This window comes from Chanos chanos, chromosome 12 (assembly GCF_902362185.1).
Source record: "Chanos chanos chromosome 12, fChaCha1.1, whole genome shotgun sequence".
NCBI lineage: Eukaryota > Metazoa > Chordata > Actinopteri > Gonorynchiformes > Chanidae > Chanos > Chanos chanos.
The window spans coordinates 14,435,351-14,572,902 of NC_044506.1; the positions used below are offsets into that span (position 1 = coordinate 14,435,351).

The following is a 137,552-nucleotide window of genomic DNA, read 5'->3' on the forward strand; positions in this document are numbered from 1 at the left end:
CTTAGTCAGAGACGTTGTTTACAGTAAATCCACATTGCAGTAATTTCTGTATTTTTAACTTGGGGGGATTCACAACTTTGAATTTGACAAACAACTCGAAAATATATTCATATTAGCTAGTTAAACACACACACAGCATGAATTCACTGCAGTTCCGTCCGGTTTTATATGTGAAATTCATTTTATTACAAGTCCCTCATTATAAGTTATTATGAGTAAAAGTCCAACATGAATAGTTCAACACTCACATCATGAGCCAATTTCTTTATAATTCACACTGAAATATTTAATCGACTGAAATATGAAACACCATGAGGTAAAACTTTATTATGAATTATTTATTAAATGATCAGACAGCATACCATAGTTATGTACAAAATATTTATATCTAAGCCTTTCTGTTCAAGTGAGAGAATGAACAGCCCAATAATTCAACAACTGTCCCATTCAAGCCACACTCAAGGGAACAAACGGTCAGATCCACTTCATGCTGTTTTCTCTCTTCAATGTCAATTTTGATCTATTCAATGTCAAGCTCTTTGTTTTCTTTCACATGTCTTGTTTTTTCATATTCCTCAAAACCAAAAGTTGGTCCTCAATGTTCTTCAGGTCTTGTTCTAAGGCTGAAATCTGTAGAAAGATCAATGGAATAGGAGAAAGAAGAAAGAGGAGAGAACTTAGCAGTAGGATAACTACGCAATTAAAAAAATTACTGCATTACATTCGGTGGTTGAACAGTGATAAGCCACAACTGACTTGTCTCAGTTGAGTCTTTGTCACACAAGAGCGGCAAACTTATCTGATATTTTCAAAAATGTGTCTTTGTTTACTGAATAGATCTCAATTTTAGTCTCCTCTGTGACATCAAACACAGACCAGATAATAAGTTCGTTTAATACAAATGAAAAGCTGGCATTAAATGGAGTATACAGATGTCACCATATCCCTCTAAAGCCCATTCCACAAGTATTAGTGATATAACATTACTGAGTATTGGGCTGGGTGTGTGTAAAAGTCTATTTTTGGTTTTCACATAGGTCTGTGGTACTTGCTATAGCACTAGCAGAGTGACTAGTGCAAAGTCTCACCCTATTTTGTGTTTCCTGCCTCACATGTTCAGGAACCCTGTCTGTGTAGTTTGGCGCTCTCACTCGAGAAAGCAACTGTTCAAGCTGGGAGCGCAGCTTCTCTCTGCGCTGGGAGAGCATGGCACTTTGTCTGTCGACATTAACCCCACTCTGAGAGAGCAAGAGAGAGAGAGGAAGAAAGAAATTGGTAAAAACAAGCAAAAAAAGCCCAACTTTACGATACCATTAAATGAAATGAAATCAAATCAAATTTAAAAAGTTAAGTCAATTACAGTTTTGTCATATATATAGTAATGACAGTCACAGGGCTATGTTACCTCAACATCTAGGTGTAACTGACAAGAATGGTTGACTACTCCCATCGCACTGCCTTTGGTTGGAAGTGGGGCAGAAGGGAGGGGGAGAGAGTCAGCCATCTCTTGAGGGCAGTGGAGGTGAAATTCAGAGATTCGTCCCAGAGTGCAAATAGCAGAGCTGAAATTGAGCAGGATTGGAGCTTGGTCTGGGGCACATACTGCCCACACTAGTAGATGAGAGGGAAGAACTATTAGAGGCAGAAAAGAACTACACCATCCAAGAAGATGGTTATGTCTGTGTACAACGTAGTACAATGTTGACTGAGATGAAAATAGCAAACATGAAATGATGTCTACAATTCCAAAGCAAACAAAACACCACTGTCAGCCTTAAGTATAGCCACCTTTTACATTACGGAGTAATTTGTCCACAGCTTGAATGACATTTTTAATGTTTTATTAGTTGCTGTTTTCTTTTGCATCACCTTTATATGACATTTTGCACTAATATTTGTACTGCACATAAAAAAACAGATCTAAAGGATACAGTGTACACAAACATTACCCCAACGCTTAATATTGGATATCAGCTATGGAATTTATGTACCTCAACTGACCACGTAATAGACATGAACGTAGCAAGCATGAGCAATTTTGTAGCTTTAATGTGTGTACGGTTTCATGAAGAGTTGCTGAAACAACTGCGTTCAAATGATGTTTAAACGAGTAATTACAATGCTTACCCTGAAATGAACTCTGAAATGTTCCAGATAATAAAATTCCATTCACAATGACGGAATGTTTAGAACATTAGGTCATGCTATGTCACAGCCTGTACTATCCTGATAAGCAGTAAGATTAACTCACTCTTAGGTCTCTCCTTAGTCATGTGATACTGCGCCCGCAGTGACCTTGCCACCCTGACTAGTTCCTGTACCAAAGGAAAATTAGCTTCTTCCTCAGGAAAGTGCCAGTGGGTCTGCAAAGATGTATTTGGGGGAAGGTGAAAAAAAAAGCAATGAGAAAGGATGACTATCAACAGGAAAAGAGGGCGAGACAGTCAAATACTGCCTTTTTCATCTCACAACCCAAAGAACTGTGGGGAAAAAAAATCAAGTTTGCACATTTTTTTTCAATCAGGTTAAGGGGGCAGGCAAACTAGTAAACTTATCCAGACCGGTTCATACATAGGAGAGTGAATTTTTTTCATATAAGTTCTCACACACACACACACACACACACACACACACACACACACACACACACACACTGTGTATCAAGATTCCTCACCAGTTGAGAGGACTTCGGATAAGGCTGAAGACACAGGCTGGCAGCTGCACTGCTGGAATCTGGGCTGTGGGGTTGAAGTCTTTGCCAGAGCTCTTCTGTGAGGAAAGGCATGAAAGGAGAGAGGAGGGTGAGAGAGGTGGACACACAATGATAAAGAACAGCTCTGGCCACCTGCCTCCCTCTGTCTCCCTCTGTCTCCGATGCTGCATCTGCAGCGCTCTGTCCATCGGAGCCCCAGTCCTGTTGGCTCAACATCGGCTTGATGCACTCCTAGAAAAGAAAGAGGAAAAAAACAAATCCTATGAAAAGCTACAAACTTTGAGAGCAAGAGAGGTACAGGAAAAAAAGTGAGTGACAAAGAGAAACGGGTGGGGGTAAGGAAGTGTGTGTGTGTGTGCGCGCGCGTGCGTGTGTGTGTGTGTGGGAGGGGGCACAACAGATTGTGACATTTCTATGATGGAGCCTTCTGAGAGGATTAGAAATTGATCGATGGATTTGATTATGACTCCTGTCAACAGTCAGGCATGATAAATGGAAGCCCACTAACCAGGTAGACGTCACAGAGGCTGTGGAGCCAGAAGGAGTGCAGGGCTGAAGTGACATTGTGCAGCTCATAGTTCTCAAAACCCTCCTCACACTGCCTTACAGTACTGTACAGTCTGGAGCAGATCCACCTATCTATACTGGACAAAGGAGAAGTCTGAGAGAGAGCGAGAGAGAGCGAGAGAGAGAGAGAGAGAGAGAGAGAGAGAGAAAGAGAGAGAGGTGAAGGAGTGGCATGGGCACTATATCAATATAACAGTAAATCAGTGCCTATCAAATTGTGATAAGCAGTAAGCAAAACAAGGCAAAGGTGACAGTAGGCTTTTTGTATTATAATTATTACTGGTGGCTGTTTCCAGTTGAGCTACTCATTCTGTAGACGTCTTGTTCTCATTCAATTTTGCAAACTCATTTTAATCAGGTAAATGGAGCTGTTTGACATACACTGTACTGAAATGGAAAATCTAAAAAAACAAAAACAAAAAACCCCCTAAAAGTCTGACTAAGAAGCATATAGTCAGCCTCTGACAGGACAGATTTGGAGGACGGGAAACAAAACAAAACCTAGTACAAATTCTAAAATTAGATCAAAAGAAGGACACTAGGAAAAAGGGAAGAATGTTAATGTGTTCAGGCAAAAAACATGGCCTTCAGAACAATGGTTCAGTTGCATTTAACATTCACATTTCCCAAAATCATTATAATTATCCTACGGTACCATGTGTCAATAAAAACTTCAAACCCATGTTGATAAACAGACATTTGAGTGCGTCTGTACCTGAGACAGAGTTGTCAGTGGTGTGTCCCTGTCTTGTAGAACTCCCAGAGTGAAGCGAACCGTCTGCCACATCTTATTACAGAAATGTCTGCAGCTCAACACCTGGGACACAGACAGACTGATGTCTTCTCCTGAGACACACACACACACACAGAGACAAACATGTGAACACGCTCTCGAGGGACAGAACACTAAGGGCAGGGTGAGACACAGTGGAATGCTGAAGCTGACATAAACAGCCCACAGACTGTGACTGCTGAGGGAAGAAGAGTGTAAATCTCGTGTCCAGGTGTATGTAACTTGTACAGTGCTGGAAATGAAGCTGGACTTTACATCAATTTGCTAGCCTACCTTGAGAAAAGAAAAGGTGTTGAAGATCCCTGATCTAAAACTGTGTATTCTGACGCAGAGAGAATGAGCAGACCTACCCTGGGCCTTATACAAGCAAAGGGCGAATCGCAGGGCATCTGTGCCGCATTCCGGAATCCCTTGGGGGAAATCTTTCCGCTGTTGAGCAGACACATGGGAAATGTAGTGAGAATGATTTGTCAAGGGAAGCCTTAGAACAGTACTGAGAGACAATTGAATTTACTGACCTGTGCTTCCATAGCGACAGCCGTCTCTCTTGGATCCAAGTTCCCTTCCTTCACTTTCTCTTGAAGCCTCTAAACAGGGCAGGAATTGTGTTAAAAGCCAAACTTGAAACTTCACATTTTGATACATCTCAACAGCTCATTTCACTGTAAATGCAACTTCTGAAGTTTGTCAAAAGCTCAATGACAAAAAAGTTTCCGGTGAAATGTTCTCAAAAACTAGCTGTATTCCACAGCGGTAGTGCCCTTCAAGAGGGAAAGAGATTTAGTGTTCTGAGTCACCCTGCACAGAAGTGCTGAGACTCTTAAACTTATGGCTATGCATGATTGTGCTGTAAAATAAGCCCTCTCTGCTGCACTCATACCTCCAGAGAGACACCTGAGATGACATCCAAAGGGTCAATGACATTTCCCAGAGACTTACTCATCTTCCTCCCATGTTTATCCCTCACCAAAGAATGCAGCAGCACCTGAGAGAGCCAGGAAGACTCAAACCATGATTATTGCCAGTATTGTGTTATTATATTTTTTTTTTTTTACAAGACGGAGACAGATATATTACTCTCACTTTTTTTTTAATTCGAAGTCTCCTGACAGCTCTGTGGTTTATTTTTACTCTCCGACTCTCACTTTAATTTCGAATGCGCTTGGCGTATTGATTAGATATTTAGTTACAGGCCCTGTGAAAGTCTTCCATTTACGAGCGTATATCACAGCTGTTGCCCACGATCCTTACCTGTTTGAAAGGCAGCTGTCCGGTCAGTTCCGTGCCAAGCATCACCATTCTGGCCACCCAGAAAAAGATGAGGTCACTCCCTGTCTCCAAAATAGTGTTTGGGTAAAACTGCTTCAGGTCCTCTGTCTGTGGACAGGAAATTCCATTGAAGTGCAGACGTTTCAGGGGTCTAATTTCCCGCAATGTATTGTCCGGATGTTTTTGAGAAGTAAGTTCGGAGTGAATAAAGAACAGATGTGTTAATTACCTGCTGAGGCCAGCCCAGCATGGCAAAGGGGAAGAGACCAGAGGAAAACCAGGTATCCAACACATCTGGGTCTAAAAGAGACAGACATGAACTGCATATATTGGGAGTTTCTACACGTGATTATCATTACATGTTATTGCATATTATTTCATATTTATAATATTATTTTAGAAGGATGGGGAGTGATTAGATGATGTGTTAAATCATTTAATTGTTAATTCATTGTTAATTCACTCCCAAACATTAAATATGACATTAAATATGAATGTTTTTTAAATTTAGTGTTATAATTGCAAGCTAATTACCCTGTGTAAGTGTAATGGTATCAGGAGTCAGTCCAAACTTTGAGACGGCGCGTTCCCTGGCCTCTGCCTCAGTCCTGCCCCACACCCACATCTCCTACGGAGAGACACAGCAGAGAACTGACATTCATCTGACTGGTGAAATGAAACATAGTTACGTTGTCAGAGCTAAAGAGATACAAGCCGCCCGAGAAAAATATCTACGGATTCCATACGTTTAACAAACCAAAAGTTAGACTTGTGAATTATTAACTTTGACGTGGTTTATCTTTTGTGCTGAAAGCATACTGATGATATGAGTGATATCGAAACAATCTATAATGACTGAACTATGTCTCTCACCTCCTGTGCGCTGTCTTGGTTTGACAGGGACACGCGATAGGCTGGAATCTGGTGACCCCACCAGAGCTGTCGGGATATGCACCAATCACTGTGCAAGGGAAAAACAACATAACACATGTATGTAATGAACTATGTAACACATGTAATCAGATTATAGGACAATAAGCAGAGAGGCCTGAGTGGCAGGTTGGGCAGGTTTACCTGATGTTGGAAAGCCAATTCCTCCAGGTTTTTGTGTAAAAATGAGGGATTATTTCCAGCTTTCCCTCATCCACAGCCTACAAAAACAGAATCTCATATGATACCACACACTATAACTGAATATCATTTTCCTCAGATAAACAGAGAGAGACAAGATTAGGTGAATAAATGCAACCCTCATAAACCTAAATGATATTAAAGTGCCTGACGTCAGTCGGACTGTTTATCCACAGGAGGCGCTGCCATTACACGGAAATGTAAATTTACCTTAATGGCTTTGTTTGCCATTTCTTCGCAGCGAACAAACCACTGTTTCTTTAGCAGGGGTTCAATCACATCTCCAGAGCGACTAAAAGGCAGAAAAAGGAGAATATCAGAAAAGGAAATCTGACACGCTAGAGACACTTCATTCCAGTGAAAAGCCCAGAAGAAATCTGGATTGAAGTGGCTTTTCATGTGCATACAAGCCTGCTGAGGTACACAATTTAATGTACACAACAAATATTTCAAACCAAATGTTGGTTGGTTTAGATGTAAATGTATAACATAGCATTTCAGCTCTCCAGGTAAGCTGTAACACTGCAAGTTCAATATAAATGTGTAGATTTTAAGAGATATTCAAAATAAATTAGAACTGAGAGTAAGGCTCAATAAAGTGATACTACACACATTTAGTCATGATTAAATGTTTTTTAAAAAGTGTCTCTGTGTGGCAGTAATGGAGTAAACTGAGTAAAACCAATCAATGCCTCAGAAATATCAGTCTATACAAGCATCTTTTAGTCTGTCACTGCATCCCTACCTGCAAACAGGCAAAGACATGGGATGATCCCTCTTTCCCTTAAACATCTTATTCTCCATTAATGCATCCATCACTCGTTCCCTAGCTTCAAATCGTTTCACGCCCTGAGAGTAAGTAGAGAAAGAGTGACACAGAAAGATTTGAAGAGGGCCATCAGACTCTGGAATGAGACTTGTGGTCTACTTGTGGTAAATGCCAGGTGTCATACTCTTCAGAAAGACAGGAGACAGCACTTGAATAGAGCTCCAACAAACTAACAGTGACCGGTCATTTACCTCCAACCACTTTCCACACAGGGACGTCATATTGCCATCTCCTCCGATCACGGTGAGACGTGGGAGAGAGTGTCTCTGAGAGAGCAGAAAGTCTGTGTGATCATGGGCTGGAGTCACCTTGACAGCCCCTGATGAGCAGAGAAAGAGGACCAAAACACAGACAGAGAGTGAAAACTGTGAAAAGAGATAGTGGTGTAATCTTTTTCTACTGCCAGAACCACAACTGACTAAATTATTATGGAATAACTCCCTCTAGTGGACACAAAAGCATGTGTACTACATTTTCCAGGCTGAGTTATATAACACCAAATAACAGAATAATATATACCTGTGCCAAGCTGCATGTCCACCATGGTGTCAGTGATGATGGGTAATAGTCTGCCTGTAAATGGGTGTCTGCACTGCTTACCATGGAGAGCCTAAGGGTATGAAATTACAAACTAGCACTGCAATAATGCTGTAAATATTTAAAATGAGCTGTGTTGTTATGAATATGCATTTTGCATCCCTTCTCCATCATAAGATCATCACTACAACTCTTCAAAGCCGCAAGCATTAAAATCCCAAACAGGTTTGTTTACCTGGTACCGGGAGTCATTGGGATGCACAACAATAGCTACATCTCCCAGCATGGTCTCAGGACGTGTGGTTGACACAGCAACCTCCCCATCTGGCACAGAAAACAAAGCAAATCTTTACAAATAAAGCCTGATTAGCATGAGAACTGAGTAAACATGATCTGAAGAAAGAGAGGGAAAATGTAAAAAAAATATGAATAAATAAGTAAAAAAAAAAAAAAAAAGACAGGCTGTGATACAGGGACGACAGGACTAGAAAAGCAGTTAGAAAAAAGTAAATGCCAATCCAAGTACATACCCTCTCCATCTAGGGGATATGCAAATGTGACCATGGTGCCAAATTCCACTTTTCTCTGATAACCAGGAACAGACAATAGAGTTCTTCCAGAAAGTTCCTTTGAGTCAACCTACACACGGAAAGATTCCATGAGTTCTTCCTTAGCACCAGCGCTGTTGCAATTCATTAACAGAGACGCTTCTGTTCTACACCGAGCAGAGAGATACTTTTCACCGAGGATACTGCAGTGAAGCCATTTTTAGCAGACTGGAGACAGTACCTCAATGTCTGAAATGGCTGACTCCAGCGCACAACTCCAGTTGACTAAACTCTCAGAGCGATAGATCAGGCCAGAGTCACACATCCTTACAAAGGCCTCTGTTACGGCTCTACTGAAATCCTAGGAGAGAGAAAGAGAGAGCAGAAGAGGACTAAAAAAATAATGACAAAAAATATTTGGGGCACAAAAAAAAACTTCAAAATTCCGTGATGCTAATGCCTCCTGATGTTTTACCTGGTCGAGGGTGAAACAAGCCCTACTCCAGTCCAACGAAGCCCCAAGTTTCCTCAACTGATGATAAATTTCATCTCCTTTACTGTCACAGATGATACAAAAAAATACATCAGTCATTTCTGGGTTATTCTCAGGCTCTTCTTTCACACACATAGAGACATGAGCAGATATTTAGCGAAAGGAAAAAAAAAAAACGTACTCATTTTTCCACTTCCAAACCTCCTGTAGAAACTCTTCCCTGGTATAGTCCTGTCTGCGTTTCCCATGTTCCTTCAGCAACCTCCTCTCAACAACTGTCTGACAGAGACAGAGATGAGCGACATAGACACTTCAACAATACCATGGGTATTGTGCTCTACTGTGGATGAGAAGAAAACAGATACCTGTGTGGCAATACCAGCATGGTCACACCCTGGAACCCACAGCACTTTGTAGCCCTGCATCCGTCTCCTAATCAGTTATCAGTATTTAAAATACAAATTCAGTCAGAGAATGAACACAAAGGACATCAGGAGGTACTACAACCTGCTATGACATTCTGTTAGGGCATTATGATCAAACATTTCAATGTCTAAAGAGAAAAAAATTACCAACGAGCCAAGGCATCCTCTATAGCCACTGTGAGGGCATGTCCAATGTGCAAAGTACCAGTCACATTTGGTGGAGGGATACACAGGGAGAAGTACTGATTGACAGCCTGTGGCAGTTTCTCCTAGATAGAAAAAATATTCATGTACAATATGTGCGCTATTAAAACATGTATATTACTGATGTATACACTGAGTGTCGATTTCATTTGGTCCACTGACCTAATACCAAATCATGTGGCTATTGCAAGTACTACTCACAACGTGACAGTAAGAGATAAACTCTTAATAGTGTGACAATGTGAAAAAACAGCTACGTGTATTCGGCATTGCGTTATATAGAATTTACATTCTTACATGCTGTTCAGGACGAAAGAACCCCTTTTCCTCCCACCACTGGTACCATGTAGACTCTACATACTGAGGGCTGTAGGACTGAGGGAAGGGCAGAGTCGTGTCTGAGAGTGGAGACAGACAAAGAGAAAATGGAGGAAGGGAAAGAAAGAGTGTAACACAATTAAAATGTACTGACAAAAGATTTGAGTAATAATACGATAATTCACTATAAATCATATGACACTTCATTAACAGAAAATACAGCTTATCAGCAGTCAGGTATGAATAAATACTTATTTTTCCGTACCTTTCTTGTCTCCAGGAAGAGTGTCCAGGGGGTATGTTATTTTCTCCTTTTCTGTCCATTTCATCCCTTTGTTATCAACATCCTACGGAGATGACACATTATCATCACACATTGCTCATGAATTTCTGTAAAGGTTTCTGCATGAAGAGACTCAGAGTACTTTGTGAGTATACTTTGATCAACTGATTTCAACCTACGCTGCTATGTATGGCTTTTTCCCGCACTTTTCTCCGTTTCTCCTTCTCTGCCTGGGTTCGAAGGGGTGTCTGAGAGGTATATGAGGACGAGGACAAGGACTTTGCTGAATTTGGGAAAGAAAGCCTACACCCCCATGTCTCCAAAACTTTACATATGCTTCCACCTCCTGTCCGAAGTGACAGGTCACATGTGGGTTTCCACATTCCCTAAAACATGACCAAAATACATTAGTTTTCTGAACTAAAGGTTTTATTGGTCATTTTTAGAAGACACAAGCCAATTCAAAACAAAATAAACAAACAACTTGTGTAGAACATCTACCATGTAATTGAGCCATTAATGTAGCATCAAGCTCAAACAAGCTTAGCTGATAAATTGACCTTCAGTTTTGACACCGCTTACTGTGAGTTTATTGTAAAGCAGCAGATTGAAGCAACAGTACTAGTTCACGAGCGAGCTCCTTCAATAGCGTCACTGTCAACAGGAGAACCAGAACTACGGACAAGATGGAATACATCCAGGCTGGTCGAACTGCTGTTACTAAAGCGACTGTATTAGCAAACTACACTCAAGGACTTAGTTTCAAGTACCCCGTGTGTATGCTATAGCGATGGTGGCTAAAATAACTTTTACTAAAGAGAGATGTATCATTTACGTTAACGCTTCTGCTCGCTGCTTATTTCTTAAACTACAGCAAGAGATGCATGTCATAATTTAAAAGAAAATGAGCGCATAGAAAATTTACTGCTGTACCTTCCACTTGTGTGCAATGCTCTTGCTAGAACGCGGACATAATGGACACTAAGTCGCACCCGAAAGCACTGCCACTGTAGCGTATACTGGTATTAGTAACAACCTAGTTACTTGAAAAACTTGAACAACAACATTTGTATCAAATTCTATTCACAAAATAACAAATCCAAGGGCAGCACTTGTATCTAAGACTTTCCCTTGTCGCATAGTCACGTTATGTTAGGTCTTATGTTTCTCATCGACTGCAATTCAGAGGAACACAGTCTCTACCGGAAGTGGTTCGTCTATTAATATTTCCCTCAAACCAAACATATCAAGGCTGATGAAGGTGCATAAACAATCTCAGACAGCGGTTTACCTTCACGTAGTGACACATTTACATAGAAGTTCAGGTACTCTTTGTATGTTTCCTTTCTGTTACCACTGACGGATCATTTCCAAACAAATTTTAATCACCACATTGGTAGTGGTTGGTATCTTTCAGAATAAGCCAGACTAGCTTGCCAGCTAACGTCGGCTATGGCGGAGGCTCCAGGTACGTCGAGTGAGACGATAACCGAGACCGTTCAGACGGGAACACCGCCACCGCCCCAGCAGGTATGACGCCTGTCTTTTTCCAGTTTGCTTTTGCTTTACTGATTTAGTCTCGCATCCTTATATGTGAACATCTGCACCGTTGACACAGGCAGCATTAACATAGAAATTCTTCTTATTTTTATTGCCCAGCTAGCAAGCTAATTTATTAATAGTTGGTCGGCATTGGAAGACAACGGTTAGCATTTGGTTTGAGGGAATAACTTGCTTTGTTCTCAGCATGACATTATAGATGTTATATTGGCGAATTTTGTGTGCTGTTTAGCTTCGCAATAAAGGGTACATTGTGTTCATGTTGGTGCCACGAACTAAAGCATAGGTAAACGGTCGAAACTTCACCTCAAAGATTACTTATGGTTAACGATATGACTCGAATAACTGGACAGAACGAGTGGTTAGCGGTCATATTCATGATGATTAACAAAACATTTTTATCAATGTATTGTAAAGCAACTGCAAGCATCTCTTAACGGGGAAATTTGCTAATCATTCTCATATGGCTGTCATGACAGGAGGGGCGAAGCTTGACCATTAAGCTGAGGAAGAGAAAGACCGAGAAGAAGGTTGAGTGGTCCAGTGATACTGTTGATAATGAGCATCTTGGGAGGAGGTCCTCTAAGTGTGAGTCTCACTGACCCTATTTCATTTTTTTCTCCATTCAGCGACAGTGGAATAACGTCTTACAGGGGCTTTGGAGTTTCTTTGGACTTTGTCTTTTCAGCCATTTAGGGTTTCTCTTTGGACTTAATCTGTCTGATTACCACAGTCATTTGTTTCACACAAGATTTCTCAGTTTGCTATGTAACTTAAGGGTGGAAGTCAAATTAGCCAGTAAGTTTAGAGTGAAGGAACAGTCCTGCTGGACAACGCTGACTTATGCATCAGGTTTTCAAGCTCTCAGATTTTCAGTCTCTCTCCTGTAGTTACAATCCTTTTCTGTTTGCTTTCAGAAATGGGCGAAAATCCAGAATGGCCCGGCCTCTAAAAACAGATTTTAAATTATAGACTCTCAGAGGGCCTAAAATATAAAAGCTGTTATGTGCATACTTACAAAACTAAAAATAACTCTTTTAGCCATTCTAAAGAAGCCGAAGTAGGACACAGCTATTTGGTTACAAGCATTCTGTCTGCATGTACAATGGTGGCTTCAGCAGTGCACAAGGATTCATTTAAATTTAGATTTTGAAGTGACTGATTCCAAAATCCCAATTGCTGCCGTTCTGCCTGATGTGACATACGGTTATCCGTCCCCATATTTTAACCTGCCATTTCTGCAAATCGTTTTAATATTTACGGGTTTCCATGTTTAGGCTGCTGTATTTACGAGAAGCCACGACAGTTTGGAGAATCCTCCTCAGAGAGTGAGGGAGACGACGAGGAAGGCTGCGGAAGCGCTCACTGCATTCTGGGTCACGGAAGAGGAAGGCATGGACAGAGAGGGGGCGGGGGGACTACAGTGCCCCCCAGCTCTGGGGGAACAAACCCTCATTAATAACGAGAGGGGATTTTTTCCCCTCGGCGTAAAAGGGGAAAGGGCAGGATGGGCGTTTTCATGCATAATTATACATCCACCTACTCACATTCAGTTCAGCCATCACATTACTGGGTGAGAGTAATAGCTGATTGATAAATTGAAAAGATTTGAACAAAATGCAGAGAGACACGTTTTTTTTATGCTGTGAGCATACATTGTGACTGGTGGGAGGGCTTCACGTTGCTTGCCATCAGAATGCTGAGGTTGTTTTGAATTCACTGTACATAAATCATCAATTTTATTATTTTTTTATAAAGTTTAATTTTCTTTATTTATTCATTTCTGTTAATACTACATATTAAGATCGTACTAACTTTTCTGATATTTTCCCAAAAAATTGTCCCTCTGATTGCAAAATGCTTTGGGAATACCCGTAGTGATACCTCTATTACAGTTAAAAGCAGCAGTAGTTCAATTGGAAAAAGTGCTACTGTATTCGTAAAGGGGGTGGAAAAAGAAATGGTCTAAATCTGGAGAAACGTGCAGGGCAGGCACTATGCATGTCTGTGTCCTAGTACAAACATTGGTTCTAGGTTGCTGAGGTCTGTTTCATACTTAAGCCCATGAAAATCGTATGTAACCCTAACATGATCTAAACCAAAACAACTAAACAGCACATAATATTAGAACAATAATACTGTTGTTCATTTTGCGTGACCAAACTGGAGGAACTTGGTGGTAGTACAGCATAAATGTGAATACTTCGAACGTTCTTGACTTCATCTGTACATTTGATTGACACTTGACCTTGAGACAATCAGACAGTTATCATACACAACACAGATCACAATGCAGCTGTAGGAACTGCTTGTTTAAACCCACAAATATCTTTAACATCTACTTTTTTAATTAGATGATGGAAACATTGTTAGTCTGAAAACAGAAAATAGAAGGATTCACCACTTAATTTCTCTTCAAAGAATACATGAAGGATTAAAAAGAAAGATCTATTTTAGATCTCTTGACATTAGTATGTGATTAAAATGCTAGTTTCCCAACTGTCCAAAAACTTAGAAAATGTACTGCCTCTTCTTCCATGTGTTAAGTGTGTCCATATGGACACTGAATGGTGACCAGATTGTTTTGTGGACAAAATGTTAACAAGGGAATAGAAAGAAACAACAAACAGATGATTACCAATGATTGCCTCCATTACCAGTGTGATAGAACTGAGATTAAGGCGTGAGAATGGAAAGATTTGAATATTTTTGGGCTGCATAGATTGAACAGGTGCATCCCATTCATGACAGTCACAAATCCACAGTACCATCACAGATTGAATGACACAAGGCATCAAATTGCTCTTATCACTGGTGCATGTAAATCCAATTCAGTTGGAAAAAGAGGTTCATACAGTGCCCTCTGTAGTCACTACTAAAATCCTGTTGCTACTGTTCAGTATTTTCCCATATTTACTTAAATGGATTTTTATTTGGAGTTAACACGTGAGAGATGCATGCTGTTGGCTGGAGTGTGTTATAGTCAGAGCAATTCCACTCTAAACGCTGTTGTTTGGACTAAGCTTAAAACGTTCTGTCTGCTGATTAGGTGATAAGGAGGAACTGTTTGTTTTGATGAGATTCAGAGGGTGCATGGCAAAGTGCTGTTGAAGATTGCGTAATGTGTCTAGTCTGACCAAATCTCACTGTCCTTTACAGAACACTCATCATTTGAGGTTCCACACTCCACTTTGCAACTCTGTTTAATTAGCTCATTATTTCAGAGAAATGACTTTCATAACATCCAGGTAAATGCCTCCATTTTCTATGATATGCATATGTGTGATGCTCCTGTACTGTGAATGCACCCCTGTCTGTACATAGCCAAAATCATAACAGAGCAGATTTAACATGAATAAACAGATCTGAACCTATGTGTCTTTGAATAGATTTGTGATGTTCTTGAACAGAAATCTGTTGGTATCACTATAGCAGGGATGGTAAGATTCACGGATTCGCGGCGGTGCACGGGCATAAAAGTTAACGATTCGATTGCCCCGATTAAAAAAGTGTGCACCGGCTACAATTTGGGATGAACTCGGGGTGCATCGTTTCTAACGTCTTTGCATCGGTAAAATCCGATTTATTTACATATAATTATTAGTAGAGGCCCTATGCCTTCATTATTTAGAGCTTTGACCAATAATTTGTGACCAGTAGTTTTATATTTAGATTGATTCCTCTCTAAACTGTTTCTCAAGTGCGCTCTTGCATCTCCACTGCTGTCACTGGCCAAGTCTCGCGCGAAAGGGCCAAGTATTTTTTTAGAAGTCAAAAAGAAACAGCATAAATGAGATGCTTACTGAGTTGCAGTACTAGGCAAGCAAAGATGTGAAGTAAAAAAATGGCACTTTTTTAGTTAATTTATGATTTGCTGTCTGCTTAAGGGGAACCAAAGAAATAAACTCAAACTATCTGCACCATACTGAATTGCATAGCATCATATTCTTTTGCATCGTATCGTATTGTGTTGAATCGCACTGTTTTGAATCAAATTGTGTCAAATTGCACTGCATCGCAAAAGGGGTGAATCATATTGTATTGCGTTAGTAGTTGCTTCACATGTATCTTTAATGTGTTGGATCGTTGGCAATGCATCGAGATGTGTATCGCATCGGCTTTAGGGATGGAGATGCATAGCCCTACACTATAGCGCTTGCTGCACATTGATTAATGGTAAGGCACCAGTGTGTCATTGTTTTACTGAACACTTTCTTTTTTGTTGTTTAAACATAGTCTCCTTTGGAAAGGAGGCATTCTTTTTGTCTCATTTAATCTCCCTCATAATCTCTCACACAGAGCTTAAAAGCAGTGTTGACACTGCAAAGCACGACGGATATGCAAGAGGTGCCCCAGAGACAGTAATAAAAATAAGTTCAATTAACTGGAGCCAAATCCAGCTAAGCAGCTTTGCCCACATCAGCAAGTTTATTCTTGACCATCACTGAAGAAACATAGGGATCCTGGGTCAACTGTACTGTTATGAAATCTGGAAATACTACACCAATGTACACATGTGTTCCAAACACATCAAATGAGTATTTAAAAACAATTTATTTTTGTCATATGAACTATTCCAGGCTCAGTGTGCGAACAGTGTTGAGTGAATAACAGCCACAGATTTCAACAGGACAGCCTGAAGTCTCAACTCTCTTTCCCACCGTACTCAATCTGACCTCTCTTCCCCATCAGGAGGGAATTTCACTATTTAAAAGCAATCCAATTCATACTTAATACAGCAGAGAATGAAATTCACACTTTGGACTCATTTTAACAGTGAACCTGCACTTGTCTGAGCACTATGGATTTTGAGGAAACCAAAAAAACAAAAAACAAAAAAAAAACAAACAAAGAAAATATGACAAAACATTTAAAAACAATGTAAAACAAACACAAAATACCGTAAAACACAAATAACTGCCTAAATTTCAACAAGGGGCAGTACCACTAGAATAAAAAAATCTTTGTAGTGAAGGTCCTCTTTCTAGTAGTTTTAAAGCCACAGATGTTCTCTCATTTAAAGTTTCCTTTGATAAACTGTAGCATTAAATAAACTTAAATAAATCTGAATATCTGTGTAGAATCTAAAAAACATTTCAAAGTGATAATGCAACAGATGATATAATACTTACTGTTAAACATGCTTAGATATAAGGGTGAAATATATTTAAGAGGTGCAAAGAGCTACAAATTCTTGCAAATTAAAGCATTCGGTGTACTGAAGCAAAGTCTTTACATTTAACCATATGGAACATTAAGCGATGTGGCAAATATCACAGTACCTTCAATCAACCACTCTTGCTTATAAAGAAAATGCATACAAAAAGATCTTAGATCCATTAATCACTACTGAGAGTGTAAACAGTTAAAATGACCGAGGTTAAAAGGGCCTCTATATTTGTAGATACCCAAAAACAGATAAGGTCATGCAGGAAATGGTTATCATGGGACATAAATATGATTTAAACATATACTAGTTAAGGAATCTGAGAAACCTTCCATATAAAACCACTGGGATACTCTAAAACAAGGCAGATTCTTTAAGGGAAGGTTGCATAGACAGGGAGAAGACAACATCTGGGGAGTAACAATGCACTGATTTAACAACAACGGAACAAATACCACGCATGCTTAGATAAAGCATCTGTGTCTGAACACAGCAGACAGCTGACCAAAAAAAAAAAAAAAGAAAAGAAAAAGAAAAAAAGAATCCCTTTTCCATGAACACTGCTTGCAGCTTCCCTCAAATGGTGACAATTCTCAATCTTTTGAGAGACAGTTTGTGCGCTGTTCTTCGTATCCCATTCAACATGGCACAAAATGACGGGCACATTTGACACATTCAAATAGAAACGCTGGAGTGTATGAACAGAGTATTGGGACAGACCCACTCTGTGGCAATATCAGTAGGTAATTGTGCTGTAAGATCAATATGCTCTATTAGCTGGTGCAATACTTACAAAGAAAGAGTGTTCTACATGTTTTAGTGATTTTGGACATGGAGTTAATGTAATAATGCTGGGTTTAGAAGATAAACTCAGTTCTGTAGTGCTGGTGACTTGAGGGAAGCTACCCGGTACTCTTACAATGACCTATCAATACACAGACATATATATATATTAAAACCCATTCAAAATCCATTCTGAAGCATCATCAAAAAAAGTGATTCAAACTCCACTCAATACACTTCCTATACATCTGCTCAGTTCATGAAGATCTTACAGTCCTTTTGGTAAAGCAGCCAACGAGGCCTGTAATTATAAAATGTCTATTCCATGGCAACAATCATTTCTGAGAGGGAGCAAAGACAATGAAAATTAACTGCACTCAAGATATTATCATCAGTCAGGATCCCAATTAACATATTATCAATTAGGATCCCAATCAATGTCTCTATGGTCTACTAACCTCGTTCCCTTGTGTATATTAGAGGGCTTTTTCACTGTATACTGTAGTGGATGCCCTCTGTACTGGCATGCCTCTATTCTAAGTCACAGTACTGAGGGGAAATATTGCGGAAAGTTTCAAATCTACCCTCCACTATTACACTGTACATTTACGATGGTGCAGGACAATACAAACGCTAGGAGGAATAGTGTAAATTCATTAAATTTGTCCACAATCAGTCAGTCAATTATAGGGGACAAAGGAAACTATTCGTGATGAACTGCAGAAGACGTTCGCTGGTTAAGGAAAAATTCTCTTCAATATTTTGTAGTGTTTCAATGTTGGTTGAGTCTTGATACACAAGCACTGTGTATTTTGCAGGAAGGAGGTCAGTAATCAGGCGTATATTTTGAATTTCTGGATACAAAATGTCTCTCCGTCTTCAGTTTATCAAAGTCTGTGAAAAGATACAGAAATCCAAAATTAGCAGGTAGTGATTCTGTGTGGAGCAGCTCCATACAACTATGTGACCTAGGGACAAATGAAATCTACCAGTCAGAGTTAAAGGTCACATCAATACATCCGTCTGAAATACTTTACAGAACAAGAAATTCTACCTGTTACTGTATATGAAGCAAAGCACATACATAAACTGTGCACAGCTGCCAAATCAGAAATTTACACAATACTGCTTATTTCAGTCCATTTTATGGTGCAATACTGGCACCTTTAATCAAACATGCAACAATCTCAGTACTTATTAATCTCTATTCAACACATCTGTGAACAAGTGGCCACAAGGTTATCTGTAATAAGACACTCTCTGAGGGAAGCCTTGTGTGTGTGTGCCGTGTCATCAGTTCATGCTGGTTTCACACTACTGTGAAAATGTCATGCCTGCTTTCCTGTGGTTACAGGATTTAAATAGCTCCTTTAGTGTAGCTAAGAATAGAGGGTTGATATAAATTTTAGGCCAACCTGCATGAAAGCGGGCGCGCTCAGATTGACAAATCTGTAGTAATCGAAAAGGAGTTTGATGGCGGAAAATGAAAGGGTTGCTACTATTCTTGTAACTAATATCATTCTAATGCCATTTCAAGACAAAAATGTATCTATAAACTGCAGAGACTTTTACTACATTAAATGTACTAAGACACAAATGCAATTATGGAAACAAAGATTAAGCTTGATACATAGAACAGATCCAAACTACCTGAAATACTCCTTTTTCAAGGCACATTTATTCCCTTGTTGTGTTAATCCTTGGTCTGCTGCACCTGGTCCCGTTCCCTTTCAGAGCATTTCTCTTCACTGCTTTCCTTTTCATCCCTCTCGTCTTTTTCCTCTTCCCCATCTCCTGTAATCACACTTTGGCGTACGCTGACGGAGATGACCAGAGCTTGAAAAATGCCATATACAAGGGCAAACTGGAGGAGGTATTCCTGTACCAGCCACAACAGTCCAGCCATACCAACGGCGGTGACAAAAAACATGGCCATGCCATGAAGCCAGAGTTTAAGGGCACCCTGGATCCCTAACACATCTAGAATGAACTTGGCTGGTGGGGACACAGTCCAAAGGAAACCCACCACAAAAAGATCAAACAGGTGGCGGAGGAAATTGAAGCAGATCTCGTAGTGTTCTGGAAGGACTTCTCCTGTCCACGATCGTGCAAAGTACTGGAACGTGGACGACTGCTTGGATGCCGGGGTGGGAGATGGTGGAGGGGTGTCGTAGTCTGAATATTCTCCATCGTTGGTATCGGTGTCCCACGTCCCTTCGCTCCAACCTGCACACTTACGTTGCCCGAGTCCACTGGAATTAGTTGATCTGGTCCAAGGCCAGTAAGTGGATGGGAGCATCCTATTCCACCAACGCGATGCACCCTGTGCTGCTGGAGCGTAAACCTCTGTCTCTTCACTGCTTGCACTTAGCTCCTCTATTTTCAGTGGCTTAAGAATCTCCTCCTCTGCCTCCCAGTACTCTTCAGTCAGTGCTGTTTGGTCAATCTGCTTCTTTTGCTCCCCCCAAACCCAGGAGGTCAGCCCCCAAAAGCCCCATCTGCCTTTCATTTGGCCCTCATCAGTCACAGTTTTCACAGGTTTAGCTTTACTGGCCCACGGGCGGTATGAAATGGCCGGGCTCACCCATGCCCAGACTCGTCCTACGACAGCTGTCATGTCTTTTCACTTACACACAAAAATCCTTGCAGTTTTTAAAAATTGAGGAAAATATTTGTCTTCTCAAAACAATTCGATGTACAAATGCTGGTAGATATCTTTATCATTAAAAAAGTTAATGTGATCAAACGTCTTTCGCAATGTTCTTGTAGAGCAAAATAAAGTTACCACTGACGCCTTCCCTAAATTAATCTGGAAAGTTATCTGAAAAGTCTGACAAATTTACTGTATTTTGGAATGTGTGTGTACTGTGTATTGGGTGCACTGTATCATTGAGCTCACTACTGGAAGTGTCCAGTAACCACACCTATGCTGAGGTGTGTTAAGTGACAGAACAAGTTGAACCAAAGTAAACTGCTTTGACACACCCAGTCGTGCAATACAACAACTATAAAAAACTGTTTTGTTTCATTCTCCCATATAAAAGTACGACCTGTTTATTTTGGTCGGTTGTTCAAAACCTTCCACATCAAAGAAGTGTATTTTTATCAGTTCCATAAAACCACGATGGCTATACTTGATGATAACACACTAAGCTAACGCTAAGGTTAGTTAATTGCGAAATTGTCAGCAGATTCGTGTTTAACGCAGGTTAGCTGTTTACATTGAACTAGATCGTTAGCTAACATGACTATTAACTGGCACTGCCCATGCTTACTCGAGGACAAAAACTGAAAGTTCTGAAACTTTTCACAAATAACTGTTATTTACAGTTTCCGGTAACGGCATTAAGCATTTCGTATGGATAAAATGCACTGTTAGCACTGGCTAATTAGCTAGTCGGCTGGTAGAAAATGATCCTAGTTTATCTAACCTAGGTTAGTTAGGATAGTGTTAACGTTACCTTAGCGACAAGTTCTCCATTTGTCGAGGTTAAGAAAACTTGACCCAAATGACACACTGTCCGTCAGCACGCAGCTGTGAACGTTGTTACACCAGGTTTTAAGGAATGCTGATTAGCAGCAAATAAACCAGGAGGGCAATTGAAGAATACAAAAATTTAGATAAAATCGGAATAAAATTTACATTTTCGATAAATCACAAATGATCTACGCCGCAGGAGTAAGTTAAAGTAGTTAGCGTATGACACAGTGGCAAGTCAGTAGGAGAGAAAAATTTAACGTTAGGTCCCTCCAAATATAAATGAATAAATACAGGATGGTTCCAAAACCGCCGTTTCGAGATGTTGACATATGTCTGGATTCAAAACTTCTAATCTCCAATACAGTCCATTACTCCATTGCTTTTATCTGGTAAAACGATTTCAACGTGCTTTCTTCTGGGAGGCCCGCAAGTACATTGCACAGCTAACGTTAGCTATCATAGGTAGTCAGCTGTTCTTTTTATGTTCACATTCACGCAGACGTAGCGGGCTGAACCAACGTTACACTCAAGTTTATTTTACTCCGTGTCCCACGACTTTTCTGCATGAATTCTTATATACACTTCAACAGATGGACTCCTCCAAACTATTCGGAGACTAGTTAAATACTGTATGTGTGTTATATTCATTGATATAATATTGCGTCTTCTATAGCGAGCAAGCTAAAAAAAAAAGTAGCTGCCCAAAAACACAACCGGAAACAGCTGGTGATCAACTACGGAGAGCGGAAAGGACGAGTAAACTTGGGTAAGAAAAGATGAGTCCGTTTTTTTCAGTCATATGCAGTTGGCGGGCAAACCACTGAATGAAATAAATGGGGATCTGATCATTGCAGCCAGTATATTTGCGAGTTGGCCAGCACGGCAACACCTAATGTTAGTGATTTGCAGGCTGCATGCACTCAATAACCAGACGCTACGATGTCACTGAGTACTTGTATGATTTATGGAGATGTTTTACTAATTTCTCTCGGTAGATTAATCATTACATCATATAATCAGGCTAACCATTGATTCTTTTAGAGAATACTTTAACCCGTGTTCCTTTTTTGACCACGAGAGGTGATTTCTCCATTATCTTCACCCACTTGTTTGTACTGAACTGTTCTCAGTCAGATCAATAAATATCAAACGAAAATGTAATCCATAACATCAAATGTACAATAAATTTCACAGTGTGTTTAATTCGAGGCAACTTAATTTTAAATATAAGCAACACAGTATTTGTATATACTTTATTTGTAAAAACTGGAGTGGACATCAGCAATTGCAGCAGTTTAAGACCCCAAAGAATTAGGCTGAATTCCACAAATAGCTGCTTATAGTTCTGGATTCTTTAACAGCAGGCCTATCCAACTGGTGGCCTGCAGGACAAATCTAGCCTGAGAGGCGACTACAATCAAATTCAAATAGTAGCTAGTTCTGGTCAAATAATTTGATTGGTCAAGAGGCATTCCATGAATGCTGATATACACCATCACTAAAACATACAACAGTACATGTCAATACAATACAATACACTCCACTTTACAGCAAAAGAGCCACACACCAAGCCGATACCTGTCTGTCTCAAAGCTACAAGTTGTAGTTAAGCTCACAAAATGTCAAGACAGAAAAAAAGAATTGATGACAAAAAAAAGGAATTTCTGGCCCATTAACAAGGACTGGTTTTAAAATCTGGCCCCTCTTAATCTGTAATTGAATAGCTCTGGTTTACAGATTCTCCACATCATTACAGCTGATCCGCTGATGTTCAGCAGCAGCATTTCCACCTGCTGCAAAGGACTGTTAGGATACCTGCCGTCTTCTTGTCCAGCACGAATTCTGACCTTAAAAACAAACATGTGAATTAGCTATCAAAAGCATTTTGTTCATCATCTGAGGTTTTCTTTTATTTCTGTACGTGCCTCAGTGCGCTGCGAGTGGACATCACTGAAACTCAGTCGAACCGAAAAATGCAATCATCATAGACACCATAAACCATAATGTCAACCATGAAAACAAGACAAAGTACACTTACATATTACTGTTCAGAACATCAAGGGCCACTGATCCGATATGCTCGCGTTCATGACGACCTAAAAAGACAGTTTATTATGCCATGTAAAACTCACAACCATACAAACTGAAGTCTGAATGTGCATGTGCACAAATGTGTTTTAATGATGGTACAAATGGTTGTGTCTCAACCAATCCAATTGTAGGCTAAAATATGTCTAGCAAATACTCACTCTTAACACAGATGTTCCGCATAGGACACTACCTGCTGTAAAATCTTCAGTCTATCATCGTGTCTACAAAAAAAAGGACTCAAATTAAAAAAAAGAATTACACTTTCATACCATGAAGAGATTTCTGTATGTGTTCAGTGCACTGTGAAGAGCATCATGAAGTAGTCAGAGACTCTAGTCTATTGAATCATCATTACACATTCAAGTTAATGGACAAATATCTTCAATGAAGTGACTTACCAAATAGACATGATCAACAGCAGCTCTCCTTGTCCATCTTTAAGTCTACAAAGATATAAATATTCAAGTTAAGGGATCTTACTGCAATAACAGAAAAACATAACAGTGTGAGTATGTGCGTGTTCAGTCCACTGTGAAGAACTTCATGCTATAGTCAGAGACTCTAGTCTATGATATCATCATTACACTTCATTAGGACAAACATTAACAACATGAACTTACCAAATGTAGGGAATTAACAGTGAGGCCCATCATTCTGACACGACTAAAAAACAAAAAAAGAAAGAAAAAGAAACCTAAATAATGCTGAAGTGGAGACAAAGCCTTTAAGTATAAAAACAATGCTATGTGGCATTCAGTGCACTGTGAAGAGCTTCATGATGTAATCAGAGACTCTAGTCTATTGAATCATCATATGACACATGAAATACATTTCTTTTAACAATAAAAAAAGAACTTCAAGCCATCAGCTGTTACCTCAAGGTGTGGGTACGCAGTACCGACAGTAATTTCAACCCATGTTTTAACTCAGCTGTTCCCCAAATCATCCACCATTGTCCTGCTGAATGAGAACAGAATGAAATGAGTCAGCTGACAAAACATCCACAATGACTGCCACCTAAAAAAAAACTACACTTAACACTACACCTTGCACAAACACTATCTAGTCTGACCTGACCAGTTTACACTGCTTAGAACAACCTGTGTGAGGAAAATAAGCTTGGGTGCATATTTAATATGAAATTTCCCAGTACCAACCGTTGGATGCAATGGATGGCTAATTTTCTGGGATTAAATAAATTATAGTTTATTGTGAGATGCGCACAAAAAGTTGTGTCTTTTAGTACGCTAGGACGTATGCATTCATTTTGGACTTGTTGGCAACAGCCACAATGCTACATGTTCAGACCTTGGCTTCCCACGCCTGGGACCGCCAGCCTATATCGGCCACGGGGTTGCTCATCTTTTATAAGGACTGCGACACGAAAACTCTATTAGTTTATATTCGAGCTCTTCCCTATCTGAAAGTTCATTCAGACATTTCATTTTCCCAACAAATTAAACTCTTGACCTGACACTGAGTAAAAACTCACTGCTTTCCTGATGTTCTGGGTAACCGAAGATGCATAACAGCAAGCACGCCGCCATAGTGAGTGCATTAAACAGAACAGGGGGGGAAGCTAAAAAGTCAGTGCTAAATAATAAAGTTAAGTTTTGTATCGAAATACAGTATCAACCAATGGACACGTTACTTAAATTTAGATGTGATATTTTGGTTTAGATTACTGCTTATGTTTCATGCTAAGCTCTGGGGGGGAAGAATCGCGACGACTGCGTGCGGCTCAGCCGATCAACCCAAGCTTTCGCGGGTTTTTCGTCTATACGTTGTTTCTGCATCCAGTAAATACACTGGTTCACGAGAACACATAATCATGAAATATTGCATTACGTGGAATTTGAAGTAACTGCATACATTTACGAGAACGACTCATCTTATAGACTATATTCGGCCGACAAAGCGCTATTCGCCACGAGGCAGAGGCCATATTGCAAGGCAGTGTTTAAACGTGCACAGCCGAGAATGTAACAACCAAGACATGTGACAGGGAGCGGCATGTTTAAGCTATTCAATCTCTGTGGTAATGTGTTCTTCTAGAACAGACATCTCAGCTAAATTTTTACAGGAAAAACCACATAATGCAGTTCAACATATTTCCGTACAACTTACCTCTGCCACCACTCCTCTGTGCAGCATTGCCGAGATCTGGCATGCACGCTGAACTTCAAATATATATGGGTCCTGCTCACAAGTGCTGACGTAATACAGATAGGCAGCATTTAGAGTGCCTGCAGACCACATAAGTACATACATACATACATACATACATGCATGCATGCATGCATACAATATATGTGTGTGTGTGTGTGTGTGTGTGTGTATCTCCAAGTGCTGCAGAGGAGCAATAAATGTTTTCAGTTCAAATGTTAAAAAATAGAATTCCCATTATTACTTCATTACATATTCATGAAATAATTACTCTGTAAACACATTCAGTTAAATTATTTGCAAGTTTACCTCCACGGAGAAATTTCAAATTTATAAAAGTAGACTAATATAATTTCAGCTTGTTGTACTGACCTCCTTTAAACTCGTCTCCTGTCCACAAAATCTACCCTTCAGCAGTGTCGGATGTAAGGATCCTCGGGACACCCTGACACAACAACTTAAATTTGTGAGCGCGCAATAATCATGTACATTTATACATCTCTTTGGAGCAGGACAGGGTATTTTTTTCGTATCGTAATTGGCAAACCTAATCGTTACGTATTTTGCATTTTCTGTACTTTTTTCATCCCTTGGTTTAGTTTGTTTTTATTCGCTTTTCAAGAGATAATAACCATTGATAATCATAACGCATATTTGAATATAGATGTTTTGTACTAGTTAAATACGGTTCTGTTGAAACGTGAATACTGTGATTTAAGATCCATTAAAGATTTACAAAATGAAGTGAAAAGTGTCGCGAAACGCACGTTATAGCCATTCACTGTACGCCCAAGCACCCAACTCCAGCAAGAAATCCGCGGCTGAACATTTAATGCCAGTTTGGGGTTACTATGTAAACACTGCAGGGCTGTGTAATTGGTTGTCAAGAGGAAGCGGAAGGAGATGTTGTATAGAAACGCACATTTATTCAGTTTCGTCCGAATGTGCACTGCATTATCCGAAGTAAATATTAATGTGAGTTATGCTTTAGTCTACACATTTAAGACTGTCCAGCGAAACATACTGCTTTATTATGAGGAAACAATGAGATTAGCGCAGCAGTTGATAAAATCCTATTATCTGACAAATAATCCTAAATCTTGCGGTCGTCTCTTTTATTTGTACTACGGCACTGGACGCCAAGCGCTCGCGTATAACAAGGGAGTGACACTCAAAAACACAATGGGAGGACAGAAGAAGCATTGATACAAAATTGCGAATGCTCGGCTGACTTGTTAGAGAGGCAAGTCGCTGTGACTGTTAAATTTACCAGCAAGAAAACAATATAATATTGCTATATGTCATTAATGAGTATTGATCAGTCATCAACGTGGTGTAATCTGTGCAACCTCTAAGGAGCCACTAAGAGCCACTATTTTCCTTGCAGATCTCTCATCCCCTGATGAAATGGATTTCCCATTCGACATAAATGCTCTTTTTCCGGAGAGAATATCAGTGCTGGATCAAAATTTAGCGACCGGCCGAAAATCGTCTGGAAGGTAAAAAAAATTATTGTGATAGAGCGATGTTTTTTGTGTGTGTGCCGTTGTTCTATCGAGTTATACATCCCCTTGCAGCAGGATACTGTCATAAATTAAAATAGGTGGGGTCTTTAAATGTTCGCAGGACGCGTTTGCTCGCTTTGCCACAGGGGTTTTAGTAGGCTAGCTTAAATGAGCTTGCAGTAACCTATCGGTTGCATCTGGGAAACGTTGACACCGGTCTGATTTTCGTGTCTGGTCTAGCCCTTAAGGTTCCCTTTATGTCTCGATTTGACTGCACGAGTAATTTCCTGTGTATGCATGACGTCAGATGTTATTAACTTCAACTCCATGACAAGATAACCCCTCTTGTGATAAAAAAAGCTTTTAATTGGCACCAGTTTCACCCTGACTTTATCTAGTACATTTTTCTACTGCACTTTTTTCAGTTTGTATCCTAGAGTTGGTTTGTACTCAATCACAACATTCAAGACAGTTGAAGCCTGTAGAATATTAAATGGACTTGTATTTAGTACCAAAATCATTATTGTTGTTGTAGGTTTTAACTTCATTGTTTGTGTGTTTCAGACCAGATCCTCAGGCTCAAATAGCTACAGTGATTGATGAGTTAGGGAAAGCCTCAGCCAAGGTAACGCTTTCGTTTGTTTGTTTGTTTTTTGACAGTGCTTGTTTGACACAGTATACTAAAATGAACAGCCATATTCTATGTAAGGGTTTATATGTGCACTTACTGTGATTCTTCCAATACCAGGCTCAGAAGCTGCCCGCACCCATAACCAGTGCGGCAAAGCTCCAGTCCAACAGACATCATTTCTACTTACTGAAGGAAGGGGAGAGCAATGGGTATGTATATACATTACATCTTATACCTGCTATATCATTAACTCTCTTTCCTCTGCCCCTTGTCTTCAACATCCATAAATAGCAATAACTTTAATGACAAATGTATTCCTATCATTAGTCAGATTCTCTGTTGGTTTATGAGAAAACTCTGTAAAAGTTCACATTCTGATGTTTCTGTCATGTTCTTATCTTTGTCCCTCACAAAGAGGAAGAGGGGTTGCAGTTGGCTTTTTAAAGGTTGGATATAAGAAGCTCTTTTTACTGGTAAGTCCTGTCTCTGCTGACAGCTGTCAGCGGAAATATTTCCCAGTCAGCCGTCCAATCTCACAGATATGTAAATGGTTATGTAAGCACAGCTATATGCATGCGTCAGAGGTACGCTCATACAAATCTGTTAAGCCTTGAAGACAACACAGTTCATAATTGTAATGACACCCCAGGACCAGCGGGGGGCGCACGTGGAGACAGAACCGCTGTGTGTGTTGGACTTCTACATCACAGAGAACCTGCAAAGACATGGCTATGGACTGGAGCTCTTCAGCTACATGTTGCAAGTGGGACTAATTCTAGAAGTTCCTCACATTTTTCTTAGTTGTTCCATGAGAGAAACAATAAAGTAGATTGAAATAGACATTACACAACAAGGCTGAATTTGATGATATGGTGTTGATTATAGGGAATATTCCCTATTGAATATGTCTGCTCTTTGTGCCCTATTGCTCAGCATAAAAGAGTGGAGCCTGAACAGATGGCTTATGACAGACCCTCCCCAAAATTCCTGTCATTTCTCGGGAAACATTTTGAACTTAAAAACAGCGTGCCGCAGGTATGAATGACAGGTTTTTGCTTTACTTACTTGCGTGTAATCATTATAGCTCAGTGTGAAACTTTATTACCCCCTCATAAATACTTACTTCTCAGTAGAGTCAAGATAAATACTCCAGGTCTTGTTCTGTATATTCCCGTCCAGTGCCTGAAACTGCAGCTAACGCACGGTTATTTTTTTAAAGGTCAGTTTGATAGTGAGGTTTACCAGGGCCGTTCCATTAGTTTCTTACTTTATTATTTTTCTCGTTTATAAATCCTAATCTGACACTAATTTAGCTGGATTGCATGTAATAACTTGTTCAACAAACAAATCATATTTGCCTTTCGCTAGAATGTTAACAGAGAAACAGTCCAAAAATAATCATCTGAGTGAATTCACAATGTCAGTTTAATGATAAGGACGTAGGAGAGTGATAAGGCGTAAAAGTATTGTCTTTGTTTAGCATTGCCTGAATACGCAAATCTCTTGGGAATAGTCAGTAGTCATTTTCTCAGTGCTCAAAATGTGTTGCTATAAAGAGTATTTTTCAGTGCTTACCCTTTTCTAACATTAATTCATTTCTTTTCTTAGTTTTTTTTGTTTGTTTTAGCTTGAATGTCTTTTGGGGTTTTTTTGGGGGGGGGTTTTGTAGTCGTAATTATGGATTGACTACAGTCATATTTTAAAATGCGAAACTTCAGTGACTGTGGGCAATGCAGATTCTACACTTCTTCGCAGAGATGAATGTCTGAGACTTTCCATGCGCTGAGTTGATATTTAGAGTAACTGAGGTGGCTTCTGATGGAGGTTATGACCTCATGAGTTATGTTGAGATTACACCAATAACAGTGCCTGCTAAATGTAGCCTCTTTAGTCATCCAGTGAAGCTTCTGAGCCATAAATTTATCCAACAGCTTTGGACTTACTTCAAAATACATTAACATTCACTCATAATGCACAAGTCTTTTAAACCTCTCTCATTCTCTCCCCCTCTCTCTCGCTCTGCTTTCTCTCTTCTTGTCCTTCCAGGTGAACAACTTTGTGGTGTTTGATGGTTTTTTCAGAAACAAATCAGGTAATTCTAGGCTGTATCAGCTTCTCTTTCACCCTTGCACACAGTTTCACTTTAGAATATGAAACTGGTACAGTGCCAGTAAAAAGAGGCTTTGAGTGGGTGTCAACACCCTCACAGGTACACTGTCAGTGCATTGTCTGTTCTGCTCTTAGCTCTCGATGAGAGGAATCAGATGTTTCTCAATCTCTTCTTTGGATTATGTTATACTTAATGCCTACGGTAATATGGGCAACATTTCTCTCATTTTGAAAACCATTCCTAAGCATTCACAGCTCATTCCTAGACGGTTCCATGTATCACTACAGCCAAAAGCTACCACTCATATTGCTTACATTCCATGCAAACTGTGAAAACAGAACAACTTGACAAGCATGTTCTGGAAAGGTGCACGTAGTGACTCATTTCTCAGAAAACAAGCCACGCTACAATATAAGACGTGACTTTTTACGGTCGATGTTCGTGGAGATAATGGAAGTGGGAGGGTGGATTGGGGGAAATACAGCTGAGAAGGCGTCAGAGTTGGGTCAATCTGTTGTCTTACCAAACTCTCCCAGGCTCACCTCCCTCCCCTCTGACGGATCAGGGGATGTACGGCTTTTTGTAAGAATGTTTTTCTCTCTTTACTTTTTCACCTCTCTCTCTCTCTCCCCCCTAGTGTCCCTTTTTGTGTCACGCTGCACTGTACTGTTTTAGATGTATCCCTCCTTTAAGCCCCAAAGACAGAACCTTTTAATGTTCTCCCTTGGCCCTCCCTTTTCTGTCGCTCACTTGGACCTCCCTCACTTTTGCCTGAGCTAATTCAGTCTGTTTCCCAGGCTTGGATTCCTGTTCACTCACCAGAATGATTACTACCCCTAACAAGTTCCCCACACTTCTCTGCCACACACACACACACAAAAACACACACACACACACACACACACACACACAAGCTGTTTCGTATGTTTCCCCTCTAGAGTTATTAAAATGATGGCTAATATGTGCTTGAGAATGACTTGAGATGAATCAAAATGTCAATTCGGTTAATTCAAGGAATGAACTTCATTCACTGAATCAAATGAACTGACTGTAAATCCACCATCATTTTACATTTAAATGCTCTCATTTTGGGAATTGTTCATTGAATTGACTGATTTGAAAAATGAATTGTTCCTAATATGTTGATGTGCACATTTTGTTACTGTAATGTTTGTGTTACTAAGGATTTGTACTGGGTGTTGTTTACATACTTACATTAGCTGCGCATTTTTTGTCCTTTATTTATAACCATGGTTACTGTGTCATGATTACAGCGGGCCAGTTGAGAAAAGTTCCTCCCAAAAAGCCGGAAGGAGAGATCAAACCGTATTCACTATCGGAGAGAGAGGGTGAGTTTACCACCCGACATTTCTGTGACTCAGTCTCTACGTTAACCATCTGTCTATCTATGGGTGCGAGGTCCCAGCATAAGATAGCTGGGGATACAGTGCTTATCTATTGCACTTAAGACATGTCATGTTAACTGTTGTGAACAGACAGCAGAAGAACATCTTTTACTGACAGGCAGCTCATATGTAAACGCTGAGAAGGGCAGACTATTATAAGCCCTAACATAATGTGTTGAAAAGCTTTTACGTTTCGTGATGAAACCCATCATCATTCAGAGTGTTTTTGCCAGGGTACTATTTGGTAAAATGAAAAATAATAAAGGATATTTGTATTCCAGATAGCTTAATAAGGAAGTTTGCATTGATGATATGCTGTAGGGACTGTATTGGAAATGCTTTTATGTCTGCTGATTGTTTTGTTATTCTGTTTAGAGTTCATTTAACTGGAAGCCAGTGTGTTTGTCTTTTGTCGAGCAGTGTTTACACTGTAGATTAATTATTTAACTACACAGCAGGCTACGTTATAAGGAATACCTGCTTTCATATCGGTGCCGTATTGGTGTAGTTGTAATATTTGTCAGTGTGATGATGCCTCCTCCTCTCTGCCCTGTTGCACAGCCATACGAGAGGAGCAGAGGGCTCTCCCCTGGCCGTTCGTTCGCCCCGCTGCTCCCCCCCTCAGTCCCCCTCTGGCTCCGTCCTCCCAGTTCTCCCGTTCCCTCAGTGTGGGATCCTCCCCCAGCCACGCCCCTCTTCGCCCAGCTCCGGCATCCGGGGCCCATCCGGGACACCCACAAAACTCCCATGTCATCGAGAACTGCAGAGCAAAACGCACAAGGTAGGAGCTCAGTATTCAACAGTATTCAACATTTGACCCCCCCCAAACCACACATGGTGCTCAGGTGGCTGTAGACAGCACTCAAGCATTTATTTGTCTTAGCACCGCTTTTTACATGAATGGAGAAAAATTGAACTTGAGCAAAAACCAAGTACCTGTGTCATGATTAGAATGTGTTTAGGATTTAACTCTGTCTGATACATGCCTCACCCTCGTCAGCTGAATTTCTCTGATTAATGTGGTGGATGAGGCGCCTGGTTAAGGACACTGCGTCTGGGGCTTAGTAAGCATGGTGTTCAAGCTGCACTGAGGTCCTTCACGTGCTGGGCTGGTCGCTCTCTGTGTCAGAACGCTTGTGTGGTTGGCTTGGCAGCAGGAATCTAAATTCCTCTCATTAATGAACCATTGTGTTCAGCACAAAGTTCAGCTTCACTGAATGTTCCTCTTTATCAAAAGCTTCCCTCGCTATTTCCTACTGCAACGACCTTTTTGTCCTCTACAGTGCTCTAAACAACTCATTGTCTTTCTCTCTCTCTTTCTCTTTCTTTTTCTTTGCTTGTTCTGTCCCTGCCATGGCATCACCATTGACTTTTTACTGGACTTTTGATTTCTTATTGCACTTATTTGAATGAATGTTCACCCTTTTGTACCTCACACTATCACACCATGCCCCCCCCCCTCCTTTCTCCCTCAGCTCTCTTAATCGATCAAGGCTTAGCTTTCATTGACCCATAACCTTTTAACTCTTAGCTACTTATAATGGGGTTTTTTTTTGATGGTGTGTGTAAGACTGATACCATCAAATGTATGATCACTGTTGGAACAAAGAAACAAACATGAATTTGAAACTACAGTCTCAATGTTTTAAACCGAAAGTTTTCAAATTTTAAATCTGTCCAATGCTTATCAATTTCCACGAGCAGTACGTAAGACCTGATCATTACCTTTGGTAATCTAGACACCTGTCCTCAGTGCATTTGGTAATCCAGTAACCTGTCCTCAGTGCATTTGGTAATCCAGTAACCTGTCCTCAGTGCATTTGGTAATCCAGTCACCTGTCCTCAGTGCATTTGAGAGTGGAGTCCTACCTGGTGCCTGCCCTACTGTTCTTGTTCTTGGCACTCAGTTGCCTCCCTCTCTCAGTTTTATTCTATTCCTGTAATAAAACGAGTTCAATAAAAACAATGTGTTTTAATCTGTCAAATTACTTATTTCTATTTACTAAGATAGTACTGTCCAGTTATAAACTTCTTATGTATTCTCAATATTGTTGTATAAAAAAGTTGTCAAATTCAACAGTTATCCAGCAACGACCCTGCTTTTAGTGTAAAAAAAAAAAAGAAAAAAAATCAGCATTAGAAAGTCCTGTGTTTCCTTAGAGCTTTATATTGTTTTCTTATTTGTGTTTGAATCTTTTTGTAAGTTTTGTTATCATTACTTTACATTACATTATCATTTATCTTATCCCTTATTTGGTTTACTGTACATAGTATGTTTTTGCTGTTTTAATTTTATTTGTGAATTCCGTTTTGTTTTTCTCCTTTTTTCAATTCTCCCTTTTTGTTTTCTTCTCGATTCTGTTTTTCATTCTTCATTTCTTCCTTTTCTTTTTTTTTGTTATTTTATCCCTCCCTTCTCGTTCTTTTTCTTTCTTTATCACTCTCCCGTCTCTATTCGTCTTTCATCTCTCTGCTGTCCTCTGTGTCCTTTGCCCTATCCTTCTCCCTCTCTCTGCACTATCCCCATCCCTATGGTAGCCATCAGGGCATGGTTGCCAGGAGCAACCTCTACAGTCGCCACTTCAACAGCAGAGGCTTTGGATTGTTGCTGACAGAACAGCGGAGCAGCCTGAAGTCAGGTACAGCGTCAAAACTACAGTTCATTTACCGCGTGCCGTTACATTAGGTTGTGTGGTCTGCAGGGAAGCAACTGAAAAAAACATTTCTCAGGTGACATTGTATTAGATGCTGTCATGTGTACTCCCTCAGGTTTGAAGCCAGAGCTCAGTGAGAGAGAGAGTGAACAGGCAGACGCAATGGGACACACAAACACAACACAAAGGTTGGGCATTTCTCGAGTGGGAGAGACGCGGTCATAAAACAAATCTATTTATAGAGCCAGAGTGTAGTGGCTATATCTCCTCCAGCAGAAGTTTTCACATGTTCAAGTGAAAACACTGAGCTTATCAGAGAGTCAGTGAGACACAGGATATGGTCAGGAAAGTGTTTCATATCAAAGGCAGTTTGACCTCTAAGCCACTGCAAATCTTTTTGGTCATAAAATTTCTCTTTCATCATATCCTGTTAAAATTGCATTGAAGATTTCACAAGGTCTCTTTCTCCAACTCACTCATTTTGAATTCTTTTTTTTCTCTCTTTCCTCTTATTTCAAATTCCACTGTCTCTCTTATCCCAATCCATTTCTCATGGGATTTTCTTTTTCTTTTCTCACTGTATGCTTCTTTCTCTCTGTCCTTCTCTCTTTTTCTACAGGCCTCCACTCCAGGGCCAGGCCCTGTCTCTTTCGCCTCTACCCCACTCTAGTCATGACTCACACAGGGACCAGACCACCCTAGCAACCCCACAACCAGAAGGGGCACCAGATTTGAGTCCACTGAAGAACAGCCCTCAGGAGGGGAAAGAACCCTGGCCTGATAAAGGATCTGGAAGAGGAAGAGGGTGTATGGAGGACAGAGAAAGAGGAGGTGTAACAGAGGCAGAGAGGGGAGCGTGGAGAAACGGATGGTCCTGGACCGTGGGGGAGAACCGTTGTACGGCCCAGTGGGTCAGACAGAAACAGGAGTACCGTAGCACACGGCCCTGGTGACAGAGCAGTGGAACGGGAAGAAAAGAGAAAGGAGACACGTAGAGAGAGGGGAGGAGGGGAGGAAACAGGAAGCAGATGATAATAACAGTTGTTTATGCTTCTCGTTTCTCATAAGACCATAGCTTTGTAAGACTAACAGAAAGGGGGAAAAAAAAGTAATGGAATAAAGAGGAATGTTGTTGAAATTTTTGAGGAGTTAAGCCACCATATCTTGCCACAAGGAAGCTATGCACTTGAGTAAAATGCCTGCATGATATAATTACACTAGATTTGACTGAACTAATTGTACTTAACCCGTTTTTTTACGCTTTTATTTATAATAAATGTAAACATTTTGATACGTTTTTTTTTTAAAACTGAAAAAATAGTATTATGCAATCTGTTCAGGGACTTTTCTACCTAAAAATAAATTGCACAACCTAATGACAGAATTTACAGTTGACTTTTCATGTTAGTGTTTTTTATATTACGTTATTTATGTTACATTATTTACTTGCCACCACAGCACCTTCAAACATTCTTCTCAGATTCAGTTCAGTTCTAAAGAGATTTCAAAATCCCTGTGGTTATCCCCAGTATTACAGCCAGTTCCAACAAGCAGTAGGGAACAGGTCACATCTCTGGAAGTGCTAGTGTAAGGCATTAAATATGACAGCTAATGTGTTTCAGTGACTCATTGAAAATAAATAGTCAAAAGCTATTTAGCTGAGTAAACACAAGGGAGATATAAATACCACCAAGTGTTCCTGTGTCGTCAGTCAGAAAGGTTAATGGTGAGATGTGTTCTTTGTCAATACCACTCAGTTTGTCCATGATTCACTACAAACTAGTGGTTCAGTCTATTATAACATTCAGGACCCTTCCCTGGGAATATGTCCCGTATCCAGGCAACGCCTTTTGAATACACGAAATGCATGTGGAGACCTTCCAGGAAACAGAGGAGGGCCTATGTCTAGTGTGATGACTACTTCTGTGGTATTACAGAGAGGTGTCCTCTCAGACCTAAGGTTTATATATTACATAAAGATTATAATTATATGAACTGGAACAAAGAATCATGCTTGGTTAAAAAAAAAGATTTATTTCTACTTACATATTGAACAAATAACAAAAAAACAATTTTACATTCAGCGGAGTAATTCTGTGGCTGATTGGTCATGTTTTTCCTCTTCTTTGGAGAGAAAACGCTTTTATCCCCCACACACAAGAAGGAGTGAACGCTGAAGAGAGTAGATTTATTCAGTGTATGTGTACATGATACCTCATCACAGGAAGGATTTCAAGGAAAAACATACTTGGACATTAAGTGTGGCTCCAGGAAACACCTGAAAAGTTACTTCCTTATTCCATTGTATAGCCACACACGATCCAATCAGAGGTTAAGTTCTCTCTGTCGTCACTGCATAAATAATCTATAAAGTGGTCTGAACCTTATGACAAGAGTGCCCATTCTTGCCTGACGAGTTTTTCCCCTTTGTCAGCAAAGTGCCCCCCCCCCCCCCACCTGTTTATCGAACCATGAAGGATTTATGCCGTTACGAGAGGGAGAGCCAAAAACAAGCTCGTTTAATGATTACAACGCTGTGTGTCTTGTCACTCTCGGGGACTCCAGTTCTCTCCCTCCACCCACCACCTCCCCTCAGAATGCTGAGGCGTGATCGGGGAATACGCCACTCTTCTCCCTGTCTATACTCCCTTCTCATCAGCTTGAATCCTTCGCTCCCTTTACTTTAGCTGCCAAACCACTGATTGTTTTTAAAATGTTCCAGACACTCGCATCTAGCGTCTCTTGACCCTGCTTTCCAAAATAAGACCCCCCCCCCACACCCCAAACATTTATCCACTCTATCCATCTTTTCTGTCATTCCAGTCACTCCAGACACTCTGATTCCTCTAAACAGCCTCACGGAGCAGTTTGAGGTAAACTTCGGACTGTAGAAAACGAGGGTAACAGTCTGTGTCCAGCAAAGCATAGATGCGTTTCTGGGCGTGGGAGAGAGAGGCGTGTGAGGGAGCCTGTAGGAGACTCATGGTTAGCTCTCTAGTCTTACCGTCCAGGTTGACCTGCCAGAGACAGAGAGAAGGATATGCTCAGCAAGTAATGAGTGATGAGTTAAAGCAAAAAAAAAAAACCAAAAACCAAAACACCTACGCTATAGAGATTAACCTTTCACAGCTACATAGGCAAATAAATGAGGCAATTCGAAAAAGGAGATGTGCATGTAAAAGCAAAGGCCCATGCAAATCCGTAGGGAGAGCCCACCTCTCGGGGTGCCCCAGGCACGATGTAGGTGGCACAGATATCCTTAGCTCGTCTCTGCAGGCTGAAGTTGTTAGATGATTGTCTGTACTGTTCACATGCTAGATAGAACTGCAGGTTCTCCTCACTGAACTCAGAACGCAGGAATGCTCCAAAAACTGCCACACCCGCTGAGGGAAGGAGAGGGGGGGGGGGGGGGGGGGGGGGGGGGGAGGCTTTAAAGTCTCTTACCATGGCAACGCTGAGTAAACTGTTGGGGGGGGGGGGCATAGGGACACAAATGGGACGTTCACACGCAATCTCCACACAGAGATAAAAAAAAAACAACAAAAAAACAGAAATGCAGTTGTTTAAAATATGTACTGAAGAACTAACACAGATAGCCTTAGGATTTTTTTTTTTATCTACCTGTCTGATCTGGAATGATGTACTTTCTCTCTCTCTCTCTCTCTCTGTCTCTCTCTCTCTCTCTCTCTTTCTTTCTTTTTTAGTCTTTCTTTTTTAGTCTCTGGAGACCACCCCCCTCTCTTCTTTCCCCACTCAACACCCACACACATGGCTACTTTTTTGGTGTTTGACTGCTGATTGCGACATTTTCTTGAGAGAGAAGAAGCGTGGGTGGAGACAGAAAGGGTGGGGGGGGGGTGGGGGTGACTGCTGACACAGAAGTTACAACATGTTGGTGTTCACACACTCAAACTGACTGGGACACTACTATCTATGAACATAGCCCGGAGCAATTTGTCTAACTGAACTCCTCTCATCTGACAGGAAAACAACAAAACCCTGATCGCTGATCAATGCTACGTTTTTTCTGTTTCCCCCCTCCGCCCCACAGTAGTTACATATCAAAGTGTTGGCACTCATTTCCAATCATGTTTCAGTGTCAGTGATGTGAACTACATTCTGCCAAGATAAACAAACAAAAAAGATATGGTGATGCAAATATCTGAAAATTCAAATTTCATTTGACTTCAGGGGACCAGTAACCTAGATTTTTATTAACTTATATCTGTCTACGTCGTATAATCTCTCTTTAGGTTATGTGCAGTGTATACAAAGAAACTAACATGACTAATTCATTTTATAGTTAGCACTTAGTGAACATGCTTTGGAAGGAAGACACCTAACTTTAAAACATCCCTAAATCTTTTACAAGACTATTCAGCTCCAATAAGCCATGTGGGTTTTAGTGCTTGACCTCTAATTGCAGATTGCTTTCTACTTGAGACCAAGGTGTGGTCTTTGGTCAATCAGTCACAAATTTATGGTTGTTAGAAAGAGAAACCAGGTCCTACAATATAAAGTTACAATTCAATGCCAGAGATCTGACATTTTGTCCTTTAGCAACTTGTTCAGATTACAATAAAAAGAAAAAAAAAAAGATTTAAGTACTTTCCAACATTTATAGGCTTATGACTAGCCTTTCATTCTTTAAAAAGAAGGGGGGGGGGGAGAGATAACAATCTCTGAGGGCTGTTGCGTATGCATTCTTCTGCTCTAATCCTACGAAACTGATTGGCCCAAAACCTGCTCCTCAAGAGCATCTGAGTAATGGGACCTAATGCACTATGTTAGGGCTGGAACAAAGTTTCCCAGGAAACTCGGTGCCTACCTCTGCCTGAGAGCTCTGACGCCAAAACTCACTTCCAAGATCCAGTTCAGAGCATATTTACATTTATGGCACAGTGCTACAAAATCTGCCGCAATTCATCAACAACATAACCTGTTGAGTCAAGTGTGTTGAGGCAGAGTTATGAAAAAAAAAAAAAAAACCAAACAAACAAAAAAACCGCAACATATGGCTGACTTCCCACGACTGGAGTTGGGAAACACCACTTACGATGCTCAATTTACAACTTTCCGCAATCTTTCTATGACCCTCTGAAAAAAGCTTTTACGTGATGCATAAACCATTTTAGCTTGCTTTTGAACGGAACTTCGCAAGTATTTCCCCCTTCGATTATCTTGACATTATCCCTGGCGAAGAAATGGTTACGTTTCAATAGTATCCTTTGAGTGGAACACTGTCTTTACAAACACCTTGCAATGCTATGAGGAAGTGAAGATTGCAATCTGACTTCAATGACGTACATATATGGATGTCATCGCCATGTCACACAGCGCGTGGAGGGCGAAGGGTGAACTTAAAATTTGTCGTCTATCAGAGGCGTGACCGTTTGTGACCAGATTTGACTTCTGTTCCTGTAAAGAATGTAACCTTTACAAAACAAAACCTCTGAAGTAAGATCGCCTACGTCTTCCGCCTACTCAACACCTCAGGATTATTTAGATTTAATGGCAATTTGAATCGTCTGTTGTGATGATTGGAAATATTTCACGCGCCTCAGAAGGGTAGTCTTATTCACGTCACCTCACTTGTCCGATGCTATGCCCAAGTCAGAGAAAGAACCAGTAAAACAGGAAGGTTATATTCTGGCCATATGCATATGTTCTCTGTAGTATTCATTTTTATCTTTGCTTTAATGGATGAATTTTAACGAGGACACTTCCTAATACCTACCAAGTAGGACCTTGGTACAATCATGTAAGATATGTGAAGCCTGACCTGAATGTGTGTTTTGTCATCCTGGTTATAAATCGGAGTGTTCTTGTCTGTCTGTTGTTAGGACTGCAGATGAGAGCTGACTTGGTCCCTTGCTCATTAATTTGAGTCCTTGTGTACACTTGTAATAAACTCTGCTAAACTGACTCTCTTATCTGGCTAATTTCTTCAGTTCAAATCACCGGGTTCAGGTGGTTCTACAAAGTTCCTCATTATTTTAAGTAGTTCCATAAACCTAGGAGCAGATGGGGCTGCAGAGGAGTGCAGGAGGCAATTTTAACTTGGCCAAATAAAGTCTTTTTTTTTTTTTTTCCATGACCCTTGAGAAACCCATAGTACAGACTGTATCTTTTAATTGCCCTGCACATCTGCATGGTTATACAATAAAATTAACAAAAATAAAATTGTAACTGCTACCCTTTACCCAGTGAGTAGGAACTGGATGCCATGCAGAGCCAGTTGGCAGACAGGAAGCCCTGGGAGGGCTTTTCTATGCAGGAGGGCAGTGTGGATTTGCTTAAGGCAAACCAAACAGAAATAGCAGTGCACTTGTTCTGTTAGCGACGGCCTTCTTGGAGTCGGGCCCAAAACTCTCTGTGTAGTTTCACATGTTTGAGGTGAACTCTGGGGGAGAAACCTGTTGGTCCATAGGAACAGAGAGCATGGTTGCTCTTTCAGCCAAAGTCCTGTGGTTGTCATGTGAGACGGCAGGCTTAACTGACTCAGTAATGTAGACAATACGTTAGTGGTTTTAAAACAGTGGGTTTAAATGTAGTGGAATTGGAAATGTTTCCAGAACCTGACAGTAAAACTAATCTGGTAGAAGATGGTGCACTTGCCACAGCTTCCATGGGAGAAGCTTTCGAACTTTCTAATAACGTGTTGCGCTCATTGTGGGACTGTAATGTTGTGCATCTTTGACCACTGAAAAAGCCGGTTCCTGTGATGTGCGTGTTGAAACAGTCACAGAACCTTGAATACACTGTTGGAAGAGAGGTTTTGAGTTTCCCCTTCCCATAATCTTTCATGCTTCTGTGCATTTAAAACGCTGCTGTCAGCGGTGGGATTTTGTTGTCATTTTAGTTAGAGTAAGAATGTGTGTTTCTATTATTGCCTTATTTTAAGCTGCAGTTATATTGTGATTTGTTGCGTAATTAAGGGTAAATTAGGTTGCTGTGTTATTGCCAAAAATTTTAGATTGCAGGATAATGGCAGAAATGAATAAATTTCTCTTTGCATGAAAAGGCAAACGGTTATGAGCCAGGGGCAAAAGAGGATATTACATTCTGTAATTTCTTCTGTAATGCAAAAGCACATAACGCAGTCAACCCTAATCAAAACAGTTTGGCTCAGAGCTGGCTGTTGAGAAGAACACAGACACTTTGTTTTGTTACAGATGTGCATGTGATTGGAGGATTTTAAAAGCTGACAGACATTGGAGCGTCATTAACACTTGGCCATGGAGTGATAAAATGGTGTCTAAATTTACTAAGGTAAAAAGTTTTAATACCACTTACGTTTCAAATATATATGAAAATTTTTTAAATTGATCTTTTCTCACACAGCAACTGTAGTGATTAGTCAACTTAAAACTCAGTGTACTGGTCCCCAGAGAGAACCATACAAATTCGAGGATTTGTATATTGCGAAAAAGTTTCATAAAAATTCTCACATTAGGCATGCAAATGTACATTTTAGACGATGAATACTGTATTTGTGAGCAGGCCTGAACCGGTAAATAATGTATTCTGTACCGAAGCGGTTGTCGCACATTGACAGGGTTTTTTCATGGTTTCAGGCACTAAAAGCTAAAAAATGTGTGACATCTCCTCGACATCCTTCCAAGTCTTGTTTTTCCAGCGTTCCCTACTGATTTATACAAGCTCCCAGACTCCCAGCTGTTAACCACAGATGTAAAACAATGGAAAATAAAATGATTAGGAACTCACAGCGGCTGAGGAGCAGGGCGTTGAGGGATTCCGCCCATTTCTCCACCTCCTCACGACTGAGCTTGGTCCTGCTGTGGCCAACCTGACTCCACTGTCTGAAGAAAGGCAGTCGTGACCGCCTCTCTTTAGCACTGGGGGAGAGCAAATAGTTCAGACAACAGGGGGGGGGTGGGGGGCAACAGAGCGTGAAACATCGAGGTGGACGATTGAGAGGGGTGACCAAAAAAATAAAAAATAAAAAGGACAAATAACTGATGAAATTCTTTTCACCAGATGTAAGCTGCCCTTCACACCCATACTGGCTGTCACCATCAAAGAATGCCTGACATTGCAAAACTCTCAGCACAAGAGCGCAAAGAACACAGAGTTACTTGGCACACATGATGTGTGTTTTCATCGTAAAATGTTTAAATTTCCATTACCTGCTTTCTCTTTCTTTATTTTCAGGAGCAAAAAGGTTTGTGTGGGATGACTGAGGACTCTGAAGTAAGAGGAGAGAGAAGTATTAGTAATCTGTACGTTCAAACTGAAACAGGCAAAAAAAAAAAAAAAAAGAGAAGTACACTAGGGTCAAAAAGAAATCAGATTTCCCCCTTTCACTCACACTGACCAAGGACTAATTTGCTAGTTTGAGGAAGTGCAGTTTACACAATATTTTCCTCCAATTTGAGTAGCGGTCATTAACATCATTTTGATTGTAGGATATAGCAAAATGGATTACAATGGAAACAAGTGCTTGCCTCAGTCAGTGCCAACAGTGTCAAGAGAATGGGAATCTACTTTATGTCATAAAGTGACATTTTAAATATTTGCTTTGGCCTTCACATTACCTTACGTCATATGTACCATGATGTAATAGATTACAGCAAGCATTGCCTTGCCTGACAGAGTTTGTCTGATGGAACATTTGACCGCTCCATCTTAACAAAATGTTTAAGATTTGAGCTTAACGGGAGTGAAAGACCTCTAAAAAAATACATGGACAGGAGGAATGCAGGAAGACAAGCAATGACAGACAAAAAGTGACAATAGTACAAATGACAAAACATATAAAACATATAACAATGATACAGCAGCAGCCGTCTGGATCATGACCATAAAAGTGATCATCATCTACCTGTCCAAAGAGACTTTTCAGGTGTAGTTTGGCTGACGTAAGCTTAGCCCTGGCTTGCTGTCGACGGTGATGGTGGTGCTTGAGGTTGAAGGAGTTGGTAGCAGATGGAAAGGGTGGCGGAATATCATCCTTGCCCACGCTTTCAGTGCTGCCCGTTGTACCAGGGGCCAACTGACTGTCACTATATGCCCGGAAGCTCTCGTTGAGTCCGACGACCCTAAGGAAATCTGAGTTCCTCTTCAAGTCACAAACATTCTCCACACTGATACTTTGCTCCTTTTTCAGCTCACCCTTTCCAAACCTGCCTGAGGTTTCAGGATCATTGGCTGCTGGGGTAGAGGGGAGAGATGCAGGGCCAGCGTCCAGATCATCTTCTGAATGTGGGGTGAAGGTTCCTGAAGCCTCCTCCCTAAAGTAACCTTTGTCACTTAAATCTACCCTTCTCCAGGGCAAAATGTCCAAGTCCAAGAGAGACCCCTCTGAACTGAATCGACGCATGGTGCCTGTTAAATCAAGGGAAAAGAAATGTGAAAAATGTGAAGAAAAATGTGTAAAGGTTTCAACAAAAACGAAAGAAGTACTGCAAAGAATATCTACCAGTCTATAACAATGGGGAATAACAAGCCCACTTCATAACATATCGTTGATAACAAGCCTCCTTCTATCACTGGCCATTAACTCAATTCCGAGGTTGTATAATTTTTTGAATGATTTCCGACTTCTATCTGGCACGTTCACGCTCTAACCAACAACTGCATATTACCTGAACTACAGCCGAACCCCCGACGGTCACAACGCTCTTTTAAAGTTGACTTTCTGAAGTGTGACTGATACAACTACAAATTTTGTATTAAGTGAAACGTTATTTTACATAGCAGCAGTGCTAAGGAGTGTGAGAATAAATTATAACAGCAAAAAAATGTCAACTTTTCTATCATCTACGGAAACTATTTGACATAAAGTGTTCTATTTCTCTCTCAACGTGTCACGAAAACTTTCATATATTAATCATTTTCCAAAATAAACTTGTGAAACCTATACCTTCTCGTTCCTCAGTCCAGCCTAAACATGATACCGCCGTCTTCAAGTGTCCAGCGCTCCGAAAACACCAACAAGTAATATACTTTCACGAATTTCAAGTGGTGTCACCGTCAGCTTACTCGCATGATATTCGAATTGCTATTAATATGCACACTGTTATTTGAAACGACTCGTGACAACGGATGGACTCACAGATCTGTCCTGATTTTATGTTTTTCACTTGAATGAAAAAGTTACGCCTCTTGCCTTTCGACACACCCATAGCTTAGTCTCGACTTGCCCGTCTTGCCTTTTATGCATACACAGAGTATGATTCGCATAATTGTAGGTGTGTCCTGGGGAAAAAAATGAAATTTTGGCATGTGTGTGCATACTATCGCTCTTCCTTTAATATTTCTATGTGATATAAAACAACTGTATTAAATAACTGAGAATTTGTTGTTTTAAAAAGTTGCAAAATCTATGCAATATACTATTAGGCTTTTATTGCTTATCATTCATATTTTATTTAACAATGCACCTAACTGTCGGTAGGCCTATTTGTACTAAAGAATGACACGAAAGCAAATATTTAATAGAGAAGTACCGTATGCCACTTTGACCAGTTATTTAAATATAGAATAGTTCATAATAAAAAAGTTGTGCCTTGAGTGATGGTGGACCTGTATAAGCACTGGATAATTTAGATTTAGATTTTTAAATTTAATTTAATTTTTTTTAATATGACAAATGGTATCCGTTGACCCCGAAAACCCATCACGTCAAACTTACTTACCAACAAATTTAGTGTGGAAATCAGAGTATATTTTAATTCAGTTGCACTGTGGCAAATCTTCCAGTTTCTTCAAAGATCCAAACGGTATGTTGCATCCAGAGGGTCTAAGATAGAGTCTGTAAGTCTGTGCTAAAATCTAAAATAGAGTCTGAGAGTCTGTTCATGAGATTTCAGCCTGAATCAGCTATAATGAGTCTAAACATCTGACAATTCCATTTCCCAAAGGAAGTCATTAAGCAAAAGTAGTTTCCTGTTTCTGATCTCTCTCTCTTTATTTAGGAATGTCCTCTTTTATGATAGGTTCAGTATTGATAATGGGGATAGTGAAAGAATAGCCATTAAGATGAAGGAATCAACTCACATTCTTCATGTATTGGAGTTTAATAATTTGCGCTGCATTCTCTTTTTGTGAGAGCGAGGTGCTGACATTTGAAGTTAAATCTAAATGTATTCTAATTTTAGTATAGGACTATTTGATAAATATTTGTTTGTGATTTATATTTAATCTTGAAAATCAAATATGAAATCAGGCAACAAATTTAATATCTCAAAAAAATAAACATGCGCAAAAGAATATAGTTTCATCCCAAAAATGAAAAATTCTCCTGATGTATTATTCAGTTCAATTTAAAAAAAGTTACAGGCAGGCGCTCGCATGGATAGTCTCGTGTATGTGCGTCATTTGGGTCCTTTTTCGGTGATGTCGCACAATCCAAATTGCTAATCCAGTGAACGGAAAATGAATAGTACATACGGCAAAGAAGATACAGTTTACTGTTCACTCGAGAGGATCAAAAGTCAAACGACAGCATATGTATATCTCCAAATAATTTTTGATTGTCGCGGACCTCTTGGACGTTAAAGAAAAGGTGGCTCCCTTGAGGATTAGCTGGCGTGCTAGCAGCCGTATAACTGGACTTAACTCGAATTGTTTAGCTAACGTTACCGAGCTCGCGGCTCTTCAACCCTAGAGATTAAAACAGATTTGCCCAAGACATCTCAGGTATGTTTTCTTTTGTACTGTGTAGTTATCGTAGAGTTTTAGATTAGCATTGCCTTGAAATGTCGAATTTCAGGGATTGTGTTTTGGGATCTGAAAGATCAATAGCTAGCGTTACTTAGCTTGTTGTCTCCGTATCTGTGCTAGCTAAAAAGCAAGCCTTATTCTAATAACGAAAATTGTGTAGTTCGTAAATTGGCTATTAGAGCACTGTGACATTAACGTTAATTTTCAGCAGATATATTTTCGCTGGTAATTAAGGGTAATGCTTTAGCGTTTCGTTCCAGGCTAACTTTAAAGGTGATGTAAGTGACGGATACTATTGTGGAGAGCTTTAATAAGCGGGTGAAATACCTCCACTACGATGATAACAAAACGCACGTCTTAAATGGTACAGACCTTTAAACTAAAAGTGTCGCATCTACACTGTTGTGTTATAGCCTTCGATTATTGAAATATCATATCCTCGTGTTAACAGCGAATTTACGCTGCTATACTGCTGTTAAGTAATCGTATCGCACTATCGTGGTTGCACTGGATGGTTTAACTTATCAACATTCATAGCAAGATTCATCTTAACTTACGCATCTCGCCAAGGAAAGAAAAGCAGCTAATGCCGTGCTGACAATGTGAATAACAGCGGAGCAAACTTCTTAATCACTTATCCCTTTTCTAATTCAATTACTCTTCCCCTGCAGTAAGCAGTTGAAGGGCATGGAGGAGCCAGGAACTATAGAGGTGACTGTAAAGACTCTTGACTCTCAGAGCAGGAGTTACACTGTCCGGGGAGAGGTGAGCTACACATGTGTTTCTTTAGTTCGTTCAGCAGATGGTGCGGGGAACACTAATCTAGTAAGGCCGCAGTTGCTGCTGTAGCCTGCAGTGTTATATTATCGAAGCATTTGCTGAGGGAGAATGTAACACTAGTTAAAGTAAACGTGTAATAAAATGATGTAATTATACGATAAAATGGATTAAGGTTTACTGTTGATATTAAATATCTAATTTTCCTCTCTTCAAGTGGACGGTGAAGGAGTTTAAAGAACACATTGCTGCTTCAGTTGAGATTCCAGTGGACAAACAGAGGCTGATATACCAAGGCAGGGTCCTGCAGGATGAGAGGACTCTGACAGAATATAGTGAGTCATGCATTTTTCCATTTTAACTTTAATGAAGAAAACCAACTTACTGAGCCCATTAAGTTAACAGCTGCATGCTTGAAGAGGAAATTGTTACTTGAAAAAGTTCAAGAAATTTGCTGATTACATGTGCTGATTATGTAAAAGAAATGTGATTCTTGGTGGACCTTTAAGAAGATCATTCCATATCTTCTCTAAAATGAGGGAGGGGTCTCTTCTCAGTTCCTTTAGTGTGTTTGACTCTGTAAGATTGACTTTTGTTGCTTTATTTTTAGTCCCTCTCCTACTCTGTCTAATGTATCTGCATCTTTTCATCTCAGATGTGGCTGGTAAGGTGATCCATCTTGTAGAGCGAGCCCCACCTCAGACAACTCAGTCTGGGGGTGGAAGTGGAGGGGTCCCTGGATCCTCAGGCGGAGCCGACGGAGGATCCGGCTCCTCCCACTCATCCTCTACCTCCACCACCCAAGGCCCTCCACATGACCGCAACGGTAACAGCTACGTCATGCTCGGCACTTTCAACCTGCCGGTTAATATCATGGATCCCCAGCAAATACAGGTAACCATGTATGGTTTTATACAGATGTTTCTGATTGGTAGAAAGGATGGATTGGGTGTGTGCATCTCTTATTCATTAACATGTCTCTGGTCTCATTTCAGCTTGCTCACTAATAATATTATGCCTTTTCTTTTTTTCTGAGCACTGTCAAAATTAAGATGCTTGTAACTTTATGATGGTGTTTGAAGTCTGGTGGTATTATAAAAGAAAATATCCATTATGAATTTTATGAATTTTTAAAACAAGTGGGGAAAAAAACATATTCTTATTAATCTCAGTCACATGTTCCTGCCCCCCTTTAGATGTCAGTGCAGCAGATGATGGCTGGTGTTGGGGAGGCTGGGCGGAATGCCAGAGTCAGTACCAGTGCTGGGGTGAGTAACTCTCTTCACCTCCAGAGAAAAGCAGCTTCACATATTACTTCTTATAATCAAGTACTATTGTGTATGTGCATATATGTTTATGTGTGAAAATCTCTCACTGGCTAATGCTGTGCAGGATGTGATAATGAGCTTTTAACTGTTGTTCTCATATGAAGTTCTGATCAAAATGATATTATGAATCACACATGGCAGCAATGTTTATGAATCTGTGATAAAAATAATATTGTGAATCACGCATGACAGCAGAGTTTATGAATCTGTGATAAAATTAATGACATGAATAATATTCAGTTTTTAGAGCAAGTGTATAAACTGTGACTTTGTTAGTTTAGTCATTCACCGTATGTCTGGGATGCTTTCTGATGACTTTTATTTTCCACTCTAACAGACCAATGGATCCTTGGACGTACATATCAACTTGGACCAATCAGTGCAGAGTGAACCAAGAATGAGACTCCAATTGGCTGAGAACTTGCTGAGAGAGACCCAATCTTTGATCCACAGACTTGAGGTGCAAAGAGTAAAAAAAAAAAAAAAGTTTAATCCTGCAAAAGAGTATTACATGGAGCAGTTTATCACTGAGTATTACTCAGTAGTATGAAAATGTTGAATGTAGGAACAAATAACACTGAAACCATCTTGTGTTTCAGGGTCAAACAAATGAAACATCCTCCCATCAGGAACCAACGCCTCCTCAGACAACGTCGTCTTCGTCACCTTCTTCTTCTGCACAACCGATGGACACCTCTCCACCCCCTCCTCCTCCCTCCTCCTCCTCTTCCACACAAACAGAGGGATCCTCTTATACTGGGCCCAAGTAAGAGATTAACACCTCTTTTTGTCTGGTGTGATGTACCTTCTCTTCTATTTATGAGGATGCTAAAACTGTGAGTCTCAAACGTGGTGACTGTACAGTGGGATTACTGTCGAGATTAGCATTGACATCTCCTTTTGGCTTGTTATGGTGAAATATGCATTTCTTATCACAGTGTCGTTACATGATGCTCTTTAGCTTTAAGTCACTTGCCTCAAAGCTTGAAAGCTATCACTCCATTATGGAAGATCTTTGATGGAATGCAAATTGATTTTAGTGTGGTGTGTTTTTAACATAGTAGTAAATGAAGTCAGTGAAATTCACAGCCATTGACGTGGACACGAAAGCTATATCCCCTTGTCTCTGACCCCCTCTAGTCATCCAAGCCCAGCAGAGCTGGTGGAAGTTCTCTCAGAAGTGAGGAGGGTTGAGGAGAGACTTCGTCCTTTTATGGAGAGAACGCACTCCATCCTTGGAGCAGCCAGTTCAGCAGATTACAACAATAATGTAGGCACCTGATTTCTTTCCTTCCTAAAGGACAAAGAACATTTATATTATGTGTTACATCGTATTTGACTCCATGGTAGCTTCACGGTAAAATATGCACTAAGCATATTCTTCCTTACTTTCTTTCTGACAGACTCAAGAACGAGATGAAGACCAGCGCGTCCTCAATATGGTGGGAGAGTCCCTCCGTCTCCTAGGCAACACGCTGGTTGCCCTTAGCGACCTGCGGTGTAATCTGGCCGCACAGCCTCCCCGACACCTTCACGTGGTCCGGCCCATGTCTCATTACACGCCCCCGGTTCTGCTGCAGAGCGGGTTACCCCACATTCCCATACCGGTGAGTTAGACATTGTCCTTCTAAAGAATGTTCTGGTAATATTGCTCTAGAGGAACAAGCAGCTGTGGCGTACAGTGGTACCTTTTGACAAAAACGGAACAGTGCTTTCTGAGGACTAGCTTATGTCTTGTAACCAGAGTGCTGTAATTTGTCCTTAAAGTTCTTTCTTCCAAATCTTGGAATTTAGAAAGACTGAGTCAATTTTTCATTGTGCAGATGAACTTGGGCACCACTGTTACCATGACATCCAATGGCAGGCAATCAACTGAAGGCCAATCACAGCCCTCCCAGCCTACAGGCCAATCAGAGCAGCAGCCTCAAGCAGCACCTCGTCCACCTAACGCATCCAGTCATCAGCCTGGCCAGGGTCAGGGAACTCCACGAGTCATAAGGATAACTCATCAGACGATGGAGCCGGTGGTTATGATGCAGATGAACCTGGATGGTATGTCTTTGCGTTCAGCACCGATTACACCCCCTGTGTTTTTAGCGCTGTGTCTAAGCGGAGCTGTTCATTCCTGGTCTGGGAACAACACTCTCCTTGGGAAATTTTCAGCTATGATATTATGGTGGAAAAAAAGGATGAGGGTTTTTTTTTTTCTTTTTTAAAGTTTTGCAGTGTATTCAATCAGTTTGGGTGCATTTAGTTCAAATCCACTGGTTCAGGGGAAATCCATATAGAGAGTGATCCTTATGGACCTGGACTGGGCAGCTGTAGTGTAAATACCAGCCACTGATCTGTGCATTTTTGTGCAGCAGATTCAGGCAGTGGAGCTCAGGCCCCAGGGCAGCAGAACCCCAACGCTGCTGGACAGACTGGTTAGTGTCCACTGCTCCCTATAGTGACCAAAAACCCCCTTGAACGTTCGCATGTTACCAGCCTGCTAGCATGTCTCTTAATGCAGCCCCTGTCTCTGGGGGAAAGTGTTTAAAAGCTTTCTGTAGCTCTTACCGATGACTTCCAAAAACCCCCTTGTGTTTGTGTGTTTGTGTGTTTGTGTTTGTGTGTTTGTGTTTGTGTGGCCCCCTTTTAAAAGATGTTGATGCTGTAGAAACTGGTGCATCAGCAGCCTTTCTCCCTGAATAACCTCATTGACCGTAATGTTTGTTTTCTGTTGTATGTGATTATGTGCACGTGAGCATAGATTTCTCCTCCGTTCTTCAAAGGCACCACTCCTCCAGTCCATATCCCTGGCCTGCCTCCTGAGTTCATGCAGGCCATCATGCATCAGATCTCTCAGCAGGCAGTTGCCATGGCAGCCGCCGCTTCGGCCGGTCACCAAGGGCAACAGCAAGCCACTCCCGGCACCACTGGCCCGAACGGAGAGACGCCCGCTCCTCCTCCACCACCCCAGGCCAGAGTCGTCATCACACGGCCGTCTTTCTCCCCACGTGTTCCCCAGTCAGCAGGCACCAGGGGAGCAACCATCAACCTACGTGCAACAGTGCCCCCTACAGCGGGACAACAGGCAGGACAGGTATGTCCAGAATATTTCACCCTACGTTTTTTATCGTGTCCTCCTTTTTTCTTCTGTACCAGCGCCCTTAACTGTTTAAGTCTTTAGCATCATCTCCTTCACCCTTTATCTCCTTGTCTAACTGTACATTTGTCTCACACTTTGTTTCTCTCTCTCTCTCTCTCACTCTCTCTCTCTCTCTCTTTCTGTGCAGGGTAACCCCATGGCAGCCTCTCCTCTCACTCAGATGGTCAGTGGTTTGGTTGGGCAGCTCTTAATGCCAATGCACACAAGTGAGTCCTGCCTTGTCTCTTTAATTAAGAACATACTTTCTTTTCAATGAATGTTCTAATGTACTAACTTCATATCTGTGTCTCCACAGGCGAGCAAACTTCTACGACCACTTCATCCCATTCTTTTTCCTTCTCTACCTCTACCTCTTCCTCTTCCTCTTCCTCTTCATCTTCGTCATCCACCTCATCTTCCTCTTTCTCTTCCTCTACTCCTCCTGCATCCTCAGCCAACACTTCTGGTCAGACCTCCACTCGCACCACTAGCACGGCCTCTGTTGGCCAGTCCCAGGAGGGGGGACCCGAGGGGAATTTGGCCCAGCTCCTTGGCTCTTTGCTGGGTGGCGCTGCAGGGGTTGGTGGGGGGGTCTCTGGGGGTGCCCCGTCCATCACTGTTACAGTGCCTGGAGTCCCTGCTTTCATCCAGGGCTTGTCTGAATTTATCCAGGTCAGTGCTTTCAAACCTGTGTCCGTAACACGTGGCTTCCTCTGCCTCATTATTTTCATCTCAGTATTTGTTTATTCTGTGCTTATTGCTTACCGTTGTCACATGTATTATATATCAAGACATTCTCGATAAAATCTATAAATAAAAAGGTAGGGTAGCAATGTTTCAGAAACGGTTTGCAAACATGAAATTAGCAAGATTGTCAAAAGAGCCAGACATGGGACGTTATCTGTCTGACTCGAGTTCAGTGACCAGTTATTCCAAACCATCTTTGTTTTGTTTTTCTTTCTTTTTCTTTTCCATTCAGACCAATCAGCCTGTCTTTCCTCCTCCTGGAACAGGAGCAACTCAGCAGCAGCAGCAGCAGCAGGCTCCTCCTCCTGCTTCTGCAACTCCCGCTCCTCCTTCTGGGGCAACCCCAACACCTCCTCAGCCTCCCAGTGGAGGAGGAGAGACTCTTAGCCCAGAACTTTTCACAGGTATTGTGCAAGGAGTACTGTCCACCATGATGGGCTCCCTGGGAGCTGGCCAGGGCAACAGCGAGAGCATTGCCCAGTTTATCCAGAGACTCTCTCAAACCAGTAACCTGTTCACTCCAGGATCTGGAGATGCAGTGGGTGAGTGGACCATCCTCAGTGGGGTGTACTGTATCCCTATCTCCAATGTCTCCAAAAAAACATTTCAGCACGAACCCCGTTTTTTTAAAAAAATGCCATAAATTCTGAAAATTCAAACTGTGAGCTTCTGGACTAGATGTTCTCTCTTTCGTACAGGGTTCTTTGGGGACCTGTTGTCTCTGGTATGTCAGAGTTTCTCTATGGTGGACATGGTTCTGCTGCTACACGGGAATCCTCAGCCTCTGAGCCGGATCCAGCCCCAGCTCACTGCCTTTTTTAATGAGCACTACCTCCAAGGCCGGGAGCCCACCGATGCTAACATTGCTGTAAGTCTAGCCCCCCCCCCCAACACACTATTACACAGGCTACATTCATTTTCAGTATGTTCTGCTATGGGACTAGTTGAAACTCTTAATATTTTTGTCTGAGAATTTTAACATAATGATAGCTTCTATAGATGGTTAAATCGTCACAGATTATAGCGAGAGAGGAGCTCTTACACATATTGAATGGGGCTGTGTTAACGCTCTAGTTTTGTCATGCCGTGTTTTGAGCACTTTTGAAAAGCCATGCAATCATCTTAAACTGCATAGAATATTATTGTCATTTGCTGCTCCAAAAAATGATTGATGTTTATTGACCTTTTGCTCTACAAGGCAAGTTTATTTATTTGGCACCCTTCATACACTGCAGTCATTTCAAAGTGCTTTACAAATGAGAAAATACAGAGATAATTCAGATTAAAAAGATATAAAACGACAGAAATCTAAAGCATGATTAAAACAATAGATTTAAAAGAGAACAAATTAAACATGAAAATAAAAAGCAAATTAAAAATTACATGAAGAAAAAGCATCCATTAACACGTTTCATCTTTAGCTGAGGCAATAATGAGTTGAAATCTGAGGCTGTTGTTCCCCGTGTCATGACAGACTGCTGCTGAGGATCTGATCAATGGTCTGGAGGAGTATATCGCCGAGAGCTTTGTGAGTTGACACGCACACTGTCCTCATTGTTCTCCATTTTCTCTCTAACAGAGATGAAAAGCAGCCCTAGCACACTTGGTTCTCGTGGTAATGAGCACATGGTAAAATGTTCCAAAATAAAAATATGTATATTTTGACAACATGTGCCACAAGCACTGTAGACACAAGAAACAGGGATGTGATCTTTTTCTCATGAAGAAATAAGGACATTCTTCATCAGGTTTTCTTGACTTTCCTTTCGACTTATCTCTCTCCGGTGCAGGCACAGATAAATACAGCCATTGTATTCCTTGACGGCAGTGGTACAAGCATATATAAAACTAAAAGATTTTTTTCGTGCCATTGTACAATTATGAATCGTGTCCTCTAACTAGAACTAAGATTAAGGTGTGATATTATATTGAAAAAGAACTGATCTGAGAATAATACCATTATTAAATCAATGAAAAATTTTTTATTTGATTAGAAGTTTGAACATCACAGCACTTTGTGAAAAGTGTTAGGGTTTATTGTGCGGGCTATGTATATGACTGTTTGTCTGTGTACCTGTGTTTCTTACAGTCCACTGTTACCGTGCGAGAGGGAGTTGATATCATTCAGACGAATATGTCTTTTCTCAGACAACAGTTCACACGCATGGCCACGCACATACTACGCTGCACGGGTACACACAGCTCCACCTGCAACTGCAAACACTCAAAGGCCTTTTAAACACATACTGTTGGCTTTAAGAGACACTGTTCACTGAGCTTGTGTTTCTCCCCCTCTCTCTCTCTCTCTCTCTCTCTCTCTCTCTCTCTCTCTCTCTCTCTCTCTCTCTCTCTCTCCAGATCACACGTTTGGCCCTCGCCTGCTGTTTTTGTGTACACAGGGCCTGTTTGAATGTCTAGCCCTGAATCTGTACTGTTTACGAGGAGAGCAAAGGGCTCTTACTGCAGTCATCAACCACCGCATCGTTAGTATTCTGCCCACTTCTGCTTTCTCAGGATCACACTCTCAGTCTTCTCCCAGTCTGACACTCAGTACTGAAATGCTGACAGAGCAGTTAAAGAGAACTTATCTTCTCTCTTAACCAAACTGGTGTCATAACTTTATCAGAGAGCACTAAACCACTAGTTTTATAGGGGTTTTTTTACTTTAGTGAAAGATACAGTCTGTTAGTGTCTGTCAGCCTGTCTGCAAAAGCTTTAGGATTGGTTTTTATGACCATGTTTGTTTTTATGCCCTCTGTAGATAGTACTTACACACAGCTTTCCGAACGTGTCGACTTTTGATGACAAAATGCACATAGAGATTGTGGTTCTGTTGTGGTTTGTACAGAGGAGGATGTCTGCAGAGGTGAACCCAAGTCTAGTTAACTGGCTGACCAGTATGATGTCTATGAGACTGCATGTGATCCTGGACCACAACCCAGTGACAGTGGACCAGATCCAGCACTACGTCATCCACACACAGGTTCACAAACACGATAAGAACTATGTTTGTTTGTATATATATATATATATATATATATATATATATATATATAAATCTATATATGTTATTGTCAGTGGGTTACAAATCTGGATAGGCACATACTGTATAGATCAGATTGTCATGTTCATATTTCATTTGGTTATATGTATCACACGTTTCCAAAACACACGCACACGCATTTGCACGCAAAGACAATCACATTTAGACACTAATACATTCACAGATATGATCCACAACTGAATAGACTCATCCAAACAGTGACTTGGATACCCGTGTGCAGAAGCAGAGTATCAAAATTAACGTGTGTAAATGATTTTCGTTGGCAGAGTGAATCCACACAGAGGGCAGAGTCAGACTCACAGGCAGGCCAGCAGTCAGAGTCACAGAATGTGGAGGTGAGTGGAACGCTGTTTTTGTTAACAGAAAACCTTTCTGATAAAACAGAAGGTATCCGACAAGGTGCAGTTTACATCCAGAACTGCTCAGTGTTCATGGCAAGCCAATTTGAGTAGCTTTTGTGTGGCATTTGGTTCCAGTCACCTAACTGTAAATATTTAGAGTAGTTGGTATTCAGAGCAGATTAAGAGGAAATGCTGATTTGACTGTAGTACATAAACGCTTTCATTGCATGTAGTCTTATCACTTTGTGTTTCGGAAAGATAAAGGAGCAGATAATGGAGTGGTAAAAAGCAGGGATATAAGGTTGGACTGCTGCTTCTAGGAACGCCCACAAAGGCTGTTTTTCTGGAATTATGGAGAACACATGGCAGTTTCTGTATCTGAGTGCTTTCTAATTGCAGACAACTCTTATCAGCACTTTATCAGTTTAGACAGTTGAGAAAAGATATCTCTGGAAGTCCTCTTGTGATCCTTCACACTATTCTCTTCTGATCCTCTTGGGCCTCCACACACACTTTAGTTTTGTTGTTAGTTTTGTTTGAGGAATGTGCATTAAAACTGATTTGCATTCTTTTTTGCATTTGAGCGCGTGCATGAGTAAGCACATTCACTGGCACTCTAGAATGTACTACATTGTTCTGTTCCATTAAGCCTCATGCTAACTCCTCTCTCACTGAACTGCTGAATTTGTGAGCTTTGGTTCCTCTATCTTTGCAGAATATAAAACGACTAACATGTGACAAGCTGTCATATGTCTTCATTTGAGCTTTAGCTCTGACATTAGACATTTCATGTGGTTGTTTATAATAGTGATTTTAGAAGACAAAATGCTATAGTACTGTACAGCCCAAATCATTCTTCGGTATTCAGTGTATGTGACAGAAATAGAACGTATTGTTCTTTAAAGATCAAGAGGATACCCGATTATTTGTTTGAACCATGCTATCTATTACAGCTCACTGGTATTGAATTTGTCATGTTGTTCTTACCCTAAAATAAGCTTCCCTTTTCCCTTTATTTCCAGTTACAAGAAAGCGAATCATTAATTCTAAAAAAAGTTATGAACATGCTCTTTAAACCACTTTCCGTGAAATCCTGAAGTACAGATGGCATGGTCTGATGGTGTGGGGTTTTTCAAATCTCTGTGATAGATGGAGGAGACTCTATCACCAGCTCCTGCCACCACCGCAGAGGAGGCCATGGCTTCTTCAGTAGAGAGCGGAGATGTCGGAGAACCGGCTGCAGATCTGGTCCCCCCGCGCAGGACGTCAGGGGAGGTGCGAGGAGCTGTGGGCATGGCAGGGGCTGGGAGGGAGGAGTCAGGAAGCGATGTGGAGCCTTGGGCGGCAGCGGTCCCTCCTGTGAGACCCATGTGTTTTTTTTTTTTTTGTTTAACTTACTCATCACTGTCAAAATTTAAGGACATGTAGACTGATGCTCACTATCTTTCTGTATACTTAGTCCAATTATCTGATTTGTGTGTGTGTGTGTGTGTGTCAGGAGTGGGTTCCCATCATCAGACATGACATCCTGTCCCAAAGAAAGATGAAGGCTCAGCCCCCGTTGTCGGACGCTTACCTACACGGCATGCCTGCCAAGAGGCGGAAGGTATGTGTCTCATGCATCCCAAATTTTCCCTTACATTAAGTCTCTAAGTCAATAGCAACTCTCTGTACCTCACACCAATGACCAAGTCTTTGCTTCTTGGCCTCAGAAATCTAAAACGAATCTCTCATGCCAGTCCAGCTGTAACTGTTGGTACAGTCGTGTTTTTAACTATTGCATCAGTTAAATTTGTTCCATCGCGTGTTCATTGTATTCTGTTCTCCAACAGACTGCACAAGGAGAAGGACCCCACCTGTCTCTGTCTGAGGCAGTGACCCGTGCGGCCAGGACGGCGGGAGCGCGACCCGTCACTAACTCAGACAGCCTCCAGACAGAGCTGGAAGCACCGGAGCTCCAGGAGGCCTACACACAGCAGGTGATGATGGAGACCCTCTGAGACAGTAACACTCAGGGTTTCCTGAAGGTTCTGTGTGTTTCTCAGTCCTTTTATTGGAGAGAGTAACAGTAAATTAGTACACCTGAGTAGAAGTAAAGGTTTAGTGCTCTGCCTTTGTCTTTGTCCAGATGCTGACAGTTCAGTTTTAAAGCATGTATGTTTTCATTAATTGTTGCATAGCTTGCTTTCATTGCACGGGAGACAGTCCTCCAACATTAAAAAAGTGGATCCTAACTTGAACAGTTATCCCAATAATTATCAGTTATCCCATTACAGTTAATTAAGCACAAACCATCCATACAGTCACATGTCCAGTTTAGTTCCATTTAGCTATTTAGAAGCACACATAATGGTGGTTGAATGGGAACATGAAGACCACTTCAGACAGCCAATAACTATATTATTTAGGAACTGTAACAGCTGTTTTAATGACTGATAGCTGACTGATAATGACACCCGAAAGACAGGGTAAAAATCTGGGTGGGTCACGTGTCTGGAGGAAATAACGGATGTTCAAATCCCTGTTCTTGAGATGGATTTTGATGACACTCCTTCAGATAAAGACTGCCAGGACCGTGATGAAGTAACAGTGACCACAGCTGACATTCAAGTTGCTTTTCTTCCTGATTATTTTTTCCGTTCGTTTTTGTCTCTTTTTTTTTTTTATCTCAGGTAAAAAGCGACATAAAGAAAAGAGTGAGTGAAGATCCCGACTACAACTCTCAGCGGTTCCCGAACACACACAAAGCTTTTTCTGAAGACTCGTAACCACAAATATACTGGCCTTTTTCCTCCCTCTCATTCCAGTCGATGTCTAGGACATTAATGTATCCCAGGCCTTGTTGCATTGTGAAAAATCCAAAACAAAAACAAAACTAAAAAAAACCCACTGGTGTCTCGTTACTCAAGAGTGAATGACATAATTTATAATTTGTATTGATCCGTAACGGCCTGAGACATCCTGAAAAGCAGCCAGTCTCAGCTCTCTGCTGGAGCTGTGTTTTCTCTGCCGGGGAAATCTTGGCTCTCTGTTCTGCATTCTCTCTTCCACTTCACATCCATCTCCTGTGACCCAGAGCCCCAGCTGCTACACACATCACACGCATCGCATAGAACTATCCAGAACCACTGTCTCATCTTGACCGGATCTATTTATGTCTTTACAAAGCTTCCATCCCCATTGTATATTAGCAAACCCAAGTTGTACATTGTTTTAAGAAGGTGTTTGAATATTTGCAATAATAGCCATTGCGATATTAGCTTGCAGTCATGTAAACTTGAAAACAAAAAAAAAAAAAGAAAAAAAGAAAAAGCAGTGGTCATACCAGTAAGGCAAAAGAGTTTTAATGAAAAGCAGACCGAGAAGTTTGTTTTAGAGATGTCCAAACCATTGTCTCACACGTAACCTGAGAACTAGTTTGAAGCGAGCAAATGAGTTTACCATCTAGATGGTGGTTTCTGAGTTCTTTCCCTGAACTCGTTGACCGTTTGTATTCAATCCCAGCGCTGTTTCATGTGACTTGGTCCTTCAGGTCTATAATAAGGCCTGTGAGTATTTCATTCAGGGGAGTCAGCGTGGGATCAGTACACAAAATGTGTAAGCGCTCTGTTATCCTGAGGAGAGACTTTAGAAGCCTTCGTCTAGATGTCGTATTTCAATCACGGTGAAGAACATTCACCGCGTCTAATGACTATTATAAAACGTGCGGTCTTTAAATACTGTTCTCTGTGTTTTGTGTGAGTGGGGTGACCAACGCTTTAAAGTTCACTTTTTTATTTAAAGAAAAAAAAAAACAAACTAGCTCTGTGTTTGTGACCATTGATCTAGAATAAAGGAAATCCAACTCCGCTGTTTCTCTTGTGCTCCTTTAGATTCACCCACGTTGCATTGCTAAACAAATTGTAAAATCCGTCATTGTTCACAAGACAAAGGACTGTTGGAAATTCCCAACTTATCTTTAAAACTGTAGACAAGATGGTCAAATCTCTGAGCATTCGTTTTCCTTTGAGCTTTATCAAACCACCTGATCTACCTAATCAACTCATTATCTTAGTCCCTGAATAAGGAGGTACAACCAAATGAGCTTAACTAGGATCACGATCAGTTAGATGTAAGTAGTATGACTGAATTGAAAGCATACTCAAATCTATTAGATGCTTTCTTCTCACTCAGTCTTGACAATCAGCTTACCAATCAATCCAGATGGTAAGCTCCCTGTCTTGGTAACTTTGATCTAGTGAAGTCAAGTAGTATCAATAAAAAAAAAAAAGAGAATCAGTATTTAGAGACTCAGATCACACCAAGCACCGGCACGACAAATAAAGACTGTCCGTTTGTGTTTTATTACTCACACGTCACATTTTTACACCTGTTTGAATTATTCCAGATAGAGAGAGAGGAAAAAAAAAACAAATATGAATTAGCATCACAGTACCAGGACAACAATTAAGTCATGTTTGAAGAACTAAGTAGATTTTTCCTCTTCCCAGTTAAGTAACGACTGAGTAGCAGACTACTGTGGGGATAACCTATGTCATGCTTTATTGCTCACTGGACAAGCACAGGCATTTAGAGTATGTGTTGTTATGAGACACACACACACGGAGCACACAGTGTTAGGGAGTTTGATTTTGCTATTACACAGCCACTCAAAACTATGCCTTTTCTCATTTAAGGTTAACATTTGTCAGTGTATCTTAGCGAGATATTTATAACATGTGGCTTTGTAGCCTTTGCCTTGGATACAAAAATGTGCCTCAGAACAGAGAAAAAAAAAAATAGCGATTCAAACAGTCACACAGTGGTCTACCAATTCAGATATTTCAAAACATAAAGGCAGGGCTCTTGTTTCATATTACTGAGCCCCTGTTTTGTTGGCTTATCAAACCCTTGGGATGCTAGGAATGGAGCAGTGAGTCTACAATGAGAATTTCTGACTTGTTACACGGCTAGTGCACTGAATCCCTATTGGCAGGACCACATTAAGCCTACGGCAATGTTAAGGGAGAACCATTCTTGGACTACTCACTTACAAACCAGCATATATTTAAAAAGAAAAAAAAAACCCTAAATCCTGAAAGTGCAAGCAGTGACATATTATGCCAAAGACTTAGGCCACCTTAGTATACCTTTCTCCTGAGCTTACTGTTAAAGGCAGCATGCAAGAACCAGTCCTGAAAACCTCTGATCATTTGACTCCCTTAAGACTAAAAAAAACCCCCCTTAGCTCTGTAGATGTTGTTACCTTTTTCTAGTTGGGAAATTACCTAGGTTAGGATACCCAAACGTTTTGTGGGTCACAAAATAATGTGAAGAACACAACAAGCATACAACAAGAACAACAACAAAAAAAAGCATAGAGATGATTTAATAAAATAAACACAAAAAACTGTGAGCCATGTTCAAGTATCCCATCAAACACTCATCTACTGCTTTACGACTTGTGACTCTCGTGCTGTCTCTGTGTTAATGCTGACATCATATAGTTCTCCACCTCCCCAACTGTGAATCTGTGGCATGGGTTGATTTGATTTGTGCTTTAATCAAAAAAAAAAAAAAAAAAAGAAAAGAAAAAGACAATGTGTGAGGAAGAACAGTGTCATACAGCAAAAACCTTTCTGAAGTGGAGTGGGAAAAGCTGCAAATATACAAGCTGTTTTGCCAAGGTCATGTTGAGTTAAGTCAAAACCAATAGAGTCTCATTCGAAACAACCCTGGTTGCATTTACATGTGTTCAGACTGTGCGTTAGGAAAAGCAGACTTCCATTTGGTTATACAGTAAGCTTATGAGGGTAATTTTGGAGTATTTCTCACGTCAAAAAATGAGCGTTCACTTCTGTACAAACGAACGCAAGTATTTTTTTTTTTTTCTCCTTTTTGCGGACGCAAAAAAAAAAAAAAAAAGAGACATAAATTCTAGACTGGCTTGACTACACAGCCGTATCAGTAAGAACACATTTTTTTTTTCAATATTTCAATGACAGCAAACAAAATTAAGAAACAGATGCATCGTTTTCAAGTGATAATGCTCGTCAAATGCAAAATATATTGTTCCTATTCTTGTTCACTGACATTTCAGTCACTCCATACAACGACAATTCTCATTCCTTCTTCATCACTCCGTCACAGTCAGTTCTGAGTCTCAGCTTACAACCTCTCTACTTTAGTCAGTCTCTCCATCTGCATTCACATGCACATTCCACATACACACACACGCACTCCCCTGTCCCCGTCAGTCTCTGCCCTGTCGGAGAGAAGACAGGAGGAAGGGCAGCAGGTTGAGGGCTGGCCGGTGCTCCTGGATCCCAAGAGCCACCAGAGCCCCCGACAGCAAAGAGGTCACTCTGGGCAGTACTGGAGGGCGGGCCTGCATAACCTGAGAGAGGGGAGACGGCAATTTCCATCTTAAAGTAGGTTCAGCTTTCCGTTTGTCTAGTTTACCACATCCAAGGGCAAGCAACCAATGTTGAATTAATGCCAACTAAAGTGCCTGACACTTAGCAAAATGCATAGGAACAGAAGGGAAAGAAAGAAAGAAAGAACGATCTTCTCACCTTTTCAACTTTATGACAGTGTATGAGCCCATCAGAACCCACGTAGAAGGTAGAGAATGCATCATATGTCCTGTCAAAGTGAGATGAGTTTATTGCACACAGGTACAAATGGAGAAGATTGTGTGTATATTCCTGCGTGTATAGCTGTGGGGTCTTATGCTGTACCTATACAAGTGGCTCTTGTCTTTCCTGTAGAAGCGAAGCAACAGCAGGTGGAAAGGCAGTCCCTTCACCCTCCAGCGTGCTTTAATTGACCCGTCCTCTGGATGTTTAGTCAACTTCAGCACCTCCATCTTTGCCTCCGCATAGTAACACAGACACAGAAATCGCCATAGTGACAGGGTCAGCTGGTACACCACGCGACCTCTGTGGAAAGGAGGCAATCGTGTCATGTCATTAGTAATTCATTAGTAATTCAGCTGTGATGATTATCAAAAATGACTTGTATTTATACTGAATTACATTTCATTGAGGCACCAAGCAAGAACAGGATAGACATTGTAATTATTAGTGAATTAAAGCTATAATAAAAGGTCATGTTAACTTCTGTACCTTGTCTTAGTGTTGAGAAGTCCATTAATAAACTCAACATCATTGGAGTATATGGTGTAGTCATGGTTTTTCACAAAGAAACTAGGAAGCTGCAATGAAACATTGATAATGAGAAGTTTTGATGACTTTGTCAGACTACTGAGTACACGTTCATGAAATGTTTCAACAGGTTCATGAAAATTTGCTTAATTTTACGTTTTAGCCCGCATCGTGTAAGCAAGAATCTAACAGACAAATCTAGTGTTGGCAAAGTAAGAGAAAAGACACACGGCAGTTTGTATCCATCCTTTCCCAGCGGTCTTACCTCAACCCTTAACTTCTCATGCATTAGGGCAAGTTTCTCCTCATTCTCCATGTCTCTCTCGCTGTTCCCATCCACTCTTTCAGACTCAGAGTAGCTGCAGTGAGCAACTGAGAATGGAGAAGAGGAGTACGAGGCCTGTAATTTCAGTTCCATTCTCAGCCTCTCTTTACCTCCGCTCTGAGGGAGAGGCTCCATTCCCGGACAATGAAAACAGTAGAAATGAGATCCCAGCGTGAAAGGGGCGGGGCATCTCTCCGTCTCGAAGAGACTCCTGAACGAACTTCTCTCTCCGGTCTCCGCCTCCGTCTTTTCCTCCATCGCCATCTTCCCCGTGACGCTTATGTCGTCCTCTCGTCTTCCGTCCACCGTGGTTAAAGGGAAAAGAAAGTCGACAGATCTGCTGGGACCCAAAGCCAGGAACTCTCTCAGTTTGGCCTGCCCTAACAGAGGCACCTCAACCAGGGTACGCTGGTCCTCGGACTCCCCCTGTTTCAGCAGCACGTACAGGCTGAGGCTCTCCTCCCACTCCTCATCCAGGTTGGGCACTTGGTGTGTCTGGCAGGCTTTGTACAAGGGGTGTGTAAGTGATGGCAGTTTGACGCTCTGGTAGCGCAGACTGTTTGGCGGAGCCAACGCCCATGAGGCACTGCAGAGAGCCCTACACATGCTGTTCAACCTCAAGTCAAGAACCTGCAAATCACACAGTTGCGTTTCAAATTTAGCTGAGCAAAATCTTCTGCATTAGTGAGAGCATTTTCTCATAAAAATGAACGCTATTCCAACATACGCACACAACACCTGATGTATAACAGAAATGTACTAATAAGCACAGCGGCTAACCCTCGTCTTTTAATTTGACTCGGAGCGAAAGCTGCTCGTTGGTATGTCTTGATGCAGTTGGGGTGATTCTGTGGGACTGATTTGAAAAATTTAATACTATTTTGGCATAAAACCCCAGGGACCAAGGGGGCAAGTTTGAAGACCATGCCTCGCCCTTATTACAGGGCTTCATTGGAAATTCCGAGTTATCGTAAAGGTGACTGACATAAACTCACCTGACTTAAACTCCAGCATTGTTTCTTGACTGGTTGCCTGCTGCCATGGCTCCTGACACACCCCACCCAAAAGGAGACACCCCCTCGGCACGCCGCCATTTGCGTCCGGTGGCAGGGGCAACCTCACCAAACTAACAAATCAGAAAACTGGCATCATTAGGATCACCAGCAATGAGAAAACACTGATGTTCCCATCCACTGATTTAGTCCAGTATGTTACCAGTTTCTTTACTTATTCTTCACAAAAAGACCTGAAAAAAAAAAAAACATTTATCAGAATGCTGTACCAGATAACATAAATACCTACTGATTCAACTTTATAACAAATGAACACTTACATGATGCAGTAACAAATATGCAGCACAAATATGAAACGTTAAAATTAGCAGCTGCCGAAATCCCCCTTTCATGAACTCAAATAGTTGCCACGTCATTTTTGATCAGGCTAGCATGATGTAAACATAAATCAACAAGCATTTGTGTGAAATTCCTTATAATTCGTTTCCAGTTTTTGTAAACATTGTTTAGCATTGAGCCACAAGGGGTTAAAATGTTGACCTAGTTATGAACACTGATTGGTTACAACTTTCAACCAGTTTCTTAAACCTCGTGTGAGATGTTTACTTTTCAAACGCAGTGGTCCACAGAATGTCTTTCTAACAATTAAGTAAGATGGCAATCACAACGCGTCCTTTGTAAAGGTCTGTGTTTCCCTCTACAGCTTAACTTTGACACCTTCAGAAATTCATAGAAAGCAAGATAGGGCAGCAGATCAAAACATAACGGGGAAATGCTAAATATGCCAAAATTCTGAATGAAAAATAAAGTCGCTAGGCTCCGAAAAAGGTCTTGGTGGTTTATGACTAGTTCGAACGTTTCAAGCGAGGTTAAGCGCCAAATGAATACCAAATGAAATCATCACGTGTTAACTTTATCAATTAACTTGCTCGTCTTGGTATGGCATATGCGACATGCAAATGCAGCTGATCGCAATATGAATACCTTAAGTACTGAAATTGTGACAAATTCGTAAAAAATGTCAACTGTCTATTCAATGCACTTCAATAAGAGCAAATTGGCCAACTCGTATTCTGGCTGCACAAGATTTAAATACAGTGGCCAGTTTGCTGGCTTAAACATGCTAAAAGATTCGTCTCAAGTAAACATTGCTTCACACGTATCTAAGCAATGTGCGTTTCAGGTGACAAATCGGAACAGTAATCATTAGGTTAAGGTGTGACACAATATGAAATTCCGATGTATGCATACAGATCTGATTAATGAGAGTCAACATGAGGATGTCAGCTGCACGACATGAATGATAGAACGCTACTATGCTGGCTGGCTGCTTGGCTAGTAAGCTAGCTAAGTTACCTCACTACCTTCTAAGTTAGCGTTAACTGTAAATACGTATCTGTTAGTAGTAGATTGGGTAAACAGACAAATTGATCACTTCACTGTAGTCACAGGATAACAGCATACATACTCACCAACTGAGTGCTACAATACATATAAAAATACTTCTGAAACCTGTCGCTATCGTTACACAAATGTCATTTCTTCTTCCAATGTCCTTGCCCGACTCCACCATACATCAGAGCGCATGCGCTTCTTCGCTTCGAGGAAGAGATATACGCCCTCTCATGTCGTCAGACACCGGCGTAAAAACTATTGGCCGAGCGGCCTGCGAAGTGACTTTTATACCCCAACTGATACATAATTTGTTACCGGTTTACCCTTTGCTGTTTTCTTTTATAGCCCTTACACATGCATATTGGTTGAAATTATCACTGTTCCAAGTGCTCCTCTTTAATGTCGTTGTAGTCTTTGCTTGCTGTATTTGAGTGCATTACCTTAACTATCCTGATGACGGTTGGGGCGCTGTGACAAAACGACACACCCGGCATTGGAAGCTCTATGGTACTAGTTGGAAAAAGACAGGCCGCATGTGGGTATGATAGTACATATACGCAGTTAGCCACTCACGTCTCTTGCTGCTTCATCAAATTGTGCTATCGAGCCCTTTCTAGGATTATATCGTTTAAATAACAAGGAATAAAAATGCCGAAAAAAGCAAAAGACGTGGAAGAGTGGGAAGGTGATGAAGAAACACAGACAGGTGAATTACACAGTCGCGTCATTATATATGACGTTCCTAGCGGGATCGCTATTTTATGCTAGTAGCTAGGTAGAAGTTTATCAAAGAAATATTTGTGGTATAGCTTGTATGTTTTATGGATGTAAACTTTTACAAACACCCACTTAACCAATGACCCGGTAAGGGCACCAATACCCGTGCCACAGGCTATCTTTGAGAAACTGACGCATAGGCAGAGTTACTTTGGTAGAGGGCCAGTCATCTTAGCCATTAGAGTAAGAATGATGTGCTGCCCATTGCATCAGCACTCTTATCATCTCTTATTCTGAACGTTACACTTAGGCAGAATCAGCATAATTCGGTAATTTCAGGCCATTATCAAAATTTACTCATGTCACGGAGTTGTATGGTTTTCAACGAACTCTGACATACCATGGCTGGCTAAACATATGTCTTCTAAGCCATACTTGTCTGTAAATTGGCAAGAACAGACATATAGAAGTTTATGTATTTGCATGGCAACTGAAAACAGTAATGTCTGCTTGACACAGTGATGTTTTACTGAATGTTTAATTTGTCTCCCATCCAGATAAACATGTGAAAAAAGGAAAGAAGGACAAAAAGGGGAAGAAGAGTGTAAGTTCATAAAGCAAGGCTATGGGAACTGAGGGAAAATGGGCATGTTTTTAAACGGAGAAATATCTGTGTAAATGCTGTCCATAGAAAATTCACTTAATGCATACAGTAATTGTAGATCATTATCTTTCTTACTCACAGTTCTTTGAGGAGCTGGCTTCAGACAACAAACAGGATAAGGATGAAGAGCCTGTCGTGAAAGAGACACAAGGAAAGCAGGTATATTCACATTTTCAATCAATTCATTTTGTTCACCCCCCCCCCCCCCCCCCCCCTTATAATTCGAAGTCGGCGACTTTGATGAGTGATGGATATGTTTGTGAAGTTTTATATGAAGTCATAATTTCAGATATATATGTAATAAAACAGAGATTTTGTTGTGTAAGACTGTTTATTTTTGTTAATTATATGCCATCAGCCTCATAAGAAAAAGAAAGACAGGAGGAAAGGGAGAGGTGGAGATGATGATAATGAAGATGAGGAGGTGATGCAGAGATTAAAGAAACTGTCTGTTCAACCAAGTGATGAAGAGGAGGAGGAGGAGGAAGATGATGGTAAAGTCTGATTATCTTGGGGATGGCTGCATTTTGCATTAAGCGCTTATGTTATGTCAAGTGTAAATTTTAGTTTTGCATGTGTAGTGAATGCCTTTTTATGATGTTTTATTTCAAATTTAATTCTTGTCCATTTTACTTTTAGTTAAACCGTCTCTGAAAGGTGGAAAAGGAAATAAAGTAAGTGTTTCATTTTTTCCCCCTTTTTTTTGCAGTACCCTAAATTTTGCCCTTGTTACCTCTTTTCTTTTTTTAATCTTTCCTTTATTCTGTCTTTCACAGGGAGGCAATATATTTGCTGCCCTGAGTCAAGGTCAGAGTGATGAAGATGATGATGATGCTGATGCTGGGGGAGATGATGAAGATGAGAAGCCCCTGAGCAAGAAAAGTTCCAAGGTCAGTAATAGATCCTTCCTCTTTAACACTTGCATTGTTTGTTCAAAATAACTATTATTAGTGCTGTGTAATGTTCATTTCAACAATAACTGTTAACAGAGCTAATTGTAACTCTTACTGTCAACGAGTAGCACTGGCAAAATTGCAGCTTGGAAAAAACCAGAGGGTTTCTGGAATGTCACATTAGACAGACATACTCTAGGGGGGGTGTAAGCAGTTAATAGCAAATGCCATTCTGCTGAATTATTTTAATAATATCTAGGTAGATTTTTTGTGTTTTTCAGTACGGTATCTAAGTGAATTGTAGTTTGTGTGTGGGAGTGAGAGAGTGGGTGCAAAAGAGACAGAGTGTGTGAAACAAACAAGAGTGATCATATTGTTTGTCACTAACAATACTGACCATTTCCAGTAGTTTGGCTGCGTTCAAAGCTCTGTTTATTTCACTAATCCTTTATCCTGACACCACAGTTCACTGTGTCCCCTCTCTTTCACCGCACTTACTAACTTCCAGTTTCTCTCTCCTTGAATCTTTACTTGTTTATCTTGTTACTTACATTCCCAGTGACATTCACACTAAGGTATTTAAATGTAACGCTAGAAGTTGAATGTGCAGTGTGCATATGCTTAATGTAATGTAGATGTTCTTGTGAAGTCTAATTTTTGCATTATGGTTCAGATTATAATTTTTTGGAGGCTTCACTGTAGTGTCTGTGTTTAAATGAGTAATTGGATATAATTACTTTTCAGTGAGTTCATACAATGAACAAATGCTATTTGGGGGGGAAGAAATGTTTGAATGAGATAGATGTCTAAATTTTTGTATGCGTATGTCTGTATGTGTATGTATGTGATATAGGAGGTTGAAAAAGTGCCAAAGGGCAAGAAAAAAGATAAACCTAAGCCCAAGAAAACGAAGGTATGTGATCGGGAATGTTTCTTAACCTCTTCTCTTTCATCTTTTCACTTTTTGGATTAAATCTCTTGTTTTCTTTTGCTACAGGGAGGCAATGGTTCATTTACGCCGAACGCTTTTTCATCTTTCTTTTTTTTCCCCATTTTATTACTTTCCCTTCATTTTTGTCCAACTTTTTATCGGTTTCAAAATCTATGCTCCAGTTATTCAACAATTCATACAAGAACGGTATAACAGCACTTATTTCTTTTTCCAAAACCAAGGAGGCGTCTGAGGATGAGCAAGAGGAGGTTACTGAAAAGAAAGATGTGGATGAGAAGAAAGGAGAGAAGAAGAACAAGAAAACAGGGGCCAAACTGACAAAGGTGTGTCACTGAGGATCTTTCAGTTTACACGTGAGTTCTGAATACCAGATGTAAAATGGAGATACTGAGTATGACTCTTTTCTGTCCTCAGGAGGAAGATAAAAATGAGAAAGAAGAGGAAAAGACTCAGAAGAAAGGCAAAAAAGAACAGCCAAAGGTCAGCAGAAATGGGCTTTTCCATTGAAATGCATGAACTCCCAGTACTGGGACGTCTGCATATGCAGTAGATCTAGACAGTGTAAAAGGGCAATCATCAGTCAGGTATTATATTTTGCCTGTCCTAGTTGGTATACCGTACCTTCTAGAAATAGGTCAGTGTTGGGGTTTTTTTTGGTGAAATTTTTCTTTTTTCGTTACAGAAAGGCAAGCCTGCACGTCCGTCTCCCAGTGAGGATGAGGAGGAGGAGGAGGAGGAGGAAGAAGAGAAGAGTGATGGCGAAGACACAATGATGGTACATCAGAGGTCCAGTTTCAGATGATGTGATTGTGTTTAGAGTGTGTACTGTGGATAAAGGTAAAGTCTCTCTTTGTCTCTTTGTTTACAGAGTGCCGAGGATGTGTTGGCTGCAGAGCAGGCGAAAGAAAAGGACGATCCATTTGCCAATCTGAGCAAAAAGGAGAAGAAGAAGAAAAAGAAAATGGTACTATAACCCTCCACACAAAAGCCTTTTATGCATTCTTTTTCTTCTTTCTTTCTTTTTTTTTTTTTTGTAAAGCAGAACCAGCTGACTCAGAAGCTAAACTGTGTGTGTGTGTGTGTGTGTTTGGTCTGCAGATGGAGTATGAGCGACAGATAGCCAGTGTCCGTGCACAGAATGCCATCGAGGGAGACTTCTCTGTCTCACAGGCCGAGATGTCCTCACGACAGGCCATGCTGGAGAATGCGTCAGATATCAAGGTGACATTTCTCATACCCTCCTCTTTAAGTATCTGTCCGATTTTTTTTTACTCTGTGTATCTTTCATACTATACTTTGGTCAGGACTTAACTGACTGAAAATCTCATTTGCGGTACTGTAGTATGCCAGCATGTCAGACTTCATTTGTTCATAGTTTATCCATGAGCACTCTTGTTAGTTGAAAATATATGGTTTAATGGTTCTCCCCAATTTGATTGGAGAAGCTTGTATCTGTTAGCAAGGACTAAGTTTGTGTGTGTGTGTGTGTATGGATGGATGGATGGAAGGATTTTATTAATGATTTGATTCATTAATTTGGCGCTTTTCAGTTAGAGAAGTTCAGTATATCAGCCCACGGAAAAGAGCTCTTTGTCAACGCTGATCTTCTGATTGTTGCCGGCAGACGATACGGTCTGGTTGGACCAAACGGGTTTGTGTTCTTCCTCCCCGTCTAAACTTGAAATGTTCCTGCCCCCAACAGTATTAATCTGAAGAAATTTCTAAGGAGGTATGTGAGAGGGGACTTAGCTGCTCTCTGTCTTTTACAGGAAAGGCAAAACCACTTTACTGAAGCATATTGCCAACAGGGCGCTGAGCATTCCTCCTAATATTGACGTGCTGCTTTGCGAACAAGGTATTTGCCACCTTACAAACCTCTTCCTTTTGCATCAAAGCCTCTCTCTTTCTTTTTTTTTTTTCTTAAGTCCTCTTACACTTGTTCCTCTGTTTGTAATGCCGTTGGGGAAACCAGCTGATGTGTGTGTGTGTCTTTCTCTTTCCACAGAGGTGGTTGCCGATGACACTCCTGCCGTTCAGGCCGTGCTGAAGGCGGACACTCGCAGGCTGAAGCTCCTAGAGGAAGAGAAACAGCTGCAGAATCTTCTAGAGAAAGGAGAGGACGGTGTCTCCGAGAGACTCGAGAAGGTAAGAACCGGGACAGCCTCGCTCAAGGACTTTTGGAAGTAAGAACGGGACTATGAGACAGGAAGTTATCTTGAACCTTTCTTTTCTCCGTCTCTGATATGCTTTTCAGATGTTATACTGACTGCCTGTGTGGGATTGTTCTTCTCTCTCAGGTCTATGAGGAGTTGAGGGTGATTGGGGCAGCGGCAGCTGAGGCCAAAGCTCGCAGGATTTTGGCCGGTCTTTCTTTCACTCCAGAGATGCAGAACAGACCCACCAAAAAGTTCTCTGGTGGATGGAGAATGAGAGTGTCCTTAGCTAGGTCAGTGGCAATTTTTGATTAGTTTTAATCTTTTTTTTAAATTATTATTCTAAAAAGACGCTCACACCGACAGGCAAACATTAACCTGAAACCCGGTCTTCAAACCAGATTTCTGGATAGTTCCTTGGTCCATAAGAGAGTACCATCAGACTAGGATAATCCCTGGACAAACAATGCATTTTCGTAAAGGAATAGCATGGTCAATCTTAAAATATGACTTGATCAGTATCAGAGTTTATTATCCGTTAAAGAAAACATTTACTCAGAAGGAGCTGGCATTAGACTAAACCAGTGAATTTTGTGCTAATAGTCTCTTATTGCTTTCTCCTACAGAGCTTTGTTCATGGAGCCCACACTGCTGATGCTGGACGAACCTACAAACCACCTGGACCTTAACGCTGTTATCTGGCTTAACAAGTACTGAACACAGCTATGTTTATGGACTGTGCCTGTGCAGATTGCTTCTTTATCTGCGTGTGACGTTTTGGACACACATGCACTGCCAGTTTCTCTCTCCCTTTCTACCCCATCTCTTTCCCCCTCTCTCTTTCCCCTTTCTCTCTCTCCCCCTCTCTCTTTCCCCCTCTCTCTTTCCCCCTTTCTCTCTCTCCCCCTCTCTCTTTCCCCCTCTCTCTTTCCCCCTCTCTCTTTCCCCCTCTCTCTCTACCCTCTCTCTCTCTACCCTCTCTCTCTCTACCCTCTCTCTCTCCCCCCTCTCTCTTTCTACCCTCTCTCTCTCCCCCTCTCTCTCTCCCCCTCTCTCTCTCCCCCTCTCTCTTTCTACCCTCTCTCTCTCCCCCCTCTCTCTTTCCCCCTCTCTCTCTCCCCTCTCTCTCTTTCCCCCCTCTCTCTCTTTCCCCCCTCTCTCTCTCCCCCTCTCTCTCTCCCCCTCTCTCTCTCCCCCTCTCTCTCTCTCCCTCTCTCTTTCTCCCTCTCTCTTTCTCCCTCTCTCTTTCTCCCTCTCTCTTTCTCCCTCTCTCTTTCCCCCTCTCTCTTTCCCCCTCTCTCTCTCCCCCCTCTCTCTTTCTTTGTGCCACATGTCCTTGCATGTGTTTCTGTTTTATCTGGTTTTCATCTGTGGCATTTGTGTGTGTCTCTCTCTCTCTCTCTCTGTCACAGCTACCTTCAGAGTTGGAAAAAGACTCTTCTTATTGTGTCCCACGACCAGGGTTTCTTAGATGACGTCTGTACAGACATTATTCACCTTGACAACCAGAAACTCTACTACTACAGGGGCAACTACTGTGAGTGGGAAGTATTACTATCAGTGTGCCCAGCAGTAAATGTGGCACACATGACCTTTAAGCGGTTTGTGAAAGGAGAGCGGGCGTAACTGTGGATCCAGATCCCTCCTAAATGAATATATTAAGAATTATAAGATGTGTTTTGTGACCTTTCCATTCTGTCTGAATGCGTCCTAGTGGCATTTAAGAAGATGTACATACAGAAACAGAAGGAGCTGCTCAAACAGTATGAAAAACAGGAGAAGAAACTCAGAGACCTGAAGGCTGGAGGGAAGTCCACCAAACAAGCAGTGCGTTTCATGTCTCTCTTGAGACATTTTTTTTTTTCAGTGTGATCAAATTGCATATCAATTACACGTCTGCCTTCGTTCAGTTTATGACGCATATTTTTACTATTTTTAGCGTTAAATTGTGTTAATTTTTTTTTTCTCCCCTCAGTCATTCACGTTTTAAACCAATGTTAGACTCATCCTTTCTTCCTCTAACACACTCTCTTTTTACATTTCTCTCAGATGTTCCACGTGGTAATGGTCTCTTTCTGTCTTTCAGGAGAAACAGACGAAAGAGGCTTTGACGAGGAAGCAGCAGAAGGGAAAGAAGAAGGGACAAGAGGAGGAGAGTCACGAGGCCATGGAGCTCCTGAAGAGGCCTAAAGAGTACACCGTTAAATTCACCTTCCCCAACCCACCTCCTCTCTCTCCCCCCATCCTCGGCCTGCACAGTGAGTCCTGCCTCCTCAGCTTAACTCCCATCTCTCTCCCTCTCTCTCTTAATGGCCTCTCAGACATGGTGCTGTTTGGGGGGGGGTGAGTCAAGAGCTTGAAAGTGTAGTCCTCTGGATATAACATGATGAATGTATAGAATCATTTTACGGAATAATGCCACTTCTCTTGCTCATTCTGACTCTTTCTTGGACAGGTGTGGATTTTTGCTACGAGGGCCAGAAACCGTTGTTTAAGAACGTGGACTTTGGAATTGACATGGAGTCTAGAAGTGAGTGGGATTGCCTTCGGAAGGATGCTGATGCTAGAACATGCTTTGCTCTTGTTTTCAGTACCTTAGAACAATTTTTATATCCTTTTTATCTGATGGAGGGAATATGTTCTAAGCAGAACTCAAAAAACATAATAAATGTCAGTGTAATAATTTATTTATTTTTTTCAGTTTGTATCGTTGGGCCAAATGGTGTTGGGAAAAGTACTCTGTTGCTCATGCTGACAGGGAAACTAACCCCTGTAAGTGTCTAAATTTCATCATTTTGTTTTATTCTCGGCCTTTAAGTGCATAATTGTTGATCATTTTTTGGATTCTGTACTGTATTTCAGACGAAAGGAGAAATGAGAAAGAATCATCGGTTGGTAAGTCAAATCTCTTTGCCTCATTGTTGTCATTACCTGTTGTGGTCATTCCTCTCTGTTTGCGCTAAAAAAAACCCCAAAACATTTTATCTGTGTAGAAAGTTGGATTCTTCAACCAGCAGTACGCTGACCAGCTGAACATGGATGAATCTGCCACGGAGTACCTCCAGAGGAACTTCAATCTGCCTTATCAGGACAGCAGGAAGTGTCTGGGTCGCTTCGGTCTGGAGAGCCATGCTCACACAATCCAGATCTCCAAGCTGTCAGGTAACTATAGCAACAGGCCGGCCTGACATTCTGATTTGCCAGCAAGTGCAGGCGTGTACCATCTGTATTGTCAGAGATTTGGGTAAGAGTGCTGACAGTGGCTTTACTGAAACATACTTTGTGCTTGTTTTTTTTTTTTTTGCCTTGCAGGTGGTCAGAAGGCAAGGGTGGTGTTTGCTGAACTTGCCTGTCGACAACCAGATGTCCTGATTCTGGTCAGTAAACACTATCTGCACTTATCTGTAAATAATACTATGCTTTGCACTTCTGGTTATATGCTACTGCATTTCATTGGCTTTGTACCTGTACTCTGCACAATGACAAAGTTGAATCTAATCTAATCTAATGTTATCTGATAGGTTCTAAAATCTTTTCTCCGTTAATCAACGTATTGTATGTTTTTTTCCCCCCATGTTTGTCTTCCCTCATTTGTGTTTTTCTTTTGAAAACCCTCATAACAGGATGAGCCTACAAACAACCTGGACATTGAGTCTATTGATGCCTTATCAGAGGCAATCAATGAGTATAAAGGAGGTATGGTTTTTTTTTTTTTTTCCTCCCGCTTAGAAGTTTGGTGCCATTATTGTCTGGTAACATCATTAAGGAATTAACACAGGATTTCAGTCACTCAACTATTGCAGATATATTGAGTTGTATTCATCATTTTCACTCTTTCACTGTAGGAATTAGGGTTATGTAACTTTGCAAATATTCATGTCAATTTTATTCTAATCACTTTCACACAGTATTTCTCTCCTCTGACCTTAAACATATTTTGCTTTTAGCTGTGATTATTGTAAGCCACGATGCCCGACTGATAACAGAGACTCAGTGCCAGCTGTGGGTTGTGGAGGATCACACGATTAACCAGATTGATGGAGATTTTGAGGACTACAAACGAGAGGTGCTTGAGGCCCTGGGAGAAACTCTGGTTCACAAAGCCAAAGAGTGACCACAGAACTCTATTCAAAGTATTAAGCCCAAGCACAGGCTGTGTCACCACCAGCCCAGTGCTGGTGTACTGCAGTAGATCTTTAGTTTTGAGTCCTCCTCTTATTGCATTGCAACACACTATATTATGTGTTAAGATAATATTGGGAGGATTCAGAGGTAGTCTTGTGTTGCTTGCTTTGGTCCAGGTACACTTTAGTATTCTCTAACTTCTCTCAGGAAGATGTTGAGAACCAGACTATGTAATACAGTTTGAGCTGAAAGGTGTATCAATCAGGTGCTTGAATTTGTGGTTGGAGATGAACACTGACAGTTATTGATGCTCTACTGGACCAACTCAGGCCACTCTGTAAAACATTTGGCAATGTTGTGTAAATAGATGGGCAACCTGCAGTACATCAGTGTTGGTCTGGCTTGTTTGCAGAAGTAAAAAAAAAAAAAAAAATACAATGCTCTACAGACCAGCGACTAATTTCTTAATTGTGGGATAAGGTATACAACAGAAAAATGCTATGAAAATACAAATAAATAAATTTTGCATCAAGTTTGTAAGGATTTCATTTTAATGGTTGTCAGTGAATTACATTATGCACTGTAAAATGATGTATGAAAATGTATCTTTTGCTAACAGAACATATGGTCTATATTCACATTTCAGCAAGCTACTATTTACAAATGATACTTTATTCTTTGCCTTTGGTTATCCATGTGATGGCAAAGTATAAACAGTTTACTCCTTCACGCATTAAATGATGTCTGGAATGAGTCAACACTTTGTTCTCATATTTGAGAGTTATTACGATCTGTCATGGTTTAGCAGCTTCAAAAAGAGCTCATGCAAGATAAGTCATCATTACGAAAAGAATATCAAAACTTTGAGTTATACTATCTTGCACACAAAGGTTTCTAATTGGGTACTTGCTTCAAATATGCTTTATACGTCTTCTTCACTCTTGCTAACTCTCTCTCGTCGGGCTCAATGCTACCATACCATGGATACCAAGGTTCATTGGGGCCCAAGGTTGGCCGAGGAGGTGTGTGTGACACTGCGCCATGAGAATTAGAATAGTCTTCTCCAGAGAAGTCTACGTGAGGTAACTGGAAAGAGATCAACCCTAGAAGACACAATAATATTCTTCAGAAAGCTAACCACATGCTCCCTAAGTTGGACTAGTGTCTCTACTAACTGTCTGTTTCAAACAAGCCACATCACAAGTAATTCTGCTTTATCACAACAGAACGAGACAATTTCACAAATAAACACATTAATGTAGAAAATCAACAAACCATAATCTTTTGCAGTTTCAATTGCCTTGACAAGCAGCTTCTGCTGTTTCATGCACACACCTGTAAGAGGCAAAGACTGTAATGAATGTATCTGGGGATGGATTCTGTCAAGTTACTTATAAGGAGCTCAGACTGAGGGAGGTTACCTGTGCGAGTTGGATCATAAACAATGCCTGTGTAAGGGCTAATGAACTGCTGTAGCAGGTTCACATTCTGTGAGAAAATGAGAGTTAAGATTGATTAACAGCTGTATTAAAAATGTGAACAACCCAAAAATACACAGTGTGTCAACCAACCTGATAATGAATGATGATGTTTGGATCGCGACAGATAGGACAAGGATTCCCACAAATCTTATCTCCTCTCTATTCCAGTGCACAAAGAAAAGAGAAACATGTGCTTGTTTTCATGATGTCAAAGTAATGAATAAGACACATAAAATGAAATACTGTGGCTCTACAAGACATTCCACTCTGAGAAAGCTGGTTGTGGAAATTGAACAGAACTAGTGAGCTTTGGTCAATTTGAATGACAACTGAACAAACAGTTAGATACTTGAGAAAGTACTACACGTACAATGCAGGTCTTTCGAGTCTTCTGAGGGGGTATACCACCTTTATGGTTTCTCCTGTAATCGGACCACACCGGTTTCGATCCATAGCGCTCAATATATTCTGTGGTAGAAGAGACCCACTGATATATGGGATACATTTTGACAATAAATGGGATCTTACAACAATAAAGACGTACACTGATGAAAATGTTTTAAGAGATCGTATTCAGAAACTGAGTAAGAAATATTTATTTCAGTAACTGAGAGAACCTTCACTCTCCAGGTAATCCCAAGGTCGATCCTTATACCGAGACACTGCCTCTAAAACCTCCACAGCGTCACCGTTTTCTGACGATGTGTGTGAGGACATTGTAAGTTTAGGCTGCAGGCCCGGAATGATAAACTGGTTCCATTTCCCTCCATGTATTCTCTAGAAACAGAAAAAAATCAGCCACTTTGTGTTTCAAAGTATTTACATTCATGACAACGTGCTAAAGGCTATTCAACGACATTAGCTGCTAAGTAGGCATAATAATTCCCTCTTTCGTTATCGTTCACAATATCACATGTAAATGCATCGTATTTAAATGCACTTGATAAATGTTTATTTTGAGCAAACCTGCGTATGACGAATAGTTTGCAAAACGGGAATCGCGCGACTCAAAATCCTTACAACGCCTTGCATGGAGGCAGCCATTTTATCTAATACAGAAGAGGTGGATGAGAGGTTAAAGTTGAATTAAGCGGAAGTGAGATATTTTATTACGCCACTGGGACGAATGAAAATTTGCAAAAGTCGAATGTAAAGTTATTAAACTCTTCTTATATTTCAGACGAATGTCTTAATTTAATATCCGGTTGAAATAAAAACTACCGTGTAGATGACACCGTTTCACGCGAGAAAAGGTGTACTCTGAATCTCAGGTTGTACTTTGATGTCGCCCATAGAATTCAAATACAATTATGTAAAATTGTTTAAACACATACATTAAAATATTACAGTATTTTTAGTTTATTTGTTTGTAAGCAGTTGGAAATACATTGCGTGGGGGATGGGTTTGTCCTTGAAACATAAAAGGTCGTTTCGAGAGCGAGCTCACGATGGACTACTCCATTTTGATTCTATGAAAAACACACAATGCGCGCTCCCGATGTGCCAGTGACGTTAAAAACGTCACCGGTATATAAACTGAGACTCACCCTTCTAGAGCATTCCTGGATTTGTCTGAGGTAAGTACGAGGAAGCCTTCACAGCTTTGAGAGAAATTTTAAATGCGTAGTTATAAATTCTTTGTATCATTTTAGATGTCGGTCTTCAGTCAATGATTTTGATACGAATTTCAACACTCACCGAAATTATTAAACGACTTCCGACCTTGTTTCTAATATACCGCTCGAATTGTTCTTTTGTTACAGGTTTGAATCTCTCAGTGAAGATCTGCCGTCGAGGATTTTTCAACAGTGTATGAAGATCAAAACCCAAATATCTCTATAATTTTTTTCTACTCAAGTAACGGACATTTGATATCTACTTTTTTGCCTCCAGTTTGTTCAAGAAGGAAAATCTAGATTTTAGCCATCACAATCCCGCCCATTAAGCCATTTTTCAGCCATAATGAAAAAGTCATGACAGTTGAGGTTCTCTTTAACTGTTATAACTGAGATTTGTTGCTGTAAAGCACAATATATAGCTTAAACCACCCGAGCCGCAGAGGAGAGGTATTAATAGTAAGTGTTTACTTTCAAACCGATTTGAATCTAAATTTTTACAGCTAATCAGTTGCCTATCTGGGAAATTAAAATAAGCCAGTTGGTAATCGAATTTGGCGAGCTTCCTTGCCATAGTCTTTGTTAAACGTTAGCTTGTAGTAGAACAGCAATGATAAAGCGCGAGGCTAGCTAGCGTATGAGCTCACACAGCAAAGTTCTCAGCGGCTGTACGCCCTGTCCTTTGTGTGTGAGACGGATTTGTTAAGGCAGTAATTTAATCAACGATAAATGGAAAAAATAAGCTAGCGATCGCCGCTCATAAGCAATCTGTACATAAAGATTGCCATAGGCACAGTTAGTAAGTATTGTTTGAATTTGACCACTTTAAATTGGCATCTTTCGAAGGGAGAGCTCATTGGAACAACTGACGCAATCTACACATAAAGATTGCAAATTGCCGGACAAGGACTTTAAATCGGGAAATATGGGGTGTGAAATTGTGTGGTTTTGAATGTCAATTTTGTGTTTTACTGATTTTGATAGCTAAAGTTACTTTAAAGTAAATAAACCATCCCTGATATACGATTAAGTATAAATAGCAATCTGTTGATAAAGATTGCATTTTGTGCTGAGATATCTTCGGTAGCTAGTAAAACGTTACGATGAAAGAGACTGCTAAATGTATTGGTTGTGAAGTATTGCTTTAAAATGGCGGACGGGTTGTCCTTTAGCGAGAACACTCGAGGCAATGGTGGCTTCTGTTGTGGAACTACAGCTCGGTCGGAATTGTTTCCTCTGTGCGATTGACTGATACATGTCCATATATAGAGCTTTGATTTCGATCAACGCTTGCGATACGATACCATGGCACGTATATTTCCGTTGGATTCGTAGAGGAACATATCGGTTGGATAAAGCCGTAAAACACTTGTGTTTTTCATCGTTTTTTTTCAATATGGCGTATGCGATTACCCTGTCCTATTTTGCCCTGTGCCTTCTTCTCGTCTGGCGTTTGCCATGAAGTGGTTAACAAAAGAGGGCAGGGCTTACATGTAGCATCAGCGAATCATTAGAGGCATGAACAGCAGTTGTTCTCTCTGCTCAAGAGCTTAGGAGTGCGGGAGACTAACAGATGACAGATGGCAAATCTCCCACTGGCCATCACAAGACAAATAAGAACGGGTCCGTTATATAACAAGCGCAGCTGAAATGCAGTTTGCTGCAATGGAAGAAGAAGGCCCTCAGATTAATACATTTATTCTCAGTTTAGCTCTGTCGTCCCATAATGTTATTTATCTCACAAGAGGCAGTGGCCCACTATTCACCTGTTCTACTTAAGATTAATGCTACAGTTTGATGTTGTCCTCAGTAGTGTATGAGCCACATGGGTTTTAAGTGGAGAAAGTGAAGTGCATGTAAAATCCGTCAATTGAGGGAGCTCAGATTAACGTAAATAGACGAGTAGTTACAAATATTCGATATTGTGTGATTGTCAGTATGTTGTGTTTTAGTAGTAGTTAGTCTACAGTGGAGACCCAACCGACTGATGTTTGTTAAGACAAAACCGCATTTGTTCACCAGTTGGATTTGTTGTTACTTTCAGTGTTGACGTTCTCTTGTACACAGTGGTATTTGTTTATTATGCGTGTGTAACAATTGTGACATTTTCAGGACTTGTGTGTAATGTTCCATGTTATGGAGTTCGATACTGAGTTCTGAGACTTATAAAACTTCTACAACAACAGTGTTACGGGTAAGAAAAAACCTGATTTCTCACATCATGACATTTGTCGGATCACAGCCGGTGACTTTTTATAGTTCTAGTTATACTAATATTGTCATCCATTTCCCCCTGAGTACACTTAGCATACAAATATTACAGTATGCGAGTATGAATGCAATGATAAAGTAAGAGTGCATGCTTGCAAGTAATGTAGTCTTAGTCCTCTACTGACCAATGAGTTAGTACGAAAGTCCAGCCATATATCTGTAACGTTACATTTTTGTTTTGAAATATGAAGTCCTACACGCTACCGGTTTTTTTCCCCACTGTTTACTGTAGCATACTTGAAGCTACGATACTGTGTTGAAAGCCTGTATTACAAGAGTGCCGAAGGTCTTGCGCACTCTATCCTCCACTGGAATGAGTGACCAGGCGGGAGAGAGTCGTTGCTTGTTTTGCCTCCGCAGGGGCAGGGCAAAGTGACGTTGGCCTATCTTTTTTGCCGACAAGGAACGCCCTCTCTGCCTTCATAACTTTTTTCCAGATGATCGATGGAATACAGTTCACACAGTGGCACGCTGCGCCGTTTGAATGATTTAACGAATTAATTTTCAATGTGACTTGATCATAAATATGAAATCAGTATTTCTCCTAGAAATGTACAAAACTTGTTTCTTATTAAGAAACTATTTCGTCATTAAATATGATCTATTTCCACTTTGCATGGAGCACAGTTCGTGTTCCGTTACTAAAACAGTTAAGTGAACATCGGCGAATAGTCTTAGCTAGGATCTTTTCTTATCCCAACTGTACCACAAGGTGGCGACATTACTCCTGCGGGTTTTTCCCTTAGGAACCATCGTTATACTGACGACGGCACGCAGCCTATCGAGATGCCGTAAAAATATCAGAATCACGTGTTCTTGTTTGTAAATATTAATGATTGATCAGAAATGTCGTTTTGATGGCAAATAATCATCAGTCCATTTATAATCATATTAACAATGAAACCTCATCATTGCAATTGACCATTTTTATCCCTTCCCCCAGTATTTGTAACTTTTGGATAAAAAACTCTATTTCTTAATCTAAGGTATTTTTGTAATCTATAAGGTTCTAGCAAATTCACTCAGCATCAAGGCACCATACACACACTGTGACTCTTCATCCATCTTACTTGCAACTTGGCAAGTGAGAGCCATTCAGCTTGGTCATTCTTTTCACACAACTGAGCCTCACAGGGATGTGTGCAAGTGTGTCTGTCTGAAACTTGTAAGTTGTGTGATTGTGAAAGTGCTAGATGTCTATGGTAACATAAGTTCATAGACTGTCAGGGAGGATTTCTGTGTACATTGAGCTCTTCAATCTCCATTGTATGTACAGTCAAGGAAAAATTGCTCACACCTTGCAACACTGATATTCATATCGTCTCTTCTGTCTCTTTAATAACGATTATGAGAAAAAGCACCATCATCTTAGATTTACTCATAAACTTAGAGGCCAGAGCAAAGATTTTTTGTGAAGTATGTGAAGCAGTTCCTCTATGCAAAAGTACATGACAGTGTTTAAAAAGAGAGGGAAGCACCTAAATAAACTAAACAAACTTTGTGAAAACAGTATTCATTCAAACTTTGTGTTCTGTGCTAGAAGATTTCTGTTGTACTGTACTTTCTTTTCTTGTTTGTACAACTTATCAATCTTTTAAACGTAAACATGTAAAATCTATTCAACCAAAGCCAAAAGGACTTATAACTTAATGGTTTTTTTTTGTTTGTTTTGTTTTTTTATTTGTTTTTTGTATGGTAAAAAAGAGTACGATACTTAATTAACAAGTCTTCTGTATTATGTCGCTGTTGTGTACCATAAATGAAGAGCAGGTGGGTTTTGCATTATATCAAACAGTTTCACAGTATTTAAAAAATTTCAGTAATATTACTTATTACTAAGACTGATCACATATGTTTGTCAATAGTTAAACCAAACCCGTTAAAATTAAGACATGAAACCGCTTTACTTAGTAATAGTGGAGCTTCCTTTTTCAGTCAACTCTAACAGCTGACTAGACCATTTCTGTGCTGCTCATTTGCATAGATTTGAAATAGTTGAACTCTATCAGTAGATAAGTAAATAGGCAACAGTTTTTCTCCCCCTCAGCCCGATTATTAAATACGCTGCTGATTATGACTGACTCCAGAGTTATAACATTTCTTTGTTACCAACCTTCTCAGTGTAGTTTAACATATTAGATCCAATATAACGTTGGTTCTATAGCAACTTAATTTCCTCATTCCTTTTCCACAGTGTTCTTCAACAGGGAATGTCAGTTGGGTATTGTTCCCAAAGCACAATTCAGTCTATGTGAATCAGGTATATGGACATGAAGTCATGACTTTTAGATGAGGGCCTACTGTGTTATTTGAAAGTGAAAACATTCTGAGTTTCACTGTGCTGTTCTGCCGGTAGCACAGGACCTGCACACCACTGGTTTACATTAGAAATACTAGCTCTTTCGTTTGTTTCCTTTTGATGAGCTCTGAAGATTGATGATACTCAAATCATGAAAATCTCCGTCAGGTGTTTTGTTGCTTACACCTCAGGAATCCTAGATGGTTCTTTGTGCTGTCTTGTTGAATTCATTGTTTGGGGAGGATTGGACTGTCCTCAGTAGGTGTTTTGTTTTCTCTTGTTCTCAGGATAGTTTGTTGTGTGAGAAGGCAATTTCTTTTGGGTTTTTTTTATGTTTTGGGTTTCTTTAAACTGTCCTATCTTTGGAAATAACTGCCATTGCGTTTGTTCCATTAAGCTCTTCCCAAATACTCAAACAAGTCCTCAGAATCTCTTAACTCCTTCTATACCTCAGAGCCAGTTGTGCTCAGTGACTATAAATTGGATTACATTATGTCCACAAACTCCCAGATGGCAGCTCACAGCCACATATTCTATGGCCATAATTTCACAGATATTCTGTTTTTTCTCACATTGCTCCTGAGTAAAGTGTATTCAACTGTGCTTCTTTCTGTCTCTCAGAAATGGCAGTAGGCCCGGTGGACCCCCGGGAAGTGCTTAAAGGGGTGGAGGACCTGCTGGGGAAAGATGGAGAGCTTCGCAGCTTGGAGGGAGTTGCTAAGGTGTTTAGGTGAGTACAGCACGAAAAGTGTCTGGGACTGTATGCGCTGAAATTGAAGGGTTTATGTTTCAGCAGATGTGATTGGCTGGTATGGATTCTAATTCTGACTCTATGTAACCCCACAGTCTCATGAAGGCCTCTCACAAAATGGTTGGCAGATGCATGTACCTTAACATCTTACTACACACCAAATCCCATGACATTCTCAACAGGTGAGAGATCAGCTCAATTTCCAGTTACAGTGTCTGAATTCACTTTAGGAGGAATTTTAGGAATTTGAAAGAGTGAGGAATTTTTTTGTTTTGATATCTTCAGTTTCACTACTAACTTCCTGCCATATCTCTATGCAGATTTATCCGCGTTGGTGGCTATAAGCTCCTGAACTCATGGCTGACGTACTCCAAGACCACCAATAACACTCCTCTTCTCCAGCTCATTCTGCTTACCCTGCAGAAACTGCCTCTTACTGTCGACCACCTTAAACAGGTACTGAGGTCCCTACCAGCCTGCCAGGATCTGCTTACACTGCTTAACCGAGTTTACACCAATCTCTAATATACTCTTCTCTTTTTCTCTTCCCAACCAGAATAACACAGCCAAGTTGGTGAAACATCTGAGCAAGAGTGGGGAGACAGAAGGTAAGAGCTAGTGACCATCTCATTCCTGCTCTGTTGCTTTTGTGGTGTTTGTGCGTTCTCTCATTTCTGTTCCTTTTGTCTTCCATCAGAGTTAAGGAAGCTTGCCTCCGTTCTGGTGGATGGCTGGATGGCCATTATTCGTTCCCAGAGTGTGTCGGGAGCTTCACCTAACGGTATTTATTTTCTTCAGTTAACCTCTCATCTCTCCTGCTTTGATAATGGTAAATGTTATAATCACATGACCATAATGAATAATGACAGTTTCTCATGGCTCATGTGCTGATCATTTCCTCCAGACAAAAAACGAAAGAAGGATGAGGGTAAAGTGCGGCCAGAAGTAAAGGCAGGGGAGGGAGGGAAAGATGAAGAGAAAAAGAGAGAGAAGCCTAAAGCCCATGCACCCAGCCACGCCAAGATTCGCTCAACAGGTATGTGCTCTGTTTTCCCTGCCGTTCCTAAGAACTCTACATACCTACATCATGAAACTTCTGCATGTTCACTTGTATTTGATGAGAGGATTATATTTGATTGGATTTAGAAGAATACAATGTGTTTGTTACATGCAGGTTTGGAAGTTGAGAACCCAACTCCAGTCCCTGCAAAGAAGCCCACTTCAGCTCCTCAGCTTGGAGACAAATACAACATTAAGCCAGCTGTGCTCAAGAGACCAAGGTGAGTAGTGTTACCCCTGTGTTCTAACCTATAGCCTGTCAGAAGTTAAAATGAGAGAGCATCTGCTTGTTTTCTCTATGGACATGCATTTGCGGGGCTTGATTTCTTTGACTGATTGTCTTGAAGATAGAGAGAATGGGATAGAAAGGATCTTGAATTGCTCTGCTGTGTTCCCTGCAGCTCCGGTCCATCTGATGCCCCACCGGTGGAGAAGAAATATAAGCCCCTCAACACCACCCCCAACTCTGCCAAAGAGATCAAAGTCAAGCTTATCCCCCCACAACGTAAGCATATTCCTGTCTTACCTTGACCGGTGTATAGCCTCACTATACGTTTCACTTTCAGTGAGTGTTTGATTGAACCCTCCCCTGTCTTTTTCATCTCTCAGCCATGGAGTGCACTGGGTTTCTGGATGCCCTGAACTCTGCTCCAGTCCCTGGTATTAAGATTAAAAAGAAGAAGCCTAAGGCTGCCTCTCCCACATCTAACAAGGTAGTGCGTCCCTTCCTATACATTTTGAAATCTGTAATAATGTGTTCTTTTCCTCTGACACTGCACTGACATCTTAGACACAAGTGATATTAATGACTCCTCGTCTATTTTCTGTGTCTCACGACGTTTCTCCTCCCTCTGTTTCTCCCAACCAGCCTTGCCCATTTGACGGCAAACCCAATGCTTACACATCCACGCAGCCCAAACCCTCTTCACCGGAGGCCCCTGCCTCTCAGACACCTCCTCATGAGCCCCAGGATCTGGAGCAGCCAGGGACACCTGTGCCCAGTGAGGACCCAGAGGCAATGGACACAGGTGAGTCCTTGTGTTGGGCCTTAACCATCTGTTGCACTTCTGGGCTAATTCCAGTATCTAACATTCCTTAATTAAGTCCTCACTGCTTTGGGGACGTGTACAGAATTGAGCATTACTGCAGTTCAGAGGGTCGTGGCAAAGGTTGCTGTTATCTACAAATTGAGCTGTTGTTTTCAAACCATCTATGCCCTTGGTGCTGTGTTGTGTCTTTTAGTTTGCACAATGGTAAATTTTCACCACTCCTGAAAGCTATTTTATACACCATAGAATGTGTTAGGGGTTTATTGTGAATCTCAGATGACATGGAATCTCATATCTGTCCTTTCTTCTCCATCCTGTTGTATCAGGAGACAAGCCTAACGCTCTGTCTGAGCCCCGGGGGGAGGAGGAGAGTCAGTTCACCAAGAAAGGAAAGCGAAAGAAGAGCGTTCGCTGGGCAGAGGAGGAGCACCTCAAAGAGTACTTTTATTTTGACTTGGATGAAACTGAGAGAGGTGAGAGAACAAATGGTTTGCCCTAATGTAGTGTAGTTTTTTTTTTTTGTCAATTGTGCATTTCCAGTATGGCAATGTTTTAATTCCTGATGGAATTTCTGTTGTAAGGTTGTTCTTTACTGTTCGGTTCTGTAGTAACCGTGTACATTTTTTTTTTTTTAGTGAACGTGAATAAGATTAAGGACTTTGGGGAGGCAGCCAAGCGAGAGCTGATGATGGACAGGCAGACATTTGAAATGGCTCGTCGCCTGTCTCACGATGCCATGGAGGAGAGGGTTCCCTGGACACCCCCGCGCCCTCTCACCCTTTCGGGCAGCTTAGTCACCCCAGGAGCAAACAGCAGCGAGAGGCTCACTCAGAGAGACCGCGAGATGGGTATCCTGCAGGAGATCTTCCTCAGCAAAGAGAGGTAAGCACTGCATCTTACCCATTCACTGGGTTTTTGAGAAGTAGGGAAGCAGCTGGAGATATTATGTGTTATATGTGAACTGGTTGTCAGAGAACGAAGTCCAATGTCGCCCTTTTTTGTTCCTTCCCCCAGCGTGCCAGACAGCCCTCACGAGCCGGACCCCGAGCCGTACGAGCCCATGCCCCCACGCCTTATCCCCCTGGACGAGGTGAGACGCCTGACCACCTTTCACCAGCCTTAGCTCGTTCTCATGCTTCTTTATTTCTCTCAGTATGTTAATACACAGACAGCATGTTACGCCGAGAGCTCCTCTCTGCGTTTACCTTAAAGAAGTGTGGAATTTAGTTCAGCCTGTGTCATTTGTCAGCGCATAGAATTGATTTGTTTGTTTTGTGTGTGTGTGTATGTAAATGTAGGACTGCTCCATGATGGAGGAGAATTACATGGAGTCTGGGGAGAATGCCATGCCCACTGGCCCCTCCTCTACCCCCAGTGAGGGCTCCAAACTGCCCCCTGTCCTGGCCAACCTCATGGGCAGCCTGGGTAACAGTGGCCGCAGCCCTCAGACGCAGGGTAACGGCCCCCCTCCCAACAACAACCCTGCCGTCAACGTACAGGAGCTGCTCAGCTCTATCATGGTATGTGACCACCGAAATTTAACACAGGACTGACTGGTGCAGTCAATGACTCGCAGATTTCAGACTGTAACTCGTTGTTTTTTTGCCTGTGTTTACAGGGCGCTCAGAATAACCAGTCTCCTGAGGACCTGATCAAACAGCCAGACTTCTCTGATAAGATCAAGCAGCTCTTAGGCTCCCTTCAACAGAATCAGAATCAGAACCAGAACCCTCCACCCAATGCCCCACCGAGTAAGCTGGAATTCAAAATTAAATAAATAGGAAAGATTACGTAGATGCAGTTTCACATTTTGTCATAAAAATGTCCCTGTAGTGTGAGACCACACAATGTGTGAGCAATCTGTAAGTCTCTATGTGGGGGAAAAACCCACCGTATAAATATTTAGTGAGTCTCGTATCAATGTTATTTTGATGTTATTATGAGTTTGGGTTACGAGTTGTTTGCTTTTTTTCCCATCCCACAGTGAACACTGGATTGCTGGGTCACGCTCCAGGCATGAACATGAACAATATGAACATGCAGATGCCCATGAACGGGGGCTACCCACCAAACAAGCCCCCCGGCCCAGGCCCTCACTACAACCATCCTCCTCCCCCTCACGGCCATGGGCCTCCCTTCAACGCTGGTGGAGGCCCCCGCATGATGGGACCCCCGCCCGGACCCCAGGGCCGCAACGACAATGGAAACTACTGGGGAGACGACTCCATGAGAGGAGGTCCACACCGGGGTGGGGGGCACTTCCACCGCGGAAGAGGAAGAGGAGGAGACCAGGGCTTCAGGGGACGAGGAGGACGCGGAGGCCCACGGGGTGGACACAACAACTCCCACATGGGAGGTAAGCCTCCATTTGTCTTTTATAAGACTTCATGTTTCTCTCACAGCCGTTGCATGGTTTTACCACGGACTTATTGAAAGAATGTAAAGCATTTTGCTCATATGTGATCTTATCGTTAAGCTGAAATGTCCCCATCCTCCCTCTTTTAGACATGTCCAAGAGGCCAGTGTGTCGGCATTTCATGATGAAAGGAAACTGTCGATATGAAAACAGCTGTGCGTTCTACCACCCTGGAGTTAATGGACCCCCACTGCCGCCACAACATGGTCACTAACTGACCTCCATCTTCACCTCACCGCTCTCACACACACACACACAGCAATGCTGATGACCTCTTCATTCTGGGTGGGGGCAAGGGGAGGGGGGCAGCAGAACTGAGAATAAGCCTCGTGAACCACTGAAGCCAGAGGAACACAATGTTCCCCACAAGTGAGGAGGAACTGGTCACCTGTCCCCCCCTACTCTATGCTAGCAGCCTCCACCATCTGGACAAGGTTTAGAGACAACATTGAGAAGGAATGAAACCGAAAGACAAACAGCTTTCTTTCTTCTCTGAACTCAACACTATTGTTTTTGTTCTCTTTATATCTGGACTTTTCAGAAGTCCGAAGATGGAAAAAACACACAAGTTAGGATCCGCTGATAAATGCCCAGAACTTTTCCGGTGTAGGCCGACGTCTGGCAAGACAAAAGAGAGGATGAATTCAACAGAACTCCCTGCTGTCGTTTTGTTAAATTTAAAGAGAAAACATCCTGGCAGAGTTTCTGTTTCTGTAAATGAGATGAACACTGATTTGTGTATGTGTGCATGTGTGTGTATACATATGCATAAACACGCACACACATATGTGGGTGTGTCTGTGTGTATATGTATATATACATATACATATATATATATTTAATTTTTTTTAATTGTGACCATACTCACCACAGTGACTTGAGACTAGTGATGATTGTATCCCACTTTGTGACCACTATTGCATACACTGATGTTTTTGGTCACAGATTGAGAAAATTTGCTTGCCCATTCCACGTGTCTGTTCCGTTCCCACTCAAAACCCAATACGTTTCCCAGCCAGGGGCTTCCCAAAGGAAAACTGGACACACGTCACTTTAGAGTCTACAGTTGTCAGATGGAAGTAAGATGTGAAAGACCATGTTTCAGTGTCTGGGTCAGGGTTTTTCTGTTAACTCAGAATCTCTTTAGCTTTGAGTAATGATGAAGGGAAAGCTCTGCTTATCATTTCCTCTTCTCTGATTTTCATGACACTCTGTTTGAGGGGTTACATAACATCCCCTCTCTTTGCCTGGGGTCCAGCTGCTCAAGTATTCAGGAATTTATGGAGAGAAAGTCCAGTGTTTGTGACTAATCTTGTTTTGAATGTCGTTTCTCAGAAGATACACAAAGGCATGCCCCCTCGATTTTGTCATGCTTTCCAGTTCAGCTCCACCCCTGTTTCCCCAAATATTGGGATGAAAACAAGACTCCTGAATTTCAAAGTTATTATTTCACATCATTTCAGAAACACAGCTGGCACAAATATTCCAAAGAAGTGCTAATTGTGTACACTATTACTTTTCTACCCTTTTTATTCTGTTATTCCTCACCCAGTTTGTTGGATGGGTGTCTTTTTTTTTTTTTATTACCATACATAAAAAAAAAAAAAAAAACCCGTAAGCCCTACCCCTTTCCTGTTTACTCTGCCTTGCCCTGCATGGAGGCGGAGTATAATCCAGTCAGTTATGATTTCCTTCACATTCATATAAACCAAAGCAACAAAGCACGCAGGGAACATACCTAAAGTTCTACTGAGAAAGGAGTTTGTCTTATGAATTGATGTGAGTTTAGTAAATGTATCCACTGAAGTGAGGATGTGGTATAATGAGAGGACACTCTATGTTCAGGAGTATCTACAGAGTGAACAAAACCCATTTGAATGGTTTCACCAGGCATCACATCCAGCGATTTCATTACTCAGCATTGCAGTTTGGTTCAAAGTAACAGAACATGGCCTGGTGCTAACATGTTCTCTGTAGTATGACAATCAGTGTGGATGAGTGTTGAATCATTTCCTTGAGGACATTTGTGTTGTCGCCTTTGACGGTGTGTTCTGTTCAGTTACACGCCCAGCTCTACAGAGGCATCCGGGTGACAGTTTTTCTCACCTCTTCCGTCTTCTTGCTCCCCTCTGTCAGTGTTACACTGAGCCTGATCCAGGCTACAAACCACTCGCTTGGCCAAACTGATTGAAAATGTTTTCTGTGAAAACAGTGGCCTTTGTGTCTCTTGTGGGACTGTAACTTGTCTTTTTTTATTTTTTTTTTCTTTTGCCTCTGTTTTTATTTTGATAAAATATTGAAAATAAAAATGATTAATTTGTGTTAGAGATGTGTTTATCTGTGTACAAAGCATAAATACACACTTTAAGAAGTATATAGGCCCACACAGAGCATAAATAAAAGTATTTTGTACGTGTATTAATAAATGTGACGAAAAGAAATTGGATTGGGTCTGTGTCATTATTCCAGGTAGGGCAAGTGAAGTACTTTACAGCTGTGACTCACCCTTAATCAAGCCTTAGCAGATATGATCTTTATCACTACTTTGTAACTGTTTGTGCATCAATACCCCCTTCATTGCCACAGTTTTTTCAAATAGTTGGACATGCGACAGACATCTGCTCTGGTTGGCGTACTCAACCAGAAAGGTCATCTGGGCAAGTCTTACTTGTGCAATGGGATTGCTTCTAGACGGTATCGCAACGTTTACTATCCTGCCATGTAGATCCGTGTTCCCAGGGCGGAGCTGATGTAGTGTGTGAACAGGAGGGGCCTCTGTACCCCGCCTTTCAGATCAAATATTGACAAGGGGTTAGGACTCCTCTGGTGTGTGTGAAGGGAAAGTAAATGATAAAAAGTTAAGGACACCTCAGCATTCTGCCAGTCTTTTAATTACGTCAAACATTCACAATCTACTACATGCTCATTAGTGTTACTAGTCATTGACTCATTACATGATTACATTCTTAGATCTAAATGGAGTGTGTTCATTAGGGTGAGTTTCATGAAGGCATAATGAGGAGGAAGGAGGTCAGCATCTTCCAGGGCCAGTATTCAGCTCTGACTAGTTGTCAGAGTAGGAGACAGTTGTCCATCAAAATCTCACCTGAATCAAGGTGATTTTCTTTCACTTACACATTCTCTCTCAAAGACATGTGCAACTCCTTTCGCAGACAACACAGCCTAAGGCAAGTAATGTATTCGTAAATGACAGACCGAGACAGCAGTGTGAAAGGGTTGATTCACATAGTCCAAGTCATGTTGGTTACTACGGAAACTGCGTTCTGAGCGAGAGCTGGACAAAGGTGGCATTGATCCACAGTCAGTCACCCTATCCCTGCAGTAGCACATGGAAGGAGCTTTGTTCAAACTCAATCAGAGCATTATTCAGAGAGGGAAGGTGACTATAGAGTGATGGTTTGGGGGTATAGGGCAGCATTAGCTGAATTATGTTGCCAGTCTGTGTGAAGCGATTGTCCAGATTAATATTATGTTCAGTTTATGTTCCCACACGTTATGTTCAGTTGTGAATCTCTCACAGAGACATTTTAGAGTAACATACTACATGTGGAATATTCAAAGTATTAAAATCAGAATCATAAGGTAAAAATCATTTCAGTGTTACCCTTATTAAACGTTTCTTTGTGCAATTTATTTATTTTTTTTGAAAAGCAGCCGTTCTTGAAGAGACACTGGAGGAAGAAAACCTGAGAACCGTTTGTTTACTTTAAATTTAAATGTAGTCCTGCTTCCTTGGTCACTTATTTTCTAACAGCAAAAGGAAAAGGATGAAAGATCAAAGTAAACACGGGGAAAGGCGGATCTGGCGTTTTAAGGACACGTCAGTGCTTTGAAAGTGATGCATTCACAGCGAGCAAACTTCCTTCTGTGCGATGCCAAGCACAGTTACTATGGAAATGGACCCATTCAGTTCCATTTTGAGACAGCTTTTCTCTCTTGTAAATTTAAATGTAGAGAGAAAAACTTGAAAGAGGAGAAAGCAAGGAGTAAGGCTAGAATCTCTCTGGAAAGTAAAAATGAAACGCAAATTATTCATTCATTGATCGCAGAATAATGACTAAACAAACTCAAACAGACATATTTCAGATGTTTGCCTTCTATGCTACAGGTAAATGTGTAGGTTCATTAAAAGTTAGATAAAGATATTTACTTCTGATCTCATTTCTTCCCACAACTGTATAGCTTCTTATTGAACAGAATATATAACTGTATATTCTTATCTTATTTAACAGAACAATGACACACACCATTTAATGACACATACCCTGGATGAAGATTCTGTATTATGTATACTCTACATATATTAATTTCATATACTGAAACAACATAGAATTATGTTTTGCCATGTTTTTTTTTCTTTATGAAAAAAACCTATAACCTTATCAATCTGAGCCAATGAAATAAGGCCAAATCATTGACATCTGTGATCGGCTGGATTGACTTTTTGCTGACCTGTCCTTGGACTAAAGCCAAATTGTATCTCAGTATTAGCATATCCCCCCCCAATTCTCTTCTTACTGGGAATTAAGACTTTTAAAATACACTCCAGTATTCATTCATTCTGTCTGGACTGGTCCAGTACATATCAAAAAACAGAATTTGTCAATTAAATGGATCATCATGTAAAAACAGAATGTTTCTGAAAGTGTATTGCTAGGTAACACATAGGTGTAGAAACACACATTCCAGAGGACAAGCAGGTAGGGGCGGGACTTACAGGTGAGCAGGTGTATAAATTCTGCCCAGGTAAGAGCAAGACGCCACAGAGGGACCAGGAGAAAGAGTCTGAACACAGACAAAGAGGAACCTTACATCAGGTAACAACTCTTCTTTTTTGTGTTTTACCGCTGCTTCTAGGTATGACATTTCATTGAATTTCCATGTAGGCCTCCACAGTACAGAGTCAGTTTATGATATCCTGCTTAACTCTCGGACAAATTACTTCTGAACTGCTTTAATGTTATGTAAAACAAGTAGCTCTTTTTTGTGTGTTTTCTGCCTTAGATCAGATAGTTTGCAGAATGTCTAAAGGACTGTTATCGGTACTCTTGGTCCTTGTGGCCGTTACTACCTCCCTGGCCAAGCCAGAGAAGAACCCAGTAAACCCAATCAAGAAAGAGAAGAGGGTTCCTCAGACTCTCTCTAGAGGTGAAACTTTCTCTTCTTCCTTATCACCAGTGTGAACTGATTCCACTGCGCCAACGGATTCATAAGCTGGGAAAATGAATGTGCTTCAGTTTCTGACTATAACAGATTATAATTGTCACAATTAATCCATTTTACTGAAGTGTGACCACTCTCTCACACTGCAAGTACACTTTAAGCAAAGCTCTATTGTATTTCCTTAGTCCTGTGCTATACATGTGTAGTAGTGGTTGAGTAACTGAGAACATGTATAGCTAGGGTGACAGGTGTAGGAAAGAACTGTGAATTATGCATATATTTGTGGAACCATAAATCTAATTTCTCCTCTCAGGTTGGGGTGATCAGTTAATCTGGGCTCAGACCTATGAGGAGGCCTTGTTTTGGGCCAGGTCAAGGTGAGCGATGGCTAAAAAAATATGTCTAATGCAACTAATGTGAACTTCCTCAAACCCTGGTTTAGAATAAAATAGAGATTGTACATGTAGATCAGGATTAGGTCGGTAGCCATGAGCCTCCATGTGTCATGTCTGTGGAAGACTTCAAATCTATGTGATTAATGACAATCTCTCTCCATAGGAACAAGCCTCTGATGGTTATTTTCCACCTGGAGGACTGTCCACACAGTTTGGGTAGGGACTGACCTCCATCCAATAAATACCATGCCACACAATGCCTTGACCAATCACAGTGCACTGATTGCCCCAAACTCTCCTGTTTTGTTAATATTGCTAGATGTGTGGCAAAAACACACACAAATGTTTGAGCGAAATTTCTATAACTTAAAATTCAGAATTAAATGAAAGAAGGAAGAATCGTCAAACAACCAAAACACATTGCTCGACAGACAGTTTATTGTTATTTGTATCTGTTTAAAACACATTGCTCAGCCGACAGTTTATTCTTGCCTGTATCTATTTTCCTGTCTCCGGCGTTCAGCCCTGAAGAAGGCGTTTGCTGAGGACAAAGAGATTCAAAAACTGGCAGATGACAGTTTCATTATCCTGAACCTGGTGGTAAGTTTCCATTCTCGCATTATAACATATTTATAAGACATAAAACAACAGCAGTGATGAACTCTAAGACACCATCAATCATTTTGCAGTTCTTTGAGTTCTTTATGTCAATACTATTTTAATATAATATGTTATTTTATGTCAATATAACATGATGGACTTCCCACTGTGATATCTTTCTTTACAGTATGAAACCACTGACAAGCATCTATCTCCAGATGGACAGTATGTTCCCAGAATCCTCTTTGTTGGTGAGTTTGCCCCATAAGAAACATAAACACATGAGATGTACAATTTTGATAATACATATTATGTTTATAAAGTGCTCAAAAGTGACAAAAGGGTTTTACACATAAGAATAAGGATAAGACTTTGAAAAAGGAATAAGAAAATTCCTCCTTTCACCAGATCCTTCTATGACTGTGAGAGCTGACATCACTGGGCGTTACTCTAATCGCCTGTACGCTTACGAGCCCTCTGACATGAAACTCTGTAAGTACAAGAACATGTTAAGAATTTGATGCTTTAAAAAAAAAAATCATTTCTAAAAATAGCGTTTATACTGTACAGACACACTGATTTGCTAATTTTTATTTTTCAACTGCCGACAGTGTTGAGCAACATGCAGAGAGCTATGAAGTTTTTGAAAACAGAATTGTGAAGAGGATTTCCAAGACCTTTGAGCCCAGACTGGATTTCCTCAAAACTGAATGGTTAATGGATAAGGTGACATTGTAATTAAATTGTGTAAAACCAAGCACTGGAAAGCTTTGTCTTCATAGAAAATATGCAATGGTTTTTTTTTTTCCTGTTACTGCCACTCTTGACACTGGATTGACTTTTAATGTACTGCATCAAAGAAGCATCTCTTTTTGAATAAACCGAGTTATTCTTAAATCCGTCTCTCCTTTTGAAGTCACTGATTGCAATTACTTTCGGTTCTGATAAAGCCTAACTCGGGCTGGTTTTATTACACGCAATCTTAAAGGCGTGAATGCGTCGGTTAAAGTTTCAAGGGCATGGTCAAGTGATTTCTTATCAACTAGAGTAAGAATGACAGCTTCAGTTTGGTGGCTCCGGTTTGTATCCTGTATGGGCGGGACAAGAAAGGCACTTTCCTGAGTCATGCCGTTGCTTAGTAACCAGAGCTCTAGCAAAAGCACGCGCTGTTTTAATGAGTTTCTTACCCGAGCAAGCTGATCACGTCTGTTTGGCTAAGACACTGAGAGAAACTGATTTTATTACATGGCAAAGTAAACCTGTGCTATTTCTAATGAATGCAAGAAAAACTCTTTAAATGCTGAAATTCTATTGCAGTTCTGCAGCAACTCCTTCATTCACTGTAAGGACAAAAGAGTACCGAAAAGCATTCACTGCTTTGTTACGTCCCAGATGGTGAGTTGGGTCTAGGGGTATGAGCAGGGACGTAGCATAAAGGAAACCCACCACCAGTGTCGGATTGGGACGGTGCGAGGGGAAAAAACACACGGACACGGGAGCAATGTACAACAAAAAAGGTGCAGTGTATTAAAGATATTTACAAAGTGCCAAAAGAATATTTACAAGAATATATATATATACAGAAATATTTACACCTGAACGCGGAGAGGGGAGAGAACTACAGACGGTGCCAAAGGAATGAACGAAATATAACAGAAACCACCCTAACTGCCTACGGAAACACACACGTAACTACGAGAAACTAAAAAGGTGGCAGAGCCAAAATAAACCTAACTACGCTCACTGCCTACAAAACAAAACATACAATAGTGGCACCCGCCTCTAACCTAACCCCTATACACAGTTAACTCCTAGCGCGGGGATCCCCTTCTTACCTATTCTTCTCCCCGCGCCAATCGAAAGCAACCAAAACCAATCCGTAATCCAAATCCGTAGTCAATAATAACAAAAGTCAAACACGATATACAGCGAGTAATTATAACACAATAGAGCACAAGCGAACGCAAAACGAGACCGAAATCTACCCACACAGCACATCCAGTGGTGTTTAAATGTTGGCGCTCCGCGTCTGGTTGGCTGGCTGGGAACACGGAGGTGGGACGCAACACCAGGCCAGGTGGGGAGTGGCAGCTGTTCGCGCCACCGCTGGATCCCTGCGTCAGGTGACAGGCGAGAGGAGCGAGAGAGAAAAACAAAACACAGGACGCAGCAAGACGCAAACACACACACAAACGCGCCGCACGTAACAGCTTTATTATTCTAAAGACCACTACAAAAGTCTAAGAATCTAGCATTACAGAGAACAACAAACAATACTTCACTTTGATGGTCCACAAGTTTACACTAACACCACAGACTCACAATATACAATAGTGTGTTCTCAGTTATTTATTTTCCAAATGCTCAGTTCACAGAACCATCAGAAGTGGGTGTACATTGCAAAGAGGAATTCATGCAAGCAGTTGAGTGCATGCATAATCAAGCCAGTGGGATACACACAAAACCAAACCAGACAGACCACGGACCAGACGGCGCAGGGCAATCCTATTAAAGTCTATGTGCATGGTGTCCACACTGCATCAAACAATGTACAGAAAGCATATACAAAATAACAAAAGGCCAGTCTTTTTCTCAATGAATGATCATGAGATCCAAAGTTGATTCCATGTGAAAGCTTAACAGCACACAGATGCAACAAACACAAATCATTCAGAGTAAACACAACCTGAAGAAATAGATGGGATGAATCTCTGCACTTCAATCCAGTTCAGTCCTTAATGTCTTCCTGCAGCAGTATTTATACACACTACATCACTTTATGATTGCTTTTATTGCATTCACTTTATGAGTGACACTCTGTGCATGCTTAAAACGATGCAGACGTTTCAAGTCTTTAAAAAAAAAAAAAACAAACAAAAATAAATATCAGAAAACAAACAGGCAAACAAAACTATTTTGTAAATGTATAGAGTATGGCATATAACAAATTCTACATTTCTTGGGAGAGAATATATGAAATATTCCAATTGAATACATTCTTTTCATGCACAGTCAGTAGTAGTATTGATCATCAGAGCCATCTCTTGCCTGGGAGGCCTCTGCATCCCTGATTTTAAAATTAATTTTTTTCTAGGTTTTCACTGACTTAGGCCCAAAGCTGCCTTAATAGAGATGTATTGACTGCATAAGGAGAGAGGGAGAGAGAGAGGGAGAGGGAGAGAGAGAGAGAGAGTCACTTTCTCACTGACGTATCCTTTGTAATAGTGGTTTTTGCAAAAAGCGTTTCTTTTTTCAGCATACATTATAATACAGCATTGTAATACACAGCATAAGTTTTTGTCTTGACACACACTACACCCTTAAAAACCAAGCACGCATGGCAGTGGGCAAACACAGCCTGATTTCCACTCCAAAGAAAAGACACTCCGTCACTCCATCGTTTACAAAGCTACAAAAAAACAAGTCCAGCAGTCTGGGTACATAGAACAGAACAAGTAGGGTTGCCATGACGACCAAACCTGGGATCACAGGAAAGCGCTGGGATTGGCCCTTGGATCCTTTTGATTCCTGTATCTGTATGTTAGCCACACGCCCAGAATCTGAAACAGGCAGAGCAAGTAACAAACAATGGATCAGGTTGAGTGCAGAGGGCTTTTAAGAGAGGGCTGGTAATTTGTGGAGAGGGCTGGTAATTTGGAGGGGAGCAGAGGGCATAGTGAAAATGTCTGCACGAATGGCAGAGTGAAAAAGCCACAGACGTGTGAACAAAAGTCTGATGGTGAAAGCTTTAACTGTAACTCACATAACACACTGACTGGTGTTAAAAAAACATATCAATTACATTTACACATCTAAATAAATATATGTTTTGTCTTTGTAATACATGCAACACTTTACCTGATTCAGTTCATTTTATAAATAAATATCTGTTTGTTACTTAAAAAATGAAATTACATTTATAAAAACCTTTTAACATGTAATTTAATAAATGAAGCAAACAAAGAACAAAGCAACCAAAAACCCACACAACAGATACGATACCTAAGAAAACAGCAACTGTATCTAAAACCTACTTTAGGGTTACGATATTTTTCTAACACGCACACAAACTACATTGCAGATACATGAAAGGTAACCAACCGTCGCACAGTCTGTAAACTACATACAGAATGAACTGGGGTGATAGAAAAAGAGAGAAAAGAGGAGGGCTATTGTGAAGGGAAGTCTCACCTCAGTGAAGCTGAAAAAAAGGCCAATCCCTCCCACAACTCGCAGCACCTCCCCTGCATGCTCCTGGATCTTAGACGCACACGTACTGCAAGTGTGATGCGAAAAACAAGCCTGCAGGGGGCAAAAACAAGCCAAAAACAGACAGGTCTGTAGTGATTTTCTTTCAAAAAAAGTTAATGGGTTTATCTAAATGGTTCAATTACAACAGCTCAGCTGCTGAAGATTAGGTTACTATGAAAGGCGGGCCAGTGTTTGTCACTGTCTGACAACAAACAACACAGTCAAATAATGTAATCAGTGCTAAAATGACCCCTCCTTGACCATCCCCGTGTATCAGGTAATGACTACCATATGACACAACAACTTTATGAGGTACCACCTAACGAGTCAGCGTGTTTATGTTTATATACATAGTCGGCTTACTGCTTCACAGGTTCCGTTGTAATCCACGTGGGAGAAACCACAGCAGTTGAGGCTTTTTTCCACATCCTTCTGGGTGGTTTGGGAATTGTTCCAGCCCACTTCCACCAAATGATCCTCCAGATACATAAGTAAAAGACAAATGTTTGACCAAACCATTTAGACACAGGATGTTAAAGTACTATAGAGCAACAGGTGGTGAGTTAAGACATAATGGAGCTAAAGCTGAGAGTTTCTTTGAAGGGGAAAAAAACATTTGTCTTTGAAAGAGTTCACCACAGTATCACAATGCAAAACTAAAAATGGAAAATTCAAATGGCATTTATTCTGGGTTGAGAAAGGTCAAAATCCTCTTGCTTTTATTACCTCAAAGCCATTCTCTAAGATAATGGACAACGGTTGACCAAGCTTTTTTAAAGAGAAGAAATGTTGCTGGCCAGCATAATTAAATTGAACGTTTCTGAGTGAAACCTTGTGAGTCTGAGTGTTGCAGCTTCTTAAATATAAAGAAGTTGTTGTGAAGCACAGACGATTCTTACCTGCTGTTCTTTGTTAATGGTCAGACACGCACTGGACACTGAAAACTGGACCACAAACACCATGAACAGGATGATCATATACTGGTAAACCATAATCAAGGAGCTAAATCGACCCCAAAGGAACACATGAGCAGTTTTAGATGAGATCAGTCTGAGAAAAGTGCAAATCAAGTTGCGGTGTGATTTTGTATTTAGCACATCTGCAGAATTTGATATACTTTAGGTCAGTGACCCAAGTGACCTCTAGGTGGCTACAACTATCACCATAGGCTCCGGTCAAACACAGTAGAAAATTACAATGAACTATGCATGTGGTGACCTAAATATGAAAGTGAAATTTCACTTGTAATGAAGGTTGTCAGAGAGACTTCACTTACCAAAGACACTACTGACTATCTAACCAAATGTCCAGCACAGTGGCAGAGACCTGACTGTAAAGTGAAACTGGACACTACAAACACTGATCTTGTTACATAGAGAGGCATGAATGGAAAATGAATGTGCATGTTTCTAAGAGACTCTGAGCAAGAGACTCCTGTAGACTAAAATACTGACACTGAAGAATCAGGTAAATTCAGTAACCAGTCAATTTCAGTTATGAGTTTATTATTTTCAGTTGTATGCAACAGGAGTATGACATCATCACAGGCATCATGTCAGACTCCTGTCATATTACAGAGCCAGCCGCTTGAACTTGACTTTTACATTTTTACTGTAAGGATTGTCTGTTTGTGTGTGTGTGTGTGTGTGTGTGTAGTGCGTGCTGTAATGGAAATGAAGGATACAAAGAAGAGAAGAACTTGGTGGTGTTTCATTGCACCAATGAGTCCAGCCAGGGCAACAAAAAACAGGAAGACACCTACTCCAATAATGCCTCCCACTACCTGAAAACTGGAGACCAAGCCAAACCATTTTCCCCATGCCGCAATGCCGATCATCAGCAAACTCACCATCTGTAAAGGAGATGAGTAAGTTATGCAGATAGATATGGTGAAATGAAATAACATAAAATCTGCTTTTAAGGAGGCAACAAAAACCCCTACACAGTTAATCAAGTCACCAACCATTGCCCCAATGTGCTTTCACAGGAATTTTTGGCTTATTGCTCACTGTGATCTAAAAAAAACCCCGGAATAATAACAATTAGTGGGCATTATAAAAATACCACTATTGCACAATATAACAATGGTATGGTTCAGAATTATCATAATACATTTGTTGACAACCTGTACCACAAATCATGGCAACTGAATATTCTTGCAAAATAGATGCAAGCACCTCCCTCTGTGGATATTTGTATCACATAAAATATACCACAGGTCCTCCAGACAATGACCAAGGAACTCTAGATGAACTTGTAATAAATGGTGATGAAACTGATCCAGAGGGACGCAGAGACCCACCAAAGAGCAAAGGCGGTTCCTTAACCAGAATTTCTTAACAAAAACAAACAAAAAAAATGACTCATTGGTTTAGTATATTAACTTTCTCTAAAGTAGTGGCCAGTCGTAATGAGGTCATTGTCTGGGGTTTTATTTAAGCAAATAGCTCAACTGGTTGGACCGTTGCAATTTCTTTGAGTCAAGTGTGAGTCTTGTGTGACACAGCTTCAAAGTAAGGGAAGAGAGCCGGGAAAGACGATGTAGACGTAAAACCCTAACAAAGACAGGATGTGCCTGGCACGGAGTGTGGGGCCGAGGGGAAAAAACATCAGTCTGGGTTTTATTTTATGATTCCAGTCTAAAATAATGTTTTACAAATGCTACGTGAAATTAAAGCCACTGAGCAGCATCAGACATCATCTTACTCAGCACTCTGCACAATGAATAATTCTGAATAATTGATGTAACCATTCTTACCCCGGCCCAGAGAGCTGCATTATTTACCCACACAAACTGCGGTGCAACGTTTGCAATGGAAACATTTGCGAAAAATACATCAAGTTAAGTCGATATGTTAGATGAAACAGACGCAAATAGTACCATATGGCAATTTCCGCTATTGTATACTTACAACATAAAGGATGTTGAGCGCGCAGAGGGAATTCTTGGAACAGGTGAATCCGGCGCAACCCATGCTGTATATTTTCTTTCCGCGGGACGGTCAACAATTTAAAAACTTACCGATATAAAAACGTGCATATAGGGTATTTTCGAATAGTATTGAAATTCACCGACAGCACAGGTTAGTGGATAAGACACGTCTGGTTGGAGGGTGAGCGAACGAGCATATGATGTGACCGCAGGGTTGCCAGATACCTCTTACAAAACCCCCTTATAAATTAATGGCTGTCAAGTTACTTCACCACTCTTACCCAAAGCAGACAGTAATAAATACAACAGTCATATCCAGGAGTGCAGTGACAGCAAGACACCATCGTTGACAGTACTCTCTGTAATTACATTTAGCAAAGTGTAAGAGATGACAGTGTGGCTACAGTCTGTATGTCTTTATACTCTCTTCATTGCCTTTATCTTTATTGGAGATGCAAATATAGTTAATACAACAAAACATATAGAATCTTCTGTAGATGCCCTGTATCTATTTCGAATTGTTATGCACTAAGCTTGATAAGTAACACAGATGCAGTGGTAGTGAGCAGAAATGCTGCTTATATCTGTGTTGTAATGACACTAAGAACATAAGTAACTGCATTAGCTCTTTGACTATGCTCTAAAAGGAGGACTGGACCAGCATTCATTTTACTTAGTTGTTCTTAATTGTTTACTTAGTCATGTCCCCCAGGTTAATATGCAGAGCGGAGAACCCTTTAAGATGATGACGCGTAACATAGTCTTTGTTTTGTGACACCGTTTGTTCGTTTTTTGTTTCTTCTTCTAATTTATTTTTCTTCTAAAGTTCTTTTGCACACTGATTGCTGTGTCAAATAATGGTAAAAAAAAAAAAGGGAAAAAAAAGACTGCAAGTTTACTCATTGAAATCCAAGATGAATATACATATCTGGCAACCCTAATGAGAGAGAAACAGAGAGTAGCCATTTTTGGTGATTAAATAAGACAGCTCAATGCTGCCTATTGTTTCTTTATTACATTATTTTCATAAGGTGAAATACCAGCACGGCAAACTGCTTTATCTGAGTAGCTTACTACGTGGCTACATCTACAAAAGTGTGGTCATCTGTTAATTCCACTACTTTTACAAAGGGTACCATGGGTGACTACAAGTAAAATATCGAAAACATTACCATATGAAACGACAAATGTAAAACAGAAACTGAAATAACTTAATGTAGCCAAATATAAACGAGAATTCTACATACAGTGCAATATGTTTACATTGCTTAATACACTGCCTGGCCAAAACAAAAGTCGCTGTTTGGATTCGGAGCCTCTGGAGGCAGTGTTATGATCTGGGGTTGCTTCAATCGGTCAGGTCTGGGCTCAGCAACGTTATGTGGCAATAAAATGAAGTCAGCTGAGGACCTGAATGTACTGAATGACCAGGTCATCCCATCAATGGATTTTTTCTTTCCTGATGGCACGAGCATATTCCAGGACAACAATGCCAAGATTCATCGGGCTCAAACTGTGAGAGAGTGGCTCAGAGAGCATGAGGAATCAATTTCACATGAATTTGCCACCACAAAGTCCTGACCTTGACCCAACTGAAAATCTTTGGGATGTGCTGGAGAAGACTTTACGAAGTAGTTCGACTCTCTTACTGTCAACAAGATCTCGGCCAAAAATGAATGCAACTTTGGACAGAAATAAATGTTGTGACGTTACATAAAGTTGTCGAAACAATGCCACGGTGAATGCATACCATAATCAAAGCTAAAGGCGCCTCAATGAAACATTAATGTGTGCGACTTTATTTTTTTTGGCCAGGCTGTGTATTTTATTTTATTGCTTTTTTGTTAGACTGCTAAAACTCCAGACTAATGTCTAAGAGAGTATTCCATAAACTGTGGCCTTGTTTTCAAACTATGTACTCTGAACAATTACTATAGTTTAATTAGTTTAACATCAAACAAAGACATTATTTAGCAACCTTTTTCCCTATTGCTGGGCATAACAATACAAATATTATGAGAAAAAACAAAAGAATGGGACTGAGTATAGCTAGCCTTTCCCGCGGGCAGGTCCCATGGTCTTTTTGGAAAACTGAAAAAAATAAGAAGAAAAAACAACATGATACAATCAGTATTGAAATGTGTCAACAGAACCAGACAGGACAATAACATGTAAACATATATGTGTTGACTACAGTACTGATTTTGAGATTTGAGACTTGTCTTGACAATATTTTAAATGGATGATCTACTGAGAGGGTACACAAACCGAACATTGGTATCATCCTTTTATGTTGCACTGTGACTAGGCTAAATCTAGAAACCAGAATTAAGTGTACAATTGCCTCTGTGAGCGCTAGCTGCCAGGTGGAGTTCAGCTATAGGGGCTTTGTGGTCACGTCTGTCACCAGGCTTATGAAAGAGCTGGGGATCTGTGGCCAAGCGCAGCATAACACCATTATTGCCATATCAGAGACCACTGAAAGAAGCAGCCACTGGCTATGACTGAGGAGGAAAGACCCCAGCTGGGGCCTTGAGGACAGGGGGGTGCAGAGGGAGGTGCACCTGGGATGCCAGGTGTCAGTGATGAGCCCGCCGAAGATGTTGTGGACTTGAATGAAAACAAGGAGGAAGGGGGTGCCCGCTTGATGACAACAACACTGTTCTAGGCCCTGTGGTTACTGCAGTGGATGGTCTAAGTGGTGTAGGATGGGCTACAGACTTGAGAGGCTTCTGCCAGAGTGAGGTTTGGTTAATTGTTTGCATTGTGTAGCAATGAAGTTTGGTTGGTTGTATGTACTGTGCAGTAATGGGACCTGATTAGTGGTATGAGATGTGTAGCTGTAAAGTGTAGCTAACTGAATGTACTGTACAACAATGAATTCAGTTAGTTGTGTGCGTTGTGTACTAGTGTGGCTCAATCAGTTGGGGAAGAAGTTTAGAAATGAAGGTTGGATTGTTGCATGAGCTGTGTAGTTGTGAGTTTTGACTTGTTGTGTGCATTGTGTGTTCTTGGCTAGTTGGGTGTGGTTACTAAATTTCTTTCGGGATCAATAAAGTATGTATGTATGTATGTATGTATGTATGTATCTATCTAGTGTGGGTTGACTGGCAGTGAGGTCAGGTTAGCTGTGGTGAATTTTTATTAATTGCGTGTGTAGCAGTGCTGTGTAGCAGTGAAGGTTGGTAGTCGCATGTGTTGTGCAGTGGTGTGGCTTTGGTTAATTGCGTGTATTGTGTAGCAGTAAGGTTGGTCATTTTTGTCACACTGAGGCTTGGTTAGTTGAGTCTGTTGTATCGCTGTCAGGTTTGGCTAATCCTGGGCATGACATAGTGGTGAGGTTTCATTAGCTGTGAGAGCAAAGAAAGAGGGTGTCTATTTGGTTACCCAGAGAGATTGATAAATCACTCAAGATGTACTGAACAAATGCCAATCAGTGAGGGGATTAAACCAAATCCTGATAAGCTGAAGTAATGAAAGAGACAACTGGGATATCCAGTTTTTTGTCCGTCATTATAACCTGCATAGACTTTTTTTTTTTGCATTTCAGTGGTCATTTTCTGTAGAGCACATGGTAAGCTATGTGGTTTAAAAAAAACCCACTACAAATAAGGCTTATCATTACTATGTGTTGCTGGAGGGCTTAAACTATCGATGATTTAAGTAATTGCCACAACCAGATTAAACAATTAGTGTCTAATTGATACTCTAATTGTATTATTTGGCCAATAGGGAAAGAAGCTATAGAACTTCCAAAACAAAGATCATAACTGTGAGTGAAAATGGGTGACACTATTCACTGTTTACTTTGCACACAAGCAAATATTAATGTATTTTGCATAACATCAGTGTCTAAACAAACCATACATCCAAGAGCACAGACTGGAATTTAAAATCATCAAAACATAAACTATTTAATTACACGGTTTGCATTTAGAATGTAGCATATGCATTTTTTTTCTCTTGGCAATCAAAATTGTTATCTGCTTGCTTCCCATATCTCTCCTGTGGAACAGTTGTGTGAGACATTGGTGGCATAAAAGGCATTCTATAACTCCATTCATTTATAAAAAATGTATTCCCTAGAGCACCGGATGGCATACATGTGTTTACATGTACAAATAGGATCTGCGAGGCAGCAGCGGTTTACCATGGTGTAGCGTGACAATCCTCTCTAAAACCTGATGCAGCAGAGGGTTCCGTAAGGTAAAAGTAAAGTTTACTCCTTGTGAAGGGTCTGCAGTCAGGAGTGTGTTGAGCTTCAGGAGGCCCTGGTCTTGGTTGTCCTGAAGTATCTGTGATTTATGGGTCAGGTTCTGACCAGAGAGATCCTTCCACTCAATGTCTGGTTCTGGATAACCCTCACTCTCATACTGGATAATTAGATTAGCGGAGTCAATCGCAATGGTGAGCCTTGGTTCAGTATAAAAAGCTGAGGAGGGTATGAAAGGAGACAAGATGAAGAAAGATTAAGAAAAAGACCAAGGCTGCGTCCAAAACCTCATACTACATACTGCACACTAAACTTGCATTGAAGTACGTAGTGCGGAGTACGTACTAAAAGATTTTAGACAAGAAAGTATGCTACAATTTGGATGCACTAATGAGGTAATCAAATTGCGCCACATTTTTGCGCGTGAGCTTTATAATCGCAGTTTAATGACGACTACCTGTAAACAGAAACAGCTGTACATTTAAACACCGCATCAGAAACGCCCCTTTTTTCCATATAGCCTTATGGGATTGAAAAGTGTCCAGTGCTCGCATACTTCGTTTTTCCAACGGAATTAGTATGTCATCCGGGTACTATTCACATACTACTCTATGCATACTATGTATTTGGACGTACTACTAATGGTGGCGTACTGTTTTGACGTACTATTTAGTACGATAGTATGCGGTTTTGGACGCAGCCCAAGTCTTCTTAGCCAGGGGGGGTTGACAAAACAACTGAAAAGGGCAAGTAAAGACCAGCCATTGTATCAAGTCACTGCATGATTTGGAGGCCAACCTCAAATATGTTGACTCAAAACAATTTATCATCTCTTGGTTTCCTCTCACGCTAACTCGAAATGTGTTGCAACCTTTCACCACAGGAAACACAAGTGTGACATAAATGGATAGTGAGTTACCTCCATAGTTCAGTTGAACCACTGCTTTATCTGTTCCCTTTGAGTTGCTCACAGTGCACATATGCTGACCTTCATCACTGGGTCCTACATCAAACAGTAGGAGGGAGGCATTGCCTGTTAGGAGCTCTGAAGAATTCATTCTGGTTCGGTTGTGGTAGTGCGAACTCTGCTGTCCAAGCTGATCTACTCCATAGTAAAAGCTGTGTAGAACTCTGGAGCTGTCAGCTCGTTGCCATGTTATGACCAGATCATTCAGGCTGGAGTCTGAACCGGGAGTGAAAAGACACTGCAGTAATGCTGGACGACCACGGACTGCTGTCACTTGTCTCTGGGGAGTTTTCACTTCAAAGGCAGCTACTGTGACTGTCACGGATCAAGAAAGTAATTTTTCGTTGGTGATATGTCATATTCATGATATATACATGAAGGGTTGATTACACAACTTTGTGTTAAATAACAAATAATATTTTATTTGCTGACATGCACATTGTCTCTAAGGTTGAAATAAGGGATAGATGGGTTTGATTCTAATTTCAGTCACTTATGGTAGGCATTACTTTTGAAAGGCAGAGGACACATGGATTTCACCTCTTAGCTTTTGCAGCTTGCCCGAAGAAAGAGGACTATTTTGAAGTGACTAAAATCTCAGCTCGAAAGACATTTTATGCAATAAAAATACCTTTTTTTACCTTTTCCTGCCTCCACTGGCCATGTTTTTGAAAAAAAAAAAAAGAGTAAAAACTTGGACAGTTTGTGTGGAATAATCACACATATCAAATGGTTCAACAACAATGTAAGATAGTATGTAATAAAAATTTAGAAAGCAACATTTTGTTTTGCTTTATTCCTGTAAGAAAAGTAATAATAATACAGCCAGCTCCAACAACTGGTTGTAACATACCATCAAGATTAAATGGACTGTACTTGTTCCCACCAAAAATGGTATCATCAGACATCCAAGACACTGACACGCCTCTGACTGATGAGTAGTTTTACAAACCATCACAAACAAAGGACACAGACTAGCATAAAAATGTGCAGAAAGACTTAACTTGTTGTCTGTGTACAGAGATGATCATTGTGATTTGGTATGACCTTTCCCGTAACTGCTCCTACAGAGCCCACGCCAAGCGGTCATCAAGAAAACCTCAGCCGAAATACATACAGATTCACATGGAAAGAACCCTGGGAATATGGTGTATTGGAAAAATACACAGCGCTAATCAGAGGCCTCTTGTATCAAAACTCTGTAGTCCTGTACCACTGCAACTCGGATCATTGAGCTGAAGCCTAATTATTAGTAGAGCCTGACCGATACAGGATTTTTAAGACCGATAATGATTTCGATATTTGAAGAATTAAAAATCCACACTGCTGCCACACTGTTTCACAAATAAACCTACAATCAAGTTTGTCAACAGCTTGGTCTACACCACTCAACTACCATAACGTTAAACATAATTTTGATGTTTGACTGTCTGAAGGCTACCCACTTTCACGTTACTGCACACAAAACCAGGCATGGCTGACATGAATGTCATAACATGGTTGAAGGATCCGTCTGTAATATTCACATAGAATATATTGGTAAGACTTGTTTAAAGGCAGTGTTATAAATATGAGATGGTAACACATATCCCTAATGGATGCTGAAGTATGCTTGATTGCTATTGGACCATAGCACACGCAGACAAGAGTTTGTCAGCGCAGTCTCAGGGTGTGTGAAGTAGCCTTCCTGCAAGACAGTCAACATGTTTGAGTCCGGAACACCAAATAAATACTTTGAGTTGTAGTACGTTGTTGTCTGGAATTAATCTAGGTACATATTGTATAAAACAAGACACTGTCTTCCGTCTCTCCGTATCTTTTTCAATTGTAATTTATTATATCAACGCCGATACGGATTTATCCATTTGCTCACATCAGCCGATAATATCGGTAGTGATAGGATGTTCAATCACGAAGCTCCGAAGCTTGCATCAAATTGCCATTACCACGTGACTGATGACGTCCAAGGCTTCGGACGTCACTGAAACACCAGGAAGGGTTTGACTGATTTGAGGGTTTGGCACTGTCCCGTGCCCCAGCTAGTGGTAGTGAGCCGAGAGATACTGAGTTGTAAAATATGGAGATTACAAGTAGAAAGCAGCGATCGCGAATGTGTGAATATTTCGACCTGTTGGCCACCAGCAAATACTATTTTTCTTTAGTATTTGGACTTTTGAAACAAATAACAGTAGTAGTTGTTGACTTTATTGGTTTTTATTCTTTATTTTGAAACCAAGACCCCCTCAACTGAAAATTGGGCATAGCAAAAACTGTTAATTTAGAAACATCATGACAAATTTCAAGCTAAATGAAGCATAGGATGCACATAATGTTTGTGTGATATCATAAGATGCTTTCCATTAATAGGTAAAATAGTATATTTTTTGAGGGAATAGTTATATTGTAGTAAACTGAGACATATTACAACATGTACACTTCTGGAAAAACTTTAATGAGTGACCAATGGATACTAAAAGATCAAAATGAACAGACAAAGTGTTCTTAGGCTTTAAGCGCACACATCGTATCAAAACTGAAATCAACGAGGCGTTGTATGCATTCTCTCTCCGCAGTCTCGAGTTCATGGCTGCCATAATTTCTGCAAACCACCAGATGTCACTGTGCTTCGAAACGTCGCATCTTTTTTCGGCACAATCAGGAAGAAGCCTCAAAAGCTTCACAAGGCTTTGTCCGCCCATCTCTAAATATCGGCATGCCGATTTATCGGTCGGGCTCTAATTATTGTGGCCAATTTATACTTCTGCATCGTAGCCTATGCCGTAGCTGACTCTCACCTCGTGTTGACGCAGAACGCAACAACTGTGATTGGCCCGCTTGGTAGCATCACCTTCCTTCTGCTGAATTGGTTCAATGGGCCTCATTCACCAACCATTCTTATGGCTAAATTTGTTCTTAAAACCCACTTACGCAGTTTTCTGACATTCAGCAATGCTTTCTTATTTGGGATTTGTTCTTAGGTAAGAACAGAATCTACGCACACTCAAGAGCACCATTGAGGGCTGACATGTTTGTGCAAAATAATTGTTTATTGCGTTTTCTTCAATTCTACTGTTGTAAAATGTTATGGGATTTCAATTACAATAATATTTATAATCTATAATATTTTTAATAATCATTTTCATTAGTTTACAAAGCGTTATGGTCTTTTCGATTACATAGACACTAACAATTCACGTAACACTCCATAATGTGGTGCATATTTACCTCAACCTGGTAGGTTATGTTTTTGGTGCGGTTTGTTGGTTTGTTTGTTGGTTTGTCTGTCCATATCAGCAGGATTAAGGAAAAACTACCGGGCCGATTTTCATGAAACTTGGTTCATCGCGGGCCAAGGAGAAACCCTCTAAATTTTGGAGCTGATCCGGGTCACGGGGTGGAACCACTGGTGGTGTGGGGCATAGCCGAATGTTCTCTGTAATATCCATAACATAATGTTATCTGTGGTATTGAAATTAATCAGAGGAGACATACACATGCACTCACACACTGCTTGTGTACTGATATGCTTGTGTATACATCCTGAACTGAATGCACCATATAGGCTATGGACATCCCGCCAGAATGTACATGCCTCTGTTCTGTGCATTATTCCATATAGGTACATTTCCTTTACCCTCAGATGAGTACGGGTTTTATGCTTACCACATAATAATTCATATTAATTGGAGTTAAAAAGAGTCCACTCGCTTAAGCGGTCTGAAGAGTAAGTTTGGAATTTCTGTTATCTATGGCAAACAGGGTGGAAGGGCTTGGGTATCGGAAGTATATCTGTGTGTGCGAGAAACTGATTTCTCTAGTCTAGTCTAGCCAGTCAGGCAGGCAGTAACATCAAGACCCAGCCACAACAACATCTTGTGTGCATGGAGCGGCTCACAAGGAGCAGCTCCTCTAGTTACTCTTTAACATCAGAACTCAGTTTAGATGCTTTGATAACTTCGTGTGCAAGAGGAGGTATATTCTCAATTCTCTCTACTTCTGCTTCGATTGTATCATCATTTTAACTTCAATAAAGACGACTGACCACAAGCCATCGTCGTGCCTGTTTATTATTTTAACATCAAAAACATCGATGCCCACCAATGGCAAAGTGAACTGAATTTGTTGCGCACAGGCTACCCGTCGTAATTACACGGAATGGTGTTCCGCACCGCGAGTAAAAAGGTGGACCTTGGCAGGAGGTCTGCGTTCTCCAAGTGCCCCTCACGCTATTCATACTTTTGTACAATGGACAAAAAGAGCAGTATGAGAATATAACAGTTGATGGAGACTGGGATACGTGAACAGTAGTTTTACATACACTACTTAGTAGTTTTACATACACATACACTAAACCAGACAGGTTGTAATGCAGGTGTCTGACAATCAGTCAGTTCTACTTCTATTCATATGGATAAATATTAAAATACCTGGACAGAGCAGACGCAGCCATCGTAGCCTTTGCTTTTGTCTGCTTTGAACCAATAAGGCGGGAGCAGGTGATGGCTCAAATTACTTGTTGGTTGTTAGAAAAGAATTTAGGATTACGAGAAATAAAGTCGGAATTGTGACAAGTAAAGTTTACGAGATTACGAGAAATAAAGTTGCAATGTCGCAGACACATGCTTCCATAGACTTTTGTGTGTGCCCATGGCCCTGCCGTCTTATGCCCTTTTATGGCAATTGGCGGGCGTTTAACTATGCTAATTTGGGACAACTGGCACGCGCTTTCAACTTGCGAGAACAACGGGATTCATCATTGTAAGAACAAAAGTGCGAACAAATTTGCGGTTTAAGAACACGTCATGAATTCCACGTAGATTTTTTCTTAAGACCTCTGTCAAGAACAAATTTAAGAAAAAAATAGGAAGATATTGGAGAATGAGGCCCAGTGGTCGCACAGACCAACTCCTCGTCTTCGGTCTTTTCTGCGTTGCAATAATTTCAGTAAAAGTAACTGTTGTTCAACATTTATTATCTCCAACTCCAGCATTATCCGCTCAGTTTCAGTCGCCACTGAGAAATTTCCGGCAAAATGGCGAACTGAGCGTATATCAGCCTTTAGTGTCTTGATGGATAGTGAGAGGTGTGTGTAAGCGTACATGCCTGTGTGCAGAACCTGTCCCTGATACACCCAGAGAACTTTTGGCAATATGTCACTGAGACTACTAGCCTACAAGAAGACTAGAAGATAAGTTGTTAATATTTCTTTGTGCAAGCACTGCTGAGTTCTTTCAGTCATACATGTTTATAACGAGCCCAGTTCTGCGCTCAAAGTCTAGACCCAATACAGAGTGTGTGTCTGGAAGCCAGGAAACCCTCTCCTTACAATTACTGACATTTCAGCTCAATGCCATGCCATTCTTAGACTACGGAAAAAAATGTTTTCGTTTTCAATTTCTGCGCCTTCCTCGGCTGAGAGTTTGTATGTAATTACTTTTCATTTTCTGTTTGTCCTGTACTGCTTAAGGAACAAGCGTAAATTTGTTGAGTTGTTCTATAACTCAGAGTAAAAAAGGCCGTCTATATGTCAGTCATCAACCTCATGTTTTCACAGACTTCGCTGATTTAATTCTTTGCCTCTGTAGCCTAGAGTAGCTATAAATCATGGTTATTATGGTGTCGTGACAAACAATGGTTTGCTACACAGATAATAGGAACACAGTGCAATTTATGGTTTTGTAGAGCGAAAACATTGTATTTTAAGAACTTGATGGTTAGCTTGGCCGCATGTTTTGATTCTGAGACATGACTGGCACTGATGCGTCCAGGGAGACTAAACGTACGGGAAAATAGGGACGGACTGAATATTCTTAACCAAAGTTATCGTCGTGTTCATCAACGATAAACAAAAAACTACCTGAACACAAACGGTAGCTACTAACAAAACCATACTTAGCCAAAGAAAATTGCGAAGTAACATCCCTAACTCGATCAAACGCACCTGGTTCGGCGCTGTGCTGATACCCGTGTTGACAACTACAAACTAAAATTCAGTTCCACTGTAAAGAAAAACATTAAATTCAGCCAACACACACGACAGATAGACGACACAAAACAATTCCTACTTAAATTTACAATAAAGTGCAATAAAGTGAGAACATTGATGCTATTTTCACCGTGACATCCAAGTGCATTGTAAAGTAGTTACAAACTTTAATGTGCCTTTCATTCGAAAAATCGGCTTTCATTTGATCCCATAGACTCGCAGATACTATCTTGCAAAACTTTACCGTAGTAGCTGAAATATGCTGAAACTGAGTTAGGCAGAGGTTTGTGTTCCTGCACTCTATTTGCCATTGAACGACCGCTTTTGGTCAAACAGACAAGATGTTTTTCAAACTAGCAGTAAAGGTAGTGGTAGTAAAATGGTCACGTAACAGATAAGTAAAAACAAGGTATGACAATTAACAGATGCTTAAGAAATATAACCTACCAGACAACACATGGCTAAAGAATTTGAGGATAAGTAGCGCAGATAAAAGAAAGGAACGAATAACAGAAGACATGCTGTTAGATCGAAAAGCCATGTTTACGTGATTGAATTGACTAGATTTAATGATCAATTGCGCAATCCTCACAAATTATCGAAACGTATTACTAAAACGCTTACCTCCTAGACAGATCACATACAAAATAGAGTACATATTTAGTACCAGGTACTCGAAGTGCACGAAGACGTGAGAACCAAGACATCTGAAAACTTTGTGAGGCAAGTGTGGGAGTGGACATAGAGTTAAAAAGGGGAAAGTACAATGGCGAGAAAGCGGTCAGTTGTCCCAAATGCTTCGTAATATGTCAATAGTCAAGTACGAATCATTACCAAAAAGTTGTGTAGTGTACTTGATAATATCCACAGAAACATTTATTCACGAGCAGTCTTTCTTTCTTTCTTTCTTACTTAAATACTCACTTCTTACTGGATTATTTTAAAAAAAATGGAAATATAATAGATTTCCAGTTTGAATTCTATTTTTCTACAGTCTCAAAGCCACATCCATATTCTCACACCATGTGTATAACAATTTGGAATTACCGTGAGACTGCTGTCCTGTTTTAAGTTGTGACATTTTAGTGTAGAACAAGGGGAAGAGTAAAACGCACATTAAAAGAACAGCAGCCACGCTCTGTCTGAGAGAGCATTTTGAGTTACACACTAGATGGCACCACATGTATAGGTTATTTATCGTTACAGTGCAGCCTACTGTTAATGTAAGATATACAATCGTTAAAAACACTTCCTCTTGTGTTGCCCTAGTCTTTTGCAGTTTTGAGATAAGTGTTTGAATGTTTAACATAAGTTAGTCTTTTTTTCTCTCTCTCTACCGAGAGCTAATTTGTGCATACAACTTTGATACCACAGCAAATATATGAATGGTCACTGGTCGCAGAACATGGCAACAATAATAATGGTTAATGCTAATTGTTTCTGACTGGCAACTTTGAAGACAATACTTATAGAGACTTTTCTCCTGATTATCTTTTCCGTATAATCCCCAAGGCAGTGTTCTTCAGTGCCACACTGTTAGTTGATTGGTTATAGTCATTAGGGGAATAAAACAAGTCTTTGATTCCATCACCAGAGGGTCTCCTTGGATGTCCTAATACTCCATATAAATTCTCATGTTTACAAACAATAATTCAGTAAATATTTTGTCCCCAAACAGCGGGATCTCATATAGTTGGCATTAAGTCTTCGTTGTTCCAGGTTGCTCAGGAACACCTCCCGCCGCCGCCACCTCCACCAGTAGTCCTGTTCATGTTGCGCTGTTCTCTCATAAAAGCCACTCTTCTACATTCTCTTTAGCTGCCCCCGTGTGCCGCTGCTGTGGTTGGCTGGGTAATTGTTCTCCCCCTGCTGATGTGTGATTCTGTCTCATTAGAGTAATGCCAACAGTGAAGCACAGAACAAAGGGATCAGAATCTCTAAACCTGTGAAATATTTTCCAAATAAGACCAGAGGGAAGAAGAATGGAAGAGCAAGAGAGAGAGAGAGAGAGAGAGAGAGAGAGAGAGAAGGATAGTACATTGCCCTTAAAAGAAAATGGTGACAAACAACTGCTTTTACTGCTGTTGTTGTCCTGTTTCGCCAGAATAAAACCACAAAAAAACCCTCAAAAAACCCCACAACAACAGCAACAACAACAACAACAACAACAGAAAAACCCAGCGTGGCAAAGAGGGAAGCAAAAATGCGCTGTGCATGCCCTGAATCTGTCAGGCCCTCCTGTCCTGAGTGTTTGGCATTACTGAGGAATACCTGAACAGCACTCTGTGTACAGGCTGACTGAATTCTATTCCCTACAGTGAATAATCAATTTACTGTGAGCAAAAATTTAAGTTATAAGATTTTTTTTTTTCATTTTTATCTACATTTATAAATTCATAGAGCAATCCACTTTTCTTGCACACTTCCTGTTTTGTAATGTGAGTTCTGTTTTAAAGACTAGCCTCAGTCCAGACAGCCTGAGCCATTTGACCTTGTGCATATTTTAAGCCCAGGACACAAATGAAGAGAGAGAGCTACACATTTTCTCACGCAGTGACAAAGAAGGCATTGTGATACACCAGAAAAATTGTGACTATGACAACAGTGAACATTCTCACTCACTCACTCACTCACTCACATTATCTAAGCCACTTATCCTGTTTAGGGTCGCAAGGGGTGTTTGAGCCGATCCCAGCATTCATTTGGTGGGGAAACACTGTGGACAGGTTGCCAGTCCATCACAGACAGTGAACATTGTTTATGCCAAATACAAAAATTTATCACAGAAGAAGCACAGGGTTTCATTTCTGGCCAGTCTCCCTTGCCCTTGCTTTAGCTACTTCCAAATATATATCGAAGAATTGACCAGTAACTTTCTGTGTCTTGGATGTTGAGGTGAACTTAGATTCTAGAGCACAGTGTAACCTCAAAGAGGTCCAAGTGGCACTGTGTGTTTGAGATAATGGCTTGGCTGTATCTGGCCACAAGTGACTTCTTTCTGTTCTGTCAACAAGTCAAAAAAAAGTCCTCTCTAAAGTAATGGTAGCTTCCTCCGGGAATAGGCTGAGTGTCCACAAAATGTACCGCTTGCATAGGAAATAAATTGAGGCTCCTGGAAAAGATTCCATTAAAAGATTGCGTTCCCCTGGAAATTTTACAGAAGGGGGGGGGGTAAAAAGGATTAAACTTAATGATTCAGTGGTCTTTTGACTTGCACGTGCATTTCCTAAATGCCTTATTGATAATGTACACTCTGCCACCAAAGTCAAAAGTAAAAGCCATTCCATCTCATCCCATCCCATTGCCGGTGTTGGAATAGAACTTAAGTTCTCAGCGCTGTGTTATCTTGAGATGCTGCTACCCATGGCTCTGTGGCCATCTTCCAAGTGATGGTGCATTATCACTCTCTGCCGTCCCCAGACAGCACACTCTCTCTCACTTATGCCACCACTGTGTTGATTTTTACCGACCTGTTACACCAGCAGATGATCTCTGAGGCTCTCAGAGGGCAAGAGCCCATCCATTTACAATGTGAGGAGCGGCCCAAGTGCTTAAAAGGTTTTCATACCACTTTCTTCTCCCTCCGAAATGCCAAAGCAGCTATTCAGACTCTTGAATGTAGACTTAGGGCAAGAAGTAGAACAAAAACAAGTGCAATAAATATCGCTAAATCTCACGGAATGTTTATTGTAAGATAAAATAATTCAAAGTTGGCCTTGGCTAGTTTATAACTTGAAAATTCAGCGGCTGCCAAATCAAACAGTAAAACAATTAGACTATAGTTTTGTTTAGCTGACCTACCTTCTACCAGACTAGTTTGAACTTTAGGTCACTATTGTGTGAAAGAACCCACCATTCATTTGAGAAACTGGAATGCTTTTCATGTGAAGTCCCAAAAGCCTGCACTCATTGACATCTTCTAAAATGTGTTTATCTGCTCTTATTTGAATGAGATTTGGTATGGTCTCACTTTGTCCCATTTCTCAGTATCTCTCTTATATCCTTGTGATGGGTCATTTACACCCCTGGTCCTCTGTGTGTGTTTGTCTGTTTGGCAGACTCAGTGTGTATCTGTTAACACGGAGAGGACGACATCGATTTAGGGCCCGAGGGTGAGAACCACGGTCAAGGTCAAGCTGTCAAGTGTTTAGGACTCTTGTTGAATCTCTGACAGGTGATAAGGATCAGACACAGCCTGGCCTAGTGTGGCTGTCTGCTCCTCACTCACATTTTACTCGCCTCCCCTTTCCTCTCCTTTTTTTTTGTTCATGAGGAGAAGAATAATGAATTGAAATAATAAGCTCAGTTCTATCTATCTATCTATCTATCTATCTGTCTATCTATCTATCTATCTATCTATCTATCTATCTATCTATCTATCTATCTATCTATCTATCTATCTATCTATCTGTCTATCTATCTATCTACTTCCTTCCCCCTTTAAGTAAAATACATAACCATTAGCATCTGTATTTCCTTCCTTCCTTACATAACATTTGAGTTTCCTTTTTGTGAATTTATTTATATCGATGCATAATTAACAACGAGAGAGAGAGAGAGAGAGAGAGAGAGAGAGAGAGAGTAACAAGCACATCCACACACCAATAGCTAATTACTCAATTTGAATCCAACCTTGGGCAATAATGACTACCTGCAAATACTGAACTTATTCCCCTGGGCCTCTGTGAAACTACAGTGTTAGTGACCTTGGAGTTAAAATGCCAGCTGTGCTCTGATAGACTGGTCATGTACAGAGAGAGAGAGAGAGACAGAGAGAGAGAGAGAGAGCTCCTAAGCTTTAAGACAGACCAGACAACAGGGGAGCTAATCTTATTTCACAGGTAATTAAAAGCCCGTTAATACACCAGAACACGGCATTACTGAGGTCGAGAGTGAGTGACATGAATGGCAAATACCATTCAAGGACACAGCAATTCTCAAGTGAAAAAACAGAGAACTACTGGTGTCAAAATATGGGTGATGAAACAGGCAGAAGTTCATTGAAGCCTGTTGTATTTGACCACTGGGGCATGCAGAATACTGGCCGGTCATCCATAATGAGATTATATGAAGAGCGCAGAGCAACCTTGGAACCCATTTATCTTAGTTTTTATTTTTTTGTATAAACAAGTCAGAGGCTTGCTAAAACCGCCTGCCCACATGCTTATTGTATGAATCAGTCAGATGCCGTGAGTGCCTAGACATACAATCATCCAGCCATAGGCAACCAGCTTGTCCCCAGGCTGAGCTTATCTAACTCAATGTGACAAGCACAGTCAAGCTCCATACCACATATTAGGCCCAGTTAGTGTGGCAGCCAATCAGGAATACCTGAAAAATCAGACAGCTCAAAGTAAATGATAACTCATCTTTGAGACAAAACAGCTACAAGATACCCTCAGTGTAAGGACAAACACACATTTAAAATGTGGCATGAAAGATTGTTGTCTGTAGCACAGTGGTTTATTCTCACTGGACCTTGCAGTAGGTGTCAAGTTGCCTTTATAACATTTTCTGACAATTTCTGCTTGAAGGCTCAGAGATCAGGTGAGGAGGATTTTTTTTTTAATGCATTTCATATCTGAACTAGATAAGAGAGAGAGACAAGCATGAAATAAAATCCCTCACATGGAACCCTGGTGTGGCAAAAGTGAAATTATTAATCTTGCATTCCTATGTCACCTTTAAAGTACCTGTTAATGCAGAATAATATTCAACAGGCTTTGACACTTTGAAAAGTTGCTTTTGATTAGTCGTGTTTCCCCCCCCCCCCCCCCGACTCCTTCCTTTTGTTGCAGTTTTAATGATCCAGACAACTCAAATTAGGCCACATTCCACCTTCCCTTTCTTTTTTTTAATTTTTTTTTTTCAACCATCAAAGTTTTCCTTGTTAAATATTGGGAGTGTGTCAAGCTTTGGGATTGTATGCCATTAGCTGGGGATAATAGTGTGGAACATTGTGGATCATTACACACAACTGACAGTCTCCACTCCTCTGAAGCTCTACCACGGGGTCGTTCCTTTTCCACCTTCTCCCTGCCATAACGAGGGGAACTATTGGAGCCAAAGCTCAAAAGGTGCATCGAAGACAGACTTGACATTCACGCCGGCTCTGGGCTTGCATGCGCATGATCAAAGAGAAACCAGAAAAGGAGATAACACACAGCATTTTATTCTCTCACCTCACCCTGTGTTTATATGGAGAACTTTGAAAACTGTTGCCTTTGAAGTGATTATTTCTGCATCATTAGCGTATCTGAGCAAATGTGTTGGACCTTTTTTTCAATGTTTTTTTTCTTCGTATATTTCTTTCGAAACATTTTTTTTTTTTGCCTGGGGGGCCTTGAGCAGGTGAGGGAGAATCTAAACCTGTACTGATTAATTATCAGAGGTCTGGTGTCTACTGAAACTCTGAAATGAGAGAGAGAATGTGTTGTTCTTTGAGAAGCGTCAAAGGCCCCTTTTAAAGAAGACTGGTATGGACATTTCAACAGACTGTAATCCATTATTTAGATGCTCCCCATTGGATTCTAAGATGTTTTCATTTTATATGCCAGACGCATTCCAATCCAGGTGAGTAAAGCACCGAAAACAGTTATAGGAGATCCGAGAATGTTTTTAGTGGCAGACTTAGTCTGTCTGAAACATTCTGTGTTTTCGTCTAAATTTACGATTCTCAGTTACCTATAAACTCTTGTGACTCTCCCCCTCTCATGGCAGACACCTTGGTCAAGGTGCGCGAGGTTAGCACCAACTTCCTCTGATGTGTTTGAAGGCAGCCACTCCATTACTCTGTTTTTAAAACCCTCTGAGCTCCCTAGCTTCTCCAGCACCTTAACGCACTGGGAGAACTTGGACGATATCCACAGCAACATAGGTACTGACAGAAATGCCAGTGACCACCAGTGAGAGGAATGAAAGGAAAAGGAAGCCTGGCTGGCATACTCACTCAGGGGGGCACTTTCAGTTATGCCCCCACAGCTGGGTGTTTGTCTACAATGCACCCCTGCACTGTCTTAACCACGCATGCCACTGTGAGGCTGTGTGTGAAATGTTCTTTGGGGGGTGGGTGGAGGTAGTGGAGGTGGTGCGGGTTTGGGGGGGAGGCGTATGAATAACCATTGTCTGCAACAAGCAGGGCATGGGGAGAGCTGTAACACAATAGCCCCCCCCCCCCCCCCCCCCCAGTTTTGTCCACTTAAACAAAGACCGATGGAAAGAAAGATGGAAATGAAGGATTGGGCAAGCATACAGAAGGAGGATGGCATTATTTCTCCAAAATGTTAATGTGGAAGCTGTACTAAGAAACAAAAGTTTGTGTGTGTGTGTGCGCGCGCGTGTGTGTGTGACCAGGACTCCCCGTTGGTGCCTTTTTGTTTCTTTTGAGAGGCACCATGGTTACAGAATGATGAAACAATGTAGGAAAGTCTTGAAAATATCTAATGTGACTGTGAGAATGACATTACCTAAAAATAGTCAATGAATGAGTTATTTTCCAGTTTAAGTATGTGTCAGCAACTGGTGACTGTTTTTTGCCTTATACATGTAAAAAACAGAAAGAGAAATATAAAAGGTCAGTTGTTCCCCAATAAAGAGCTAATGGTTATAACTGAATAGCCAAGATAAAAATAGCCAAGGTAAATCTTTTTCATTTTATCACACTAAAGCATTGTTTCTGTGGGTGCACTTTGTAACTAAATTTATCTTTAGACTTGAGATTTCCTGCCTATATTTTTCGTTACTTTACATGAATCATCCAGAGGATATCATAGGTTTTTTTCACTTTGCACATATAACTATACAGTGTGATCATAAATTAATAGTCTAAAAGGACCCAGTTTTTCTTTGCTCTCACTGCATGCAGAACACCCAATAAAAAGATGAAAATGAAATCAGCTGGTCCCTAGTAAACTGGTCCACAGTCGTTTTGTCCCCAAGGTGATTGTCCCATTTACTATATAGAGGCGTGTTCATCATTCATGTCAACACAAAGGTGCAGTTTCCTTCATCTCCAGCAGCCTGGTCTTGTTTAACACAACAGTTAAACAGTTATACTGTGTTCTCCTCTCTGGCTGCACTTAAATGCCCAAGGAGGCTGCTTCAAACTGATGACAAAAGGTACAGTGCAATAACTAACACACAGAGTGAGAGTGAGAGAGAGAGAGAGAGAGAGAGAGAGAGAAAGAGAGAAAGATGGAGAGATGGAGAGACAGGGAGAGAAAGAAGTTCCATACATAAATGTTTTTATTACTCAAGACATACATCCTGACCTCTTGTTAGTGAAGAGAGCTTTAGGCAATGTAAGGGACATTCTCTTAGAGATTTTCCATCCAGGTGTATTGGAAACATATTTGCTAGTTTCCTCTATTGAAAGACATCATTTCCTTTTTGGTTAACAGTGTGTCTTTCAATAAAATATCTTTTTTTCCCCTTTTTGTTTTTTTTTTTACTCAGGGAGTTGTTTGCTTCATTAAAATTGTGGGCCTGAGAGAATGTCAGCAATGCACTGAGCACTGAAGGGAACAGAGGTTGTGTCGATTTCCAAGCAGTTGTGCTCCCAAAACCACATTACAAATGCTCTTGTTGTCCAGATGTGACACTACAAATTCCATATCAAATTGAGCTTCATATCGAATTTCCAGTGTCTCGATTATTTTTTTCAAATATAAATAAATGAAGTGCCAGCACAGGTAGAAGTCTGTTACTGCTTACTAATAAACACAGATACGCTGTCAAACATGATTTCTTTTTACTTCAAAACTGTGCCACATACATTTTCTTTTAATTTGAATAAATTATTGTATAACAAATCTGTTTCTCCTCCATAGTTAATGTTGTTAGTCTGAACTGTCTGACATACTCCAGTGAGATGCGTTTACCTCGAGGCAAGTTGAAACATAGAGACGGAACGGTATAGAGGAAGTGTGAGAGAGAGAGAGAGAGAGAGAGAGACAGACAGACAGACAGAGAGACAGAGACAGAGAAAGAGAGAGAGAGTGAGAGAGAGAGAGAGAGAGAGAGAGAGAGATGGAGAGAAGAGGGAATATAGTGCTAAAGAGCTAAGCAGGTATGACAGTTCTGAAAGCTTTCACAGGACAGAAAGGTTTCTCTGGCCTCACAGCAATGCTAAACCGAGGCCGGCCCAACCGATGACCTCATCGCCTGCCTGAGCTGGCAGAAAGGAAAACCGTGTTCTCCAGCAGCACAGCAGAGGAGGTGAAATTCCCCCCATTGTTTTCAGCAAGAGACAAGGGGAAAAAAAGAGAAAAAAGTGCATCTCTGTCTGTTGCTTGCGCAGTGAAGATGATAAATTTGGGTTTGCCGTCTTAATAAATAAAGACTAGGATTTGTAATGTGCCATTGTAGGTCTTGCCCATTGAGACTCAACCCAGATGTCTATTTAGTTAATGGAGAGCTCTCTTTCTGGAGCCATGCACATCTTCCATCGATTGTTTGTTGCTGGGTTTAGAGATAGACTGTTTTGTGAGACTTTTGAGAGAATTGCAATCAAAATTCCAAATAAATACTTTAAAGTGTTTAAGGCTGAGTCTGAGAGTAAGTTATGTCACACACACACACACATTCACACACAAACACAAAAGAAGAATCTCTTATTTGTAGGGGTTTCATTATGTTTAAAATCCTTTGCAGGATTTTTTAAATCTTGCTATGTTACACTGCAACCACTGGGAGGCAGCAGACATTACAGTATTAATAAACCGACAATCAGAGTCGCTCCTATCAGCATTTCAATAATACCATAAGCTTGCTCTGTGCACGCCTCTCAGAATACTTCAGTTTTGCCCTGATATCATATAAACACAGACCTAAGCATGTAAGACCGTTGTCTTATCATCTATACCTGTTGCCACAAAGATATTTTCATTTATGAGTGCTTGGAATGCTTACGAGAGATATTTAATTCCATTAAATATTTAAGGGCATGGTTATTTAAAAATGAGTGTGGTAACAATTCCTACACGTAAAATGAACGTAACTGTCCAACTTTACTAACAGGTTGACACAATGATAGTAAGGATGACTGATAATCTCTTCATAACCCAAAAACTACCGAAAGGTGCTGATAAGTTTGATATCAGTTCAAATGTGATGGTAAAACTTCTGCTGCTTAACGTACGTTATTCAGACTTTCGGAATTCTGGTAGTTTTTACTTTGTCCGTTTTTTGATTAAATATTGGTAGATATCAAGGACTCGACTAACTGCACATTATATCCAATTATGTAACATTAAAAATGCGACCTTTCCTTGAGTCTCCAAACTTAATGTGGGCGGTCTTAGTCCTTTATTTATTCTCGTGAGCTCACTTCCGTTTATCGTGCTCATTTTCGTCGGTCCCAAGCTTTTGTTCTTCCATTTTTAACACGCCACACATCGGAGAACGGGAGCCATTGCGACTGAACAACCCGGTCATTTGCCGACACGGTGTCGTACCACGCTATTCATGCAAACCGAAATTAATCCTCACAAAGTGGATATCTTGTAGTTGTGTTACCGGACGTTTTCCAACACAGCTTGGTTGCTGTATTAACTTATTTACAAACTCAAAATGGAGAATGAAAGCAAATATCTCCCACAGCTCTTGGCAGAGAGAGACAGTCTGGATGCATCGTTCACACATGCAATGAAACTTCTAAATGCAGGTAAATTTCCTTTTAAGCGAAGCATTTTTTTTCAAAACTTGAGTGATTTTCTACGTTTGCGGTGCGATAGTCATTTTGAGCGGTTGAATTAAGGCAGTCTCATGCAAGGGTATGATTTCCTAGTACTTATGTTTGCGGGACGGAGGGTCCGTTAGCTATTCGCACAATTTAGGGTTTTCATGGCTATCCATAGTCGACCTCAGATTTGCCACTAGGCACGTGGCGAAGCCATGTTTAATATATTACTTGTTGATGATAGGAGGTAGATAGCCAACAATTACTTTCTGTTACTTATTTTACGCTACATGCTTGTGCTGGCTCTCGTTTGTTCAACACAGCGCGGTTTTAGCTCAGTACACAACTTGGCTTACTGTGTGGCGAGCAGCGCTCATTCAGTGCCCCTGGGGCTTTTCATTATCTCTTGGGAGGTTTGCTCCTGTTTCCGCTGTAAATACAGTATTGTAAAAGGTTTTTTTTTAAGTCTGCATCGCCCTTGTGAAAGCATACTCACGGAAGTTAAGCTGGGCGCCTCAACAAAGCATACGAGTATCTTTGGTCTCGCGTGATTTTTTTTTATTTAAATAAATAGCTTACAAAAGTTGCTCTGTTCTGTTGTGTGTAAAAGCAACATTGTGTTGGAACTGTAAGCTTGCATGTCTTAACGTTTACCTGGCCGGACGTGTGCCCTCCACAGATGACATAACTGCACTTGGAGTTGTACGTTAACCGTAATAACTTAATTTGTTGTACAGTATGAATTTATTACGTTGTCGCAGTTCTCTTACTTGCACAACTCGAGGCATTGAATGACGCGCGGTCGTTTGCGGCGTTTTGAACGCCATTAGGTCAGTTTTAATTTCCTTGGAGGGGTCTGCAATCAGGGGATTTGGCAGGGTGTTCTATAGAACTCCAGAGAGCGATCATAAGAAATTGAAGACGAATGAAACTATGGTTTCGTCATGTCTTAACAATAAAATCGTGCCCCAAACCATATGTGCAGATGGAATGGGAAGTGTCGCATCTGGTTATTAAATTCCATTTTTTCAGCAGGAAATGTTTTTTCCTGGCCCTACAGCTCCACATGGTTTTCATCACGAGCCCAGTGGGACATGGTTACTGTAGCTAACGGGCACGACCTGTCAGCGGTCTGTATGTCACAGGCTGTGTCACACTTGTCTCTTATTGTGTTGTATTGGAAAGAGATATTGGGGCAGTAGAAATCTACTTCTCTTTTTGGGCACATACTTTGGAGAGAATGAAGTGCTTAATGGATTCACTCTTTGAAATCCATTAGTTAAGTTGCTGCTATTGATTGATCATGTCTCTAATTGAGGCAGTTTTGCTTGCATAGTTCTTGCTCGTTCCAGTTTACCCTTCAGTCTTACCTCAAACAGTATTGCTGCAGTACCGTTACAGTGCTAATGGTTGCAGATCTACTGAAGAAGAACTTGAATGACAATATTATTCTTGGTATCTCAGGACACAGGCATGAAAATATGGTGTGTCATTCTCATGCTCCTCCTATAAAGAGTCAAATGTAAGCTAATTAAGGGGTTCAGAACGGTCTGTAGGATGCATTGCTCTGTTTATTGTTCTTGATAAAAGGTGGGTTTGTGCCATGTCCCCTGAAGGGCTAAACAACATCTGAATATACATTAGAGAACCAGGTGTGCTCTTGTGTGAACACTAGCATATGGTCATTGCATTACTGTGGATCACTTTGAACAGTCGTGGTGAGCTTCCTTAGTTGACACCCTATTTTTCATTTTTGACAAATGAAAAGGTGAGGATTAAGTTGCACCTCCCCTAGTGCAGTGAGGTCTGAGCAGATTATAGTCATGCGTTTTGTAGAGTTACATAATTGTCTGTTTTTATTAGCTATGGATGCGCTAGTAAATAGCTTGGTCTTGGGGCACAGGGAACCGCTGGAGAATGTATTATATTCATTCAAGTTCAGCACTGTTCACTCAACAGAATGCCATGTGTGTGTTTAATGTCTCTCTGAATGTTTCTCTTTATTCCACTTCTTTACACACTCTAACGCTTTGCTGAAGTTTGGTAAATCTTTGATCTTGTTACCAGGTATAATTCAGTAAACACTGCCCCCCCCTCCCCCCCAAGTGTGCACATTGCTGCTGAATGTCCAGTTAGTAGTTGACGGATGAAATGAAACTTTTTGCAAGATTGGAACCTAGAGCATGTTTTCTGACATGTTGGATTTTTGGGTCACAAATCCCATGGCAGATTTCCTGGGAGGTTAAATTTTTGAGAATGCTGGAATTCCTTTATCTGAACACCAGTTACCTGTGAACTGAGAGGGCTGCCGTTAATTTAACATAGCTGGTCGAATGACAGCCGATTTTGATCTGAAATGACATGGATTTGTATCCGTGGAAGCTGACATCTCTGCTTTTCTTTTTCAGAAATTGAGAGGATTCAGAAAGGAGAACCAGAGAAAGAAGCAGACGCCTACCTGGACCTATTTACAACGAAAAACATCAAACTGAAGGAGAGGGTTTTGATCCCAGTCAAACAATATCCAAAGGTGAGACTGCATTTTAAACGTAGCTCTAAAGCCAAAGACACACTTGCTAATTACTAAAGAACACCAGGCTGCTTGCAAATGCGGCTGTTTATGGACATTTGAAAGACAGAGCTTTAGGAGACAGCGTTGTGCTGGGTGAAATTCAGTGCTGCTTTGATTGATGCCTCTTGACTGATCTCACTGTTAGAGGCTGTGGCAATGCCTCTCTTCCTGAAAGTCAATGACACATGAGAAGGAGGTTAGCTCTTAGTTGACATGAAAGCACTTCAGTGATGGATCAGATGCTGTTGTTGACTGAGGGGTTTGGGAATCTGACGCATGCAACGATACTTTCTTACTTCAATTGTCAGCAAAATTTTTTTTTTTTTGCAAATGTTGATTCAGTGCAGCTGTTTAATGAGTAGTTAACAGTCATTTTGGTGAGTGATATAATTTTTTTTCTCTCAGTAGTAAAGGGTGAAATCCGCTGTGATGTCTGTGCCTTGGCTGTCAGACTTGAATAGAAACTACACAGAGCCCGTGTTTAATGTGTGTTATGACCGCTGCTTTCGGGAATCGTTAAACTCATGCCTGGGACCAGCCTGGTGCAGACTCATGTCGACATGGTCTCAGACACAGACGTTAGTTTAGGACAGATCAAGGTTATGAGCAAACTGCACGAAGGGAGAAAGATGTGACACCGAACAACCTGGTTTGTTTGAGCCTGTGTTTGGTCATAAGATCTGTTTGAATCAGACTGCTGTTCTGTACGAGTGTGATGTTTTGAAGGGGGCAAAAAAAAGAAAAATCACTGGGTTCCTCTTTGCCATTGGGGCCTGGCTAGAGACAGCCAAATGCCTGTCGTTAATCTTATGTTTTTGGCTTCTCATTTCATTTCTACTTGATCAGAAAGATCAAAACATTATCGACTCGCCCGAGCTTATCGTAACGGGTTTGCTCTGCCGGGGCAGTTTTTAATTCATGCGTATTTTGTGATAAACTTTGTTTGCAGTTTAACTTTGTTGGAAAGATCCTGGGGCCTCAAGGGAACACAATCAAGCGTCTGCAGGAAGAGACGGGAGCCAAGATCTCGGTCCTCGGCAAGGGATCCATGCGAGACAAGACAAAGGTAAGGGGACAGAGCGTGGCACCCCAGAACATTTCTGACACGCACTCCGAGTCATTTTAATCCCGTTGATATGTTTGACCTGACTTCCACAGATGCAGCGAAAGATATCGATTTGTTTTTGATGCCGTTGGCATTTTGATGCACCTGTGTGTAAGGCATATCTAAGGTTTTGAAATATTGATTTGTGCTGAAAGTAGTCTTTTCTAAGTGTGTGCTTTTCGCATGCTGGGGGGAAAAAAAAAAGAAACATTTGAAACAAACGATGAGGAGTTCTGTCTGTCCGACGTCGTACGGTCCCGTAAACGATGGTATGGTGAAACTTCGCGTCATGTGGTTTCATGCGTGGAGAGCAGATTAAATTCTATCCTGAAGGCTGTGGTACATCTGATATAGCAGCGTTGGAGGGACCTGAGAGCTTCACAGTGCCCCCTCAGTTAGCTCAACAAATTAAATCATTTCTTACAAAAACCGGGATCCGGTAGGGACACTCCTACTCTTTTTTTTTTTTTTTCATTCTGGACAATTTTAACATCTGACAGTATTCTGTCTGCTAAGCAAAAAAAAAATCTTGCTCTCGTGAAACAGCCCCCAGTTCATGGCGTACCGTAGCCTTTTAGTATTTCAGTTTCATTTAATCAGTTTGTCAAACAGATATGACCAGACTGCCTCAGCAGGAATCTGGAAGTGCTTATCGAACCAAAAAAATGATTGAGATGGAAACTCATCTCCTTGTTCTCCAGTTTTTCCACATTAAGGAAATTCAGGGGGAGTTGTGCTTGTTAGGACTCTCACAACTCACGATCGTGCCTTTTTGTATACTGTATGTGTGTGAGGGTGGAACTGTACGATTCAAAACATCGTTGTGTTTGGCAGGAGGAGGGGTTGAGGAAAAGTGGAGAGCCCAAATACGCCCATTTATCCATGGAACTACACGTCTTCATCGAGGTGTTTGCCCCGGTACCAGAGGCATACCTGCGCATGGCTCACGCCATGGAAGAAGTCAAGAAGTTTCTCTTTCCAGTAAGTACCATTCCCAATTTGTCTGACCTCAGTTTCTGAATTAGCAGCAGAGGCCTTGTAGTCGAGTGAGAGATGTGGCTTTAATCTCTAATAGGTAAGTGAGCTTGTTTATGGTGCTGTTTTACAGAGTGTCTGGGTTTTTCTTTTGGTTGCTCATAGCAGTACCTCATTTATTCTGCCCAAATAGGTCAACACTTAATGCTGATTAAATGCTTAGGTTGTTAAATTAGAGCTTGGCTTCCTTTTGCTTATGGCTACAGATTAATATTTAATCTGATAAATTACTGGCTTTCGTACACTCTGTCTTTAGGTACATGAAATGATTTGCAGAGCAGCAGTCATGGTTTTTTTTTCTTTTTTCCCCCCCTCCCTATTGTGGATTATCATAATCATTTTTTGTCCACTCAACTAATGATCTTGGCACAGAGCGTCTCTCCCTCTCTCTCTCTCTCTCTCTCTCTTTCCCTCCCTCCCTCTCTGTGTCTCCCTCTTTCTCCTCTCTTGCATGACTGTTTCTCATCATATCTCTGCAGGGTTTAGGATTTTTTGCACTGTAGGAAGAGATACTGCTAAATACCACGAATCCTCTGCCCCCTCAAACTCGCTGAGGACTTGTCATCGCCAGTATTCAGCTCCGTCTCTTTCGTTTTCTTTTGTAGGATATGATGGACGATATTTGTCAGGAGCAGTTTATGGAGATGAAGTATTTGAACGGCGGTCAGGATCACGGGGCCAGAGGCAGAGGGGGCCCACCCGTCAGAGGCCGCGGGGCACCGCCGCCCCCCTCCGTGGCACCCAGGTAACAGTCATTCGCATGCACCGGCCCAGCTGCCACAGCAACAGAGGAAATCAGAGTTACTCAGTGTCCTTCTCCTTTATTAAGTTTTTTTTTTTAAATGTATCCTTCTCCCTCCTCTCCCAGGGGTCGAGGCATGCCGCTTCGAGGAGGCGCTCTTCGTGGTGGCCCGCCCAGAGGAGGAGCAGTTAGGGGAGCCCTGGCAGGAAGGGGCGGACCCCCAGCCCAGCCAACCAGGGGGGCGGCGGCCACGCGCGCCCGTCCTCCCGCCCCCGGCCCGCAGAGGATGCCCCCGCCTCCCCCGCACCCTCCAGCCCAAGAGACCTACGATGAATACGTGAGTACACGACCCCCCCGGCCGAACACGGCCCGTCAGCGGGTTCTGTGGATATGGGCTCCTTATGACCTTCCTGTTGCGGACTGCTTTGAAGCTGTACCCAGTATTCCGTTACTCTCTTGTCTGTTTTTCCCTTTGGCACGAAAAGATTTATTTACGGGGTTTATCTGTCTTTCCTCTTCAGGCCTATGACGACACCTACACAGAATCAGGTTACGAGTCATATGACAACTACTACAGTCAATCACAGGCGTAAGTCGATGTAACCTCTACTAGTTTTACTATTCGTGTCGTCCCTCAGTCATGCAGGAGTGTGACCTTCCTTGTTAAAAGACTGAAATGTGATCCCCCTTTCACCATAACTCTGAGACATGTCAGTTCTCGACTTTAAGCCTAAGCTTTATTTGGCTGGTTGTTGACAGAGTGATGCTGGCCTTCAGTGGTTAAGTTCTGGTTGTGGTTGAATTCTGAAGGCTGGGCTGATTTTTTTTTTTTTTCTTCACAGAGAACCAGAGTACTACGACTACGGGCATGGAGAGACCCAGGAGACATATGAAGGCTATGGTAAGAGAGCTTTTCCTGTCTATAGTCATAGGTCAGTGTTAATCAGCTATCCTTTACTTAGAATCATGTGCTATGTGGTACAGATGAACTGATAGAAAGGGATGTGTAATGTTCTAGGTGTAGGTGATGGCCCGATTTGGCTACAGTGCATGGGTTTTTGTCTCAGACTGCTTGTTAAACGCGTTCTCCCTGTTTAATGAACGTTTTGCATTGTGTCTTGTTAGCCAAGCCTTTTTTCCAGTCATCTAATGGGGTTGGTGTGTGTTTGTGTGTGTGTGTGCGTGTGCGTGCTGCTTTAGGTCAGGATGACTGGAACGGGACGCAGCGTCCAGCGGGCGGTGGGAAAGCCCCCCCTGTGAGACCGGCCAAGCCGGGGTACCGGGAACACCCCTACGGACGATACTAAACCTGACAAGCGGAACGTCACTCTTAACGTGTCACCATGACAACTGTCTACCACGGCAGCTCACGCTTTAAGCAACCCGACAAAAGTAATTGTCCATTTTTTTCGGTTTTTCATTTTTCTACTCTGGACGTTTTTTTAAAGGAAAAAAACCAACCAAATGGCATCTGAATGCTTCGAGAAAAGACTTAGAAAGTTTTAAATGGGTTAGATGTATAAAAAAAAAAAACGGAGCTATTTTTTTGGTTTGAGTTTTTTTGCTCTTTTCTTTCACCCCCTGCTCTTACCCACCTTGCTTTTTTTTTTTTTTTGCATTGTTGAAAGTAAAAGACTTTTGTTTCAGTGGTTGATTTAAAAAAATATCGGTAGTTTAAAGTTTAACAACTGTACAGTCATTTTGTAAAGTGTCCAAAGACACTATTTTAATTTGTGTTGCTAATAAAAGAATCTGTAGAGGTGTAGTTGCAGATTCCCCTTTAGGCTACATTTCAAAATTCTTTTAAATATTACCGAAAAAAAAAAAACAGCCCTTAAACATCAATTCCTTTATGTAACATAGTCTCAAGTTGCATTAACTGAAGGAAGGGGGAGAAAATCTTTAATGACATTTTACCAACAACTTTTCTTGATTTATTCCTCATTTGTTTTAAATAGTCTTAAACGCTGTAAATTTAGATTTAGGTTTTCAATATTTTCATTGTATTTTTAGAGTTTTGAAATATAGCCCTATTAGACACTGTTGAGATGGACTGTCCTCAAATCCTCAAATTGTTAAAAAAAATAAGTTATGGCTATTCCGATCAAAACTGTTTGTTATTTATAGTGGCCTCTGTTTGGCTATTTATTATGCTAAAAAAAAAAAAAAGAAAAAAAAAAAAAAGTCAAAGTCAAATCAAATAAGTCAGATTTTCATGAATGAATTTCATGCTTTCTAAACTGCATGCACAAGCTGCTTCAGAAGGATTGGGACAACAATCTCCACAAGGGTCATCTCTTTCTAATGTAAAGGGATACTGCAGCTAAATCCGAATCTATTGTACATACTTTAAAAAAAATAACATCCAAATTGTATTGCCATTTAGTATCTGTACCCTCTCCATAAAATGCACAATGATTATATGTAAAGTGTAAGCTTGCCTAAATAGGTAACTAAATCTGTCCAAAAATGTTTTTGCAGCAGTTGTCAATAAAGCCTAGTTTGTTTTCTATGAAACTTTTAACTTTTGTTTATTTTTCTTTTCCTGTCATCGTAAAAGCTGAAATGCCCTTTTAAATAACTCTTAACCTTCAAGTTACCTAGGCCTCTCTCCATCTTCAAAACAGAGTTTTAAATGTAAACGAATGCATGTAGCCTGAAGACATAAACCACGCTAAAGGAGATTTGTTTAAAGTGTTTGATTTGATAATAAAAAGCACAATTGTAATCTCTCTCTCTCTTTTTATACTTAAAAAGGACCCTAGAGGTAAGAGATGTGGCATTTAAAATAACCCGGATAGCTTCCTAATGTCTTTTAGACAGACAGCTAAAGCGTTCAGTGCCTGGGTATGTATAAAACTTTTCTTGAATGACGTTTGATTTTTTTTTTTTTTTTTGGTATTACAGTGGGGAAATGCATTGATTTTAGACTGAAATAACTGAATTTAAACGAAGTTTAGCTTACAGGACCCCATACTTGTCTCGCTTGATGCAAAGACGCGTTGGCTGCTTTTTTTTTTTGTTCCTTAACGTTATCACAGAAAAGGAGAGGACTGTTAAACCTAAAGCACATCTCATTAAAGGTAAACACTAACAGTAGGTCTGTAACTGGGGCAGTGACTCTTCCTTGTCATTATTCATTTACTTAAACCTTCTGGTAAACACGTGCAATGATTTAAAAGATTCAATTCTTAAAAAGAAAAAAAAAAATAACTAAAAGTAAAGGAGAGCAAAAACGTACTCAAACATTTATACAGTATTAGATTCCAAATATGTTTTTTGTGTACTAACATGCTAGACCAGAATTGTAGTGCAACTCTTGCTAACAGACTTCAATGCCAAATCGAGACTAATGTCTGTGGATTGAACTGCTGCTATTGTTTTCTTTTGCATAAGCAGTGTGAAAATTGTATAATGTAAATTTCAAAACAACTCGGTTTTTTCTCAGTTTGGGGATTAAAAAACAAAAAAAACAAAAAAAAAAACAAACTCAAAAAAAAAAAAAAAAAAAAAAATAGAAAAAGCTTGAGTTGCATGACCCTTAATGACTGAATTGACCGCATGAGATATTTTTATTTTACGTGATTGTCAGATTAGGTTGTAAGGCAGTGTGCTCACTGTTTGTTTTCTCTTCCTTCAGGTACTGGTTACTTGAAGCACCAGAAAAGAAATAAGGGTTAATGCGTGATGGAGGTGTCCACTCAGGTGAGTAATTAATTAATATTTGGAACATGGCAGTGATAGATAATGTTGCCTTTGCAGAGAAATCTTATACATCCTGTTTTTTTTTTTTCTCTCGCGGCTAACATCTATGAGAATGTGTGAATCGCTTACTTAACAGATCAGACGCAAACATTTTGTACCAATTAGAGGGAAATGATTTTATAGCCTTTGCGTCAACTGTGTTTGTAATCTGGTGTTCAAAAATAGAGCTTGTATTGTCTAAATGGAAATTAAGAGTTCTCAGGTTTCTGCTCGACATTTCTCAGACAAGCTGAAGTTAGAACTCGGTGGGAACACATCCCAAGCTTATTGAACTTTCTGTTTTTTTCTGTCTCTGCTTTAAATATAGATTTTTAGCGTACCATAATTATTGATTCTGAATGCTCACCGAACAGATTTATGCAGGCATTTTAAAATTTGAAAGTTTGAAAACTCAGGTCTGGATGTAATATGTGCATTGCTGCCTCTCTCATGTCAGATTTTCCTACAGGGAAGGCTCTGTTTACAGCTGACACTCAGGAGAAGTCTTACTTTTGAACATCATAAAACTCTTATGGATCCGTTCTCCAATGTGGAGAGACAGAGAGGGAGGGGAGAAAAAGGAGCGTGTTACTGGCCGACTTCCGAGAAGACCAAAGCAGAGCACTAGAAGACTGGCACACCAGGGGAAAAAAAACCCCCCAGAAGGAAATCAATTTCTTCCATGCCAAGTTAGCCAAAGCCTGAGAAAGCAAACTATTATTAGTGTGGAATAAAACAAGAAGCCCTTGTTTCCTTTTGATAGGTTAGACTTTTTATATGTTTCTCTGTGTGCTTTTTAAGTCTGTTTTAACAGGGCCAGGGTTGTTATTCTGGAATGTTCTTGGCATTTTTGATATTCCCCTCGTTCTCAAGTTCTATTAAGCCCACATAACACTGTCGCTAAAATGGCCGCGGCCCTCGTCAAGTGCCACGGAAGGAGTTAATTATAACGAAGCTTCTCAAGCCTGTCCTTGCTCCTCTCTCAGTCTACCTCACAGTAACAGCTTGGTACTGTTACTGCAAGACAAGCACTTTGCTCCTCACAGAATTAGCGGTGTACGCGCTCGGAAGAATCCGCACGCTAATGTGAAACTAACCGCTCCGCGTCTCTCTGTATATTCTTTGTATTCATGTTTAATTGCCATGGTAATTTTCTGTCTTGATCCTTTTGAAAAGAAGATGCGCTTTTGAATTGATGTGCTGCTTAAACTGTCTTCTGTTTATCATAATGTTTGCACAGTTAATATTACGCAACTATTAATTTCACCACCGGCTCTAGTTCCTTGATTTGTGTATATATGTGTGTGTGTGTGTGTGTGTGTCATTGTTTGAGGCAGATGTAAATATGTAGCTTACTTGTGTTTTTATCTGTGGTAAATTGGGTTTAATCCCCCATTTTTGGTGCTAGTCCTAGCAACAAACGCTGCCTTGTCCCACACATCCTTTTCTCGCCAATCCTGCATGCGTTGTCTGTCTGTCTGTCTGTCTGTCTGTCTGGCTGTGGCTGTGAGTTTGTACGTGTGCCTTTCCGCGAGGCACTAAACAAACATTCATGTTTTCCTGTGACTTCATTCTCAGCTTGTATCCCCTCCCAGCTCGGTGGTTTCAGGCATGCCATTCCAACCAATTACTGCTGATGACAATGCCTCCGTCCCCTAGAGGACCGGCTGGCTAACAGGGCTCTGTATTATTGTATTAGACACATCAGTCTTCACCACAGATTTTAATAAGCATTAGCTGCTGCACAAGCTCCATCCAAGCTCCATCAGGAAAAAAAAACTGCGTGGGTTGGTGGTTGGCTGATCTGGAAATGAGGCTCAATCTAACAAGAAATCGTACGAAGCAGATAATAGACACATTTCAGTAATATTGCTTAGAGCTATAAGGAAAAAAAAAAAAAAACCTTGGGAACTTTCTCTGAAATTTTGCAGGCTTGTCTTGTGCAGTCCACTGCACTAAGCACTATATGCGAGAGCAGATAATGGACCATGTTTTAGTAATATTGCCAAGAGCTGCAGGAAAAAACGAAAAGAACTTTCTAGATAAAAAAGGAAATGTCCTTTGCCTTGCATGCCTTGCAGTCTATAACATTATGCTTTAAGTGTCCAGAGTGGGGGGGGGGGGGGGCGCGGCATGGACATGCATGATCCAAGGCTTTAGGCTGAACCCCTGCACAGTGTGAGTGGCATGTGTGACGAGAGCTGAAGAAGAAGAGCTTAAATCTGTGGGTTTGCGCTTTGGCGTCTCTCCTCTGCTAACACGTTCTCCGCATGCTGACAGAGACGAGCATGTTGTCACGAATACAGATCCAAACACTCATATATATATTTTTTCTTTTTTCTCTCTCGGCCTGTCTGTCCGTTTCTGCACTGTGCATTCACCCCTGATACGGTCCTGAGCTTTTGGAGAAAGCTCTCGGAATGAAACGTGGCTCTATCTGTAGGGGAGGGACTTCTGATTTGGCTTGTTTTACCACTATGGCGCAGCTCCTGGAGAACCACAGTTTTGACTTGTTGATTTTTGGAAGGTGGGGGGGGTTGTTGGCTGAACTTCAGTAACCTTCAGTGACTTAAGTTTCAGTTCTCACCGCAGATTTACAGGAAGGGGGGAAAAAAAAAAGAGGAGAGAATTACATCCTGCTATGTGGTAGTTGGCTTGAGCAACACTCCAGAGCTAAAGTTTTGGAAACCCCTTGCTTTGACTGCAATTCCCTTGACTCCCTGTTAATAACAGTGTTCTCCAACATCCACATAAGCAAGTGGAAAAAAAAAAGGAAAAGAAAAGAAGAATTCGACGCACCCTGTCAGCACGCTCTTATCGTGCATCTCGTTTGGCCCCTGTTTAAAGAACTCGTCTTAAGTAACCCTTTTGTACGCTAAGCTCTTCAACTGGTTATGAGCTCATACCAAGAAGCATTATCTCCACGCTAAGTCCATGCAGTCGCTAAAGTAAAACACAGCCTCAGGGATCAAGGAAGACAAACAGTGACTTTAGGTGACTGGCTTTCTGCTCACTTGTCAGACCCAATTCCACTCAAAAGTTGACTGTGTGCTATTGTTCACTTGAGGCACTCTCAGTCACAACCACTAAATGAGGGTGTTCATAGAAGACGGTTAAGAAAACGGAGACTGTGATTTGGTGGAAAGGTTTTATCTGTTTCTGCGAACTGGGACAAGGGGAATAGTCTTCTGCTTGGTCTCTGGTGTGGATTGTTGTTAAACCTCTTTGAGGGGATTGTATTAGCTTTCCTTTCTGAAATACTCTGCAAATAAAGTCATATCCTATTAATACCGATACGTTTATTTGTATTTTTTTTTTTTTTTTAGTTACATTGTGCAGAAAAACCCTTTACATTTGACTTTACCATAGTATCTCCATAGTGTTGAAAGTTGGTTCAGAAAACTTGTACCAACTTTCTGGACATAACCTAATACACTACCCCTGATAGACTTGTTAAGATTCTTTCTAATCATCTGAAGAAGTAGGACATCTAAATAAGGTTGATGAATCTCCTCCTAAAAGCTGATGGTCTTGGAGAGGAACTGGTTTTCCATCTGAGCCAGGAAAAAAAAAAAGAAAAAAAAAAAAGAGAGAGATCACAAACATCAGTTGCCCTCTGAAGTTCAGAGACTACTGGCGTTTCTCTGATGCTTATGAATTAATATAGCCCAATGTATTCTGTTAGATGTGCAAGGATGGAGAAGGGAGGGGGTGTGGTGAGATGTCATATTTTTTTTTGCCCTTAAATATGTAACATTCATCACATCCCTGTCCGGCCTGAGAGAATGCAAAGTTATATCCAGCGTCTAGACTGGGGAATGGAATTTATATTAAATGCCGACGTTTGTTCTCTCAAGTTTCCCCTGCGGTCGCAAACAGGAATCAATGAAACATGCTAATGCTAAGCCAAGCCCTGATGTGGTGTCATGGAATCTGGAGAAAAGAGCATGCAGTCTAGATTAAACAATGGCTGTTCAAAACAAAAGGGACGCCTGAACATACAACCAGTCTGATTTGATCCAATCACCCATCAATCAACAATGAGTGTAATGTGTGCCTTGGCATGATCATCTGCAGTTTAATACGCTCTCCTGTGATGGAAAACACACATCCTGTAGATGGGGCTTCAGGTTTTTACCCTCACCTTACAGCGTAAACCATCCCTTTTCCCCATGTAATCAATCAGCGTCTTTTGTTTTGGCCATAAGCGCATCTTTGCTGGGCTGCTGCATATCTTCTATTAATTCAAGTATTGGAAGTCCATGTAAATAAAGCTGGTAAACATAGAGTGTTTGTTTGAAGGGGTGAGGCAGGATCTGGGAATAGACTCCGACCTGACCATCTGGCTGTGGATGATCTGTCAAATTGAAAGGAGGGGAGGGGAGGAGGGAGGGGGTGTTTGATTTGCGCTGAATTAAATTCACTCCCTTCCATTTAAATTCAGCAGCCTCTTTGGCGTGTGGCTGATTTCAATTTAAATTCAAAGTGACGAACTGAATGCGAGTGTGTTAAAAAACTAAACCAAAAAAAAAAACCAAACCCAACCTGTAAATTAAACATAGTTGTTGTTTGTGGTGGATGACTCACTCCTATCTCACAACTCTTAAAAACATTAAAAAAAAAAAAAAGCAGTGATTCTGGTTGCCTAAAAGAGTTTGATTTAAAAAAAAGTGCTTGTAAGGACACACATGTTAAAAATAAAAAGGGGGGAAAAAACAAATCCAGAGACAATCATCCTAAAAGCAAGAGTCAGTCAGATGCAGCTGGTCAGCAAGTCAGTGTTCACCAAAGACGTTATTAAAGCTGACATTATGATATGTATTTTTACTGAGAATGCGCTTTAAAAAACCCTCCTGTCCCGGATATGCTAGAACAAAAGCTGTTTTTCACTTACACGCGCTATTGTCACAGTTGCAGTGGTCCAGTCTAACCTTGATACAACCTCTGACAAAAAATGTTCTTGGTTAGACTTGTGGTCAGCTAAAACCAAAGCTTTGACACAGGTCACTGCTGCGGTCTACAACACACACACACACACACACACATATGTGTATATATATATATATATATATATATATATATACACACACACACACACACACACACACATATGTGTATATATATATATATACACACACACACACACACACACACACACACACATGTGTGTATATATATATATATATATATATATATATATATATATATATATATACACACACACACACACACAGAAACTGCTTGTCTCTTTGTCCCTGTTAGCATGGAAACCTTCAGCCTCTCATTAGCTCAGGCACTTGACTCCAGGCAGCTGTCTGCCTACCCACATGAGCATATCCCTCTGAAGGAATCTGGGTCTCGATTATAAATCAATTTTCATGTTAAATAGCTGCTCTGGGTGAAGGAAGGGAGAATTGAGGGGGGGGGGGGTTCAGGAAGGTCTTCAGCTTTACTGGGCTGCAGGCTCTTTTCTGTCCCCTGAGCTTCTGTAACAACACTGACCTCAGGCTTCCCCCCCCCCCACCTCTCTCTCTTTCTCTTTCTCTCTCTCTCTCCAACTCATTCACACACACAGTCATATGCCTCTCTCTTTCTGTCTCTAGGTCTCCATGCTTTGTTTTTTCAGCTTGTCTGTTTCTTTTTTTCGTGTTGTTCTCTCTCTCTCTCTCTCTCTCTCTCCTGCTTTTCTCTTCCTTTTCTCTCTCCATCTCCTCCTCTATCCTCTCTTTTCCATGCTCTCATATCTGCATCTCTCTCTCGTTCCTGTGCCTCTTCAGGCCCTGCCCTTGGGTTGGCTCTAATTTTAGAGAGGATTTGAGGAGTGGTTGGCTAGAGAAGGGCAAGCTAGAAAGTCAGCTGGCAGTGTACAGACTGCCATCTTAATAACCCAGCCAGTCACCACGGTAACAGTCTTCATGTGGCTCTAACTCAATGAACTGACTTTGGGGGGGGGTGTGGTGACTCAGGAGCATTGATCTGTCAGTTTTCAGTAGATCAGTAGTCCATGACTGGCCATGGAAATTCATGTATTCCTAATTGGTTTGGGGAGTATGAAATCAGGATAAATCTCTTGAGATGAAACAGC

At 40.9% G+C, this 137,552-nt stretch overlaps 14 protein-coding genes, 1 long non-coding RNA gene and 2 other non-coding genes across 23 annotated transcripts; 7 read left to right on the forward strand and 10 right to left on the reverse strand.

Annotated features, from left to right (window-relative positions):
• Positions 1–469: 469 nt before the first annotated feature.
• On the reverse strand, positions 470–11,080 carry vars2 (valyl-tRNA synthetase 2, mitochondrial). Its single transcript, XM_030788880.1, has 30 exons — positions 11,044–11,080; positions 10,290–10,496; positions 10,093–10,174; positions 9,807–9,907; positions 9,453–9,574; positions 9,246–9,312; positions 9,062–9,159; positions 8,863–8,944; positions 8,629–8,748; positions 8,370–8,478; positions 8,075–8,163; positions 7,822–7,912; positions 7,494–7,621; positions 7,219–7,322; positions 6,684–6,765; positions 6,417–6,493; positions 6,216–6,303; positions 5,877–5,970; positions 5,572–5,642; positions 5,325–5,450; positions 4,954–5,058; positions 4,592–4,660; positions 4,424–4,502; positions 3,996–4,126; positions 3,222–3,374; positions 2,675–2,944; positions 2,252–2,363; positions 1,406–1,611; positions 1,089–1,238; positions 470–630 (listed from the first exon to the last, which is right to left on the reverse strand). The coding sequence occupies exons 2-30, from the start codon at positions 10,491–10,493 to the stop codon at positions 550–552; spliced, it is 3,291 nt and encodes a 1,096-aa protein (XP_030644740.1). The 5' UTR covers positions 10,494–10,496; positions 11,044–11,080; the 3' UTR covers positions 470–549.
• A 284-nt stretch (positions 11,081–11,364) lies between these two features.
• On the forward strand, positions 11,365–15,030 carry ppp1r11 (protein phosphatase 1, regulatory (inhibitor) subunit 11). Of its 2 annotated transcripts, none has more exons than XM_030788882.1 (4): positions 11,365–11,435; positions 11,528–11,640; positions 12,150–12,258; positions 12,948–15,030. In XM_030788882.1, the coding sequence occupies exons 2-4, from the start codon at positions 11,563–11,565 to the stop codon at positions 13,127–13,129; spliced, it is 369 nt and encodes a 122-aa protein (XP_030644742.1). In that variant the 5' UTR covers positions 11,365–11,435; positions 11,528–11,562; the 3' UTR covers positions 13,130–15,030. The 2 variants fall into 2 exon arrangements, with proteins under 2 accessions (XP_030644742.1, XP_030644741.1); XM_030788881.1 differs by having other exon boundaries at positions 11,380–11,435; positions 11,511–11,640.
• A 3,296-nt stretch (positions 15,031–18,326) lies between these two features.
• On the reverse strand, positions 18,327–20,237 carry c12h6orf47 (chromosome 12 C6orf47 homolog). The gene is made up of 2 exons (XM_030789485.1): positions 19,271–20,237; positions 18,327–18,514 (listed from the first exon to the last, which is right to left on the reverse strand). Exon 1 carries the CDS (start codon positions 20,235–20,237, stop codon positions 19,314–19,316), a length of 924 nt encoding a protein of 307 aa, XP_030645345.1. The 3' UTR covers positions 18,327–18,514; positions 19,271–19,313.
• A 2,902-nt stretch (positions 20,238–23,139) lies between these two features.
• Positions 23,140–24,154, reverse strand: LOC115825681 (uncharacterized). The gene is made up of 5 exons (XR_004025748.1): positions 24,068–24,154; positions 23,813–23,855; positions 23,591–23,635; positions 23,351–23,413; positions 23,140–23,197 (listed from the first exon to the last, which is right to left on the reverse strand). It is a non-coding gene; the product is annotated as an uncharacterized LOC115825681 (long non-coding RNA).
• On the reverse strand, positions 23,482–23,548 carry LOC115825829 (small nucleolar RNA SNORD52). Its single transcript, XR_004025785.1, has one exon. It is a non-coding gene; the product is annotated as a small nucleolar RNA SNORD52 (small nucleolar RNA).
• Positions 23,711–23,777, reverse strand: LOC115825828 (small nucleolar RNA SNORD52). The gene has a single exon (XR_004025784.1). It is a non-coding gene; the product is annotated as a small nucleolar RNA SNORD52 (small nucleolar RNA).
• Positions 24,155–26,765: 2,611 nt separating the features above from the next.
• On the forward strand, positions 26,766–32,519 carry atat1 (alpha tubulin acetyltransferase 1). The gene is made up of 10 exons (XM_030789449.1): positions 26,766–26,857; positions 27,428–27,488; positions 27,612–27,703; positions 27,910–27,967; positions 28,144–28,257; positions 28,428–28,529; positions 29,541–29,586; positions 30,879–30,953; positions 31,572–31,791; positions 32,486–32,519. The coding sequence occupies exons 1-10, from the start codon at positions 26,766–26,768 to the stop codon at positions 32,517–32,519; spliced, it is 894 nt and encodes a 297-aa protein (XP_030645309.1).
• Positions 32,520–36,510: 3,991 nt separating this feature from the next.
• Positions 36,511–43,007, reverse strand: LOC115824761 (regulator of G-protein signaling 1). The gene is made up of 5 exons (XM_030788514.1): positions 42,510–43,007; positions 41,815–41,873; positions 41,393–41,523; positions 36,881–37,047; positions 36,511–36,681 (listed from the first exon to the last, which is right to left on the reverse strand). The coding sequence occupies exons 1-5, from the start codon at positions 43,005–43,007 to the stop codon at positions 36,511–36,513; spliced, it is 1,026 nt and encodes a 341-aa protein (XP_030644374.1).
• Positions 43,008–45,066: 2,059 nt separating this feature from the next.
• On the forward strand, positions 45,067–58,553 carry bag6l (BCL2 associated athanogene 6, like). Of its 5 annotated transcripts, none has more exons than XM_030788908.1 (25): positions 45,067–45,328; positions 46,024–46,117; positions 46,347–46,464; positions 46,785–47,023; positions 47,326–47,397; positions 47,795–47,926; positions 48,057–48,223; positions 48,598–48,727; positions 48,861–49,064; positions 49,281–49,509; positions 49,821–49,883; positions 50,232–50,542; positions 50,736–50,814; positions 50,904–51,259; positions 51,567–51,876; positions 52,033–52,202; positions 52,809–52,862; positions 53,424–53,526; positions 53,693–53,817; positions 54,183–54,317; positions 54,665–54,733; positions 55,889–56,098; positions 56,238–56,345; positions 56,572–56,718; positions 57,412–58,553. In XM_030788908.1, exons 2-25 carry the CDS (start codon positions 46,040–46,042, stop codon positions 57,505–57,507), a joined length of 3,705 nt encoding a protein of 1,234 aa, XP_030644768.1. In that variant the 5' UTR covers positions 45,067–45,328; positions 46,024–46,039; the 3' UTR covers positions 57,508–58,553. The 5 variants fall into 5 exon arrangements, with proteins under 5 accessions (XP_030644768.1, XP_030644769.1, XP_030644770.1 ...); XM_030788909.1 differs by having other exon boundaries at positions 49,824–49,883; XM_030788910.1 differs by having other exon boundaries at positions 47,795–47,917.
• A 2,112-nt stretch (positions 58,554–60,665) lies between these two features.
• c12h6orf136 (chromosome 12 C6orf136 homolog) lies at positions 60,666–63,366 on the reverse strand. Its single transcript, XM_030789342.1, has 6 exons — positions 63,205–63,366; positions 62,150–62,839; positions 61,846–61,934; positions 61,459–61,659; positions 61,294–61,363; positions 60,666–61,115 (listed from the first exon to the last, which is right to left on the reverse strand). The coding sequence occupies exons 1-6, from the start codon at positions 63,301–63,303 to the stop codon at positions 60,972–60,974; spliced, it is 1,293 nt and encodes a 430-aa protein (XP_030645202.1). The 5' UTR covers positions 63,304–63,366; the 3' UTR covers positions 60,666–60,971.
• Positions 63,367–65,148: 1,782 nt separating this feature from the next.
• On the forward strand, positions 65,149–74,629 carry abcf1 (ATP-binding cassette, sub-family F (GCN20), member 1). Its single transcript, XM_030788793.1, has 27 exons — positions 65,149–65,323; positions 65,892–65,938; positions 66,080–66,157; positions 66,357–66,492; positions 66,638–66,672; positions 66,775–66,888; positions 67,745–67,804; positions 68,065–68,166; positions 68,258–68,323; positions 68,526–68,618; positions 68,712–68,807; positions 68,942–69,064; positions 69,394–69,494; positions 69,613–69,698; positions 69,849–69,988; positions 70,141–70,289; positions 70,623–70,706; positions 71,409–71,533; positions 71,711–71,823; positions 72,083–72,254; positions 72,452–72,526; positions 72,698–72,768; positions 72,859–72,891; positions 72,990–73,158; positions 73,309–73,373; positions 73,620–73,692; positions 73,944–74,629. Exons 1-27 carry the CDS (start codon positions 65,266–65,268, stop codon positions 74,108–74,110), a joined length of 2,631 nt encoding a protein of 876 aa, XP_030644653.1. The 5' UTR covers positions 65,149–65,265; the 3' UTR covers positions 74,111–74,629.
• A 15-nt stretch (positions 74,630–74,644) lies between these two features.
• Positions 74,645–76,646, reverse strand: mrps18b (mitochondrial ribosomal protein S18B). Its single transcript, XM_030788794.1, has 7 exons — positions 76,569–76,646; positions 76,220–76,379; positions 75,973–76,070; positions 75,693–75,761; positions 75,543–75,609; positions 75,397–75,456; positions 74,645–75,224 (listed from the first exon to the last, which is right to left on the reverse strand). The coding sequence occupies exons 1-7, from the start codon at positions 76,644–76,646 to the stop codon at positions 75,016–75,018; spliced, it is 741 nt and encodes a 246-aa protein (XP_030644654.1). The 3' UTR covers positions 74,645–75,015.
• Positions 76,647–77,385: 739 nt separating this feature from the next.
• ppp1r10 (protein phosphatase 1, regulatory subunit 10) lies at positions 77,386–87,764 on the forward strand. The gene is made up of 18 exons (XM_030789182.1): positions 77,386–77,677; positions 82,410–82,518; positions 82,635–82,721; positions 82,860–82,995; positions 83,096–83,147; positions 83,237–83,320; positions 83,444–83,575; positions 83,714–83,819; positions 84,000–84,103; positions 84,208–84,311; positions 84,467–84,626; positions 84,974–85,120; positions 85,283–85,529; positions 85,662–85,737; positions 85,946–86,167; positions 86,266–86,398; positions 86,632–87,003; positions 87,153–87,764. Exons 2-18 carry the CDS (start codon positions 82,412–82,414, stop codon positions 87,275–87,277), a joined length of 2,394 nt encoding a protein of 797 aa, XP_030645042.1. The 5' UTR covers positions 77,386–77,677; positions 82,410–82,411; the 3' UTR covers positions 87,278–87,764.
• A 4,095-nt stretch (positions 87,765–91,859) lies between these two features.
• Positions 91,860–93,903, forward strand: agr2 (anterior gradient 2). Its single transcript, XM_030789227.1, has 8 exons — positions 91,860–91,901; positions 92,089–92,232; positions 92,561–92,624; positions 92,806–92,858; positions 93,166–93,242; positions 93,430–93,493; positions 93,651–93,734; positions 93,854–93,903. Exons 2-8 carry the CDS (start codon positions 92,106–92,108, stop codon positions 93,901–93,903), a joined length of 519 nt encoding a protein of 172 aa, XP_030645087.1. The 5' UTR covers positions 91,860–91,901; positions 92,089–92,105.
• Positions 93,904–96,727: 2,824 nt separating this feature from the next.
• Positions 96,728–100,468, reverse strand: tspan13b (tetraspanin 13b). Its single transcript, XM_030789397.1, has 6 exons — positions 100,406–100,468; positions 99,178–99,345; positions 98,393–98,473; positions 97,857–97,970; positions 97,434–97,544; positions 96,728–96,802 (listed from the first exon to the last, which is right to left on the reverse strand). Exons 1-6 carry the CDS (start codon positions 100,466–100,468, stop codon positions 96,728–96,730), a joined length of 612 nt encoding a protein of 203 aa, XP_030645257.1.
• Positions 100,469–102,391: 1,923 nt separating this feature from the next.
• On the reverse strand, positions 102,392–109,657 carry LOC115824762 (CD276 antigen-like). Its single transcript, XM_030788515.1, has 4 exons — positions 109,648–109,657; positions 105,558–105,920; positions 104,576–104,857; positions 102,392–102,516 (listed from the first exon to the last, which is right to left on the reverse strand). Exons 1-4 carry the CDS (start codon positions 109,655–109,657, stop codon positions 102,392–102,394), a joined length of 780 nt encoding a protein of 259 aa, XP_030644375.1.
• Positions 109,658–122,002: 12,345 nt separating this feature from the next.
• khdrbs1b (KH domain containing, RNA binding, signal transduction associated 1b) lies at positions 122,003–129,278 on the forward strand. Of its 2 annotated transcripts, XM_030789073.1 has the most exons (10): positions 122,003–122,254; positions 124,678–124,799; positions 125,791–125,907; positions 126,781–126,927; positions 127,145–127,147; positions 127,587–127,726; positions 127,850–128,060; positions 128,245–128,312; positions 128,566–128,624; positions 128,924–129,278. In XM_030789073.1, exons 1-10 carry the CDS (start codon positions 122,161–122,163, stop codon positions 129,028–129,030), a joined length of 1,068 nt encoding a protein of 355 aa, XP_030644933.1. In that variant the 5' UTR covers positions 122,003–122,160; the 3' UTR covers positions 129,031–129,278. The 2 variants fall into 2 exon arrangements, with proteins under 2 accessions (XP_030644933.1, XP_030644932.1); XM_030789072.1 differs by lacking the exon at positions 127,145–127,147.
• The last annotated feature ends 8,274 nt before the right edge of the window (positions 129,279–137,552 follow it).

What these genes read in the sequence shown, in the direction of transcription:
- LOC115824762 (XM_030788515.1), bottom strand. An exon ending in GGTTCAACTGAACTATGGAG is followed by an intron (nt 104,858 to 105,557) that starts GTAACTCACTAT and finishes TACCCTCCTCAG; the next exon opens with CTTTTTATACTGAACCAAGG. An exon ending in GATTGTCACGCTACACCATG is followed by an intron (nt 102,517 to 104,575) that starts GTAAACCGCTGC and finishes TATTTTTTTCAG; the next exon opens with TTTTCCAAAAAGACCATGGG.
- c12h6orf47 (XM_030789485.1), bottom strand. Translation starts at nt 20,237, where the DNA reads ATGACAGCTGTCGTAGGACGAGTCTGGGCATGGGTGAGCCCGGCCATT.
- abcf1 (XM_030788793.1), top strand. Translation starts at nt 65,266, where the DNA reads ATGCCGAAAAAAGCAAAAGACGTGGAAGAGTGGGAAGGTGATGAAGAA. An exon ending in AGAATGCGTCAGATATCAAG is followed by an intron (nt 69,065 to 69,393) that starts GTGACATTTCTC and finishes GGCGCTTTTCAG; the next exon opens with TTAGAGAAGTTCAGTATATC. An exon ending in ATGAGAGTGTCCTTAGCTAG is followed by an intron (nt 70,290 to 70,622) that starts GTCAGTGGCAAT and finishes TTTCTCCTACAG; the next exon opens with AGCTTTGTTCATGGAGCCCA.
- LOC115824761 (XM_030788514.1), bottom strand. Translation starts at nt 43,007, where the DNA reads ATGCGTCGATTCAGTTCAGAGGGGTCTCTCTTGGACTTGGACATTTTG. An exon ending in TGAAAAGTCTCTTTGGACAG is followed by an intron (nt 41,874 to 42,509) that starts GTAGATGATGAT and finishes CTCTTACTTCAG; the next exon opens with AGTCCTCAGTCATCCCACAC. An exon ending in AATAAAGAAAGAGAAAGCAG is followed by an intron (nt 41,524 to 41,814) that starts GTAATGGAAATT and finishes GCTCTCCCCCAG; the next exon opens with TGCTAAAGAGAGGCGGTCAC.
- bag6l (XM_030788908.1), top strand. Translation starts at nt 46,040, where the DNA reads ATGGAGGAGCCAGGAACTATAGAGGTGACTGTAAAGACTCTTGACTCT. An exon ending in GCTTGTCTGAATTTATCCAG is followed by an intron (nt 51,260 to 51,566) that starts GTCAGTGCTTTC and finishes TTTTCCATTCAG; the next exon opens with ACCAATCAGCCTGTCTTTCC. An exon ending in CCACCGATGCTAACATTGCT is followed by an intron (nt 52,203 to 52,808) that starts GTAAGTCTAGCC and finishes GTGTCATGACAG; the next exon opens with ACTGCTGCTGAGGATCTGAT.
- ppp1r10 (XM_030789182.1), top strand. Translation starts at nt 82,412, where the DNA reads ATGGCAGTAGGCCCGGTGGACCCCCGGGAAGTGCTTAAAGGGGTGGAG. An exon ending in CGCCAAGATTCGCTCAACAG is followed by an intron (nt 83,576 to 83,713) that starts GTATGTGCTCTG and finishes TGTTACATGCAG; the next exon opens with GTTTGGAAGTTGAGAACCCA. An exon ending in AGCTGCTCAGCTCTATCATG is followed by an intron (nt 86,168 to 86,265) that starts GTATGTGACCAC and finishes CTGTGTTTACAG; the next exon opens with GGCGCTCAGAATAACCAGTC.
- c12h6orf136 (XM_030789342.1), bottom strand. Translation starts at nt 63,303, where the DNA reads ATGGCGGCGTGCCGAGGGGGTGTCTCCTTTTGGGTGGGGTGTGTCAGG. An exon ending in AATGCTGGAGTTTAAGTCAG is followed by an intron (nt 62,840 to 63,204) that starts GTGAGTTTATGT and finishes TGTGATTTGCAG; the next exon opens with GTTCTTGACTTGAGGTTGAA. An exon ending in ATGAGAAGTTAAGGGTTGAG is followed by an intron (nt 61,935 to 62,149) that starts GTAAGACCGCTG and finishes GTTTCATTGCAG; the next exon opens with CTTCCTAGTTTCTTTGTGAA.
- mrps18b (XM_030788794.1), bottom strand. Translation starts at nt 76,646, where the DNA reads ATGGCTGCCTCCATGCAAGGCGTTGTAAGGATTTTGAGTCGCGCGATT. An exon ending in GGATTACCTGGAGAGTGAAG is followed by an intron (nt 76,071 to 76,219) that starts GTTCTCTCAGTT and finishes CTTCTACCACAG; the next exon opens with AATATATTGAGCGCTATGGA. An exon ending in ACATCATCATTCATTATCAG is followed by an intron (nt 75,610 to 75,692) that starts GTTGGTTGACAC and finishes ATTTTCTCACAG; the next exon opens with AATGTGAACCTGCTACAGCA.
- ppp1r11 (XM_030788882.1), top strand. Translation starts at nt 11,563, where the DNA reads ATGGCGGAGGCTCCAGGTACGTCGAGTGAGACGATAACCGAGACCGTT. An exon ending in CACCGCCACCGCCCCAGCAG is followed by an intron (nt 11,641 to 12,149) that starts GTATGACGCCTG and finishes CTGTCATGACAG; the next exon opens with GAGGGGCGAAGCTTGACCAT. An exon ending in TGGGAGGAGGTCCTCTAAGT is followed by an intron (nt 12,259 to 12,947) that starts GTGAGTCTCACT and finishes TTCCATGTTTAG; the next exon opens with GCTGCTGTATTTACGAGAAG.
- agr2 (XM_030789227.1), top strand. Translation starts at nt 92,106, where the DNA reads ATGTCTAAAGGACTGTTATCGGTACTCTTGGTCCTTGTGGCCGTTACT. An exon ending in TCCTCAGACTCTCTCTAGAG is followed by an intron (nt 92,233 to 92,560) that starts GTGAAACTTTCT and finishes TTCTCCTCTCAG; the next exon opens with GTTGGGGTGATCAGTTAATC. An exon ending in GCCCTCTGACATGAAACTCT is followed by an intron (nt 93,735 to 93,853) that starts GTAAGTACAAGA and finishes AACTGCCGACAG; the next exon opens with TGTTGAGCAACATGCAGAGA.
- atat1 (XM_030789449.1), top strand. Translation starts at nt 26,766, where the DNA reads ATGGATTTCCCATTCGACATAAATGCTCTTTTTCCGGAGAGAATATCA. An exon ending in TAGGGAAAGCCTCAGCCAAG is followed by an intron (nt 27,489 to 27,611) that starts GTAACGCTTTCG and finishes TTCCAATACCAG; the next exon opens with GCTCAGAAGCTGCCCGCACC. An exon ending in TCTTCAGCTACATGTTGCAA is followed by an intron (nt 28,258 to 28,427) that starts GTGGGACTAATT and finishes CCTATTGCTCAG; the next exon opens with CATAAAAGAGTGGAGCCTGA.
- khdrbs1b (XM_030789073.1), top strand. Translation starts at nt 122,161, where the DNA reads ATGGAGAATGAAAGCAAATATCTCCCACAGCTCTTGGCAGAGAGAGAC. An exon ending in CCATGCGAGACAAGACAAAG is followed by an intron (nt 125,908 to 126,780) that starts GTAAGGGGACAG and finishes TGTGTTTGGCAG; the next exon opens with GAGGAGGGGTTGAGGAAAAG. An exon ending in TACTACAGTCAATCACAGGC is followed by an intron (nt 128,313 to 128,565) that starts GTAAGTCGATGT and finishes TTTTCTTCACAG; the next exon opens with AGAACCAGAGTACTACGACT.
- tspan13b (XM_030789397.1), bottom strand. Translation starts at nt 100,468, where the DNA reads ATGGGTTGCGCCGGATTCACCTGTTCCAAGAATTCCCTCTGCGCGCTC. An exon ending in ACCAAGTTCTTCTCTTCTTT is followed by an intron (nt 98,474 to 99,177) that starts GTATCCTTCATT and finishes ATGGTTTACCAG; the next exon opens with TATATGATCATCCTGTTCAT. An exon ending in TTTTTTTCAGCTTCACTGAG is followed by an intron (nt 96,803 to 97,433) that starts GTGAGACTTCCC and finishes TGCCTGTTTCAG; the next exon opens with ATTCTGGGCGTGTGGCTAAC.
- vars2 (XM_030788880.1), bottom strand. Translation starts at nt 10,493, where the DNA reads ATGTGGAAACCCACATGTGACCTGTCACTTCGGACAGGAGGTGGAAGC. An exon ending in TGCTGGGCTGGCCTCAGCAG is followed by an intron (nt 5,451 to 5,571) that starts GTAATTAACACA and finishes TCCTGTCCACAG; the next exon opens with ACAGAGGACCTGAAGCAGTT. An exon ending in CACTGACAACTCTGTCTCAG is followed by an intron (nt 3,375 to 3,995) that starts GTACAGACGCAC and finishes GCTCTCTCTCAG; the next exon opens with ACTTCTCCTTTGTCCAGTAT.